We start from the raw sequence: 134,629 nt of genomic DNA, 5'->3' as shown, positions 1-134,629 counted from the left end.
TCTGTGCGAGTCTGTGGGTCTCTGTGTGAGTCTGTGGGTCTCTGTGTGAGTCTGTGGGTCTCTATGTGAGTCTATGGGTCTCTGTGTGAGTCTATGTTTCTCTGTGTGAGTCTATGAGTCTCTGTGTGAGTCTATGTGTCTCTGTGTGAGTCTATGGGTCTCTGTGTGAGTCTATGGGTCTCTGTGTGAGTCTATGGGTCTCTGTGTGAGTCTATGTGTCTCTGTGTGAGTCTGTAGGACTCTGCTGTGAGTCTATGGGTCTCTGCTGTGTGAGTCTATGGGTCTCTGTGCGAGTCTGTGGGTCTCTGTGCGAGTCTGTGGGTCTCTGTGTGAGTCTATGGGTCTCTGTGTGAGTCTATGGGTCTCTGTGTGAGTCTGTGGGTCTCTGTGTGAGTCTATGGGTCTCTGTGTGAGTCTGTGGGTCGCTGTGTAAGTCTATGGGTCTCTGTGTGAGTCTATGGGTCTCTGTGTGAGTTTATGGGTCTCTGTGTGAGTCTATGTGTGAGTCTGTGGATCTCTGTGCGAGTCTGTGGGTCTCTGTGTGAGTCTGTGGGTCTCTGTGTGAGTCTATGGGTCTCTGTGTGAGTCTGTGGGTCTCTGTGAGTCTATGGGTCTCTGTTTGAGTCTATGTGTCTCTGTGTGAGTATATGGGTCTCTGTGTGAGTTTATGGGTCTCTGTGTTAGTCTATGGGTCTATGTGTGAGTCTGTGGATCTCTGTGCGAGTCTATGGGTCTCTGTGTGAGTCAATGGGTCTCTGTGTGAGTCTATGGGTCTCTGTGTGAGTCTATGGGTCTCTGTGTGAGTTTATGGGTCTCTGTGTGAGTCTATGGGTCTATGTGTGAGTCTGTGGATCTCTGTGTGAGTCTATGGGTCGCTTTGTGAGTCTATGGGTCTCTGTGTGAGTCTGTGGGTCTCTGTGTGAGTCGATGGGTCTCTGTGTGAGTCTATGGGTCTCTGTGTGAGTCTATGGGTCTCTGTGTGAGTCTGTGGGTCTCTGTGTGAGTCTATGGGTCTCTGTGTGAGTCTGTGGGTATCTGTGTACGTCTATGGGTCTCTGTGTGAGTCTATGGGTCTCTGTGTGAGTTTATGGGTCTCTGTGTGAGTCTATGGGTCTATGTGTGAGTCTGTGGATTTCTGTGCGAGTCTGTGGGTCTCTGTGTGAGTCTGTGGGTCTCTGTGTGAGTCTGTGGGTCTCTATGTGAGTCTATGGGTCTCTGTGTGAGTCTATGTGTCTCTGTGTGAGTCTATGAGTCTCTGTGTGAGTCTACGTGTCTCTGTGTGAGTCTATGGGTCTCTGTGTGAGTCTATGGGTCTCTGTGTGAGTCTATGGGTCTCTGTGTGAGTCTATGTGTCTCTGTGTGAGTCTGTGGGACTCTGCTGTGAGTCTATGGGTCTCTGCTGTGTGAGTCTATGGGTCTCTGTGCGAGTCTGTGGGTCTCTGTGCGAGTCTGTGGGTCTCTGTGTGAGTCTATGGGTCTCTGTGTGAGTCTATGGGTCTCTGTGTGAGTCTGTGGGTCTCTGTGTGAGTCTATGGGTCTCTGTGTGAGTCTGTGGGTCGCTGTGTAAGTCTATGGGTCTCTGTGTGAGTCTATGGGTCTCTGTGTGAGTTTATGGGTCTCTGTGTGAGTCTATGTGTGAGTCTGTGGATCTCTGTGCGAGTCTGTGGGTCTCTGTGTGAGTCTGTGGGTCTCTGTGTGAGTCTATGGGTCTCTGTGTGAGTCTGTGGGTCTCTGTGAGTCTATGGGTCTCTGTTTGAGTCTATGTGTCTCTGTGTGAGTATATGGGTCTCTGTGTGAGTTTATGGGTCTCTGTGTTAGTCTATGGGTCTATGTGTGAGTCTGTGGATCTCTGTGCGAGTCTATGGGTCTCTGTGTGAGTCTATGGGTCTCTGTGTGAGTCTATGGGTCTCTGTGTGAGTCTATGGTCTCTGTGTGAGTCTATGTGTCTCTGTGTGAGTCTATGAGTCTCTGTGTGAGTCTATGTGTCTCTGTGTGAGTCTATGGGTCTCTGTGTGAGTCTATGGGTCTCTGTGTGAGTATGTGGGTCTCTGTGTGAGTCTATGGGTCTCTGTGTGAGTCTATGGGTCTCTGTGTGAGTCTATGGGTCTCTGTGTGAGTCTGTGGGTCTCTGTGTGAGTCTATGGGTCTCTGTGTGAGTCTGTGGGTCTCTGTGTAAGTCTATGGGTCTCTGTGTGAGTCTATGGGTCTCTGTGTGAGTTTATGGGTCTCTGTGTGAGTCTATGGGTCTATGTGTGAGTCTGTGGATCTCTGTGCGAGTCTGTGGATCTCTGTGTGAGTCTGTGGGTCTCTGTGTGAGTCTATGGGTCTCTGTGTGAGTCTGTGGGTCTCTGTGTGAGTCTATGGGTCTCTGTGTGAGTCTATGTGTCTCTGTGTGAGTCTATGGGTCTCTGTGTGAGTTTATGGGTCTCTGTGTTAGTCTATGGGTCTATGTGTGAGTCTGTGGATCTCTGTGCGAGTCTATGGGTTTCTGTGTGAGTCTGTGGGTCTCTGTGTGAGTCTATGGGTCTCTGTGTGAGTCTACGTGTCTCTGTGTGAGTCTATGGGTCTCTGTGTGAGTCTATGGGTCTCTGTGTGAGTCTGTGGGTCTCTGTGTGAGTCTATGGGTCTCTGTGTGAGTCTATGGGTCTCTGTGTGGGTCTATGAGTCTCTGTGTGAGTCTATGGGTCTCTGTGTGAGTCTATGTGTCTCTGTGTGAGTCTATGGGTCTCTGTGTGAGTCAATGGGTCTCTATGTGAGTCTATGGGTCTCTGTGTGAGTCTATGGGTCTCTGTGTGAGTCTGTGGGTCTCTGTGTGAGTCTGTGGGTCTATGTGTGAGTCTATGTGTCTCTGTGTGAGTCTATGGGTCTCTGTGTGAGTCTATGGGTCTCTGTGTGAGTCTATGGGTCTCTGTGTGAGTCTATGTGTCTCTGTGTGAGTCTATGGGACTCTGCTGTGAGTCTATGGGTCTCTGCTGTGTGAGTCTATGGGTCTCTGTGCGAGTCTGTGGGTCTCTGTGCGAGTCTGTGGGTCTCTGTGTGAGTCTATGGGTCTCTGCGTGAGTCTATGGGTCTCTGCTGTGTGAGTCTATGGGTCTCTGTGCGAGTCTGTGGGTCTCTGTGCGAGTCTATGTGTCTCTGTGTGAGTCTATGGGTCTCTGTGTGAGTCTATGGGTCTCTGTGTGAGTCTATGTGTCTCTGTGTGAATCTGTGGGTCTCTGCGAGAGTCTATGGGTCTCTGCTGTGAGTCTATGGGTCTCTGCTGTGTGAGTCTATGGGTCTCTGTGCGAGTCTGTGGGTCTCTGTGCAAGTCTGTGGGTCTATGTATGAGTCTATGGGTCTCTGCGTGAGTCTATGGGTCTCTGCTGTGTGAGTCTATGGGTCTCTGTGCGAGTCTGTGGGTCTCTGTGTGAGTATATGGGTCTCTGTGTGAGTTTATGGGTCTCTGTGTTAGTCTATGGGTCTATGTGTGAGTCTGTGGATCTCTGTGCGAGTCTATGGGTCTCTGTGTGAGTCAATGGGTCTCTGTGTGAGTCTATGGGTCTCTGTGTGAGTCTATGGGTCTCTGTGTGAGTTTATGGGTCTCTGTGTGAGTCTATGGGTCTATGTGTGAGTCTGTAGATCTCTGTGTGAGTCTATGGGTCGCTTTGTGAGTCTATGGGTCTCTGTGTGAGTCTGTGGGTCTCTGTGTGACTCTATGTGTCTCTGTGTGAGTCTGTGGGACTCTGTGTGAGTCTATGGGTCTCTGTGTGAGTCTATGGGTCTCTGTGTGAGTCTATGTGTCTCTGTGTGAGTCTGTGGGACTCTGCTGTGAGTCTATGGGTCTCTGTGTGAGTCTGTGGGTCTCTGTGTAAGTCTATGGGTCTCTGTGTGAGTCTATGGGTCTCTGTGTGAGTTTATGGGTCTCTGTGTGAGTCTATGGGTCTATGTGTGAGTCTGTGGATTTCTGTGCGAGTCTGTGGGTCTCTGTGTGAGTCTGTGGGTCTCTGTGTGAGTCTGTGGGTCTCTATGTGAGTCTATGGGTCTCTGTGTGAGTCTATGTGTCTCTGTGTGAGTCTATGAGTCTCTGTGTGAGTCTATGTGTCTCTGTGTGAGTCTATGGGTCTCTGTGTGAGTCTATGGGTCTCTGTGTGAGTCTATGGGTCTCTGTGTGAGTCTATGTGTCTCTGTGTGAGTCTGTGGGACTCTGCTGTGAGTCTATGGGTCTCTGCTGTGTGAGTCTATGGGTCTCTGTGCGAGTCTGTGGGTCTCTGTGCGAGTCTGTGGGTCTCTGTGTGAGTCTATGGGTCTCTGTGTGAGTCTATGGGTCTCTGTGTGAATCTGTGGGTCTCTGTGTGAGTCTATAGGTCTCTGTGTGAGTCTGTGGGTCGCTGTGTGAGTCTATGGGTCTCTGTGTGAGTCTATGGGTCTCTGTGTGAGTCTGTGGGTCTCTGTGTGAGTCTATGGGTCTCTGTGTGAGTCTGTGGGTCTCTGTGTAAGTCTATGGGTCTCTGTGTGAGTCTATGGGTCTCTGTGTGAGTTTATGGGTCTCTGTGTGAGTCTATGGGTCTATGTGTGAGTCTGTGGATTTCTGTGCGAGTCTGTGGGTCTCTGTGTGAGTCTGTGGGTCTCTGTGTGAGTCTGTGGGTCTCTATGTGAGTCTATGGGTCTCTGTGTGAGTCTATGTTTCTCTGTGTGAGTCTATGAGTCTCTGTGTGAGTCTATGTGTCTCTGTGTGAGTCTATGGGTCTCTGTGTGAGTCTATGGGTCTCTGTGTGAGTCTATGGGTCTCTGTGTGAGTCTATGTGTCTCTGTGTGAGTCTGTAGGACTCTGCTGTGAGTCTATGGGTCTCTGCTGTGTGAGTCTATGGGTCTCTGTGCGAGTCTGTGGGTCTCTGTGCGAGTCTGTGGGTCTCTGTGTGAGTCTATGGGTCTCTGTGTGAGTCTATGGGTCTCTGTGTGAGTCTGTGGGTCTCTGTGTGAGTCTATGGGTCTCTGTGTGAGTCTGTGGGTCGCTGTGTAAGTCTATGGGTCTCTGTGTGAGTCTATGGGTCTCTGTGTGAGTTTATGGGTCTCTGTGTGAGTCTATGTGTGAGTCTGTGGATCTCTGTGCGAGTCTGTGGGTCTCTGTGTGAGTCTGTGGGTCTCTGTGTGAGTCTATGGGTCTCTGTGTGAGTCTGTGGGTCTCTGTGAGTCTATGGGTCTCTGTTTGAGTCTATGTGTCTCTGTGTGAGTATATGGGTCTCTGTGTGAGTTTATGGGTCTCTGTGTTAGTCTATGGGTCTATGTGTGAGTCTGTGGATCTCTGTGCGAGTCTATGGGTCTCTGTGTGAGTCAATGGGTCTCTGTGTGAGTCTATGGGTCTCTGTGTGAGTCTATGGGTCTCTGTGTGAGTTTATGGGTCTCTGTGTGAGTCTATGGGTCTATGTGTGAGTCTGTGGATCTCTGTGTGAGTCTATGGGTCGCTTTGTGAGTCTATGGGTCTCTGTGTGAGTCTGTGGGTCTCTGTGTGAGTCGATGGGTCTCTGTGTGAGTCTATGGGTCTCTGTGTGAGTCTATGGGTCTCTGTGTGAGTCTGTGGGTCTCTGTGTGAGTCTATGGGTCTCTGTGTGAGTCTGTGGGTATCTGTGTACGTCTATGGGTCTCTGTGTGAGTCTATGGGTCTCTGTGTGAGTTTATGGGTCTCTGTGTGAGTCTATGGGTCTATGTGTGAGTCTGTGGATTTCTGTGCGAGTCTGTGGGTCTCTGTGTGAGTCTGTGGGTCTCTGTGTGAGTCTGTGGGTCTCTATGTGAGTCTATGGGTCTCTGTGTGAGTCTATGTGTCTCTGTGTGAGTCTATGAGTCTCTGTGTGAGTCTACGTGTCTCTGTGTGAGTCTATGGGTCTCTGTGTGAGTCTATGGGTCTCTGTGTGAGTCTATGGGTCTCTGTGTGAGTCTATGTGTCTCTGTGTGAGTCTGTGGGACTCTGCTGTGAGTCTATGGGTCTCTGCTGTGTGAGTCTATGGGTCTCTGTGCGAGTCTGTGGGTCTCTGTGCGAGTCTGTGGGTCTCTGTGTGAGTCTATGGGTCTCTGTGTGAGTCTATGGGTCTCTGTGTGAGTCTGTGGGTCTCTGTGTGAGTCTATGGGTCTCTGTGTGAGTCTGTGGGTCGCTGTGTAAGTCTATGGGTCTCTGTGTGAGTCTATGGGTCTCTGTGTGAGTTTATGGGTCTCTGTGTGAGTCTATGTGTGAGTCTGTGGATCTCTGTGCGAGTCTGTGGGTCTCTGTGTGAGTCTGTGGGTCTCTGTGTGAGTCTATGGGTCTCTGTGTGAGTCTGTGGGTCTCTGTGAGTCTATGGGTCTCTGTTTGAGTCTATGTGTCTCTGTGTGAGTATATGGGTCTCTGTGTGAGTTTATGGGTCTCTGTGTTAGTCTATGGGTCTATGTGTGAGTCTGTGGATCTCTGTGCGAGTCTATGGGTCTCTGTGTGAGTCTATGGGTCTCTGTGTGAGTCTATGGGTCTCTGTGTGAGTCTATGGTCTCTGTGTGAGTCTATGTGTCTCTGTGTGAGTCTATGAGTCTCTGTGTGAGTCTATGTGTCTCTGTGTGAGTCTATGGGTCTCTGTGTGAGTCTATGGGTCTCTGTGTGAGTATGTGGGTCTCTGTGTGAGTCTATGGGTCTCTGTGTGAGTCTATGGGTCTCTGTGTGAGTCTATGGGTCTCTGTGTGAGTCTGTGGGTCTCTGTGTGAGTCTATGGGTCTCTGTGTGAGTCTGTGGGTCTCTGTGTAAGTCTATGGGTCTCTGTGTGAGTCTATGGGTCTCTGTGTGAGTTTATGGGTCTCTGTGTGAGTCTATGGGTCTATGTGTGAGTCTGTGGATCTCTGTGCGAGTCTGTGGATCTCTGTGTGAGTCTGTGGGTCTCTGTGTGAGTCTATGGGTCTCTGTGTGAGTCTGTGGGTCTCTGTGTGAGTCTATGGGTCTCTGTGTGAGTCTATGTGTCTCTGTGTGAGTCTATGGGTCTCTGTGTGAGTTTATGGGTCTCTGTGTTAGTCTATGGGTCTATGTGTGAGTCTGTGGATCTCTGTGCGAGTCTATGGGTTTCTGTGTGAGTCTGTGGGTCTCTGTGTGAGTCTATGGGTCTCTGTGTGAGTCTACGTGTCTCTGTGTGAGTCTATGGGTCTCTGTGTGAGTCTATGGGTCTCTGTGTGAGTCTGTGGGTCTCTGTGTGAGTCTATGGGTCTCTGTGTGAGTCTATGGGTCTCTGTGTGGGTCTATGAGTCTCTGTGTGAGTCTATGGGTCTCTGTGTGAGTCTATGTGTCTCTGTGTGAGTCTATGGGTCTCTGTGTGAGTCAATGGGTCTCTATGTGAGTCTATGGGTCTCTGTGTGAGTCTATGGGTCTCTGTGTGAGTCTGTGGGTCTCTGTGTGAGTCTGTGGGTCTATGTGTGAGTCTATGTGTCTCTGTGTGAGTCTATGGGTCTCTGTGTGAGTCTATGGGTCTCTGTGTGATTCTATGGGTCTCTGTGTGAGTCTATGTGTCTCTGTGTGAGTCTATGGGACTCTGCTGTGAGTCTATGGGTCTCTGCTGTGTGAGTCTATGGGTCTCTGTGCGAGTCTGTGGGTCTCTGTGCGAGTCTGTGGGTCTCTGTGTGAGTCTATGGGTCTCTGCGTGAGTCTATGGGTCTCTGCTGTGTGAGTCTATGGGTCTCTGTGCGAGTCTGTGGGTCTCTGTGCGAGTCTATGTGTCTCTGTGTGAGTCTATGGGTCTCTGTGTGAGTCTATGGGTCTCTGTGTGAGTCTATGTGTCTCTGTGTGAATCTGTGGGTCTCTGCGAGAGTCTATGGGTCTCTGCTGTGAGTCTATGGGTCTCTGCTGTGTGAGTCTATGGGTCTCTGTGCGAGTCTGTGGGTCTCTGTGCAAGTCTGTGGGTCTATGTATGAGTCTATGGGTCTCTGCGTGAGTCTATGGGTCTCTGCTGTGTGAGTCTATGGGTCTCTGTGCGAGTCTGTGGGTCTCTGTGTGAGTATATGGGTCTCTGTGTGAGTTTATGGGTCTCTGTGTTAGTCTATGGGTCTATGTGTGAGTCTGTGGATCTCTGTGCGAGTCTATGGGTCTCTGTGTGAGTCAATGGGTCTCTGTGTGAGTCTATGGGTCTCTGTGTGAGTCTATGGGTCTCTGTGTGAGTTTATGGGTCTCTGTGTGAGTCTATGGGTCTATGTGTGAGTCTGTAGATCTCTGTGTGAGTCTATGGGTCGCTTTGTGAGTCTATGGGTCTCTGTGTGAGTCTGTGGGTCTCTGTGTGACTCTATGTGTCTCTGTGTGAGTCTGTGGGACTCTGTGTGAGTCTATGGGTCTCTGTGTGAGTCTATGGGTCTCTGTGTGAGTCTATGTGTCTCTGTGTGAGTCTGTGGGACTCTGCTGTGAGTCTATGGGTCTCTGTGTGAGTCTGTGGGTCTCTGTGTAAGTCTATGGGTCTCTGTGTGAGTCTATGGGTCTCTGTGTGAGTTTATGGGTCTCTGTGTGAGTCTATGGGTCTATGTGTGAGTCTGTGGATTTCTGTGCGAGTCTGTGGGTCTCTGTGTGAGTCTGTGGGTCTCTGTGTGAGTCTGTGGGTCTCTATGTGAGTCTATGGGTCTCTGTGTGAGTCTATGTGTCTCTGTGTGAGTCTATGAGTCTCTGTGTGAGTCTATGTGTCTCTGTGTGAGTCTATGGGTCTCTGTGTGAGTCTATGGGTCTCTGTGTGAGTCTATGGGTCTCTGTGTGAGTCTATGTGTCTCTGTGTGAGTCTGTGGGACTCTGCTGTGAGTCTATGGGTCTCTGCTGTGTGAGTCTATGGGTCTCTGTGCGAGTCTGTGGGTCTCTGTGCGAGTCTGTGGGTCTCTGTGTGAGTCTATGGGTCTCTGTGTGAGTCTATGGGTCTCTGTGTGAATCTGTGGGTCTCTGTGTGAGTCTATAGGTCTCTGTGTGAGTCTGTGGGTCGCTGTGTGAGTCTATGGGTCTCTGTGTGAGTCTATGGGTCTCTGTGTGAGTCTGTGGGTCTCTGTGTGAGTCTATGGGTCTCTGTGTGAGTCTGTGGGTCTCTGTGTAAGTCTATGGGTCTCTGTGTGAGTCTATGGGTCTCTGTGTGAGTTTATGGGTCTCTGTGTGAGTCTATGGGTCTATGTGTGAGTCTGTGGATTTCTGTGCGAGTCTGTGGGTCTCTGTGTGAGTCTGTGGGTCTCTGTGTGAGTCTGTGGGTCTCTATGTGAGTCTATGGGTCTCTGTGTGAGTCTATGTTTCTCTGTGTGAGTCTATGAGTCTCTGTGTGAGTCTATGTGTCTCTGTGTGAGTCTATGGGTCTCTGTGTGAGTCTATGGGTCTCTGTGTGAGTCTATGGGTCTCTGTGTGAGTCTATGTGTCTCTGTGTGAGTCTGTAGGACTCTGCTGTGAGTCTATGGGTCTCTGCTGTGTGAGTCTATGGGTCTCTGTGCGAGTCTGTGGGTCTCTGTGCGAGTCTGTGGGTCTCTGTGTGAGTCTATGGGTCTCTGTGTGAGTCTATGGGTCTCTGTGTGAGTCTGTGGGTCTCTGTGTGAGTCTATGGGTCTCTGTGTGAGTCTGTGGGTCGCTGTGTAAGTCTATGGGTCTCTGTGTGAGTCTATGGGTCTCTGTGTGAGTTTATGGGTCTCTGTGTGAGTCTATGTGTGAGTCTGTGGATCTCTGTGCGAGTCTGTGGGTCTCTGTGTGAGTCTGTGGGTCTCTGTGTGAGTCTATGGGTCTCTGTGTGAGTCTGTGGGTCTCTGTGAGTCTATGGGTCTCTGTTTGAGTCTATGTGTCTCTGTGTGAGTATATGGGTCTCTGTGTGAGTTTATGGGTCTCTGTGTTAGTCTATGGGTCTATGTGTGAGTCTGTGGATCTCTGTGCGAGTCTATGGGTCTCTGTGTGAGTCAATGGGTCTCTGTGTGAGTCTATGGGTCTCTGTGTGAGTCTATGGGTCTCTGTGTGAGTTTATGGGTCTCTGTGTGAGTCTATGGGTCTATGTGTGAGTCTGTGGATCTCTGTGTGAGTCTATGGGTCGCTTTGTGAGTCTATGGGTCTCTGTGTGAGTCTGTGGGTCTCTGTGTGAGTCGATGGGTCTCTGTGTGAGTCTATGGGTCTCTGTGTGAGTCTATGGGTCTCTGTGTGAGTCTGTGGGTCTCTGTGTGAGTCTATGGGTCTCTGTGTGAGTCTGTGGGTATCTGTGTACGTCTATGGGTCTCTGTGTGAGTCTATGGGTCTCTGTGTGAGTTTATGGGTCTCTGTGTGAGTCTATGGGTCTATGTGTGAGTCTGTGGATTTCTGTGCGAGTCTGTGGGTCTCTGTGTGAGTCTGTGGGTCTCTGTGTGAGTCTGTGGGTCTCTATGTGAGTCTATGGGTCTCTGTGTGAGTCTATGTGTCTCTGTGTGAGTCTATGAGTCTCTGTGTGAGTCTACGTGTCTCTGTGTGAGTCTATGGGTCTCTGTGTGAGTCTATGGGTCTCTGTGTGAGTCTATGGGTCTCTGTGTGAGTCTATGTGTCTCTGTGTGAGTCTGTGGGACTCTGCTGTGAGTCTATGGGTCTCTGCTGTGTGAGTCTATGGGTCTCTGTGCGAGTCTGTGGGTCTCTGTGCGAGTCTGTGGGTCTCTGTGTGAGTCTATGGGTCTCTGTGTGAGTCTATGGGTCTCTGTGTGAGTCTGTGGGTCTCTGTGTGAGTCTATGGGTCTCTGTGTGAGTCTGTGGGTCGCTGTGTAAGTCTATGGGTCTCTGTGTGAGTCTATGGGTCTCTGTGTGAGTTTATGGGTCTCTGTGTGAGTCTATGTGTGAGTCTGTGGATCTCTGTGCGAGTCTGTGGGTCTCTGTGTGAGTCTGTGGGTCTCTGTGTGAGTCTATGGGTCTCTGTGTGAGTCTGTGGGTCTCTGTGAGTCTATGGGTCTCTGTTTGAGTCTATGTGTCTCTGTGTGAGTATATGGGTCTCTGTGTGAGTTTATGGGTCTCTGTGTTAGTCTATGGGTCTATGTGTGAGTCTGTGGATCTCTGTGCGAGTCTATGGGTCTCTGTGTGAGTCTATGGGTCTCTGTGTGAGTCTATGGGTCTCTGTGTGAGTCTATGGTCTCTGTGTGAGTCTATGTGTCTCTGTGTGAGTCTATGAGTCTCTGTGTGAGTCTATGTGTCTCTGTGTGAGTCTATGGGTCTCTGTGTGAGTCTATGGGTCTCTGTGTGAGTATGTGGGTCTCTGTGTGAGTCTATGGGTCTCTGTGTGAGTCTATGGGTCTCTGTGTGAGTCTATGGGTCTCTGTGTGAGTCTGTGGGTCTCTGTGTGAGTCTATGGGTCTCTGTGTGAGTCTGTGGGTCTCTGTGTAAGTCTATGGGTCTCTGTGTGAGTCTATGGGTCTCTGTGTGAGTTTATGGGTCTCTGTGTGAGTCTATGGGTCTATGTGTGAGTCTGTGGATCTCTGTGCGAGTCTGTGGATCTCTGTGTGAGTCTGTGGGTCTCTGTGTGAGTCTATGGGTCTCTGTGTGAGTCTGTGGGTCTCTGTGTGAGTCTATGGGTCTCTGTGTGAGTCTATGTGTCTCTGTGTGAGTCTATGGGTCTCTGTGTGAGTTTATGGGTCTCTGTGTTAGTCTATGGGTCTATGTGTGAGTCTGTGGATCTCTGTGCGAGTCTATGGGTTTCTGTGTGAGTCTGTGGGTCTCTGTGTGAGTCTATGGGTCTCTGTGTGAGTCTACGTGTCTCTGTGTGAGTCTATGGGTCTCTGTGTGAGTCTATGGGTCTCTGTGTGAGTCTGTGGGTCTCTGTGTGAGTCTATGGGTCTCTGTGTGAGTCTATGGGTCTCTGTGTGGGTCTATGAGTCTCTGTGTGAGTCTATGGGTCTCTGTGTGAGTCTATGTGTCTCTGTGTGAGTCTATGGGTCTCTGTGTGAGTCAATGGGTCTCTATGTGAGTCTATGGGTCTCTGTGTGAGTCTATGGGTCTCTGTGTGAGTCTGTGGGTCTCTGTGTGAGTCTGTGGGTCTATGTGTGAGTCTATGTGTCTCTGTGTGAGTCTATGGGTCTCTGTGTGAGTCTATGGGTCTCTGTGTGAGTCTATGGGTCTCTGTGTGAGTCTATGTGTCTCTGTGTGAGTCTATGGGACTCTGCTGTGAGTCTATGGGTCTCTGCTGTGTGAGTCTATGGGTCTCTGTGCGAGTCTGTGGGTCTCTGTGCGAGTCTGTGGGTCTCTGTGTGAGTCTATGGGTCTCTGCGTGAGTCTATGGGTCTCTGCTGTGTGAGTCTATGGGTCTCTGTGCGAGTCTGTGGGTCTCTGTGCGAGTCTATGTGTCTCTGTGTGAGTCTATGGGTCTCTGTGTGAGTCTATGGGTCTCTGTGTGAGTCTATGTGTCTCTGTGTGAATCTGTGGGTCTCTGCGAGAGTCTATGGGTCTCTGCTGTGAGTCTATGGGTCTCTGCTGTGTGAGTCTATGGGTCTCTGTGCGAGTCTGTGGGTCTCTGTGCAAGTCTGTGGGTCTATGTATGAGTCTATGGGTCTCTGCGTGAGTCTATGGGTCTCTGCTGTGTGAGTCTATGGGTCTCTGTGCGAGTCTGTGGGTCTCTGTGTGAGTATATGGGTCTCTGTGTGAGTTTATGGGTCTCTGTGTTAGTCTATGGGTCTATGTGTGAGTCTGTGGATCTCTGTGCGAGTCTATGGGTCTCTGTGTGAGTCAATGGGTCTCTGTGTGAGTCTATGGGTCTCTGTGTGAGTCTATGGGTCTCTGTGTGAGTTTATGGGTCTCTGTGTGAGTCTATGGGTCTATGTGTGAGTCTGTAGATCTCTGTGTGAGTCTATGGGTCGCTTTGTGAGTCTATGGGTCTCTGTGTGAGTCTGTGGGTCTCTGTGTGAGTCGATGGGTCTCTGTGTGAGTCTATGGGTCTCTGTGTGAGTCTATGGGTCTCTGTGTGAGTCTATGGGTCTCTGTGTGAATCTGTGGGTCTCTGTGTGAGTCTATGGGTCTCTGTGTGAGTCTGTGGGTCTCTGTGTAAGTCTATGGGTCTCTGTGTGAGTCTATGGGTCTCTGTGTGAGTTTATGGGTCTCTGTGTGAGTCTATGGGTCTATGTGTGAGTCTGTGGATTTCTGTGCGAGTCTGTGGGTCTCTGTGTGAGTCTGTGGGTCTCTGTGTGAGTCTGTGGGTCTCTATGTGAGTCTATGGGTCTCTGTGTGAGTCTATGTGTCTCTGTGTGAGTCTATGAGTCTCTGTGTGAGTCTATGTGTCTCTGTGTGAGTCTATGGGTCTCTGTGTGAGTCTATGGGTCTCTGTGTGAGTCTATGGGTCTCTGTGTGAGTCTATGTGTCTCTGTGTGAGTCTGTGGGACTCTGCTGTGAGTCTATGGGTCTCTGCTGTGTGAGTCTATGGGTCTCTGTGCGAGTCTGTGGGTCTCTGTGCGAGTCTGTGGGTCTCTGTGTGAGTCTATGGGTCTCTGTGTGAGTCTATGGGTCTCTGTGTGAGTCTGTGGGTCTCTGTGTGAGTCTATGGGTCTCTGTGTGAGTCTGTGGGTCGCTGTGTGAGTCTATGGGTCTCTGTGTGAGTCTATGGGTCTCTGTGTGAGTCTGTGGGTCTCTGTGTGAGTCTATGGGTCTCTGTGTGAGTCTGTGGGTCTCTGTGTAAGTCTATGGGTCTCTGTGTGAGTCTATGGGTCTCTGTGTGAGTCTGTGGGTCTCTGTGTAAGTCTATGGGTCTCTGTGTGAGTCTATGGGTCTATGTGTGAGTCTGTGGATTTCTGTGCGAGTCTGTGGGTCTCTGTGTGAGTCTATGGGTCTCTGTGTGAGTCTATGGGTCTCTGTGTGAGTCTATGGGTCTATGTGTGAGTCTGTGGATTTCTGTGCGAGTCTGTGGGTCTCTGTGTGAGTCTGTGGGTCTCTGTGTGAGTCTGTGGGTCTCTATGTGAGTCTATGGGTCTCTGTGTGAGTCTATGTGTCTCTGTGTGAGTCTATGAGTCTCTGTGTGAGTCTATGTGTCTCTGTGTGAGTCTATGGGTCTCTGTGTGAGTCTATGGGTCTCTGTGTGAGTCTATGGGTCTCTGTGTGAGTCTATGTGTCTCTGTGTGAGTCTGTAGGACTCTGCTGTGAGTCTATGGGTCTCTGCTGTGTGAGTCTATGGGTCTCTGTGCGAGTCTGTGGGTCTCTGTGCGAGTCTGTGGGTCTCTGTGTGAGTCTATGGGTCTCTGTGTGAGTCTATGGGTCTCTGTGTGAGTCTGTGGGTCTCTGTGTGAGTCTATGGGTCTCTGTGTGAGTCTGTGGGTTGCTGTGTAAGTCTATGGGTCTCTGTGTGAGTCTATGGGTCTCTGTGTGAGTTTATGGGTCTCTGTGTGAGTCTATGTGTGAGTCTGTGGATTTCTGTGCGAGTCTGTGGGTCTCTGTGTGAGTCTGTGGGTCTCTGTGTGAGTCTATGGGTCTCTGTGTGAGTCTGTGGGTCTCTGTGAGTCTATGGGTCTCTGTTTGAGTCTATGTGTCTCTGTGTGAGTATATGGGTCTCTGTGTGAGTTTATGGGTCTCTGTGTTAGTCTATGGGTCTATGTGTGAGTCTGTGGATCTCTGTGCGAGTCTATGGGTCTCTGTGTGAGTCAATGGGTCTCTGTGTGAGTCTATGGGTCTCTGTGTGAGTCTATGGGTCTCTGTGTGAGTTTATGGGTCTCTGTGTGAGTCTATGGGTCTATGTGTGAGTCTGTGGATCTCTGTGTGAGTCTATGGGTCGCTTTGTGAGTCTATGGGTCTCTGTGTGAGTCTGTGGGTCTCTGTGTGAGTCGATGGGTCTCTGTGTGAGTCTATGGGTCTCTGTGTGAGTCTATGGGTCTCTGTGTGAGTCTATGGGTCTCTGTGTGAGTCTGTGGGTCTCTGTGTGAGTCTATGGGTCTCTGTGTGAGTCTGTGGGTCTCTGTGTACGTCTATGGGTCTCTGTGTGAGTCTATGGGTCTCTGTGTGAGTTTATGGGTCTCTGTGTGAGTGTATGGGTCTATGTGTGAGTCTGTGGATTTCTGTGCGAGTCTGTGGGTCTCTGTGTGAGTCTGTGGGTCTCTGTGTGAGTCTGTGGGTCTCTATGTGAGTCTATGGGTCTCTGTGTGAGTCTATGTGTCTCTGTGTGAGTCTATGAGTCTCTGTGTGAGTCTACGTGTCTCTGTGTGAGTCTATGGGTCTCTGTGTGAGTCTATGGGTCTCTGTGTGAGTCTATGGGTCTCTGTGTGAGTCTATGTGTCTCTGTGTGAGTCTGTGGGACTCTGCTGTGAGTCTATGGGTCTCTGCTGTGTGAGTCTATGGGTCTCTGTGCGAGTCTGTGGGTCTCTGTGTGAGTTTATGGGTCTCTGTGTGAGTCTATGGGTCTCTGTGTGGGTCTATGAGTCTATGTGTGAGTCTATGGGTCTCTGTGTGAGTCTATGTGTCTCTGTGTGAGTCTATGGGTCTCTGTGTGAGTCAATGGGTCTCTATGTGAGTCTATGGGTCTCTGTGTGAGTCTATGGGTCTCTGTGTGAGTCTGTGGGTCTCTGTGTGAGTCTGTGGGTCTATGTGTGAGTCTATGTGTCTCTGTGTGAGTCTATGGGTCTCTGTGTGAGTCTTTGGGTCTCTGTGTGAGTCTATGGGTCTCTGTGTGAGTCTATGTGTCTCTGTGTGAGTCTATGGGACTCTGCTGTGAGTCTATGGGTCTCTGCTGTGTGAGTCTATGGGTCTCTGTGCGAGTCTGTGGGTCTCTGTGCGAGTCTGTGGGTCTCTGTGTGAGTCTATGGGTCTCTGCGTGAGTCTATGGGTCTCTGCTGTGTGAGTCTATGGGTCTCTGTGCGAGTCTGTGGGTCTCTGTGCGAGTCTATGTGTCTCTGTGTGAGTCTATGGGTCTCTGTGTGAGTCTATGGGTCTCTGTGTGAGTCTATGTGTCTCTGTGTGAATCTGTGGGTCTCTGCGAGAGTCTATGGGTCTCTGCTGTGTGAGTCTATGGGTCTCTGTGCGAGTCTGTGGGTCTCTGTGCAAGTCTGTGGGTCTATGTATGAGTCTATGGGTCTCTGCGTGAGTCTATGGGTCTCTGCTGTGTGAGTCTATGGGTCTCTGTGCGAGTCTGTGGGTCTCTGTGTGAGTATATGGGTCTCTGTGTGAGTTTATGGGTCTCTGTGTGAGTCTATGGGTCTCTGTGTGAGTCTGTGGATCTCTGTGCGAGTCTATGGGTCTCTGTGTGAGTCAATGGGTCTCTGTGTGAGTCTATGGGTCTCTGTGTGAGTCTATGGGTCTCTGTGTGAGTTTATGGGTCTCTGTGTGAGTCTATGGGTCTATGTGTGAGTCTGTAGATCTCTGTGTGAGTCTATGGGTCGCTTTGTGAGTCTATGGGTCTCTGTGTGAGTCTGTGGGTCTCTGTGTGAGTCGATGGGTCTCTGTGTGAGTCTATGGGTCTCTGTGTGAGTCTATGGGTCTCTGTGTGAGTCTATGGGTCTCTGTGTGAGTCTGTGGGTCTCTGTGTGAGTCTATGGGTCTCTGTGTGAGTCTGTGGGTCTCTGTGTAAGTCTATGGGTCTCTGTGTGAGTCTATGGGTCTCTGTGTGAGTTTATGGGTCTCTGTGTGAGTCTATGGGTCTATGTGTGAGTCTGTGGATTTCTGTGCGAGTCTGTGGGTCTCTGTGTGAGTCTGTGGGTCTCTGTGTGAGTCTGTGGGTCTCTATGTGAGTCTATGGGTCTCTGTGTGAGTCTATGTGTCTCTGTGTGAGTCTATGAGTCTCTGTGTGAGTCTATGTGTCTCTGTGTGAGTCTATGGGTCTCTGTGTGAGTCTATGGGTCTCTGTGTGAGTCTATGGGTCTCTGTGTGAGTCTATGTGTCTCTGTGTGAGTCTGTGGGACTCTGCTGTGAGTCTATGGGTCTCTGCTGTGTGAGTCTATGGGTCTCTGTGCGAGTCTGTGGGTCTCTGTGCGAGTCTGTGGGTCTCTGTGTGAGTCTATGGGTCTCTGTGTGAGTCTATGGGTCTCTGTGTGAGTCTGTGGGTCTCTGTGTGAGTCTATGGGTCTCTGTGTGAGTCTGTGGGTCGCTGTGTGAGTCTATGGGTCTCTGTGTGAGTCTATGGGTCTCTGTGTGAGTCTGTGGGTCTCTGTGTGAGTCTATGGGTCTCTGTGTGAGTCTGTGGGTCTCTGTGTAAGTCTATGGGTCTCTGTGTGAGTCTATGGGTCTCTGTGTGAGTTTATGGGTCTCTGTGTGAGTCTATGGGTCTATGTGTGAGTCTGTGGATTTCTGTGCGAGTCTGTGGGTCTCTGTGTGAGTCTGTGGGTCTCTGTGTGAGTCTGTGGGTCTCTATGTGAGTCTATGGGTCTCTGTGTGAGTCTATGTGTCTCTGTGTGAGTCTATGAGTCTCTGTGTGAGTCTATGTGTCTCTGTGTGAGTCTATGGGTCTCTGTGTGAGTCTATGGGTCTCTGTGTGAGTCTATGGGTCTCTGTGTGAGTCTATGTGTCTCTGTGTGAGTCTGTAGGACTCTGCTGTGAGTCTATGGGTCTCTGCTGTGTGAGTCTATGGGTCTCTGTGCGAGTCTGTGGGTCTCTGTGCGAGTCTGTGGGTCTCTGTGTGAGTCTATGGGTCTCTGTGTGAGTCTATGGGTCTCTGTGTGAGTCTGTGGGTCTCTGTGTGAGTCTATGGGTCTCTGTGTGAGTCTGTGGGTCGCTGTGTAAGTCTATGGGTCTCTGTGTGAGTCTATGGGTCTCTGTGTGAGTTTATGGGTCTCTGTGTGAGTCTATGTGTGAGTCTGTGGATCTCTGTGCGAGTCTGTGGGTCTCTGTGTGAGTCTGTGGGTCTCTGTGTGAGTCTATGGGTCTCTGTGTGAGTCTGTGGGTCTCTGTGAGTCTATGGGTCTCTGTTTGAGTCTATGTGTCTCTGTGTGAGTATATGGGTCTCTGTGTGAGTTTATGGGTCTCTGTGTTAGTCTATGGGTCTATGTGTGAGTCTGTGGATCTCTGTGCGAGTCTATGGGTCTCTGTGTGAGTCAATGGGTCTCTGTGTGAGTCTATGGGTCTCTGTGTGAGTCTATGGGTCTCTGTGTGAGTTTATGGGTCTCTGTGTGAGTCTATGGGTCTATGTGTGAGTCTGTGGATCTCTGTGTGAGTCTATGGGTCGCTTTGTGAGTCTATGGGTCTCTGTGTGAGTCTGTGGGTCTCTGTGTGAGTCTATGGGTCTCTGTGTGAGTCTATGGGTCTCTGTGTGAGTCTATGGGTCTCTGTGTGAGTCTGTGGGTCTCTGTGTGAGTCTATGGGTCTCTGTGTGAGTCTGTGGGTCTCTGTGTAAGTCTATGGGTCTCTGTGTGAGTCTATGGGTCTCTGTGTGAGTTTATGGGTCTCTGTGTGAGTCTATGGGTCTATGTGTGAGTCTGTGGATTTCTGTGCGAGTCTGTGGGTCTCTGTGTGAGTCTGTGGGTCTCTGTGTGAGTCTGTGGGTCTCTATGTGAGTCTATGGGTCTCTGTGTGAGTCTATGTGTCTCTGTGTGAGTCTATGAGTCTCTGTGTGAGTCTATGTGTCTCTGTGTGAGTCTATGGGTCTCTGTGTGAGTCTATGGGTCTCTGTGTGAGTCTATGGGTCTCTGTGTGAGTCTATGTGTCTCTGTGTGAGTCTGTGGGACTCTGCTGTGAGTCTATGGGTCTCTGCTGTGTGAGTCTATGGGTCTCTGTGCGAGTCTGTGGGTCTCTATGCGAGTCTGTGGGTCTCTGTGTGAGTCTATGGGTCTCTGTGTGAGTCTATGGGTCTCTGTGTGAGTCTGTGGGTCTCTGTGTGAGTCTATGGGTCTCTGTGTGAGTCTGTGGGTCGCTGTGTGAGTCTATGGGTCTCTGTGTGAGTCTATGGGTCTCTGTGTGAGTCTGTGGGTCTCTGTGTGAGTCTATGGGTCTCTGTGTGAGTCTGTGGGTCTCTGTGTAAGTCTATGGGTCTCTGTGTGAGTCTATGGGTCTCTGTGTGAGTTTATGGGTCTCTGTGTGAGTCTATGGGTCTATGTGTGAGTCTGTGGATTTCTGTACGAGTCTGTGGGTCTCTGTGTGAGTCTGTGGGTCTCTGTGTGAGTCTGTGGGTCTCTATGTGAGTCTATGGGTCTCTGTGTGAGTCTATGTTTCTCTGTGTGAGTCTATGAGTCTCTGTGTGAGTCTATGTGTCTCTGTGTGAGTCTATGGGTCTCTGTGTGAGTCTATGGGTCTCTGTGTGAGTCTATGGGTCTCTGTGTGAGTCTATGTGTCTCTGTGTGAGTCTGTAGGACTCTGCTGTGAGTCTATGGGTCTCTGCTGTGTGAGTCTATGGGTCTCTGTGCGAGTCTGTGGGTCTCTGTGCGAGTCTGTGGGTCTCTGTGTGAGTCTATGGGTCTCTGTGTGAGTTTATGGGTCTCTGTGTGAGTCTATGGGTCTATGTGTGAGTCTGTGGATTTCTGTGCGAGTCTGTGGGTCTCTGTGTGAGTCTGTGGGTCTCTGTGTGAGTCTGTGGGTCTCTATGTGAGTCTATGGGTCTCTGTGTGAGTCTATGTTTCTCTGTGTGAGTCTATGAGTCTCTGTGTGAGTCTATGTGTCTCTGTGTGAGTCTATGGGTCTCTGTGTGAGTCTATGGGTCTCTGTGTGAGTCTATGGGTCTCTGTGTGAGTCTATGTGTCTCTGTGTGAGTCTGTAGGACTCTGCTGTGAGTCTATGGGTCTCTGCTGTGTGAGTCTATGGGTCTCTGTGCGAGTCTGTGGGTCTCTGTGCGAGTCTGTGGGTCTCTGTGTGAGTCTATGGGTCTCTGTGTGAGTCTGTGGGTCTCTGTGTGAGTCTATGGGTCTCTGTGTGAGTCTGTGGGTCGCTGTGTAAGTCTATGGGTCTCTGTGTGAGTCTATGGGTCTCTGTGTGAGTTTATGGGTCTCTGTGTGAGTCTATGTGTGAGTCTGTGGATCTCTGTGCGAGTCTGTGGGTCTCTGTGTGAGTCTGTGGGTCTCTGTGTGAGTCTATGGGTCTCTGTGTGAGTCTGTGGGTCTCTGTGAGTCTATGGGTCTCTGTTTGAGTCTATGTGTCTCTGTGTGAGTATATGGGTCTCTGTGTGAGTTTATGGGTCTCTGTGTTAGTCTATGGGTCTATGTGTGAGTCTGTGGATCTCTGTGCGAGTCTATGGGTCTCTGTGTGAGTCAATGGGTCTCTGTGTGAGTCTATGGGTCTCTGTGTGAGTCTATGGGTCTCTGTGTGAGTTTATGGGTCTCTGTGTGAGTCTATGGGTCTATGTGTGAGTCTGTGGATCTCTGTGTGAGTCTATGGGTCGCTTTGTGAGTCTATGGGTCTCTGTGTGAGTCTGTGGGTCTCTGTGTGAGTCGATGGGTCTCTGTGTGAGTCTATGGGTCTCTGTGTGAGTCTATGGGTCTCTGTGTGAGTCTATGGGTCTCTGTGTGAGTCTGTGGGTCTCTGTGTGAGTCTATGGGTCTCTGTGTGAGTCTGTGGGTATCTGTGCACGTCTATGGGTCTCTGTGTGAGTCTATGGGTCTCTGTGTGAGTTTATGGGTCTCTGTGTGAGTCTATGGGTCTATGTGTGAGTCTGTGGATTTCTGTGCGAGTCTGTGGGTCTCTGTGTGAGTCTGTGGGTCTCTGTGTGAGTCTGTGGGTCTCTATGTGAGTCTATGGGTCTCTGTGTGAGTCTATGTGTCTATGTGTGAGTCTATGAGTCTCTGTGTGAGTCTACGTGTCTCTGTGTGAGTCTATGGGTCTCTGTGTGAGTCTATGGGTCTCTGTGTGAGTCTATGGGTCTCTGTGTGAGTCTATGTGTCTCTGTGTGAGTCTGTGGGACTCTGCTGTGAGTCTATGGGTCTCTGCTGTGTGAGTCTATGGGTCTCTGTGCGAGTCTGTGGGTCTCTGTGCGAGTCTGTGGGTCTCTGTGTGAGTCTATGGGTCTCTGTGTGAGTCTATGGGTCTCTGTGTGAGTCTGTGGGTCTCTGTGTGAGTCTATGGGTCTCTGTGTGAGTCTGTGGGTCGCTGTGTAAGTCTATGGGTCTCTGTGTGAGTCTATGTGTCTCTGTGTGAGTTTATGGGTCTCTGTGTGAGTCTATGTGTGAGTCTGTGGATCTCTGTGCGAGTCTGTGGGTCTCTGTGTGAGTCTGTGGGTCTCTGTGTGAGTCTATGGGTCTCTGTGTGAGTCTGTGGGTCTCTGTGAGTCTATGGGTCTCTGTTTGAGTCTATGTGTCTCTGTGTGAGTATATGGGTCTCTGTGTGAGTTTATGGGTCTCTGTGTTAGTCTATGGGTCTATGTGTGAGTCTGTGGATCTCTGTGCGAGTCTATGGGTCTCTGTGTGAGTCTGTGGGTCTCTGTGTGAGTCTATGGGTCTCTGTGTGAGTCTATGGGTCTCTGTGTGAGTCTATGGTCTCTGTGTGAGTCTATGTGTCTCTGTGTGAGTCTATGAGTCTCTGTGTGAGTCTATGTGTCTCTGTGTGAGTCTATGGGTCTCTGTGTGAGTCTATGGGTCTCTGTGTGAGTATGTGGGTCTCTGTGTGAGTCTATGGGTCTCTGTGTGAGTCTATGGGTCTCTGTGTGAGTCTATGGGTCTCTGTGTGAGTCTGTGGGTCTCTGTGTGAGTCTATGGGTCTCTGTGTGAGTCTGTGGGTCTCTGTGTAAGTCTATGGGTCTCTGTGTGAGTCTATGGGTCTCTGTGTGAGTTTATGGGTCTCTGTGTGAGTCTATGGGTCTATGTGTGAGTCTGTGGATCTCTGTGCGAGTCTGTGGGTCTCTGTGTGAGTCTGTGGGTCTCTGTGTGAGTCTATGGGTCTCTGTGTGAGTCTGTGGGTCTCTGTGTGAGTCTATGGGTCTCTGTGTGAGTCTATGTGTCTCTGTGTGAGTCTATGGGTCTCTGTGTGAGTTTATGGGTCTCTGTGTTAGTCTATGGGTCTATGTGTGAGTCTGTGGATCTCTGTGCGAGTCTATGGGTTTCTGTGTGAGTCTGTGGGTCTCTGTGTGAGTCTATGGGTCTCTGTGTGAGTCTATGTGTCTCTGTGTGAGTCTATGGGTCTCTGTGTGAGTCTATGGGTCTCTGTGTGAGTCTGTGGGTCTCTGTGTGAGTCTATGGGTCTCTGTGTGAGTCTATGGGTCTCTGTGTGGGTCTATGAGTCTCTGTGTGAGTCTATGGGTCTCTGTGTGAGTCTATGTGTCTCTGTGTGAGTCTATGGGTCTCTGTGTGAGTCAATGGGTCTCTATGTGAGTCTATGGGTCTCTGTGTGAGTTTATGGGTCTCTGTGTGAGTCTGTGGGTCTCTGTGTGAGTCTGTGGGTCTATGTGTGAGTCTATGTGTCTCTGTGTGAGTCTATGGGTCTCTGTGTGAGTCTATGGGTCTCTGTGTGAGTCTATGGGTCTCTGTGTGAGTCTATGTGTCTCTGTGTGAGTCTATGGGACTCTGCTGTGAGTCTATGGGTCTCTGCTGTGTGAGTCTATGGGTCTCTGTGCGAGTCTGTGGGTCTCTGTGCGAGTCTGTGGGTCTCTGTGTGAGTCTATGGGTCTCTGCGTGAGTCTATGGGTCTCTGCTGTGTGAGTCTATGGGTCTCTGTGCGAGTCTGTGGGTCTCTGTGCGAGTCTATGTGTCTCTGTGTGAGTCTATGGGTCTCTGTGTGAGTCTATGGGTCTCTGTGTGAGTCTATGTGTCTCTGTGTGAATCTGTGGGTCTCTGCGAGAGTCTATGGGTCTCTGCTGTGAGTCTATGGGTCTCTGCTGTGTGAGTCTATGGGTCTCTGTGCGAGTCTGTGGGTCTCTGTGCAAGTCTGTGGGTCTATGTATGAGTCTATGGGTCTCTGCGTGAGTCTATGGGTCTCTGCTGTGTGAGTCTATGGGTCTCTGTGCGAGTCTGTGGGTCTCTGTGTGAGTATATGGGTCTCTGTGTGAGTTTATGGGTCTCTGTGTTAGTCTATGGGTCTATGTGTGAGTCTGTGGATCTCTGTGCGAGTCTATGGGTCTCTGTGTGAGTCAATGGGTCTCTGTGTGAGTCTATGGGTCTCTGTGTGAGTCTATGGGTCTCTGTGTGAGTTTATGGGTCTCTGTGTGAGTCTATGGGTTGTTGTGTGAGTCTGTAGATCTCTGTGTGAGTCTATGGGTCGCTTTGTGAGTCTATGGGTCTCTGTGTGAGTCTGTGGGTCTCTGTGTGAGTCGATGGGTCTCTGTGTGAGTCTATGGGTCTCTGTGTGAGTCTATGGGTCTCTGTGTGAGTCTATGGGTCTCTGTGTGAGTCTGTGGGTCTCTGTGTGAGTCTATGGGTCTCTGTGTGAGTCTGTGGGTCTCTGTGTAAGTCTATGGGTCTCTGTGTGAGTCTATGGGTCTCTGTGTGAGTTTATGGGTCTCTGTGTGAGTCTATGGGTCTATGTGTGAGTCTGTGGATTTCTGTGCGAGTCTGTGGGTCTCTGTGTGAGTCTGTGGGTCTTTGTGTGAGTCTGTGGGTCTCTATGTGAGTCTATGGGTCTCTGTGTGAGTCTATGTGTCTCTGTGTGAGTCTATGAGTCTCTGTGTGAGTCTATGTGTCTCTGTGTGAGTCTATGGGTCTCTGTGTGAGTCTATGGGTCTCTGTGTGAGTCTATGGGTCTCTGTGTGAGTCTATGTGTCTCTGTGTGAGTCTGTGGGACTCTGCTGTGAGTCTATGGGTCTCTGCTGTGTGAGTCTATGGGTCTCTGTGCGAGTCTGTGGGTCTCTGTGCGAGTCTGTGGGTCTCTGTGTGAGTCTATGGGTCTCTGTGTGAGTCTATGGGTCTCTGTGTGAGTCTGTGGGTCTCTGTGTGAGTCTATGGGTCTCTGTGTGAGTCTGTGGGTCGCTGTGTGAGTCTATGGGTCTCTGTGTGAGTCTATGGGTCTCTGTGTGAGTCTGTGGGTCTCTGTGTGAGTCTATGGGTCTCTGTGTGAGTCTGTGGGTCTCTGTGTAAGTCTATGGGTCTCTGTGTGAGTCTATGGGTCTCTGTGTGAGTTTATGGGTCTCTGTGTGAGTCTATGGGTCTATGTGTGAGTCTGTGGATTTCTGTGCGAGTCTGTGGGTCTCTGTGTGAGTCTGTGGGTCTCTGTGTGAGTCTGTGGGTCTCTATGTGAGTCTATGGGTCTCTGTGTGAGTCTATGTGTCTCTGTGTGAGTCTATGAGTCTCTGTGTGAGTCTATGTGTCTCTGTGTGAGTCTATGGGTCTCTGTGTGAGTCTATGGGTCTCTGTGTGAGTCTATGTGTCTCTGTGTGAGTCTGTAGGACTCTGCTGTGAGTCTATGGGTCTCTGCTGTGTGAGTCTATGGGTCTCTGTGCGAGTCTGTGGGTCTCTGTGCGAGTCTGTGGGTCTCTGTGTGAGTCTATGGGTCTCTGTGTGAGTCTATGGGTCTCTGTGTGAGTCTGTGGGTCTCTGTGTGAGTCTATGGGTCTCTGTGTGAGTCTGTGGGTCGCTGTGTAAGTCTATGGGTCTCTGTGTGAGTCTATGGGTCTCTGTGTGAGTTTATGGGTCTCTGTGTGAGTCTATGTGTGAGTCTGTGGATCTCTGTGCGAGTCTGTGGGTCTCTGTGTGAGTCTGTGGGTCTCTGTGTGAGTCTATGGGTCTCTGTGTGAGTCTGTGGGTCTCTGTGAGTCTATGGGTCTCTGTTTGAGTCTATGTGTCTCTGTGTGTGTATATGGGTCTCTGTGTGAGTTTATGGGTCTCTGTGTTAGTCTATGGGTCTATGTGTGAGTCTGTGGATCTCTGTGCGAGTCTATGGGTCTCTGTGTGAGTCAATGGGTCTCTGTGTGAGTCTATGGGTCTCTGTGTGAGTCTATGGGTCTCTGTGTGAGTTTATGGGTCTCTGTGTGAGTCTATGGGTCTATGTGTGAGTCTGTGGATCTCTGTGTGAGTCTATGGGTCGCTTTGTGAGTCTATGGGTCTCTGTGTGAGTCTGTGGGTCTCTGTGTGAGTCGATGGGTCTCTGTGTGAGTCTATGGGTCTCTGTGTGAGTCTATGGGTCTCTGTGTGAGTCTATGGGTCTCTGTGTGAGTCTGTGGGTCTCTGTGTGAGTCTATGGGTCTCTGTGTGAGTCTGTGGGTCTCTGTGTACGTCTATGGGTCTCTGTGTGAGTCTATGGGTCTCTGTGTGAGTTTATGGGTCTCTGTGTGAGTGTATGGGTCTATGTGTGAGTCTGTGGATTTCTGTGCGAGTCTGTGGGTCTCTGTGTGAGTCTGTGGGTCTCTGTGTGAGTCTGTGGGTCTCTATGTGAGTCTATGGGTCTCTGTGTGAGTCTATGTGTCTCTGTGTGAGTCTATGAGTCTCTGTGTGAGTCTACGTGTCTCTGTGTGAGTCTATGGGTCTCTGTGTGAGTCTATGGGTCTCTGTGTGAGTCTATGGGTCTCTGTGTGAGTCTATGTGTCTCTGTGTGAGTCTGTGGGACTCTGCTGTGAGTCTATGGGTCTCTGCTGTGTGAGTCTATGGGTCTCTGTGCGAGTCTGTGGGTCTCTGTGCGAGTCTGTGGGTCTCTGTGTGAGTCTATGGGTCTCTGTGTGAGTCTATGGGTCTCTGTGTGAGTCTGTGGGTCTCTGTGTGAGTCTATGGGTCTCTGTGTGAGTCTGTGGGTCGCTGTGTAAGTATATGGGTCTCTGTGTGAGTCTATGGGTCTCTGTGTGAGTTTATGGGTCTCTGTGTGAGTCTATGTGTGAGTCTGTGGATCTCTGTGCGAGTCTGTGGGTCTCTGTGTGAGTCTGTGGGTCTCTGTGTGAGTCTATGGGTCTCTGTGTGAGTCTGTGGGTCTCTGTGAGTCTATGGGTCTCTGTTTGAGTCTATGTGTCTCTGTGTGAGTATATGGGTCTCTGTGTGAGTTTATGGGTCTCTGTGTTAGTCTATGGGTCTATGTGTGAGTCTGTGGATCTCTGTGCGAGTCTATGGGTCTCTGTGTGAGTCTGTGGGTCTCTGTGTGAGTCTATGGGTCTCTGTGTGAGTCTATGGGTCTCTGTGTGAGTCTATGGTCTCTGTGTGAGTCTATGTGTCTCTGTGTGAGTCTATGAGTCTCTGTGTGAGTCTATGTGTCTCTGTGTGAGTCTATGGGTCTCTGTGTGAGTCTATGGGTCTCTGTGTGAGTATGTGGGTCTCTGTGTGAGTCTATGGGGCTCTGTGTGAGTCTATGGGTCTCTGTGTGAGTCTATGGGTCTCTGTGTGAGTCTATGGGTCTCTGTGTGAGTCTGTGGGTCTCTGTGTGAGTCTATGGGTCTCTGTGTGAGTCTGTGGGTCTCTGTGTAAGTCTATGGGTCTCTGTGTGAGTCTATGGGTCTCTGTGTGAGTTTATGGGTCTCTGTGTGAGTCTATGGGTCTATGTGTGAGTCTGTGGATCTCTGTGCGAGTCTGTGGGTCTCTGTGTGAGTCTGTGGGTCTCTGTGTGAGTCTATGGGTCTCTGTGTGAGTCTGTGGGTCTCTGTGTGAGTCTATGGGTCTCTGTGTGAGTCTATGTGTCTCTGTGTGAGTCTATGGGTCTCTATGTGAGTTTATGGGTCTCTGTGTTAGTCTATGGGTCTATGTGTGAGTCTGTGGATCTCTGTGCGAGTCTATGGGTTTCTGTGTGAGTCTGTGGGTCTCTGTGTGAGTCTATGGGTCTCTGTGTGAGTCTATGGGTCTCTGTGTGAGTCTATGTGTCTCTGTGTGAGTCTATGGGTCTCTGTGTGAGTCTATGGGTCTCTGTGTGAGTCTGTGGGTCTCTGTGTGAGTCTATGGGTCTCTGTGTGAGTCTATGGGTCTCTGTGTGGGTCTATGAGTCTCTGTGTGAGTCTATGGGTCTCTGTGTGAGTCTATGTGTCTCTGTGTGAGTCTATGGGTCTCTGTGTGAGTCAATGGGTCTCTATGTGAGTCTATGGGTCTCTGTGTGAGTCTATGGGTCTCTGTGTGAGTCTGTGGGTCTCTGTGTGAGTCTGTGGGTCTATGTGTGAGTCTATGTGTCTCTGTGTGAGTCTATGGGTCTCTGTGTGAGTCTATGGGTCTCTGTGTGAGTCTATGTGTCTCTGTGTGAGTCTATGGGACTCTGCTGTGAGTCTATGGGTCTCTGCTGTGTGAGTCTATGGGTCTCTGTGCGAGTCTGTGGGTCTCTGTGCGAGTCTGTGGGTCTCTGTGTGAGTCTATGGGTCTCTGCGTGAGTCTATGGGTCTCTGCTGTGTGAGTCTATGGGTCTCTGTGCGAGTCTGTGGGTCTCTGTACGAGTCTATGTGTCTCTGTGTGAGTCTATGGGTCTCTGTGTGAGTCTATGGGTCTCTGTGTGAGTCTATGTGTCTCTGTGTGAATCTGTGGGTCTCTGCGAGAGTCTATGGGTCTCTGCTGTGAGTCTATGGGTCTCTGCTGTGTGAGTCTATGGGCCTCTGTGCGAGTCTGTGGGTCTCTGTGCAAGTCTGTGGGTCTATGTATGAGTCTATGGGTCTCTGCGTGAGTCTATGGGTCTCTGCTGTGTGAGTCTATGGGTCTCTGTGCGAGTCTGTGGGTCTCTGTGCGAGTCTTTTGGTCTCTGTGTGAGTCTATGGGTCTCTATGTGAGTCTATGGGTCTCTGTGTGAGTCTATGGGTCTCTTTGTGAGTCTATGGGTCGTTGTGTGAGTCTATGGGTCTCTGTGTGAGTCTATGGGTCTCTGTGTGAGTCTATGGGTCTCTGTGTGAGTCTGTGGATCTCTGTGCGAGTCTTTGGGTCTCTGTGTGAGTCTGTGGGTCTCTGTGTGAGTCTGTGGGTCTCTGTGTGAGTCTATGGGTCTCTGTGTGAGTCTATGGGTCTCTGTGTGAGTCTGTGGGTCTCTGTGTAAGTCTATGGGTCTCTGTTTGAGTCTATGGGTCTCTGTGTGAGTTTATGGGTCTCTGTGTGAGTCTATGGGTCTATGTGTGAGTCTGTGGATCTCTGTGCGAGTCTGTGGGTGTCTGTGTGAGTCTGTGGGTCTCTGTGTGAGTCTGTGGTTCTCTTTGTGAGTCTGTGGGTCTCTGTGTGAGTCTATGGGTCTCTGTGTGAGTCTATGTGTCTCTGTGTGAGTCTATGGGTCTCTATGTGAGTCTATGTGTCTCTGTGTGAGTCTATGGGTCTCTGTGTGAGTCTATGTGTCTCTGTGTGAGTCTATGGGTCTCTGTGTGAGTCTATGTGTTTCTGTGTGAGTCTATGGGTCTCTGTGTGAGTCTATGGGTCTCTGTGTGAATCTATGGGTCTCTGTGTGAGTGTATGGGTCTCTGTGTTAGTCTATGGGTCTCTGTGTGAGTCTGTGGATCTCTGTGCGAGTCTGTGGGTCTCTGTGTGAGTCTGTGGATCTCTGTGTGAGTCTATGGGTCTCTGTGTGAGTCTGTGGGTCTCTGTGTGAGTCTATGGGTCTCTGTGTGAGTCTATGTGTCTCTGTGTGAGTCTATGGGTCTCTGTGTGAGTCTATGTGGCTCTGTGTGAGTCTATGGGTCTCTGTGTGAGTCTGTGGGTCTCTGTGTGAGTCTATGGGTCTCTGTGTGAGTCTGTGGGACTCTGTGTGAGTCTATGTGTCTCTGCGTGAATCTATGGGTCTCTGTGTGAATCTATGGGTCTCTGTGTGAGTCTATGGGTCTCTGTGTGAGTGTATGTGTCTCTGTGTGAGTCTATGGGTCTCTGTGTGAGTTTATGGGTCTCTGTGTGAGTCTATGGGTCTATGTGTGAGTCTGTGGATCTCTGTGTGAGTCTATGGGTCGCATTGTGAGTCTATGGGTCTCTGTGTGAGTCTATGTGTCTCTGTATGAGTCTGTGGGACTCTGCTGTGAGTCTATGGGTCTCTGCTGTGTGAGTCTATGGGTCTCTGTGCGAGTCTGTGGGTCTCTGTGCGAGTCTGTGGGTCTCTGTGAGTCTATGGGTCTCTGTTTGAGTCTATGTGTCTCTGTGTGAGTATATGGGTCTCTGTGTGAGTTTATGGGTCTCTGTGTTAGTCTATGGGTCTATGTGTGAGTCTGTGGATCTCTGTGCGAGTCTATGGGTCTCTGTGTGAGTCAATGGGTCTCTGTGTGAGTCTATGGGTCTCTGTGTGAGTCTATGGGTCTCTGTGTGAGTTTATGGGTCTCTGTGTGAGTCTATGGGTCTATGTGTGAGTCTGTGGATCTCTGTGTGCGTCTATGGGTCGCTTTGTGAGTCTATGGGTCTCTGTGTGAGTCTGTGGGTCTCTGTGTGAGTCGATGGGTCTCTGTGTGAGTCTATGGGTCTCTGTGTGAGTCTATGGGTCTCTGTGTGAGTCTATGGGTCTCTGTGTGAGTCTGTGGGTCTCTGTGTGAGTCTATGGGTCTCTGTGTGAGTCTGTGGGTCTCTGTGTACGTCTATGGGTCTCTGTGTGAGTCTATGGGTCTCTGTGTGAGTTTATGGGTCTCTGTGTGAGTCTATGGGTCTATGTGTGAGTCTGTGGATTTCTGTGCGAGTCTGTGGGTCTCTGTGTGAGTCTGTGGGTCTCTGTGTGAGTCTGTGGGTCTCTATGTGAGTCTATGGGTCTCTGTGTGAGTCTATGTGTCTCTGTGTGAGTCTATGAGTCTCTGTGTGAGTCTACGTGTCTCTGTGTGAGTCTATGGGTCTCTGTGTGAGTCTATGGGTCTCTGTGTGAGTCTATGGGTCTCTGTGTGAGTCTATGTGTCTCTGTGTGAGTCTGTGGGACTCTGCAGTGAGTCTATGGGTCTCTGCTGTGTGAGTCTATGGGTCTCTGTGCGAGTCTGTGGGTCTCTGTGCGAGTCTGTGGGTCTCTGTGTGAGTCTATGGGTCTCTGTGTGAGTCTATGGGTCTCTGTGTGAGTCTGTGGGTCTCTGTGTGAGTCTATGGGTCTCTGTGTGAGTCTGTGGGTCGCTGTGTAAGTCTATGGGTCTCTGTGTGAGTCTATGGGTCTCTGTGTGAGTTTATGGGTCTCTGTGTGAGTCTATGTGTGAGTCTGTGGATCTCTGTGCGAGTCTGTGGGTCTCTGTGTGAGTCTGTGGGTCTCTGTGTGAGTCTATGGGTCTCTGTGTGAGTCTGTGGGTCTCTGTGAGTCTATGGGTCTCTGTTTGAGTCTATGTGTCTCTGTGTGAGTATATGGGTCTCTGTGTGAGTTTATGGGTCTCTGTGTTAGTCTATGGGTCTATGTGTGAGTCTGTGGATCTCTGTGCGAGTCTATGGGTCTCTGTGTGAGTCTGTGGGTCTCTGTGTGAGTCTATGGGTCTCTGTGTGAGTCTATGGGTCTCTGTGTGAGTCTATGGTCTCTGTGTGAGTCTATGTGTCTCTGTGTGAGTCTATGAGTCTCTGTGTGAGTCTATGTGTCTCTGTGTGAGTCTATGGGTCTCTGTGTGAGTCTATGGGTCTCTGTGTGAGTATGTGGGTCTCTGTGTGAGTCTATGGGTCTCTGTGTGAGTCTATGGGTCTCTGTGTGAGTCTATGGGTCTCTGTGTGAGTCTATGGGTCTCTGTGTGAGTCTGTGGGTCTCTGTGTGAGTCTATGGGTCTCTGTGTGAGTCTGTGGGTCTCTGTGTAAGTCTATGGGTCTCTGTGTGAGTCTATGGGTCTCTGTGTGAGTTTATGGGTCTCTGTGTGAGTCTATGGGTCTATGTGTGAGTCTGTGGGTCTCTGTGTGAGTCTATGGGTCTCTGTGTGAGTCTGTGGGTCTCTGTGTGAGTCTATGGGTCTCTGTGTGAGTCTGTGGGTCTCTGTGTAAGTCTATGGGTCTCTGTGTGAGTCTATGGGTCTCTGTGTGAGTTTATGGGTCTCTGTGTGAGTCTATGGGTCTATGTGTGAGTCTGTGGGTCTCTGTGTGAGTCTATGGGTCTCTGTGTGAGTCTGTGGGTCTCTGTGTGAGTCTGTGGGTCTCTGTGTGAGTCTATGGGTCTCTGTGTGAGTCTGTGGGTCTCTGTGTGAGTCTATGGGTCTCTGTGTGAGTCTATGTGTCTCTGTGTGAGTCTATGGGTCTCTGTGTGAGTTTATGGGTCTCTGTGTTAGTCTATGGGTCTATGTGTGAGTCTGTGGATCTCTGTGCGAGTCTATGGGTTTCTGTGTGATTCTGTGGGTCTCTGTGTGAGTCTATGGGTCTCTGTGTGAGTCTATGGGTCTCTGTGTGAGTCTATGTGTCTCTGTGTGAGTCTATGGGTCTCTGTGTGAGTCTATGGGTCTCTGTGTGAGTCTGTGGGTCTCTGTGTGAGTCTATGGGTCTCTGTGTGAGTCTATGGGTCTCTGTGTGGGTCTATGAGTCTCTGTGTGAGTCTATGGGTCTCTGTGTGAGTCTATGTGTCTCTGTGTGAGTCTATGGGTCTCTGTGTGAGTCAATGGGTCTCTATGTGAGTCTATGGGTCTCTGTGTGAGTCTTATGGGTCTCTGTGTGAGTCTATGGGTCTCTGTGTGAGTCTATGGGTCTCTGTGTGAGTCTATGTGTCTCTGTGTGAGTCTATGGGACTCTGCTGTGAGTCTATGGGTCTCTGCTGTGTGAGTCTATGGGTCTCTGTGCGAGTCTGTGGGTCTCTGTGCGAGTCTGTGGGTCTCTGTGTGAGTCTATGGGTCTCTGCGTGAGTCTATGGGTCTCTGCTGTGTGAGTCTATGGGTCTCTGTGCGAGTCTGTGGGTCTCTGTGCGAGTCTATGTGTCTCTGTGTGAGTCTATGGGTCTCTGTGTGAGTCTATGGGTCTCTGTGTGAGTCTATGTGTCTCTGTGTGAATCTGTGGGTCTCTGCGAGAGTCTATGGGTCTCTGCTGTGAGTCTATGGGTCTCTGCTGTGTGAGTCTATGGGTCTCTGTGCGAGTCTGTGGGTCTCTGTGCAAGTCTGTGGGTCTATGTATGAGTCTATGGGTCTCTGCGTGAGTCTATGGGTCTCTGCTGTGTGAGTCTATGGGTCTCTGTGCGAGTCTGTGGGTCTCTGTGCGAGTCTTTTGGTCTCTGTGTGAGTCTATGGGTCTCTATGTGAGTCTATGGGTCTCTGTGTGAGTCTATGGGTCTCTTTGTGAGTCTATGGGTCGTTGTGTGAGTCTATGGGTCTCTGTGTGAGTCTATGGGTCTCTGTGTGAGTCTATGGGTCTCTGTGTGAGTCTGTGGATCTCTGTGCGAGTCTTTGGGTCTCTGTGTGAGTCTGTGGGTCTCTGTGTGAGTCTGTGGGTCTCTGTGTGAGTCTATGGGTCTCTGTGTGAGTCTATGGGTCTCTGTGTGAGTCTGTGGGTCTCTGTGTAAGTCTATGGGTCTCTGTTTGAGTCTATGGGTCTCTGTGTGAGTTTATGGGTCTCTGTGTGAGTCTATGGGTCTATGTGTGAGTCTGTGGATCTCTGTGCGAGTCTGTGGGTGTCTGTGTGAGTCTGTGGGTCTCTGTGTGAGTCTGTGGTTCTCTTTGTGAGTCTGTGGGTCTCTGTGTGAGTCTATGGGTCTCTGTGTGAGTCTATGTGTCTCTGTGTGAGTCTATGGGTCTCTATGTGAGTCTATGTGTCTCTGTGTGAGTCTATGGGTCTCTGTGTGAGTCTATGTGTCTCTGTGTGAGTCTATGGGTCTCTGTGTGAGTCTATGTGTTTCTGTGTGAGTCTATGGGTCTCTGTGTGAGTCTATGGGTCTCTGTGTGAATCTATGGGTCTCTGTGTGAGTTTATGGGTCTCTGTGTTAGTCTATGGGTCTCTGTGTGAGTCTGTGGATCTCTGTGCGAGTCTGTGGGTCTCTGTGTGAGTCTGTGGGTCTCTGTGTGAGTCTATGGGTCTCTGTGTGAGTCTGTGGGTCTCTGTGTGAGTCTATGGGTCTCTGTGTGAGTCTATGTGTCTCTGTGTGAGTCTATGGGTCTCTGTGTGAGTCTATGTGGCTCTGTGTGAGTCTATGGGTCTCTGTGTGAGTCTGTGGGTCTCTGTGTGAGTCTATGGGTCTCTGTGTGAGTCTGTGGGACTCTGTGTGAGTCTATGTGTCTCTGCGTGAATCTATGGGTCTCTGTGTGAATCTATGGGTCTCTGTGTGAGTCTATGGGTCTCTGTGTGAGTGTATGTGTCTCTGTGTGAGTCTATGGGTCTCTGTGTGAGTCTATGGGTCTCTGTGTGAGTCTGTGGATCTCTGTGCGAGTCTTTGGGTCTCTGTGTGAGTCTGTGGGTCTCTGTGTGAGTCTGTGGGTCTCTGTGTGAGTCTATGGGTCTCTGTGTGAGTCTATGGGTCTCTGTGTGAGTCTGTGGGTCTCTGTGTAAGTCTATGGGTCTCTGTTTGAGTCTATGGGTCTCTGTGTGAGTTTATGGGTCTCTGTGTGAGTCTATGGGTCTATGTGTGAGTCTGTGGATCTCTGTGCGAGTCTGTGGGTGTCTGTGTGAGTCTGTGGGTCTCTGTGTGAGTCTGTGGTTCTCTTTGTGAGTCTGTGGGTCTCTGTGTGAGTCTATGGGTCTCTGTGTGAGTCTATGTGTCTCTGTGTGAGTCTATGGGTCTCTATGTGAGTCTATGTGTCTCTGTGTGAGTCTATGGGTCTCTGTGTGAGTCTATGTGTCTCTGTGTGAGTCTATGGGTCTGTGTGTGAGTCTATGTGTTTCTGTGTGAGTCTATGGGTCTCTGTGTGAGTCTATGGGTCTCTGTGTGAATCTATGGGTCTCTGTGTGAGTGTATGGGTCTCTGTGTTAGTCTATGGGTCTCTGTGTGAGTCTGTGGATCTCTGTGCGAGTCTGTGGGTCTCTGTGTGAGTCTGTGGATCTCTGTGTGAGTCTATGGGTCTCTGTGTGAGTCTGTGGGTCTCTGTGTGAGTCTATGGGTCTCTGTGTGAGTCTATGTGTCTCTGTGTGAGTCTATGGGTCTCTGTGTGAGTCTATGTGGCTCTGTGTGAGTCTATGGGTCTCTGTGTGAGTCTGTGGGTCTCTGTGTGAGTCTATGGGTCTCTGTGTGAGTCTGTGGGACTCTGTGTGAGTCTATGTGTCTCTGCGTGAATCTATGGGTCTCTGTGTGAATCTATGGGTCTCTGTGTGAGTCTATGGGTCTCTGTGTGAGTGTATGTGTCTCTGTGTGAGTCTATGGGTCTCTGTGTGAGTTTATGGGTCTCTGTGTGAGTCTATGGGTCTATGTGTGAGTCTGTGGATCTCTGTGTGAGTCTATGGGTCGCATTGTGAGTCTATGGGTCTCTGTGTGAGTCTATGTGTCTCTGTATGAGTCTGTGGGACTCTGCTGTGAGTCTATGGGTCTCTGCTGTGTGAGTCTATGGGTCTCTGTGCGAGTCTGTGGGTCTCTGTGCGAGTCTGTGGGTCTCTGTGAGTCTATGGGTCTCTGTTTGAGTCTATGTGTCTCTGTGTGAGTATATGGGTCTCTGTGTGAGTTTATGGGTCTCTGTGTTAGTCTATGGGTCTATGTGTGAGTCTGTGGATCTCTGTGCGAGTCTATGGGTCTCTGTGTGAGTCAATGGGTCTCTGTGTGAGTCTATGGGTCTCTGTGTGAGTCTATGGGTCTCTGTGTGAGTTTATGGGTCTCTGTGTGAGTCTATGGGTCTATGTGTGAGTCTGTGGATCTCTGTGTGAGTCTATGGGTCGCTTTGTGAGTCTATGGGTCTCTGTGTGAGTCTGTGGGTCTCTGTGTGAGTCGATGGGTCTCTGTGTGAGTCTATGGGTCTCTGTGTGAGTCTATGGGTCTCTGTGTGAGTCTATGGGTCTCTGTGTGAGTCTGTGGGTCTCTGTGTGAGTCTATGGGTCTCTGTGTGAGTCTGTGGGTCTCTGTGTACGTCTATGGGTCTCTGTGTGAGTCTATGGGTCTCTGTGTGAGTTTATGGGTCTCTGTGTGAGTCTATCGGTCTATGTGTGAGTCTGTGGATTTCTGTGCGAGTCTGTGGGTCTCTGTGTGAGTCTGTGGGTCTCTGTGTGAGTCTGTGGGTCTCTATGTGAGTCTATGGGTCTCTGTGTGAGTCTATGTGTCTCTGTGTGAGTCTATGAGTCTCTGTGTGAGTCTACGTGTCTCTGTGTGAGTCTATGGGTCTCTGTGTGAGTCTATGGGTCTCTGTGTGAGTCTATGGGTCTCTGTGTGAGTCTATGTGTCTCTGTGTGAGTCTGTGGGACTCTGCTGTGAGTCTATGGGTCTCTGCTGTGTGAGTCTATGGGTCTCTGTGCGAGTCTGTGGGTCTCTGTGCGAGTCTGTGGGTCTCTGTGTGAGTCTATGGGTCTCTGTGTGAGTCTATGGGTCTCTGTGTGAGTCTGTGGGTCTCTGTGTGAGTCTATGGGTCTCTGTGTGAGTCTGTGGGTCGCTGTGTAAGTCTATGGGTCTCTGTGTGAGTCTATGGGTCTCTGTGTGAGTTTATGGGTCTCTGTGTGAGTCTATGTGTGAGTCTGTGGATCTCTGTGCGAGTCTGTGGGTCTCTGTGTGAGTCTGTGGGTCTCTGTGTGAGTCTATGGGTCTCTGTGTGAGTCTGTGGGTCTCTGTGAGTCTATGGGTCTCTGTTTGAGTCTATGTGTCTCTGTGTGAGTATATGGGTCTCTGTGTGAGTTTATGGGTCTCTGTGTTAGTCTATGGGTCTATGTGTGAGTCTGTGGATCTCTGTGCGAGTCTATGGGTCTCTGTGTGAGTCTGTGGGTCTCTGTGTGAGTCTATGGGTCTCTGTGTGAGTCTATGGGTCTCTGTGTGAGTCTATGGTCTCTGTGTGAGTCTATGTGTCTCTGTGTGAGTCTATGAGTCTCTGTGTGAGTCTATGTGTCTCTGTGTGAGTCTATGGGTCTCTGTGTGAGTCTATGGGTCTCTGTGTGAGTATGTGGGTCTCTGTGTGAGTCTATGGGTCTCTGTGTGAGTCTATGGGTCTCTGTGTGAGTCTATGGGTCTCTGTGTGAGTCTATGGGTCTCTGTGTGAGTCTGTGGGTCTCTGTGTGAGTCTATGGGTCTCTGTGTGAGTCTGTGGGTCTCTGTGTAAGTCTATGGGTCTCTGTGTGAGTCTATGGGTCTCTGTGTGAGTTTATGGGTCTCTGTGTGAGTCTATGGGTCTATGTGTGAGTCTGTGGGTCTCTGTGTGAGTCTATGGGTCTCTGTGTGAGTCTGTGGGTCTCTGTGTGAGTCTATGGGTCTCTGTGTGAGTCTGTGGGTCTCTGTGTAAGTCTATGGGTCTCTTTGTGAGTCTATGGGTCTCTGTGTGAGTTTATGGGTCTCTGTGTGAGTCTATGGGTCTATGTGTGAGTCTGTGGGTCTCTGTGTGAGTCTATGGGTCTCTGTGTGAGTCTGTGGGTCTCTGTGTGAGTCTGTGGGTCTCTGTGTGAGTCTATGGGTCTCTGTGTGAGTCTGTGGGTCTCTGTGTGAGTCTATGGGTCTCTGTGTGAGTCTATGTGTCTCTGTGTGAGTCTATGGGTCTCTGTGTGAGTTTATGGGTCTCTGTGTTAGTCTATGGGTCTATGTGTGAGTCTGTGGATCTCTGTGCGAGTCTATGGGTTTCTGTGTGATTCTGTGGGTCTCTGTGTGAGTCTATGGGTCTCTGTGTGAGTCTATGGGTCTCTGTGTGAGTCTATGTGTCTCTGTGTGAGTCTATGGGTCTCTGTGTGAGTCTATGGGTCTCTGTGTGAGTCTGTGGGTCTCTGTGTGAGTCTATGGGTCTCTGTGTGAGTCTATGGGTCTCTGTGTGGGTCTATGAGTCTCTGTGTGAGTCTATGGGTCTCTGTGTGAGTCTATGTGTCTCTGTGTGAGTCTATGGGTCTCTGTGTGAGTCAATGGGTCTCTATGTGAGTCTATGGGTCTCTGTGTGAGTCTATGGGTCTCTGTGTGAGTCTGTGGGTCTCTGTGTGAGTCTGTGGGTCTATGTGTGAGTCTATGTGTCTCTGTGTGAGTCTTATGGGTCTCTGTGTGAGTCTATGGGTCTCTGTGTGAGTCTATGGGTCTCTGTGTGAGTCTATGTGTCTCTGTGTGAGTCTATGGGACTCTGCTGTGAGTCTATGGGTCTCTGCTGTGTGAGTCTATGGGTCTCTGTGCGAGTCTGTGGGTCTCTGTGCGAGTCTGTGGGTCTCTGTGTGAGTCTATGGGTCTCTGCGTGAGTCTATGGGTCTCTGCTGTGTGAGTCTATGGGTCTCTGTGCGAGTCTGTGGGTCTCTGTGCGAGTCTATGTGTCTCTGTGTGAGTCTATGGGTCTCTGTGTGAGTCTATGGGTCTCTGTGTGAGTCTATGTGTCTCTGTGTGAATCTGTGGGTCTCTGCGAGAGTCTATGGGTCTCTGCTGTGAGTCTATGGGTCTCTGCTGTGTGAGTCTATGGGTCTCTGTGCGAGTCTGTGGGTCTCTGTGCAAGTCTGTGGGTCTATGTATGAGTCTATGGGTCTCTGCGTGAGTCTATGGGTCTCTGCTGTGTGAGTCTATGGGTCTCTGTGCGAGTCTGTGGGTCTCTGTGCGAGTCTTTTGGTCTCTGTGTGAGTCTATGGGTCTCTATGTGAGTCTATGGGTCTCTGTGTGAGTCTATGGGTCTCTTTGTGAGTCTATGGGTCGTTGTGTGAGTCTATGGGTCTCTGTGTGAGTCTATGGGTCTCTGTGTGAGTCTATGGGTCTCTGTGTGAGTCTGTGGATCTCTGTGCGAGTCTTTGGGTCTCTGTGTGAGTCTGTGGGTCTCTGTGTGAGTCTGTGGGTCTCTGTGTGAGTCTATGGGTCTCTGTGTGAGTCTATGGGTCTCTGTGTGAGTCTGTGGGTCTCTGTGTAAGTCTATGGGTCTCTGTTTGAGTCTATGGGTCTCTGTGTGAGTTTATGGGTCTCTGTGTGAGTCTATGGGTCTATGTGTGAGTCTGTGGATCTCTGTGCGAGTCTGTGGGTGTCTGTGTGAGTCTGTGGGTCTCTGTGTGAGTCTGTGGTTCTCTTTGTGAGTCTGTGGGTCTCTGTGTGAGTCTATGGGTCTCTGTGTGAGTCTATGTGTCTCTGTGTGAGTCTATGGGTCTCTATGTGAGTCTATGTGTCTCTGTGTGAGTCTATGGGTCTCTGTGTGAGTCTATGTGTCTCTGTGTGAGTCTATGGGTCTCTGTGTGAGTCTATGTGTTTCTGTGTGAGTCTATGGGTCTCTGTGTGAGTCTATGGGTCTCTGTGTGAATCTATGGGTCTCTGTGTGAGTTTATGGGTCTCTGTGTTAGTCTATGGGTCTCTGTGTGAGTCTGTGGATCTCTGTGCGAGTCTGTGGGTCTCTGTGTGAGTCTGTGGGTCTCTGTGTGAGTCTATGGGTCTCTGTGTGAGTCTGTGGGTCTCTGTGTGAGTCTATGGGTCTCTGTGTGAGTCTATGTGTCTCTGTGTGAGTCTATGGGTCTCTGTGTGAGTCTATGTGGCTCTGTGTGAGTCTATGGGTCTCTGTGTGAGTCTGTGGGTCTCTGTGTGAGTCTATGGGTCTCTGTGTGAGTCTGTGGGACTCTGTGTGAGTCTATGTGTCTCTGCGTGAATCTATGGGTCTCTGTGTGAATCTATGGGTCTCTGTGTGAGTCTATGGGTCTCTGTGTGAGTGTATGTGTCTCTGTGTGAGTCTATGGGTCTCTGTGTGAGTTTATGGGTCTCTGTGTGAGTCTATGGGTCTATGTGTGAGTCTGTGGATCTCTGTGTGAGTCTATGGGTCGCATTGTGAGTCTATGGGTCTCTGTGTGAGTCTATGTGTCTCTGTATGAGTCTGTGGGACTCTGCTGTGAGTCTATGGGTCTCTGCTGTGTGAGTCTATGGGTCTCTGTGCGAGTCTGTGGGTCTCTGTGCGAGTCTGTGGGTCTCTGTGTGAGTCTATGGGTCTCTGTGTGAGTCTATGGGTCTCTGTGTGAGTCTGTGGGTCTCTGTGTGAGTCTATGGGTCTCTGTGTGAGTCTGTGGGTCGCTGTGTAAGTCTATGGGTCTCTGTGTGAGTCTATGGGTCTCTGTGTGAGTTTATGGGTCTCTGTGTGAGTCTATGTGTGAGTCTGTGGATCTCTGTGCGAGTCTGTGGGTCTCTGTGTGAGTCTGTGGGTCTCTGTGTGAGTCTATGGGTCTCTGTGTGAGTCTGTGGGTCTCTGTGAGTCTATGGGTCTCTGTTTGAGTCTATGTGTCTCTGTGTGAGTATATGGGTCTCTGTGTGAGTTTATGGGTCTCTGTGTTAGTCTATGGGTCTATGTGTGAGTCTGTGGATCTCTGTGCGAGTCTATGGGTCTCTGTGTGAGTCTGTGGGTCTCTGTGTGAGTCTATGGGTCTCTGTGTGAGTCTATGGGTCTCTGTGTGAGTCTATGGTCTCTGTGTGAGTCTATGTGTCTCTGTGTGAGTCTATGAGTCTCTGTGTGAGTCTATGTGTCTCTGTGTGAGTCTATGGGTCTCTGTGTGAGTCTATGGGTCTCTGTGTGAGTATGTGGGTCTCTGTGTGAGTCTATGGGTCTCTGTGTGAGTCTATGGGTCTCTGTGTGAGTCTATGGGTCTCTGTGTGAGTCTATGGGTCTCTGTGTGAGTCTGTGGGTCTCTGTGTGAGTCTATGGGTCTCTGTGTGAGTCTGTGGGTCTCTGTGTAAGTCTATGGGTCTCTGTGTGAGTCTATGGGTCTCTGTGTGAGTTTATGGGTCTCTGTGTGAGTCTATGGGTCTATGTGTGAGTCTATGTGGCTCTGTGTGAGTCTATGGGTCTCTGTGTGAGTCTGTGGGTCTCTGTGTGAGTCTATGGGTCTCTGTGTGAGTCTGTGGGACTCTGTGTGAGTCTATGTGTCTCTGCGTGAATCTATGGGTCTCTGTGTGAATCTATGGGTCTCTGTGTGAGTCTATGGGTCTCTGTGTGAGTGTATGTGTCTCTGTGTGAGTCTATGGGTCTCTGTGTGAGTCTATGGGTCTCTGTGTGAGTCTGTGGATCTCTGTGCGAGTCTTTGGGTCTCTGTGTGAGTCTGTGGGTCTCTGTGTGAGTCTGTGGGTCTCTGTGTGAGTCTATGGGTCTCTGTGTGAGTCTATGGGTCTCTGTGTGAGTCTGTGGGTCTCTGTGTAAGTCTATGGGTCTCTGTTTGAGTCTATGGGTCTCTGTGTGAGTTTATGGGTCTCTGTGTGAGTCTATGGGTCTATGTGTGAGTCTGTGGATCTCTGTGCGAGTCTGTGGGTGTCTGTGTGAGTCTGTGGGTCTCTGTGTGAGTCTGTGGTTCTCTTTGTGAGTCTGTGGGTCTCTGTGTGAGTCTATGGGTCTCTGTGTGAGTCTATGTGTCTCTGTGTGAGTCTATGGGTCTCTATGTGAGTCTATGTGTCTCTGTGTGAGTCTATGGGTCTCTGTGTGAGTCTATGTGTCTCTGTGTGAGTCTATGGGTCTGTGTGTGAGTCTATGTGTTTCTGTGTGAGTCTATGGGTCTCTGTGTGAGTCTATGGGTCTCTGTGTGAATCTATGGGTCTCTGTGTGAGTGTATGGGTCTCTGTGTTAGTCTATGGGTCTCTGTGTGAGTCTGTGGATCTCTGTGCGAGTCTGTGGGTCTCTGTGTGAGTCTGTGGATCTCTGTGTGAGTCTATGGGTCTCTGTGTGAGTCTGTGGGTCTCTGTGTGAGTCTATGGGTCTCTGTGTGAGTCTATGTGTCTCTGTGTGAGTCTATGGGTCTCTGTGTGAGTCTATGTGGCTCTGTGTGAGTCTATGGGTCTCTGTGTGAGTCTGTGGGTCTCTGTGTGAGTCTATGGGTCTCTGTGTGAGTCTGTGGGACTCTGTGTGAGTCTATGTGTCTCTGCGTGAATCTATGGGTCTCTGTGTGAATCTATGGGTCTCTGTGTGAGTCTATGGGTCTCTGTGTGAGTGTATGTGTCTCTGTGTGAGTCTATGGGTCTCTGTGTGAGTTTATGGGTCTCTGTGTGAGTCTATGGGTCTATGTGTGAGTCTGTGGATCTCTGTGTGAGTCTATGGGTCGCATTGTGAGTCTATGGGTCTCTGTGTGAGTCTATGTGTCTCTGTATGAGTCTGTGGGACTCTGCTGTGAGTCTATGGGTCTCTGCTGTGTGAGTCTATGGGTCTCTGTGCGAGTCTGTGGGTCTCTGTGCGAGTCTGTGGGTCTCTGTGAGTCTATGGGTCTCTGTTTGAGTCTATGTGTCTCTGTGTGAGTATATGGGTCTCTGTGTGAGTTTATGGGTCTCTGTGTTAGTCTATGGGTCTATGTGTGAGTCTGTGGATCTCTGTGCGAGTCTATGGGTCTCTGTGTGAGTCAATGGGTCTCTGTGTGAGTCTATGGGTCTCTGTGTGAGTCTATGGGTCTCTGTGTGAGTTTATGGGTCTCTGTGTGAGTCTATGGGTCTATGTGTGAGTCTGTGGATCTCTGTGTGAGTCTATGGGTCGCTTTGTGAGTCTATGGGTCTCTGTGTGAGTCTGTGGGTCTCTGTGTGAGTCGATGGGTCTCTGTGTGAGTCTATGGGTCTCTGTGTGAGTCTATGGGTCTCTGTGTGAGTCTATGGGTCTCTGTGTGAGTCTGTGGGTCTCTGTGTGAGTCTATGGGTCTCTGTGTGAGTCTGTGGGTCTCTGTGTACGTCTATGGGTCTCTGTGTGAGTCTATGGGTCTCTGTGTGAGTTTATGGGTCTCTGTGTGAGTCTATCGGTCTATGTGTGAGTCTGTGGATTTCTGTGCGAGTCTGTGGGTCTCTGTGTGAGTCTGTGGGTCTCTGTGTGAGTCTGTGGGTCTCTATGTGAGTCTATGGGTCTCTGTGTGAGTCTATGTGTCTCTGTGTGAGTCTATGAGTCTCTGTGTGAGTCTACGTGTCTCTGTGTGAGTCTATGGGTCTCTGTGTGAGTCTATGGGTCTCTGTGTGAGTCTATGGGTCTCTGTGTGAGTCTATGTGTCTCTGTGTGAGTCTGTGGGACTCTGCTGTGAGTCTATGGGTCTCTGCTGTGTGAGTCTATGGGTCTCTGTGCGAGTCTGTGGGTCTCTGTGCGAGTCTGTGGGTCTCTGTGTGAGTCTATGGGTCTCTGTGTGAGTCTATGGGTCTCTGTGTGAGTCTGTGGGTCTCTGTGTGAGTCTATGGGTCTCTGTGTGAGTCTGTGGGTCGCTGTGTAAGTCTATGGGTCTCTGTGTGAGTCTATGGGTCTCTGTGTGAGTTTATGGGTCTCTGTGTGAGTCTATGTGTGAGTCTGTGGATCTCTGTGCGAGTCTGTGGGTCTCTGTGTGAGTCTGTGGGTCTCTGTGTGAGTCTATGGGTCTCTGTGTGAGTCTGTGGGTCTCTGTGAGTCTATGGGTCTCTGTTTGAGTCTATGTGTCTCTGTGTGAGTATATGGGTCTCTGTGTGAGTTTATGGGTCTCTGTGTTAGTCTATGGGTCTATGTGTGAGTCTGTGGATCTCTGTGCGAGTCTATGGGTCTCTGTGTGAGTCTGTGGGTCTCTGTGTGAGTCTATGGGTCTCTGTGTGAGTCTATGGGTCTCTGTGTGAGTCTATGGTCTCTGTGTGAGTCTATGTGTCTCTGTGTGAGTCTATGAGTCTCTGTGTGAGTCTATGTGTCTCTGTGTGAGTCTATGGGTCTCTGTGTGAGTCTATGGGTCTCTGTGTGAGTATGTGGGTCTCTGTGTGAGTCTATGGGTCTCTGTGTGAGTCTATGGGTCTCTGTGTGAGTCTATGGGTCTCTGTGTGAGTCTATGGGTCTCTGTGTGAGTCTGTGGGTCTCTGTGTGAGTCTATGGGTCTCTGTGTGAGTCTGTGGGTCTCTGTGTAAGTCTATGGGTCTCTGTGTGAGTCTATGGGTCTCTGTGTGAGTTTATGGGTCTCTGTGTGAGTCTATGGGTCTATGTGTGAGTCTGTGGGTCTCTGTGTGAGTCTATGGGTCTCTGTGTGAGTCTGTGGGTCTCTGTGTGAGTCTATGGGTCTCTGTGTGAGTCTGTGGGTCTCTGTGTAAGTCTATGGGTCTCTTTGTGAGTCTATGGGTCTCTGTGTGAGTTTATGGGTCTCTGTGTGAGTCTATGGGTCTATGTGTGAGTCTGTGGGTCTCTGTGTGAGTCTATGGGTCTCTGTGTGAGTCTGTGGGTCTCTGTGTGAGTCTGTGGGTCTCTGTGTGAGTCTATGGGTCTCTGTGTGAGTCTGTGGGTCTCTGTGTGAGTCTATGGGCCTCTGTGTGAGTCTATGTGTCTCTGTGTGAGTCTATGGGTCTCTGTGTGAGTTTATGGGTCTCTGTGTTAGTCTATGGGTCTATGTGTGAGTCTGTGGATCTCTGTGCGAGTCTATGGGTTTCTGTGTGATTCTGTGGGTCTCTGTGTGAGTCTATGGGTCTCTGTGTGAGTCTATGGGTCTCTGTGTGAGTCTATGTGTCTCTGTGTGAGTCTATGGGTCTCTGTGTGAGTCTATGGGTCTCTGTGTGAGTCTGTGGGTCTCTGTGTGAGTCTATGGGTCTCTGTGTGAGTCTATGGGTCTCTGTGTGGGTCTATGAGTCTCTGTGTGAGTCTATGGGTCTCTGTGTGAGTCTATGTGTCTCTGTGTGAGTCTATGGGTCTCTGTGTGAGTCAATGGGTCTCTATGTGAGTCTATGGGTCTCTGTGTGAGTCTATGGGTCTCTGTGTGAGTCTGTGGGTCTCTGTGTGAGTCTGTGGGTCTATGTGTGAGTCTATGTGTCTCTGTGTGAGTCTTATGGGTCTCTGTGTGAGTCTATGGGTCTCTGTGTGAGTCTATGGGTCTCTGTGTGAGTCTATGTGTCTCTGTGTGAGTCTATGGGACTCTGCTGTGAGTCTATGGGTCTCTGCTGTGTGAGTCTATGGGTCTCTGTGCGAGTCTGTGGGTCTCTGTGCGAGTCTGTGGGTCTCTGTGTGAGTCTATGGGTCTCTGCGTGAGTCTATGGGTCTCTGCTGTGTGAGTCTATGGGTCTCTGTGCGAGTCTGTGGGTCTCTGTGCGAGTCTATGTGTCTCTGTGTGAGTCTATGGGTCTCTGTGTGAGTCTATGGGTCTCTGTGTGAGTCTATGTGTCTCTGTGTGAATCTGTGGGTCTCTGCGAGAGTCTATGGGTCTCTGCTGTGAGTCTATGGGTCTCTGCTGTGTGAGTCTATGGGTCTCTGTGCGAGTCTGTGGGTCTCTGTGCAAGTCTGTGGGTCTATGTATGAGTCTATGGGTCTCTGCGTGAGTCTATGGGTCTCTGCTGTGTGAGTCTATGGGTCTCTGTGCGAGTCTGTGGGTCTCTGTGCGAGTCTTTTGGTCTCTGTGTGAGTCTATGGGTCTCTATGTGAGTCTATGGGTCTCTGTGTGAGTCTATGGGTCTCTTTGTGAGTCTATGGGTCGTTGTGTGAGTCTATGGGTCTCTGTGTGAGTCTATGGGTCTCTGTGTGAGTCTATGGGTCTCTGTGTGAGTCTGTGGATCTCTGTGCGAGTCTTTGGGTCTCTGTGTGAGTCTGTGGGTCTCTGTGTGAGTCTGTGGGTCTCTGTGTGAGTCTATGGGTCTCTGTGTGAGTCTATGGGTCTCTGTGTGAGTCTGTGGGTCTCTGTGTAAGTCTATGGGTCTCTGTTTGAGTCTATGGGTCTCTGTGTGAGTTTATGGGTCTCTGTGTGAGTCTATGGGTCTATGTGTGAGTCTGTGGATCTCTGTGCGAGTCTGTGGGTGTCTGTGTGAGTCTGTGGGTCTCTGTGTGAGTCTGTGGTTCTCTTTGTGAGTCTGTGGGTCTCTGTGTGAGTCTATGGGTCTCTGTGTGAGTCTATGTGTCTCTGTGTGAGTCTATGGGTCTCTATGTGAGTCTATGTGTCTCTGTGTGAGTCTATGGGTCTCTGTGTGAGTCTATGTGTCTCTGTGTGAGTCTATGGGTCTCTGTGTGAGTCTATGTGTTTCTGTGTGAGTCTATGGGTCTCTGTGTGAGTCTATGGGTCTCTGTGTGAATCTATGGGTCTCTGTGTGAGTTTATGGGTCTCTGTGTTAGTCTATGGGTCTCTGTGTGAGTCTGTGGATCTCTGTGCGAGTCTGTGGGTCTCTGTGTGAGTCTGTGGGTCTCTGTGTGAGTCTATGGGTCTCTGTGTGAGTCTGTGGGTCTCTGTGTGAGTCTATGGGTCTCTGTGTGAGTCTATGTGTCTCTGTGTGAGTCTATGGGTCTCTGTGTGAGTCTATGTGGCTCTGTGTGAGTCTATGGGTCTCTGTGTGAGTCTGTGGGTCTCTGTGTGAGTCTATGGGTCTCTGTGTGAGTCTGTGGGACTCTGTGTGAGTCTATGTGTCTCTGCGTGAATCTATGGGTCTCTGTGTGAATCTATGGGTCTCTGTGTGAGTCTATGGGTCTCTGTGTGAGTGTATGTGTCTCTGTGTGAGTCTATGGGTCTCTGTGTGAGTTTATGGGTCTCTGTGTGAGTCTATGGGTCTATGTGTGAGTCTGTGGATCTCTGTGTGAGTCTATGGGTCGCATTGTGAGTCTATGGGTCTCTGTGTGAGTCTATGTGTCTCTGTATGAGTCTGTGGGACTCTGCTGTGAGTCTATGGGTCTCTGCTGTGTGAGTCTATGGGTCTCTGTGCGAGTCTGTGGGTCTCTGTGCGAGTCTGTGGGTCTCTGTGTGAGTCTATGGGTCTCTGTGTGAGTCTATGGGTCTCTGTGTGAGTCTGTGGGTCTCTGTGTGAGTCTATGGGTCTCTGTGTGAGTCTGTGGGTCGCTGTGTAAGTCTATGGGTCTCTGTGTGAGTCTATGGGTCTCTGTGTGAGTTTATGGGTCTCTGTGTGAGTCTATGTGTGAGTCTGTGGATCTCTGTGCGAGTCTGTGGGTCTCTGTGTGAGTCTGTGGGTCTCTGTGTGAGTCTATGGGTCTCTGTGTGAGTCTGTGGGTCTCTGTGAGTCTATGGGTCTCTGTTTGAGTCTATGTGTCTCTGTGTGAGTATATGGGTCTCTGTGTGAGTTTATGGGTCTCTGTGTTAGTCTATGGGTCTATGTGTGAGTCTGTGGATCTCTGTGCGAGTCTATGGGTCTCTGTGTGAGTCTGTGGGTCTCTGTGTGAGTCTATGGGTCTCTGTGTGAGTCTATGGGTCTCTGTGTGAGTCTATGGTCTCTGTGTGAGTCTATGTGTCTCTGTGTGAGTCTATGAGTCTCTGTGTGAGTCTATGTGTCTCTGTGTGAGTCTATGGGTCTCTGTGTGAGTCTATGGGTCTCTGTGTGAGTATGTGGGTCTCTGTGTGAGTCTATGGGTCTCTGTGTGAGTCTATGGGTCTCTGTGTGAGTCTATGGGTCTCTGTGTGAGTCTATGGGTCTCTGTGTGAGTCTGTGGGTCTCTGTGTGAGTCTATGGGTCTCTGTGTGAGTCTGTGGGTCTCTGTGTAAGTCTATGGGTCTCTGTGTGAGTCTATGGGTCTCTGTGTGAGTTTATGGGTCTCTGTGTGAGTCTATGGGTCTATGTGTGAGTCTGTGGATCTCTGTGCGAGTCTGTGGGTCTCTGTGTGAGTCTGTGGGTCTCTGTGTGAGTCTATGGGTCTCTGTGTGAGTCTGTGGGTCTCTGTGTGAGTCTATGGGTCTCTGTGTGAGTCTATGTGTCTCTGTGTGAGTCTATGGGTCTCTGTGTGAGTTTATGGGTCTCTGTGTTAGTCTATGGGTCTATGTGTGAGTCTGTGGATCTCTGTGCGAGTCTATGGGTTTCTGTGTGAGTCTGTGGGTCTCTGTGTGAGTCTATGGGTCTCTGTGTGAGTCTATGGGTCTCTGTGTGAGTCTATGTGTCTCTGTGTGAGTCTATGGGTCTCTGTGTGAGTCTATGGGTCTCTGTGTGAGTCTGTGGGTCTCTGTGTGAGTCTATGGGTCTCTGTGTGAGTCTATGGGTCTCTGTGTGGGTCTATGAGTCTCTGTGTGAGTCTATGGGTCTCTGTGTGAGTCTATGTGTCTCTGTGTGAGTCTATGGGTCTCTGTGTGAGTCAATGGGTCTCTATGTGAGTCTATGGGTCTCTGTGTGAGTCTATGGGTCTCTGTGTGAGTCTGTGGGTCTCTGTGTGAGTCTGTGGGTCTATGTGTGAGTCTATGTGTCTCTGTGTGAGTCTATGGGTCTCTGTGTGAGTCTATGGGTCTCTGTGTGAGTCTATGGGTCTCTGTGTGAGTCTATGTGTCTCTGTGTGAGTCTATGGGACTCTGCTGTGAGTCTATGGGTCTCTGCTGTGTGAGTCTATGGGTCTCTGTGCGAGTCTGTGGGTCTCTGTGCGAGTCTGTGGGTCTCTGTGTGAGTCTATGGGTCTCTGCGTGAGTCTATGGGTCTCTGCTGTGTGAGTCTATGGGTCTCTGTGCGAGTCTGTGGGTCTCTGTGCGAGTCTATGTGTCTCTGTGTGAGTCTATGGGTCTCTGTGTGAGTCTATGGGTCTCTGTGTGAGTCTATGTGTCTCTGTGTGAATCTGTGGGTCTCTGCGAGAGTCTATGGGTCTCTGCTGTGAGTCTATGGGTCTCTGCTGTGTGAGTCTATGGGTCTCTGTGCGAGTCTGTGGGTCTCTGTGCAAGTCTGTGGGTCTATGTATGAGTCTATGGGTCTCTGCGTGAGTCTATGGGTCTCTGCTGTGTGAGTCTATGGGTCTCTGTGCGAGTCTGTGGGTCTCTGTGCGAGTCTTTTGGTCTCTTTGTGAGTCTATGGGTCTCTATGTGAGTCTATGGGTCTCTGTGTGAGTCTATGGGTCTCTTTGTGAGTCTATGGGTCGTTGTGTGAGTCTATGGGTCTCTGTGTGAGTCTATGGGTCTCTGTGTGAGTCTATGGGTCTCTGTGTGAGTCTGTGGATCTCTGTGCGAGTCTTTGGGTCTCTGTGTGAGTCTGTGGGTCTCTGTGTGAGTCTGTGGGTCTCTGTGTGAGTCTATGGGTCTCTGTGTGAGTCTATGGGTCTCTGTGTGAGTCTGTGGGTCTCTGTGTAAGTCTATGGGTCTCTGTTTGAGTCTATGGGTCTCTGTGTGAGTTTATGGGTCTCTGTGTGAGTCTATGGGTCTATGTGTGAGTCTGTGGATCTCTGTGCGAGTCTGTGGGTGTCTGTGTGAGTCTGTGGGTCTCTGTGTGAGTCTGTGGTTCTCTTTGTGAGTCTGTGGGTCTCTGTGTGAGTCTATGGGTCTCTGTGTGAGTCTATGTGTCTCTGTGTGAGTCTATGGGTCTCTATGTGAGTCTATGTGTCTCTGTGTGAGTCTATGGGTCTCTGTGTGAGTCTATGTGTTTCTGTGTGAGTCTATGGGTCTCTGTGTGAGTCTATGGGTCTCTGTGTGAATCTATGGGTCTCTGTGTGAGTTTATGGGTCTCTGTGTTAGTCTATGGGTCTCTGTGTGAGTCTGTGGATCTCTGTGCGAGTCTGTGGGTCTCTGTGTGAGTCTGTGGGTCTCTGTGTGAGTCTATGGGTCTCTGTGTGAGTCTGTGGGTCTCTGTGTGAGTCTATGGGTCTCTGTGTGAGTCTATGTGTCTCTGTGTGAGTCTATGGGTCTCTGTGTGAGTCTATGTGGCTCTGTGTGAGTCTATGGGTCTCTGTGTGAGTCTGTGGGTCTCTGTGTGAGTCTATGGGTCTCTGTGTGAGTCTGTGGGACTCTGTGTGAGTCTATGTGTCTCTGCGTGAATCTATGGGTCTCTGTGTGAATCTATGGGTCTCTGTGTGAGTCTATGGGTCTCTGTGTGAGTGTATGTGTCTCTGTGTGAGTCTATGGGTCTCTGTGTGAGTTTATGGGTCTCTGTGTGAGTCTATGGGTCTATGTGTGAGTCTGTGGATCTCTGTGTGAGTCTATGGGTCGCATTGTGAGTCTATGGGTCTCTGTGTGAGTCTATGTGTCTCTGTATGAGTCTGTGGGACTCTGCTGTGAGTCTATGGGTCTCTGCTGTGTGAGTCTATGGGTCTCTGTGCGAGTCTGTGGGTCTCTGTGCGAGTCTGTGGGTCTCTGTGTGAGTCTATGGGTCTCTGTGTGAGTCTATGGGTCTCTGTGTGAGTCTGTGGGTCTCTGTGTGAGTCTATGGGTCTCTGTGTGAGTCTGTGGGTCGCTGTGTAAGTCTATGGGTCTCTGTGTGAGTCTATGGGTCTCTGTGTGAGTTTATGGGTCTCTGTGTGAGTCTATGTGTGAGTCTGTGGATCTCTGTGCGAGTCTGTGGGTCTCTGTGTGAGTCTGTGGGTCACTGTGTGAGTCTATGGGTCTCTGTGTGAGTCTGTGGGTCTCTGTGAGTCTATGGGTCTCTGTTTGAGTCTATGTGTCTCTGTGTGAGTATATGGGTCTCTGTGTGAGTTTATGGGTCTCTGTGTTAGTCTATGGGTCTATGTGTGAGTCTGTGGATCTCTGTGCGAGTCTATGGGTCTCTGTGTGAGTCTGTGGGTCTCTGTGTGAGTCTATGGGTCTCTGTGTGAGTCTATGGGTCTCTGTGTGAGTCTATGGTCTCTGTGTGAGTCTATGTGTCTCTGTGTGAGTCTATGAGTCTCTGTGTGAGTCTATGTGTCTCTGTGTGAGTCTATGGGTCTCTGTGTGAGTCTATGGGTCTCTGTGTGAGTATGTGGGTCTCTGTGTGAGTCTATGGGTCTCTGTGTGAGTCTATGGGTCTCTGTGTGAGTCTATGGGTCTCTGTGTGAGTCTATGGGTCTCTGTGTGAGTCTGTGGGTCTCTGTGTGAGTCTATGGGTCTCTGTGTGAGTCTGTGGGTCTCTGTGTAAGTCTATGGGTCTCTGTGTGAGTCTATGGGTCTCTGTGTGAGTTTATGGGTCTCTGTGTGAGTCTATGGGTCTATGTGTGAGTCTGTGGATCTCTGTGCGAGTCTGTGGGTCTCTGTGTGAGTCTGTGGGTCTCTGTGTGAGTCTATGGGTCTCTGTGTGAGTCTATGTGTCTCTGTGTGAGTCTATGGGTCTCTGTGTGAGTCTGTGGGTCTCTGTGTGAGTCTATGGGTCTCTGTGTGAGTCTGTGGGTCTCTGTGTGAGTCTATGGGTCTCTGTGTGAGTCTATGTGTCTCTGTGTGAGTCTATGGGTCTCTGTGTGAGTCTATGTGGCTCTGTGTGAGTCTATGGGTCTCTGTGTGAGTCTGTGGGTCTCTGTGTGAGTCTATGGGTCTCTGTGTGAGTCTGTGGGACTCTGTGTGAGTCTATGTGTCTCTGCGTGAATCTATGGGTCTCTGTGTGAATCTATGGGTCTCTGTGTGAGTCTATGGGTCTCTGTGTGAGTGTATGTGTCTCTGTGTGAGTCTATGGGTCTCTGTGTGAGTTTATGGGTCTCTGTGTGAGTCTATGGGTCTATGTGTGAGTCTGTGGATCTCTGTGTGAGTCTATGGGTCGCATTGTGAGTCTATGGGTCTCTGTGTGAGTCTATGTGTCTCTGTATGAGTCTGTGGGACTCTGCTGTGAGTCTATGGGTCTCTGCTGTGTGAGTCTATGGGTCTCTGTGCGAGTCTGTGGGTCTCTGTGCGAGTCTGTGGGTCTCTGTGTGAGTCTATGGGTCTCTGTGTGAGTCTATGGGTCTCTGTGTGAGTCTGTGGGTCTCTGTGTGAGTCTATGGGTCTCTGTGTGAGTCTGTGGGTCGCTGTGTAAGTCTATGGGTCTCTGTGTGAGTCTATGGGTCTCTGTGTGAGTTTATGGGTCTCTGTGTGAGTCTATGTGTGAGTCTGTGGATCTCTGTGCGAGTCTGTGGGTCTCTGTGTGAGTCTGTGGGTCACTGTGTGAGTCTATGGGTCTCTGTGTGAGTCTGTGGGTCTCTGTGAGTCTATGGGTCTCTGTTTGAGTCTATGTGTCTCTGTGTGAGTATATGGGTCTCTGTGTGAGTTTATGGGTCTCTGTGTTAGTCTATGGGTCTATGTGTGAGTCTGTGGATCTCTGTGCGAGTCTATGGGTCTCTGTGTGAGTCTGTGGGTCTCTGTGTGAGTCTATGGGTCTCTGTGTGAGTCTATGGGTCTCTGTGTGAGTCTATGGTCTCTGTGTGAGTCTATGTGTCTCTGTGTGAGTCTATGAGTCTCTGTGTGAGTCTATGTGTCTCTGTGTGAGTCTATGGGTCTCTGTGTGAGTCTATGGGTCTCTGTGTGAGTATGTGGGTCTCTGTGTGAGTCTATGGGTCTCTGTGTGAGTCTATGGGTCTCTGTGTGAGTCTATGGGTCTCTGTGTGAGTCTATGGGTCTCTGTGTGAGTCTGTGGGTCTCTGTGTGAGTCTATGGGTCTCTGTGTGAGTCTGTGGGTCTCTGTGTAAGTCTATGGGTCTCTGTGTGAGTCTATGGGTCTCTGTGTGAGTTTATGGGTCTCTGTGTGAGTCTATGGGTCTATGTGTGAGTCTGTGGATCTCTGTGCGAGTCTGTGGGTATCTGTGTGAGTCTGTGGGTCTCTGTGTGAGTCTATGGGTCTCTGTGTGAGTCTGTGGGTCTCTGTGTGAGTCTATGGGTCTCTGTGTGAGTCTATGTGTCTCTGTGTGAGTCTATGGGTCTCTGTGTGAGTTTATGGGTCTCTGTGTGAGTCTGTGGGTCTCTGTGTGAGTCTATGGGTCTCTGTGTGAGTCTATGGGCCTCTCTGTGAGTCTATGGGTCTCTGTGTGAGTCTGTGGGTCTCTGTGTGAGTCTATGGGTCTCTGTGTGAGTCTATGGGTCTCTGTGTGAGTCTATGTGTCTCTGTGTGAATCTGTGGGTCTCTGCGAGAGTCTATGGGTCTCTGCTGTGAGTCTATGGGTCTCTGCTGTGTGAGTCTATGGGTCTCTGTGCGAGTCTGTGGGTCTCTGTGCAAGTCTGTGGGTCTATGTATGAGTCTATGGGTCTCTGCGTGAGTCTATGGGTCTCTGCTGTGTGAGTCTATGGGTCTCTGTGCGAGTCTGTGGGTCTCTGTGCGAGTCTTTTGGTCTCTGTGTGAGTCTATGGGTCTCTATGTGAGTCTATGGGTCTCTGTGTGAGTCTATGGGTCTCTTTGTGAGTCTATGGGTCGTTGTGTGAGTCTATGGGTCTCTGTGTGAGTCTATGGGTCTCTGTGTGAGTCTATGGGTCTCTGTTTGAGTCTGTGGATCTCTGTGCGAGTCTTTGGGTCTCTGTGTGAGTCTGTGGGTCTCTGTGTGAGTCTGTGGGTCTCTGTGTGAGTCTATGGGTCTCTGTGTGAGTCTATGGGTCTCTGTGTGAGTCTGTGGGTCTCTGTGTAAGTCTATGGGTCTCTGTTTGAGTCTATGGGTCTCTGTGTGAGTTTATGGGTCTCTGTGTGAGTCTATGGGTCTATGTGTGAGTCTGTGGATCTCTGTGCGAGTCTGTGGGTGTCTGTGTGAGTCTGTGGGTCTCTGTGTGAGTCTGTGGTTCTCTTTGTGAGTCTGTGGGTCTCTGTGTGAGTCTATGGGTCTCTGTGTGAGTCTATGTGTCTCTGTGTGAGTCTATGGGTCTCTATGTGAGTCTATGTGTCTCTGTGTGAGTCTATGGGTCTCTGTGTGAGTCTATGTGTCTCTGTGTGAGTCTATGGGTCTCTGTGTGAGTCTATGTGTTTCTGTGTGAGTCTATGGGTCTCTGTGTGAGTCTATGGGTCTCTGTGTGAATCTATGGGTCTCTGTGTGAGTTTATGGGTCTCTGTGTTAGTCTATGGGTCTCTGTGTGAGTCTGTGGATCTCTGTGCGAGTCTGTGGGTCTCTGTGTGAGTCTGTGGGTCTCTGTGTGAGTCTATGGGTCTCTGTGTGAGTCTGTGGGTCTCTGTGTGAGTCTATGGGTCTCTGTGTGAGTCTATGTGTCTCTGTGTGAGTCTATGGGTCTCTGTGTGAGTCTATGTGGCTCTGTGTGAGTCTATGGGTCTCTGTGTGAGTCTGTGGGTCTCTGTGTGAGTCTATGGGTCTCTGTGTGAGTCTGTGGGACTCTGTGTGAGTCTATGTGTCTCTGCGTGAATCTATGGGTCTCTGTGTGAATCTATGGGTCTCTGTGTGAGTCTATGGGTCTCTGTGTGAGTGTATGTGTCTCTGTGTGAGTCTATGGGTCTCTGTGTGAGTTTATGGGTCTCTGTGTGAGTCTATGGGTCTATGTGTGAGTCTGTGGATCTCTGTGTGAGTCTATGGGTCGCATTGTGAGTCTATGGGTCTCTGTGTGAGTCTATGTGTCTCTGTATGAGTCTGTGGGACTCTGCTGTGAGTCTATGGGTCTCTGCTGTGTGAGTCTATGGGTCTCTGTGCGAGTCTGTGGGTCTCTGTGCGAGTCTGTGGGTCTCTGTGTGAGTCTATGGGTCTCTGTGTGAGTCTATGGGTCTCTGTGTGAGTCTGTGGGTCTCTGTGTGAGTCTATGGGTCTCTGTGTGAGTCTGTGGGTCGCTGTGTAAGTCTATGGGTCTCTGTGTGAGTCTATGGGTCTCTGTGTGAGTTTATGGGTCTCTGTGTGAGTCTATGTGTGAGTCTGTGGATCTCTGTGCGAGTCTGTGGGTCTCTGTGTGAGTCTGTGGGTCTCTGTGTGAGTCTATGGGTCTCTGTGTGAGTCTGTGGGTCTCTGTGAGTCTATGGGTCTCTGTTTGAGTCTATGTGTCTCTGTGTGAGTATATGGGTCTCTGTGTGAGTTTATGGGTCTCTGTGTTAGTCTATGGGTCTATGTGTGAGTCTGTGGATCTCTGTGCGAGTCTATGGGTCTCTGTGTGAGTCTGTGGGTCTCTGTGTGAGTCTATGGGTCTCTGTGTGAGTCTATGGGTCTCTGTGTGAGTCTATGGTCTCTGTGTGAGTCTATGTGTCTCTGTGTGAGTCTATGAGTCTCTGTGTGAGTCTATGTGTCTCTGTGTGAGTCTATGGGTCTCTGTGTGAGTCTATGGGTCTCTGTGTGAGTATGTGGGTCTCTGTGTGAGTCTATGGGTCTCTGTGTGAGTCTATGGGTCTCTGTGTGAGTCTATGGGTCTCTGTGTGAGTCTATGGGTCTCTGTGTGAGTCTGTGGGTCTCTGTGTGAGTCTATGGGTCTCTGTGTGAGTCTGTGGGTCTCTGTGTAAGTCTATGGGTCTCTGTGTGAGTCTATGGGTCTCTGTGTGAGTTTATGGGTCTCTGTGTGAGTCTATGGGTCTATGTGTGAGTCTGTGGATCTCTGTGCGAGTCTGTGGGTCTCTGTGTGAGTCTGTGGGTCTCTGTGTGAGTCTATGGGTCTCTGTGTGAGTCTGTGGGTCTCTGTGTGAGTCTATGGGTCTCTGTGTGAGTCTATGTGTCTCTGTGTGAGTCTATGGGTCTCTGTGTGAGTTTATGGGTCTCTGTGTTAGTCTATGGGTCTATGTGTGAGTCTGTGGATCTCTGTGCGAGTCTATGGGTTTCTGTGTGAGTCTGTGGGTCTCTGTGTGAGTCTATGGGTCTCTGTGTGAGTCTATGGGTCTCTGTGTGAGTCTATGTGTCTCTGTGTGAGTCTATGGGTCTCTGTGTGAGTCTATGGGTCTCTGTGTGAGTCTGTGGGTCTCTGTGTGAGTCTATGGGTCTCTGTGTGAGTCTATGGGTCTCTGTGTGGGTCTATGAGTCTCTGTGTGAGTCTATGGGTCTCTGTGTGAGTCTATGTGTCTCTGTGTGAGTCTATGGGTCTCTGTGTGAGTCAATGGGTCTCTATGTGAGTCTATGGGTCTCTGTGTGAGTCTATGGGTCTCTGTGTGAGTCTGTGGGTCTCTGTGTGAGTCTGTGGGTCTATGTGTGAGTCTATGTGTCTCTGTGTGAGTCTATGGGTCTCTGTGTGAGTCTATGGGTCTCTGTGTGAGTCTATGGGTCTCTGTGTGAGTCTATGTGTCTCTGTGTGAGTCTATGGGACTCTGCTGTGAGTCTATGGGTCTCTGCTGTGTGAGTCTATGGGTCTCTGTGCGAGTCTGTGGGTCTCTGTGCGAGTCTGTGGGTCTCTGTGTGAGTCTATGGGTCTCTGCGTGAGTCTATGGGTCTCTGCTGTGTGAGTCTATGGGTCTCTGTGCGAGTCTGTGGGTCTCTGTGCGAGTCTATGTGTCTCTGTGTGAGTCTATGGGTCTCTGTGTGAGTCTATGGGTCTCTGTGTGAGTCTATGTGTCTCTGTGTGAATCTGTGGGTCTCTGCGAGAGTCTATGGGTCTCTGCTGTGAGTCTATGGGTCTCTGCTGTGTGAGTCTATGGGTCTCTGTGCGAGTCTGTGGGTCTCTGTGCAAGTCTGTGGGTCTATGTATGAGTCTATGGGTCTCTGCGTGAGTCTATGGGTCTCTGCTGTGTGAGTCTATGGGTCTCTGTGCGAGTCTGTGGGTCTCTGTGCGAGTCTTTTGGTCTCTGTGTGAGTCTATGGGTCTCTATGTGAGTCTATGGGTCTCTGTGTGAGTCTATGGGTCTCTTTGTGAGTCTATGGGTCGTTGTGTGAGTCTATGGGTCTCTGTGTGAGTCTATGGGTCTCTGTGTGAGTCTATGGGTCTCTGTGTGAGTCTGTGGATCTCTGTGCGAGTCTTTGGGTCTCTGTGTGAGTCTGTGGGTCTCTGTGTGAGTCTGTGGGTCTCTGTGTGAGTCTATGGGTCTCTGTGTGAGTCTATGGGTCTCTGTGTGAGTCTGTGGGTCTCTGTGTAAGTCTATGGGTCTCTGTTTGAGTCTATGGGTCTCTGTGTGAGTTTATGGGTCTCTGTGAGAGTCTATGGGTCTATGTGTGAGTCTGTGGATCTCTGTGCGAGTCTGTGGGTGTCTGTGTGAGTCTGTGGGTCTCTGTGTGAGTCTGTGGTTCTCTTTGTGAGTCTGTGGGTCTCTGTGTGAGTCTATGGGTCTCTGTGTGAGTCTATGTGTCTCTGTGTGAGTCTATGGGTCTCTATGTGAGTCTATGTGTCTCTGTGTGAGTCTATGGGTCTCTGTGTGAGTCTATGTGTCTCTGTGTGAGTCTATGGGTCTCTGTGTGAGTCTATGTGTTTCTGTGTGAGTCTATGGGTCTCTGTGTGAGTCTATGGGTCTCTGTGTGAATCTATGGGTCTCTGTGTGAGTTTATGGGTCTCTGTGTTAGTCTATGGGTCTCTGTGTGAGTCTGTGGATCTCTGTGCGAGTCTGTGGGTCTCTGTGTGAGTCTATGGGTCTCTGTGTGAGTATGTGGGTCTCTGTGTGAGTCTATGGGTCTCTGTATGAGTCTATGGGTCTCTGTGTGAGTCTATGGGTCTCTGTGTGAGTCTATGGGTCTCTGTGTGAGTCTGTGGGTCTCTGTGTGAGTCTATGGGTCTCTGTGTGAGTCTGTGGGTCTCTGTGTAAGTCTATGGGTCTCTGTGTGAGTCTATGGGTCTCTGTGTGAGTTTATGGGTCTCTGTGTGAGTCTATGGGTCTATGTGTGAGTCTGTGGGTCTCTGTGCGAGTCTGTGGGTCTCTGTGTGAGTCTGTGGGTCTCTGTGTGAGTCTATGGGTCTCTGTGTGAGTCTGTGGGTCTCTGTGTGAGTCTATGGGTCTCTGTGTGAGTCTATGTGTCTCTGTGTGAGTCTATGGGTCTCTGTGTGAGTTTATGGGTCTCTGTGTTAGTCTATGGGTCTATGTGTGAGTCCGTGGATCTCTGTGCGAGTCTATGGGTTTCTGTGTGAGTCTGTGGGTCTCTGTGTGCGTCTATGGGTCTCTGTGTGAGTCTATGGGTCTCTGTGTGAGTCTATGTGTCTCTGTGTGACTCTATGGGTCTCTGTGTGAGTCTATGGGTCTCTGTGTGAGTCTGTGGGTCTCTGTGTGAGTCTATGGGTCTCTGTGTGAGTCTATGGGTCTCTGTGTGGGTCTATGAGTCTCTGTGTGAGTCTATGGGTCTCTGTGTGAGTCTATGTGTCTCTGTGTGAGTCTATGGGTCTCTGTGTGAGTCAATGGGTCTCTGTGTGAGTCTATGGGTCTCTGTGTGAATCTATGGGTCTCTGTGTGAGTCTGTGAGTCTCTGTGTGAGTCTGTGGGTCTCTGTGTGAGTCTATGGGTCTCTGTGTGAGTCTATGGGTCTCTGTGTGAGTCTATGTGTCTCTGTGTGAGTCTATGGGACTCTGCTGTGAGTCTATGGGTCTCTGCTGTGTGAGTCTATGGGTCTCTGTGCGAGTCTGTGGGTCTCTGTGCGAGTCTGTGGGTCTCTGTGTGAGTCTATGGGTCTCTGCGTGAGTCTATGGGTCTCTGTGTGAGTCTATGGGTCTCTGTGTGAGTCTATGTGTCTCTGTGTGAATCTGTGGGTCTCTGCGAGAGTCTATGGGTCTCTGCTGTGAGTCTATGGGTCTCTGCTGTGTGAGTCTATGGGTCTCTGTGCGAGTCTGTGGGTCTCTGTGTGAGTCTTTTGGTCTCTGTGTGAGTCTATGGGTCTCTATGTGAGTCTATGGGTCTCTGTGTGAGTCTATGGCTCTCTTTGTGAGTCTATGGGTCGTTGTGTGAGTCTATGGGTCTCTGTGTGAGTCTATGGGTCTCTGTGTGAGTCTATGGGTCTCTGTGTGAGTCTGTGGATCTCTGTGCGAGTCTTTGGGTCTCTCTGTGAGTCTGTGGGTCTCTGTGTGAGTCTGTGGGTCTCTGTGTGAGTCTATGGGTCTCTGTGTGAATCTATGGGTCTCTGTGTGAGTCTGTGGGTCTCTGTGTAAGTCTATGGGTCTCTGTTTGAGTCTATGGGTCTCTGTGTGAGTTTATGGGTCTCTGTGTGAGTCTATGGGTCTATGTGTGAGTCTGTGGATCTCTGTGCGAGTCTGTGGGTGTCTGTGTGAGTCTGTGGGTCTCTGTGTGAGTCTGTGGTTCTCTTTGTGAGTCTGTGGGTCTCTGTGTGAGTCTATGGGTCTCTGTGTGAGTCTATGTGTCTCTGTGTGAGTCTATGGGTCTCTGTGTGAGTCTATGTGTCTCTGTGTGAGTCTATGGGTCTCTGTGTGAGTCTATGTGTCTCTGTGTGAGTCTATGGGTCCCTGTGTGAGTCTATGTGTCTCTGTGTGAGTCTATGGGTCTCTGTGTGAGTCCATGGGTCTCTGTGTGAATCTATGGGTCTCTTTGTAACTTTATGGGTCTCTGTGTTAGTCTATGGGTCTCTGTGTGAGTCTGTGGATCTCTGTGCGAGTCTGTGGGTCTCTGTGTGAGTCTGTGGGTCTCTGTGTGAGTCTATGGGTCTCTGTGTGAGTCTGTGGGTCTCTGTGTGAGTCTATGGGTCTCTGTGTGAGTCTATGTGTCTCTGTGTGAGTCTATGGGTCTCTGTGTGAGTCTATGTGTCTCTGTGTGAGTCTATGGGTCTCTGTGTGAGTCTGTGGGTCTCTGTGTGAGTCTATGGGTCTCTGTGTGAGTCTGTGGGTCTCTGTGTGAGTCTATGTGTCTCTGCGTGAATCTATGGGTCTCTGTGTGAATCTATGGGTCTCTGTGTGAGTCTATGGGTCTCTGTGTGAGTGTATGTGTCTCTGTGTGAGTCTATGGGTCTCTGTGTGAGTTTATGGGTCTCTGTGTGAGTCTATGGGTCTATGTGTGAGTCTGTGGATCTCTGTGTGAGTCTATGGGTCGCATTGTGGTCTATGGGTCTCTGTGTGAGTCTGTGGGTCTCTGTGTGAGTCTATGGGTCTCTGTGTGAGTCTATGGGCCTCTCTGTGAGTCTATGGGTCTCTGTGTGAGTCTGTGGGTCTCTGTGTGAGTCTATGGGTCTCTGTGTGAGTGTATGTGTCTCTGTGTGAGTCTATGGGTCTCTGTGTGAGTTTATGGGTCTCTGTGTGAGTCTATGGGTCTATGTGTGAGTCTGTGGATCTCTGTGTGAGTCTATGGGTCGCATTGTGAGTCTATGGGTCTCTGTGTGAGTCTGTGGGTCTCTGTGTGAGTCTATGGGTCTCTGTGTGAGTCTATGGGTCTCTGTGTGAGTCTATGGGTCTCTGTGTGAGTCTATGGGTCTCTGTGTGAGTCTGTGGGTCTCTGTGTGAGTCTATGGGTCTCTGTGTGAGTCTGTGGGTCTCTGTGTAAGTCTATGGGTCTCTGTGTGAGTCTATGGGTATCTGTGTGAGTTTATGGGTCTCTGTGTGAGTCTATGGGTCTATGTGTGAGTCTGTGGATCTCTGTGCGAGTCTGTGGGTCTCTGTGTGTGTCTGTGGGTCTCTGTGTGAGTCTATGGGTCTCTGTGTGAGTCTATGGGTCTCTGTGTGAGTCTGTGGGTCTCTTTGTGAGTCTATGGGTCTCTGTGTGAGTCTGTGGGTCTCTGTGTAAGTCTATGGGTCTCTGTGTGAGTCTATGGGTATCTGTGTGAGTTTATGGGTCTCTGTGTGAGTCTATGGGTCTATGTGTGAGTCTGTGGATCTCTGTGCGAGTCTGTGGGTCTCTGTGTGTGTCTGTGGGTCTCTGTGTGAGTCTATGGGTCTCTGTGTGAGTCTGTGGGTCTCTGTGTGAGTCTATGGGTCTCTGTGTGAGTCTATGTGTCTCTGTGTGAGTCTATGAGTCCTGTGTGAGTCTATGTGTCTCTGTGTGAGTCTATGGGTCTCTGTGTGAGTCTATGGGTCTCTGTGTGAGTCTATGGGTCTCTGTGTGAGTCTATGTGTCTCTGTGTGAGTCTGTGGGACTCTGCTGTGAGTCTATGGGTCTCTGCTGTGTGAGTCTATGGGTCTCTGTGCGAGTCTATGGGTCTCTGTGCGAGTCTGTGGGTCTCTGTGTGAGTCTATGGGTCTCTGTGTGAGTCTATGGGTCTCTGTGTGAGTCTGTGGGTCTCTGTGTGAGTCTATGGGTCTCTGTGTGAGTCTGTGGGTCTCTGTGTAAGTCTATGGGTCTCTGTGTGAGTGTATGGGTCTCTGTGTGAGTTTATGGGTCTCTGTGTGAGTCTATGGGTCTATGTGTGAGTCTGTGGATCTCTGTGCGAGTCTGTGGGTCTCTGTGTGAGTCTATGGGTCTCTGTGTGAGTCTATGGGTCTCTGCGTGAGTCTGTGGGTCTCTGTGTGAGTCTATGGGTCTCTGCGTGAGTCTATGTGTCTCTGTGTGAGTCTATGGGTCTCTGTGTGAGTTTATGGGTCTCTGTGTTAGTCTATGGGTCTATGTGTGAGTCTGTGGATCTCTGTGCGAGTCTATGGGTCTCTGTGTGAGTCTGTGGGTCTCTGTGTGAGTCTATGGGTCTCTGTGTGAGTCTATGGGTCTCTGTTTGAGTCTATGGGTCTCTGTGTGAGTCTATGTGTCTCTGTGTGAGTCTATGAGTCTCTGTGTGAGTCTATGTGTCTCTGTGTGAGTCTATGGGTCTCTGTGAGTCTATGGGTCTCTGTGTGAGTCTATGGGTCTCTGTGTGAGTCTATGGGTCTCTGTGTGAGTCTGTGGGTCTCTGTGTGAGTCTGTGGGTCTCTGTGTGAGTCTATGGGTCTCTGTGTGAGTCTATGCGTCTCTGTGTGAGTCTATGTGTCTCTGTGTGAGTCTATGTGTCTCTGTGTGAGTCTATGGGTCTCTGTGTGAGTCTATGGGTCTCTGTGTGAGTCTATGTGTCTCTGTGTGAGTCTGTGGGTCTCTGTGTGAGTCTATGGGTCTCTGTGTGAGTCTAAGGGTCTCTGTGTGAGTCTATGGGTCTCTGAGTGAGTCTATGGGTCTCTATGTGAGTCTATGGGTCTCAGCTTGAGTCTATGGGTCTCTGAGTGAGTCTATTGGTCTCTGTGTGAGTCTATGGGTCTCTGTGTGAGTCTATGGGTCTCTGTGTGAGTCTATGGGTCTCTGAGTGAGTCTATTGGTCTCTGTGTGAGTCTATGGGTCTCTGTGTGAGTCTATGTGTCTCTGTGTGACTCTATGGGTCTCTGTGTGAGTCTATGGGTCTCTGTGTGAGTCTATGGGTCTCTGTGTGAGTCTATGGGTCTCTGTGTGAGTCTATGGGTCTCTGTGTGAGTCTGTGGATCTCTGTGCGAGTCTGTGGGTCTCTGTGTGAGTCTGTGGGTCTCTGTGTGAGTGTATGGGTATCTGCGTGAGTCTGTGGGTCTCTGTGTGAGTCTATGGGTCTCTGTGTGAGTCTATGGGTCTCTGTGTGAGTCTATGGGTCTCTGTGAGTCTATGCGTCTCTGTGTGAGTCTATGGGTCTCTGTGTGAGTCTATGGGTCTCTGTGTGAGTCTATGTGCCTCTGTGTGTGTCTATGGGTCTCTGTGTGAGTTTATGGGTCTCTGTGTTAGTCTATGGGTCTATGTGTGAGTCTGTGGATCTCTGTGCGAGTCTATGGGTCTCTGTGTGAGTCTGTGGGTCTCTGTGTGAGTCTATGGGTCTCTGTGTGAGTCTATGGGTCTCTGTGTGAGTCTATGGGTCTCTGTGTGAGTCTATGTGTCTCTGTGTGAGTCTATGAGTCTCTGTGTGAGTCTACGTGTATCTGTGTGAGTCTATGGGTCTCTGTGTGAGTCTACGGGTCTCTGTGTGAGTCTATGGGTCTCTAAGTGAGTCTATGGGTCTCTGTGTGAGTCTGTGGGTCTCTGTGTGAGTCTGTGGGTCTCTGTGTGAGTCTATGGGTCTCTGTGTGAGTCTATGGGTCTCTGTGTGAGTCTATGTGTCTCTGTGTGAGTCTATGTGTCTCTGTGTGAGTCTATGGGTCTCTGTGTGAGTCTATGGGTCTCTGTGTGAGTCTACGGGTCTCTGTGTGAGTCTATGGGTCTCTAAGTGAGTCTATGGGTCTCTGTGTGAGTCTGTGGGTCTCTGTGTGAGTCTGTGGGTCTCTGTGTGAGTCTATGGGTCTCTGTGTGAGTCTATGGGTCTCTGTGTGAGTCTATGTGTCTCTGTGTGAGTCTATGTGTCTCTGTGTGAGTCTATGGGACTCTGTGTGAGTCTATGGGTCTCTGTGTGAGGCTATGTGTCTCTGTGTGAGTCTGTGGGTCTCTGTGTGAGTCTATGGGTCTCTGTGTGAGTCTAAGGGTCTCTGTGTGAGTCTATGGGTCTCTGAGTGAGTCTATGGGTCTCTATGTGAGTCTATGGGTCTCTGCGTGAGTCTATGGGTCTCTGAGTGGGTCTATTGCCTCTGTGTGAGTCTATGGGTCTCTGTGTGAGTCTATGTGTCTCTGTGTGACTCTATGGGTCTCTGTGTGAGTCTATGGGTCTCTGTGTGAGTCTATGGGTCTCTGTGTGAGTCTGTGGATCTCTGTGCGAGTCTGTGGGTCTCTGTGTGAGTCTGTGGGTCTCTGTGTGAGTCTGTGGGTCTCTGTGTGAGTGTATGGGTCTCTGCGTGAGTCTGTGGGTCTCTGTGTGAGTCTATGGGTCTCTGTGTGAGTCTATGGGTCTCTGTGTGAGTTTATGGGTCTCTGTGTGAGTCTATGGGTCTATGTGTGAGTCTGTGGATCTCTGTGCGAGTCTGTGGGTCTGTGTGAGTCTGTGGGTCTCTGTGTGAGTCTATGGGTCTCTGTGTGAGTCTGTGGGTCTCTGTGTGAGTCTATGGGTCTCTGTGTGAGTCTATGGGTCTCTGTGTGAGTCTATGGGTCTCTGTGTGAGTCTGTGGGACTCTGTGTGAGTCTATGTGTCTCTGCGTGAATCTATGGGTCTCTGTGTGAATCTATGGGTCTCTGTGTGAGTCTATGGGTCTCTGTGTGAGTGTATGTGTCTCTGTGTGAGTCTATGGGTCTCTGTGTGAGTTTATGGGTCTCTGTGTGAGTCTATGGGTCTATGTGTGAGTCTGTGGATCTCTGTGTGAGTCTATGGGTCGCATTGTGAGTCTATGGGTCTCTGTGTGAGTCTATGTGTCTCTGTATGAGTCTGTGGGACTCTGCTGTGAGTCTATGGGTCTCTGCTGTGTGAGTCTATGGGTCTCTGTGCGAGTCTGTGGGTCTCTGTGCGAGTCTGTGGGTCTCTGTGAGTCTATGGGTCTCTGTTTGAGTCTATGTGTCTCTGTGTGAGTATATGGGTCTCTGTGTGAGTTTATGGGTCTCTGTGTTAGTCTATGGGTCTATGTGTGAGTCTGTGGATCTCTGTGCGAGTCTATGGGTCTCTGTGTGAGTCAATGGGTCTCTGTGTGAGTCTATGGGTCTCTGTGTGAGTCTATGGGTCTCTGTGTGAGTTTATGGGTCTCTGTGTGAGTCTATGGGTCTATGTGTGAGTCTGTGGATCTCTGTGTGAGTCTATGGGTCGCTTTGTGAGTCTATGGGTCTCTGTGTGAGTCTGTGGGTCTCTGTGTGAGTCGATGGGTCTCTGTGTGAGTCTATGGGTCTCTGTGTGAGTCTATGGGTCTCTGTGTGAGTCTATGGGTCTCTGTGTGAGTCTGTGGGTCTCTGTGTGAGTCTATGGGTCTCTGTGTGAGTCTGTGGGTCTCTGTGTACGTCTATGGGTCTCTGTGTGAGTCTATGGGTCTCTGTGTGAGTTTATGGGTCTCTGTGTGAGTCTATGGGTCTATGTGTGAGTCTGTGGATTTCTGTGCGAGTCTGTGGGTCTCTGTGTGAGTCTGTGGGTCTCTGTGTGAGTCTGTGGGTCTCTATGTGAGTCTATGGGTCTCTGTGTGAGTCTATGTGTCTCTGTGTGAGTCTATGAGTCTCTGTGTGAGTCTACGTGTCTCTGTGTGAGTCTATGGGTCTCTGTGTGAGTCTATGGGTCTCTGTGTGAGTCTATGGGTCTCTGTGTGAGTCTATGTGTCTCTGTGTGAGTCTGTGGGACTCTGCTGTGAGTCTATGGGTCTCTGCTGTGTGAGTCTATGGGTCTCTGTGCGAGTCTGTGGGTCTCTGTGCGAGTCTGTGGGTCTCTGTGTGAGTCTATGGGTCTCTGTGTGAGTCTATGGGTCTCTGTGTGAGTCTGTGGGTCTCTGTGTGAGTCTATGGGTCTCTGTGTGAGTCTGTGGGTCGCTGTGTAAGTCTATGGGTCTCTGTGTGAGTCTATGGGTCTCTGTGTGAGTTTATGGGTCTCTGTGTGAGTCTATGTGTGAGTCTGTGGATCTCTGTGCGAGTCTGTGGGTCTCTGTGTGAGTCTGTGGGTCTCTGTGTGAGTCTATGGGTCTCTGTGTGAGTCTGTGGGTCTCTGTGAGTCTATGGGTCTCTGTTTGAGTCTATGTGTCTCTGTGTGAGTATATGGGTCTCTGTGTGAGTTTATGGGTCTCTGTGTTAGTCTATGGGTCTATGTGTGAGTCTGTGGATCTCTGTGCGAGTCTATGGGTCTCTGTGTGAGTCTGTGGGTCTCTGTGTGAGTCTATGGGTCTCTGTGTGAGTCTATGGGTCTCTGTGTGAGTCTATGGTCTCTGTGTGAGTCTATGAGTCTCTGTGTGAGTCTATGTGTCTCTGTGTGAGTCTATGGGTCTCTGTGTGAGTCTATGGGTCTCTGTGTGAGTATGTGGGTCTCTGTGTGAGTCTATGGGTCTCTGTGTGAGTCTATGGGTCTCTGTGTGAGTCTATGGGTCTCTGTGTGAGTCTATGGGTCTCTGTGTGAGTCTGTGGGTCTCTGTGTGAGTCTATGGGTCTCTGTGTGAGTCTGTGGGTCTCTGTGTAAGTCTATGCGTCTCTGTGTGAGTCTATGGGTCTCTGTGTGAGTTTATGGGTCTCTGTGTGAGTCTATGGGTCTATGTGTGAGTCTGTGGGTCTCTGTGTGAGTCTATGGGTCTCTGTGTGAGTCTGTGGGTCTCTGTGTGAGTCTATGGGTCTCTGTGTGAGTCTGTGGGTCTCTGTGTAAGTCTATGGGTCTCTGTGTGAGTCTATGGGTCTCTGTGTGAGTTTATGGGTCTCTGTGTGAGTCTATGGGTCTATGTGTGAGTCTGTGGGTCTCTGTGTGAGTCTATGGGTCTCTGTGTGAGTCTGTGGGTCTCTGTGTGAGTCTGTGGGTCTCTGTGTGAGTCTATGGGTCTCTGTGTGAGTCTGTGGGTCTCTGTGTGAGTCTATGGGTCTCTGTGTGAGTCTATGTGTCTCTGTGTGAGTCTATGGGTCTCTGTGTGAGTTTATGGGTCTCTGTGTTAGTCTATGGGTCTATGTGTGAGTCTGTGGATCTCTGTGCGAGTCTATGGGTTTCTGTGTGATTCTGTGGGTCTCTGTGTGAGTCTATGGGTCTCTGTGTGAGTCTATGGGTCTCTGTGTGAGTCTATGTGTCTCTGTGTGAGTCTATGGGTCTCTGTGTGAGTCTATGGGTCTCTGTGTGAGTCTGTGGGTCTCTGTGTGAGTCTATGGGTCTCTGTGTGAGTCTATGGGTCTCTGTGTGGGTCTATGAGTCTCTGTGTGAGTCTATGGGTCTCTGTGTGAGTCTATGTGTCTCTGTGTGAGTCTATGGGTCTCTGTGTGAGTCAATGGGTCTCTATGTGAGTCTATGGGTCTCTGTGTGAGTCTATGGGTCTCTGTGTGAGTCTGTGGGTCTCTGTGTGAGTCTGTGGGTCTATGTGTGAGTCTATGTGTCTCTGTGTGAGTCTATGGGTCTCTGTGTGAGTCTATGGGTCTCTGTGTGAGTCTATGGGTCTCTGTGTGAGTCTATGTGTCTCTGTGTGAGTCTATGGGACTCTGCTGTGAGTCTATGGGTCTCTGCTGTGTGAGTCTATGGGTCTCTGTGCGAGTCTGTGGGTCTCTGTGCGAGTCTGTGGGTCTCTGTGTGAGTCTATGGGTCTCTGCGTGAGTCTATGGGTCTCTGCTGTGTGAGTCTATGGGTCTCTGTGCGAGTCTGTGGGTCTCTGTGCGAGTCTATGTGTCTCTGTGTGAGTCTATGGGTCTCTATGTGAGTCTATGGGTCTCTGTGTGAGTCTATGTGTCTCTGTGTGAATCTGTGGGTCTCTGCGAGAGTCTATGGGTCTCTGCTGTGAGTCTATGGGTCTCTGCTGTGTGAGTCTATGGGTCTCTGTGCGAGTCTGTGGGTCTCTGTGCAAGTCTGTGGGTCTATGTATGAGTCTATGGGTCTCTGCGTGAGTCTATGGGTCTCTGCTGTGTGAGTCTATGGGTCTCTGTGCGAGTCTGTGGGTCTCTGTGCGAGTCTTTTGGTCTCTGTGTGAGTCTATGGGTCTCTATGTGAGTCTATGGGTCTCTGTGTGAGTCTATGGGTCTCTTTGTGAGTCTATGGGTCGTTGTGTGAGTCTATGGGTCTCTGTGTGAGTCTATGGGTCTCTGTGTGAGTCTATGGGTCTCTGTGTGAGTCTGTGGATCTCTGTGCGAGTCTTTGGGTCTCTGTGTGAGTCTGTGGGTCTCTGTGTGAGTCTGTGGGTCTCTGTGTGAGTCTATGGGTCTCTGTGTGAGTCTATGGGTCTCTGTGTGAGTCTGTGGGTCTCTGTGTAAGTCTATGGGTCTCTGTTTGAGTCTATGGGTCTCTGTGTGAGTTTATGGGTCTCTGTGTGAGTCTATGGGTCTATGTGTGAGTCTGTGGATCTCTGTGCGAGTCTGTGGGTGTCTGTGTGAGTCTGTGGGTCTCTGTGTGAGTCTGTGGTTCTCTTTGTGAGTCTGTGGGTCTCTGTGTGAGTCTATGGGTCTCTGTGTGAGTCTATGTGTCTCTGTGTGAGTCTATGGGTCTCTATGTGAGTCTATGTGTCTCTGTGTGAGTCTATGGGTCTCTGTGTGAGTCTATGTGTCTCTGTGTGAGTCTATGGGTCTCTGTGTGAGTCTATGTGTTTCTGTGTGAGTCTATGGGTCTCTGTGTGAGTCTATGGGTCTCTGTGTGAATCTATGGGTCTCTGTGTGAGTTTATGGGTCTCTGTGTTAGTCTATGGGTCTCTGTGTGAGTCTGTGGATCTCTGTGCGAGTCTGTGGGTCTCTGTGTGAGTCTGTGGGTCTCTGTGTGAGTCTATGGGTCTCTGTGTGAGTCTGTGGGTCTCTGTGTGAGTCTATGGGTCTCTGTGTGAGTCTATGTGTCTCTGTGTGAGTCTATGGGTCTCTGTGTGAGTCTATGTGGCTCTGTGTGAGTCTATGGGTCTCTGTGTGAGTCTGTGGGTCTCTGTGTGAGTCTATGGGTCTCTGTGTGAGTCTGTGGGACTCTGTGTGAGTTTATGGGTCTCTGTGTGAGTCTATGGGTCTATGTGTGAGTCTGTGGATCTCTGTGTGAGTCTATGGGTCGCATTGTGAGTCTATGGGTCTCTGTGTGAGTCTATGTGTCTCTGTATGAGTCTGTGGGACTCTGCTGTGAGTCTATGGGTCTCTGCTGTGTGAGTCTATGGGTCTCTGTGCGAGTCTGTGGGTCTCTGAGCGAGTCTGTGGGTCTCTGTGTGAGTCTATGGGTCTCTGTGTGAGTCTATGGGTCTCTGTGTGAGTCTGTGGGTCTCTGTGTGAGTCTATGGGTCTCTGTGTGAGTCTGTGGGTCGCTGTGTAAGTCTATGGGTCTCTGTGTGAGTCTATGGGTCTCTGTGTGAGTTTATGGGTCTCTGTGTGAGTCTATGTGTGAGTCTGTGGATCTCTGTGCGAGTCTGTGGGTCTCTGTGTGAGTCTGTGGGTCTCTGTGTGAGTCTATGGGTCTCTGTGTGAGTCTGTGGGTCTCTGTGAGTCTATGGGTCTCTGTTTGAGTCTATGTGTCTCTGTGTGAGTATATGGGTCTCTGTGTGAGTTTATGGGTCTCTGTGTTAGTCTATGGGTCTATGTGTGAGTCTGTGGATCTCTGTGCGAGTCTATGGGTCTCTGTGTGAGTCTGTGGGTCTCTGTGTGAGTCTATGGGTCTCTGTGTGAGTCTATGGGTCTCTGTGTGAGTCTATGGTCTCTGTGTGAGTCTATGTGTCTCTGTGTGAGTCTATGAGTCTCTGTGTGAGTCTATGTGTCTCTGTGTGAGTCTATGGGTCTCTGTGTGAGTCTATGGGTCTCTGTGTGAGTATGTGGGTCTCTGTGTGAGTCTATGGGTCTCTGTGTGAGTCTATGGGTCTCTGTGTGAGTCTATGGGTCTCTGTGTGAGTCTATGGGTCTCTGTGTGAGTCTGTGGGTCTCTGTGTGAGTCTATGGGTCTCTGTGTGAGTCTGTGGGTCTCTGTGTAAGTCTATGGGTCTCTGTGTGAGTCTATGGGTCTCTGTGTGAGTTTATGGGTCTCTGTGTGAGTCTATGGGTCTATGTGTGAGTCTGTGGATCTCTGTGCGAGTCTGTGGGTCTCTGTGTGAGTCTGTGGGTCTCTGTGTGAGTCTATGGGTCTCTGTGTGAGTCTGTGGGTCTCTGTGTGAGTCTATGGGTCTCTGTGTGAGTCTATGTGTCTCTGTGTGAGTCTATGGGTCTCTGTGTGAGTTTATGGGTCTCTGTGTTAGTCTATGGGTCTATGTGTGAGTCTGTGGATCTCTGTGCGAGTCTATGGGTTTCTGTGTGAGTCTGTGGGTCTCTGTGTGAGTCTATGGGTCTCTGTGTGAGCCTATGGGTCTCTGTGTGAGTCTATGTGTCTCTGTGTGAGTCTATGGGTCTCTGTGTGAGTCTATGGGTCTCTGTGTGAGTCTGTGGGTCTCTGTGTGAGTCTATGGGTCTCTGTGTGAGTCTATGGGTCTCTGTGTGGGTCTATGAGTCTCTGTGTGAGTCTATGGGTCTCTGTGTGAGTCTATGTGTCTCTGTGTGAGTCTATGGGTCTCTGTGTGAGTCAATGGGTCTCTATGTGAGTCTATGGGTCTCTGTGTGAGTCTATGGGTCTCTGTGTGAGTCTGTGGGTCTCTGTGTGAGTCTGTGGGTCTATGTGTGAGTCTATGTGTCTCTGTGTGAGTCTATGGGTCTCTGTGTGAGTCTATGGGTCTCTGTGTGAGTCTATGTGTCTCTGTGTGAGTCTATGGGACTCTGCTGTGAGTCTATGGGTCTCTGCTGTGTGAGTCTATGGGTCTCTGTGCGAGTCTGTGGGTCTCTGTGCGAGTCTGTGGGTCTCTGTGTGAGTCTATGGGTCTCTGCGTGAGTCTATGGGTCTCTGCTGTGTGAGTCTATGGGTCTCTGTGCGAGTCTGTGGGTCTCTGTGCGAGTCTATGTGTCTCTGTGTGAGTCTATGGGTCTCTGTGTGAGTCTATGGGTCTCTGTGTGAGTCTATGTGTCTCTGTGTGAATCTGTGGGTCTCTGCGAGAGTCTATGGGTCTCTGCTGTGAGTCTATGGGTCTCTGCTGTGTGAGTCTATGGGTCTCTGTGCGAGTCTGTGGGTCTCTGTGCAAGTCTGTGGGTCTATGTATGAGTCTATGGGTCTCTGCGTGAGTCTATGGGTCTCTGCTGTGTGAGTCTATGGGTCTCTGTGCGAGTCTGTGGGTCTCTGTGCGAGTCTTTTGGTCTCTGTGTGAGTCTATGGGTCTCTATGTGAGTCTATGGGTCTCTGTGTGAGTCTATGGGTCTCTTTGTGAGTCTATGGGTCGTTGTGTGAGTCTATGGGTCTCTGTGTGAGTCTATGGGTCTCTGTGTGAGTCTATGGGTCTCTGTGTGAGTCTGTGGATCTCTGTGCGAGTCTTTGGGTCTCTGTGTGAGTCTGTGGGTCTCTGTGTGAGTCTGTGGGTCTCTGTGTGAGTCTATGGGTCTCTGTGTGAGTCTATGGGTCTCTGTGTGAGTCTGTGGGTCTCTGTGTAAGTCTATGGGTCTCTGTTTGAGTCTATGGGTCTCTGTGTGAGTTTATGGGTCTCTGTGTGAGTCTATGGGTCTATGTGTGAGTCTGTGGATCTATGTGCGAGTCTGTGGGTGTCTGTGTGAGTCTGTGGGTCTCTGTGTGAGTCTGTGGTTCTCTTTGTGAGTCTGTGGGTCTCTGTGTGAGTCTATGGGTCTCTGTGTGAGTCTATGTGTCTCTGTGTGAGTCTATGGGTCTCTATGTGAGTCTATGTGTCTCTGTGTGAGTCTATGGGTCTCTGTGTGAGTCTATGTGTCTCTGTGTGAGTCTATGGGTCTCTGTGTGAGTCTATGTGTTTCTGTGTGAGTCTATGGGTCTCTGTGTGAGTCTATGGGTCTCTGTGTGAATCTATGGGTCTCTGTGTGAGTTTATGGGTCTCTGTGTTAGTCTATGGGTCTCTGTGTGAGTCTGTGGATCTCTGTGCGAGTCTGTGGGTCTCTGTGTGAGTCTGTGGGTCTCTGTGTGAGTCTATGGGTCTCTGTGTGAGTCTGTGGGTCTCTGTGTGAGTCTATGGGTCTCTGTGTGAGTCTATGTGTCTCTGTGTGAGTCTATGGGTCTCTGTGTGAGTCTATGTGGCTCTGTGTGAGTCTATGGGTCTCTGTGTGAGTCTGTGGGTCTCTGTGTGAGTCTATGGGTCTCTGTGTGAGTCTGTGGGACTCTGTGTGAGTCTATGTGTCTCTGCGTGAATCTATGGGTCTCTGTGTGAATCTATGGGTCTCTGTGTGAGTCTATGGGTCTCTGTGTGAGTGTATGTGTCTCTGTGTGAGTCTATGGGTCTCTGTGTGAGTTTATGGGTCTCTGTGTGAGTCTATGGGTCTATGTGTGAGTCTGTGGATCTCTGTGTGAGTCTATGGGTCGCATTGTGAGTCTATGGGTCTCTGTGTGAGTCTATGTGTCTCTGTATGAGTCTGTGGGACTCTGCTGTGAGTCTATGGGTCTCTGCTGTGTGAGTCTATGGGTCTCTGTGCGAGTCTGTGGGTCTCTGTGCGAGTCTGTGGGTCTCTGTGTGAGTCTATGGGTCTCTGTGTGAGTCTGTGGGTCTCTGTGTGAGTCTATGGGTCTCTGTGTGAGTCTGTGGGTCGCTGTGTAAGTCTATGGGTCTCTGTGTGAGTCTATGGGTCTCTGTGTGAGTTTATGGGTCTCTGTGTGAGCCTATGTGTGAGTCTGTGGATCTCTGTGCGAGTCTGTGGGTCTCTGTGTGAGTCTGTGGGTCTCTGTGTGAGTCTATGGGTCTCTGTGTGAGTCTGTGGGTCTCTGTGAGTCTATGGGTCTCTGTTTGAGTCTATGTGTCTCTGTGTGAGTATATGGGTCTCTGTGTGAGTTTATGGGTCTCTGTGTTAGTCTATGGGTCTATGTGTGAGTCTGTGGATCTCTGTGCGAGTCTGTGGGTGTCTGTGTGAGTCTGTGGGTCTCTGTGTGAGTCTGTGGTTCTCTTTGTGAGTCTGTGGGTCTCTGTGTGAGTCTATGGGTCTCTGTGTGAGTCTATGTGTCTCTGTGTGAGTCTATGGGTCTCTATGTGAGTCTATGTGTCTCTGTGTGAGTCTATGGGTCTCTGTGTGAGTCTATGTGTCTCTGTGTGAGTCTATGGGTCTCTGTGTGAGTCTATGTGTTTCTGTGTGAGTCTATGGGTCTCTGTGTGAGTCTATGGGTCTCTGTGTGAATCTATGGGTCTCTGTGTGAGTTTATGGGTCTCTGTGTTAGTCTATGGGTCTCTGTGTGAGTCTGTGGATCTCTGTGCGAGTCTGTGGGTCTCTGTGTGAGTCTGTGGGTCTCTGTGTGAGTCTATGGGTCTCTGTGTGAGTCTGTGGGTCTCTGTGTGAGTCTATGGGTCTCTGTGTGAGTCTATGTGTCTCTGTGTGAGTCTATGGGTCTCTGTGTGAGTCTATGTGGCTCTGTGTGAGTCTATGGGTCTCTGTGTGAGTCTGTGGGTCTCTGTGTGAGTCTATGGGTCTCTGTGTGAGTCTGTGGGACTCTGTGTGAGTCTATGTGTCTCTGCGTGAATCTATGGGTCTCTGTGTGAATCTATGGGTCTCTGTGTAAGTCTATGGGTCTCTGTGTGAGTGTATGTGTCTCTGTGTGAGTCTATGGGTCTCTGTGTGAGTTTTTGGGTCTCTGTGTGAGTCTATGGGTCTATGTGTGAGTCTGTGGATCTCTGTGTGAGTCTATGGGTCGCATTGTGAGTCTATGGGTCTCTGTATGAGTCTATGTGTCTCTGTATGAGTCTGTGGGACTCTGCTGTGAGTCTATGGGTCTCTGCTGTGTGAGTCTATGGGTCTCTGTGCGAGTCTGTGGGTCTCTGTGCGAGTCTGTGGGTCTCTGTGTGAGTCTATGGGTCTCTGTGTGAGTCTGTGGGTCTCTGTGTGAGTCTATGGGTCTCTGTGTGAGTCTGTGGGTCGCTGTGTAAGTCTATGGGTCTCTGTGTGAGTCTATGGGTCTCTGTGTGAGTTTATGGGTCTCTGTGTGAGCCTATGTGTGAGTCTGTGGATCTCTGTGCGAGTCTGTGGGTCTCTGTGTGAGTCTGTGGGTCTCTGTGTGAGTCTATGGGTCTCTGTGTGAGTCTGTGGGTCTCTGTGAGTCTATGGGTCTCTGTTTGAGTCTATGTGTCTCTGTGTGAGTATATGGGTCTCTGTGTGAGTTTATGGGTCTCTGTGTTAGTCTATGGGTCTATGTGTGAGTCTGTGGATCTCTGTGCGAGTCTATGGGTCTCTGTGTGAGTCTGTGGGTCTCTGTGTGAGTCTATGGGTCTCTGTGTGAGTCTATGGGTCTCTGTGTGAGTCTATGGTCTCTGTGTGAGTCTATGTGTCTCTGTGTGAGTCTATGAGTCTCTGTGTGAGTCTATGTGTCTCTGTGTGAGTCTATGGGTCTCTGTGTGAGTCTATGGGTCTCTGTGTGAGTATGTGGGTCTCTGTGTGAGTCTATGGGTCTCTGTATGAGTCTATGGGTCTCTGTGTGAGTCTATGGGTCTCTGTGTGAGTCTATGGGTCTCTGTGTGAGTCTGTGGGTCTCTGTGTGAGTCTATGGGTCTCTGTGTGAGTCTGTGGGTCTCTGTGTAAGTCTATGGGTCTCTGTGTGAGTCTATGGGTCTCTGTGTGAGTTTATGGGTCTCTGTGTGAGTCTATGGGTCTATGTGTGAGTCTGTGGGTCTCTGTGCGAGTCTGTGGGTCTCTGTGTGAGTCTGTGGGTCTCTGTGTGAGTCTATGGGTCTCTGTGTGAGTCTGTGGGTCTCTGTGTGAGTCTATGGGTCTCTGTGTGAGTCTATGTGTCTCTGTGTGAGTCTATGGGTCTCTGTGTGAGTTTATGGGTCTCTGTGTTAGTCTATGGGTCTATGTGTGAGTCCGTGGATCTCTGTGCGAGTCTATGGGTTTCTGTGTGAGTCTGTGGGTCTCTGTGTGCGTCTATGGGTCTCTGTGTGAGTCTATGGGTCTCTGTGTGAGTCTATGTGTCTCTGTGTGAGTCTATGGGTCTCTGTGTGAGTCTATGGGTCTCTGTGTGAGTCTGTGGGTCTCTGTGTGAGTCTATGGGTCTCTGTGTGAGTCTATGGGTCTCTGTGTGAGTCAATGGGTCTCTGTGTGAGTCTATGGGCCTCTGTGTGAGTCTATGGGTCTCTGTGTGAGTCTGTGGGTCTCTGTGTGAGTCTGTGGGTCTCTGTGTGAGTCTATGGGTCTCTGTGTGAGTCTATGGGTCTCTGTGTGAGTCTATGTGTCTCTGTGTGAGTCTATGGGACTCTGCTGTGAGTCTATGGGTCTCTGCTGTGTGAGTCTATGGGTCTCTGTGCGAGTCTGTGGGTCTCTGTGCGAGTCTGTGGGTCTCTGTGTGAGTCTATGGGTCTCTGCGTGAGTCTATGGGTCTCTGCTGTGTGAGTCTATGGGTATCTGTGCGAGTCTGTGGGTCTCTGTGCGAGTCTATGTGTCTCTGTGTGAGTCTATGGGTCTCTGTGTGAGTCTATGGGTCTCTGTGTGAGTCTATGTGTCTCTGTGTGAATCTGTGGGTCTCTGCGAGAGTCTATGGGTCTCTGCTGTGAGTCTATGGGTCTCTGCTGTGTGAGTCTATGGGTCTCTGTGCGAGTCTGTGGGTCTCTGTGTGAGTCTTTTGGTCTCTGTGTGAGTCTATGGGTCTCTATGTGAGTCTATGGGTCTCTGTGTGAGTCTATGGGTCTCTTTGTGAGTCTATGGGTCGTTGTGTGAGTCTATGGGTCTCTGTGTGAGTCTATGGGTCTCTGTGTGAGTCTATGGGTCTCTGTGTGAGTCTGTGGATCTCTGTGCGAGTCTTTGGGTCTCTCTGTGAGTCTGTGGGTCTCTGTGTGAGTCTGTGGGTCTCTGTGTGAGTCTATGGGTCTCTGTGTGAGTCTATGGGTCTCTGTGTGAGTCTGTGGGTCTCTGTGTAAGTCTATGGGTCTCTGTTTGAGTCTATGGGTCTCTGTGTGAGTTTATGGGTCTCTGTGTGAGTCTATGGGTCTATGTGTGAGTCTGTGGATCTCTGTGCGAGTCTGTGGGTGTCTGTGTGAGTCTGTGGGTCTCTGTGTGAGTCTGTGGTTCTCTTTGTGAGTCTGTGGGTCTCTGTGTGAGTCTATGGGTCTCTGTGTGAGTCTATGTGTCTCTGTGTGAGTCTATGGGTCTCTGTGTGAGTCTATGTGTCTCTGTGTGAGTCTATGGGTCTCTGTGTGAGTCTATGTGTCTCTGTGTGAGTCTATGGGTCTCTGTGTGAGTCTATGTGTCTCTGTGTGAGTCTATGGGTCTCTGTGTGAGTCCATGGGTCTCTGTGTGAATCTATGGGTCTCTTTGTAACTTTATGGGTCTCTGTGTTAGTCTATGGGTCTCTGTGTGAGTCTGTGGATCTCTGTGCGAGTCTGTGGGTCTCTGTGTGAGTCTGTGGGTCTCTGTGTGAGTCTATGGGTCTCTGTGTGAGTCTGTGGGTCTCTGTGTGAGTCTATGGGTCTCTGTGTGAGTCTATGTGTCTCTGTGTGAGTCTATGGGTCTCTGTGTGAGTCTATGTGTCTCTGTGTGAGTCTATGGGTCTCTGTGTGAGTCTGTGGGTCTCTGTGTGAGTCTATGGGTCTCTGTGTGAGTCTGTGGGTCTCTGTGTGAGTCTATGTGTCTCTGCGTGAATCTATGGGTCTCTGTGTGAATCTATGGGTCTCTGTGTGAGTCTATGGGTCTCTGTGTGAGTGTATGTGTCTCTGTGTGAGTCTATGGGTCTCTGTGTGAGTTTATGGGTCTCTGTGTGAGTCTATGGGTCTATGTGTGAGTCTGTGGATCTCTGTGTGAGTCTATGGGTCGCATTGTGAGTCTATGGGTCTCTGTGTGAGTCTGTGGGTCTCTGTGTGAGTCTATGGGTCTCTGTGTGAGTCTATGGGCCTCTCTGTGAGTCTATGGGTCTCTGTGTGAGTCTGTGGGTCTCTGTGTGAGTCTATGGGTCTCTGTGTGAGTGTATGTGTCTCTGTGTGAGTCTATGGGTCTCTGTGTGAGTTTATGGGTCTCTGTGTGAGTCTATGGGTCTATGTGTGAGTCTGTGGATCTCTGTGTGAGTCTATGGGTCGCATTGTGAGTCTATGGGTCTCTGTGTGAGTCTGTGGGTCTCTGTGTGAGTCTATGGGTCTCTGTGTGAGTCTATGGGTCTCTGTGTGAGTCTATGGGTCTCTGTGTGAGTCTGTGGGTCTCTGTGTGAGTCTATGGGTCTCTGTGTGAGTCTGTGGGTCTCTGTGTAAGTCTATGGGTCTCTGTGTGAGTCTATGGGTATCTGTGTGAGTTTATGGGTCTCTGTGTGAGTCTATGGGTCTATGTGTGAGTCTGTGGATCTCTGTGCGAGTCTGTGGGTCTCTGTGTGTGTCTGTGGGTCTCTGTGTGAGTCTATGGGTCTCTGTGTGAGTCTGTGGGTCTCTGTGTGAGTCTATGGGTCTCTGTGTGAGTCTATGTGTCTCTGTGTGAGTCTATGAGTCCTGTGTGAGTCTATGTGTCTCTGTGTGAGTCTATGGGTCTCTGTGTGAGTCTATGGGTCTCTGTGTGAGTCTATGGGTCTCTGTGTGAGTCTATGTGTCTCTGTGTGAGTCTGTGGGACTCTGCTGTGAGTCTATGGGTCTCTGCTGTGTGAGTCTATGGGTCTCTGTGCGAGTCTATGGGTCTCTGTGCGAGTCTGTGGGTCTCTGTGTGAGTCTATGGGTCTCTGTGTGAGTCTGTGGGTCTCTGTGTAAGTCTATGGGTCTCTGTGTGAGTGTATGGGTCTCTGTGTGAGTTTATGGGTCTCTGTGTGAGTCTATGGGTCTATGTGTGAGTCTGTGGATCTCTGTGCGAGTCTGTGGGTCTCTGTGTGAGTCTATGGGTCTCTGTGTGAGTCTATGGGTCTCTGCGTGAGTCTGTGGGTCTCTGTGTGAGTCTATGGGTCTCTGCGTGAGTCTATGTGTCTCTGTGTGAGTCTATGGGTCTCTGTGTGAGTTTATGGGTCTCTGTGTTAGTCTATGGGTCTATGTGTGAGTCTGTGGATCTCTGTGCGAGTCTATGGGTCTCTGTGTGAGTCTGTGGGTCTCTGTGTGAGTCTATGGGTCTCTGTGTGAGTCTATGGGTCTCTGTTTGAGTCTATGGGTCTCTGTGTGAGTCTATGTGTCTCTGTGTGAGTCTATGAGTCTCTGTGTGAGTCTATGTGTCTCTGTGTGAGTCTATGGGTCTCTGTGTGAGTCTATGGGTCTCTGTGTGAGTCTATGGGTCTCTGTGTGAGTCTATGGGTCTCTGTGTGAGTCTGTGGGTCTCTGTGTGAGTCTGTGGGTCTCTGTGTGAGTCTATGGGTCTCTGTGTGAGTCTATGCGTCTCTGTGTGAGTCTATGTGTCTCTGTGTGAGTCTATGTGTCTCTGTGTGAGTCTATGGGTCTCTGTGTGAGTCTATGGGTCTCTGTGTGAGTCTATGTGTCTCTGTGTGAGTCTGTGGGTCTCTGTGTGAGTCTATGGGTCTCTGTGTGAGTCTAAGGGTCTCTGTGTGAGTCTATGGGTCTCTGAGTGAGTCTATGGGTCTCTATGTGAGTCTATGGGTCTCTGCGTGAGTCTATGGGTCTCTGAGTGAGTCTATTGGTCTCTGTGTGAGTCTATGGGTCTCTGTGTGAGTCTATGGGTCTCTGTGTGAGTCTATGGGTCTCTGAGTGAGTCTATTGGTCTCTGTGTGAGTCTATGGGTCTCTGTGTGAGTCTATGTGTCTCTGTGTGACTCTATGGGTCTCTGTGTGAGTCTATGGGTCTCTGTGTGAGTCTATGGGTCTCTGTGTGAGTCTATGGGTCTCTGTGTGAGTCTATGGGTCTCTGTGTGAGTCTGTGGATCTCTGTGCGAGTCTGTGGGTCTCTGTGTGAGTCTGTGGGTCTCTGTGTGAGTGTATGGGTATCTGCGTGAGTCTGTGGGTCTCTGTGTGAGTCTATGGGTCTCTGTGTGAGTCTATGGGTCTCTGTGTGAGTCTATGGGTCTCTGTGAGTCTATGCGTCTCTGTGTGAGTCTATGGGTCTCTGTGTGAGTCTATGGGTCTCTGTGTGAGTCTATGTGCCTCTGTGTGTGTCTATGGGTCTCTGTGTGAGTTTATGGGTCTCTGTGTTAGTCTATGGGTCTATGTGTGAGTCTGTGGATCTCTGTGCGAGTCTATGGGTCTCTGTGTGAGTCTGTGGGTCTCTGTGTGAGTCTATGGGTCTCTGTGTGAGTCTATGGGTCTCTGTGTGAGTCTATGGGTCTCTGTGTGAGTCTATGTGTCTCTGTGTGAGTCTATGAGTCTCTGTGTGAGTCTACGTGTATCTGTGTGAGTCTATGGGTCTCTGTGTGAGTCTACGGGTCTCTGTGTGAGTCTATGGGTCTCTAAGTGAGTCTATGGGTCTCTGTGTGAGTCTGTGGGTCTCTGTGTGAGTCTGTGGGTCTCTGTGTGAGTCTATGGGTCTCTGTGTGAGTCTATGGGTCTCTGTGTGAGTCTATGTGTCTCTGTGTGAGTCTATGTGTCTCTGTGTGAGTCTATGGGTCTCTGTGTGAGTCTATGGGTCTCTGTGTGAGTCTACGGGTCTCTGTGTGAGTCTATGGGTCTCTAAGTGAGTCTATGGGTCTCTGTGTGAGTCTGTGGGTCTCTGTGTGAGTCTGTGGGTCTCTGTGTGAGTCTATGGGTCTCTGTGTGAGTCTATGGGTCTCTGTGTGAGTCTATGTGTCTCTGTGTGAGTCTATGTGTCTCTGTGTGAGTCTATGGGTCTCTGTGTGAGTCTATGGGTCTCTGTGTGAGGCTATGTGTCTCTGTGTGAGTCTGTGGGTCTCTGTGTGAGTCTATGGGTCTCTGTGTGAGTCTAAGGGTCTCTGTGTGAGTCTATGGGTCTCTGAGTGAGTCTATGGGTCTCTATGTGAGTCTATGGGTCTCTGCGTGAGTCTATGGGTCTCTGAGTGGGTCTATTGCCTCTGTGTGAGTCTATGGGTCTCTGTGTGAGTCTATGGGTCTCTGTGTGAGTCTATGGGTCTCTGTGTGAGTCTGTGGATCTCTGTGCGAGTCTGTGGGTCTCTGTGTGAGTCTGTGGGTCTCTGTGTGAGTCTGTGGGTCTCTGTGTGAGTGTATGGGTCTCTGCGTGAGTCTGTGGTTCTCTGTGTGAGTCTATGGGTCTCTGTGTGAGTCTATGGGTCTCTGTGTGAGTTTATGGGTCTCTGTGTGAGTCTATGGGTCTATGTGTGAGTCTGTGGATCTCTGTGCGAGTCTGTGGGTCTGTGTGAGTCTGTGGGTCTCTGTGTGAGTCTATGGGTCTCTGTGTGAGTCTGTGGGTCTCTGTGTGAGTCTATGGGTCTCTGTGTGAGTCTATGGGTCTCTGTGTGAGTCTATGGGTCTCTGTGTGAGTCTATGGGTCTCTGTGTGAGTCTGTGGGTCTCTGTGTGAGTCTGTCGGTCTCTGTGTGAGTCTGTGGCACTCTGTGTGAGTCTATGGGTCTCTGTGTGAGTCTATGGGTCTCTGTGTGAGTCTGTGGGTCTCTGTGTGAGTCTATGGGTCTCTGTGTGAGTCTATGGGCCTCTCTGTGAGTCTATGGGTCTCTTTGTGAGTCTGTGGGTCTCTGTGTGAGTCTATGGGTCTCTGTGTGAGTGTATGTGTCTCTGTGTGAGTCTATGGGTCTCTGTGTGAGTTTATGGGTCTCTGTGTGAGTCTATGGGTCTATGTGTGAGTCTGTGGATCTCTGTGTGAGTCTATGGGTCGCATTGTGAGTCTATGGGTCTCTGTGTGAGTCTGTGGGTCTCTGTGTGAGTCTATGGGTCTCTGTGTGAGTCTATGGGTCTCTGTGTGAGTCTATGGGTCTCTGTGTGAGTCTATGGGTCTCTGTGTGAGTCTGTGGGTCTCTGTGTGAGTCTATGGGTCTCTGTGTGAGTCTGTGGGTCTCTGTGTAAGTCTATGGGTCTCTGTGTGAGTCTATGGGTATCTGTGTGAGTTTATGGGTCTCTGTGTGAGTCTATGGGTCTATATGTGAGTCTGTGGATCTCTGTGCGAGTCTGTGGGTCTCTGTGTGTGTCTCTGTGTGAGTCTATGGGTCTCTGTGTGAGTCTGTGGGTCTCTGTGTGAGTCTATGGGTCTCTGTGTGAGTCTATGTGTCTCTGTGTGAGTCTATGAGTCCTGTGTGAGTCTATGTTTCTCTGTGTGAGTCTATGGGTCTCTGTGTGAGTCTATGGTTCTCTGTGTGAGTCTATGGGTCTCTGTGTGAGTCTATGTGTCTCTGTGTGAGTCTGTGGGACTCTGCTGTGAGTCTATGGGTCTCTGCTGTGTGAGTCTATGGGTCTCTGTGCGAGTCTATGGGTCTCTGTGCGAGTCTGTGGGTCTCTGTGTGAGTCTATGGGTCTCTGTGTGAGTCTATGGGTCTCTGTGTGAGTCTATGTGCCTCTGTGTGAGTCTATGGTTCTCTGTGTGAGTCTGTGGGTCTCTGTGTGAGTCTATGGGTCTCTGTGTGAGTCTGTGGGTCTCTGTGTGAGTCTATGTGACTCTGTGTGAATCTATGGGTCTCTGTGTGAGTCTATGGGTCTCTGTGTGAGTCTATGGGTCTCTGTGTGAGTCTATGGGTCTCTGTGTGAGTCTATGGGTCTCTGTGTGAGTTTATGGGTCTCTGTGTGAGTCTATGGGTCTATGTGTGAGTCTGTGGATCTCTGTGTGAGTCTATGGGTCGCTTTGTGAGTCTATGGGCCTCTGTGTGAGTCTGTGGGTCTCTGTGTGAGTCTATGGATCTCTGTGTGAGTCTATGCGTCTCTGTGTGAGTCTATGGGTCTCTGTGTGAGTCTATGGGTCTCTGTGTGAGTCTATGTGCCTCTGTGTGTGTCTATGGGTCTCTGTGTGAGTTTATGGGTCTCTGTGTTAGTCTATGGGTCTATGTGTGAGTCTGTGGAGCTCTGTGCGAGTCTATGGGTCTCTGTGTGAGTCTGTGGGTCTCTGTGTGAGTCTATGGGTCTCTGTGTGAGTCTATGGGTCTCTGTGTGAGTCTATGGGTCTCTGTGTGAGTCTATGTGTCTCTGTGTGAGTCTATGAGTCTCTGTGTGAGTCTACGTGTATCTGTGTGAGTCTATGGGTCTCTGTGTGAGTCTACGGGTCTCTGTGTGAGTCTATGGGTCTCTAAGTGAGTCTATGGGTCTCTGTGTGAGTCTGTGGGTCTCTGTGTGAGTCTGTGGGTCTCTGTGTGAGTGTATGGGTATCTGCGTGAGTCTGTGGGTCTCTGTGTGAGTCTATGGGTCTCTGTGTGAGTCTATGGGTCTCTGTGTGAGTCTATGGGTCTCTGTGTGAGTCTATGTGTCTCTGTGTGAGTCTATGGGTCTCTGTGTGAGTCTATGTGCCTCTGTGTGAGTCTATGGTTCTCTGTGTGAGTCTGTGGGTCTCTGTGTGAGTCTATGGGTCTCTGTGTGAGTCTGTGGGTCTCTGTGTGAGTCTATGTGACTCTGTGTGAATCTATGGGTCTCTGTGTGAGTCTATGGGTCTCTGTGTGAGTCTATGGGTCTCTGTGTGAGTCTATGGGTCTCTGTGTGAGTCTATGGGTCTCTGTGTGAGTTTATGGGTCTCTGTGTGAGTCTATGGGTCTATGTGTGAGTCTGTGGATCTCTGTGTGAGTCTATGGGTCGCTTTGTGAGTCTATGGGCCTCTGTGTGAGTCTGTGGGTCTCTGTGTGAGTCTATGGATCTCTGTGTGAGTCTATGCGTCTCTGTGTGAGTCTATGGGTCTCTGTGTGAGTCTATGGGTCTCTGTGTGAGTCTATGTGCCTCTGTGTGTGTCTATGGGTCTCTGTGTGAGTTTATGGGTCTCTGTGTTAGTCTATGGGTCTATGTGTGAGTCTGTGGATCTCTGTGCGAGTCTATGGGTCTCTGTGTGAGTCTGTGGGTCTCTGTGTGAGTCTATGGGTCTCTGTGTGAGTCTATGGGTCTCTGTGTGAGTCTATGGGTCTCTGTGTGAGTCTATGTGTCTCTGTGTGAGTCTATGAGTCTCTGTGTGAGTCTACGTGTATCTGTGTGAGTCTATGGGTCTCTGTGTGAGTCTACGGGTCTCTGTGTGAGTCTATGGGTCTCTAAGTGAGTCTATGGGTCTCTGTGTGAGTCTGTGGGTCTCTGTGTGAGTCTGTGGGTCTCTGTGTGAGTCTATGGGTCTCTGTGTGAGTCTATGGGTCTCTGTGTGAGTCTATGTGTCTCTGTGTGAGTCTATGGGTCTCTGGGTGAGTCTATGTGTCTCTGTGTGAGTCTATGAGTCCTGTGTGAGTCTATGTGTCTCTGTGTGAGTCTATGGGTCTCTGTGTGAGTCTATGGGTCTCTGTGTGAGTCTATGGGTCTCTGTGTGAGTCTATGTGTCTCTGTGTGAGTCTGTGGGACTCTGCTGTGAGTCTATGGGTCTCTGCTGTGTGAGTCTATGGGTCTCTGTGCGAGTCTATGGGTCTCTGTGCGAGTCTGTGGGTCTCTGTGTGAGTCTATGGGTCTCTGTGTGAGTCTATGGGTCTCTGTGTGAGTCTATGTGCCTCTGTGTGAGTCTATGGTTCTCTGTGTGAGTCTGTGGGTCTCTGTGTGAGTCTATGGGTCTCTGTGTGAGTCTGTGGGTCTCTGTGTGAGTCTATGTGACTCTGTGTGAATCTATGGGTCTCTGTGTGAGTCTATGGGTCTCTGTGTGAGTCTATGGGTCTCTGTGTGAGTCTATGGGTCTCTGTGTGAGTCTATGGGTCTCTGTGTGAGTTTATGGGTCTCTGTGTGAGTCTATGGGTCTATGTGTGAGTCTGTGGATCTCTGTGTGAGTCTATGGGTCGCTTTGTGAGTCTATGGGCCTCTGTGTGAGTCTGTGGGTCTCTGTGTGAGTCTATGGATCTCTGTGTGAGTCTATGCGTCTCTGTGTGAGTCTATGGGTCTCTGTGTGAGTCTATGGGTCTCTGTGTGAGTCTATGTGCCTCTGTGTGTGTCTATGGGTCTCTGTGTGAGTTTATGGGTCTCTGTGTTAGTCTATGGGTCTATGTGTGAGTCTGTGGATCTCTGTGCGAGTCTATGGGTCTCTGTGTGAGTCTGTGGGTCTCTGTGTGAGTCTATGGGTCTCTGTGTGAGTCTATGGGTCTCTGTGTGAGTCTATGGGTCTCTGTGTGAGTCTATGTGTCTCTGTGTGAGTCTATGAGTCTCTGTGTGAGTCTACGTGTATCTGTGTGAGTCTATGGGTCTCTGTGTGAGTCTACGGGTCTCTGTGTGAGTCTATGGGTCTCTAAGTGAGTCTATGGGTCTCTGTGTGAGTCTGTGGGTCTCTGTGTGAGTCTGTGGGTCTCTGTGTGAGTGTATGGGTATCTGCGTGAGTCTGTGGGTCTCTGTGTGAGTCTATGGGTCTCTGTGTGAGTCTTTGGGTCTCTGTGTGAGTCTATGTGACTCTGTGTGAATCTATGGGTCTCTGTGTGAGTCTATGGGTCTCTGTGTGAGTCTATGGGTCTCTGTGTGAGTCTATGGGTCTCTGTGTGAGTCTATGGGTCTCTGTGTGAGTTTATGGGTCTCTGTGTGAGTCTATGGGTCTATGTGTGAGTCTGTGGATCTCTGTGTGAGTCTATGGGTCGCTTTGTGAGTCTATGGGCCTCTGTGTGAGTCTGTGGGTCTCTGTGTGAGTCTATGGATCTCTGTGTGAGTCTATGCGTCTCTGTGTGAGTCTATGGGTCTCTGTGTGAGTCTATGGGTCTCTGTGTGAGTCTATGTGCCTCTGTGTGTGTCTATGGGTCTCTGTGTGAGTTTATGGGTCTCTGTGTTAGTCTATGGGTCTATGTGTGAGTCTGTGGATCTCTGTGCGAGTCTAAGGGTCTCTGTGTTAGTCTGTGGGTCTCTGTGTGAGTCTATGGGTCTCTGTGTGAGTCTATGGGTATCTGTGTGAGTCTATGGGTCTCTGTGTGAGTCTATGTGTCTCTGTGTGAGTCTATGAGTCTCTGTGTGAGTCTACGTGTATCTGTGTGAGTCTATGGGTCTCTGTGTGAGTCTACGGGTCTCTGTGTGAGTCTATGGGTCTCTAAGTGAGTCTATGGGTCTCTGTGTGAGTCTGTGGGTCTCTGTGTGAGTCTGTGGGTCTCTGTGTGAGTCTATGGGTCTCTGTGTGAGTCTATGGGTCTCTGTGTGAGTCTATGTGTCTCTGTGTGAGTCTATGTGTCTCTGTGTGAGTCTATGGGTCTCTGTGTGAGTCTATGGGTCTCTGTGTGAGGCTATGTGTCTCTGTGTGAGTCTGTGGGTCTCTGTGTGAGTCTATGGGTCTCTGTGTGAGTCTAAGGGTCTCTGTGTGAGTCTATGGGTCTCTGAGTGAGTCTATGGGTCTCTATGTGAGTCTATGGGTCTCTGCGTGAGTCTATGGGTCTCTGAGTGGGTCTATTGCCTCTGTGTGAGTCTATGGGTCTCTGTGTGAGTCTATGTGTCTCTGTGTGACTCTATGGGTCTCTGTGTGAGTCTATGGGTCTCTGTGTGAGTCTATGAGTCTCTGTGTGAGTCTATGGGTCTCTGTGTGAGTCTGTGGATCTCTGTGCGAGTCTGTGGGTCTCTGTGTGAGTCTGTGGGTCTCTGTGTGAGTCTGTGGGTCTCTGTGTGAGTGTATGGGTCTCTGCGTGAGTCTGTGGGTCTCTGTGTGAGTCTATGGGTCTCTGTGTGAGTCTATGGGTCTCTGTGTGAGTTTATGGGTCTCTGTGTGAGTCTATGGGTCTATGTGTGAGTCTGTGGATCTCTGTGCGAGTCTGTGGGTCTGTGTGAGTCTGTGGGTCTCTGTGTGAGTCTATGGGTCTCTGTGTGAGTCTGTGGGTCTCTGTGTGAGTCTATGGGTCTCTGTGTGAGTCTATGGGTCTCTGTGTGAGTCTATGGGTCTCTGTGTGAGTCTATGGGTCTCTGTGTGAGTCTGTGGGTCTCTGTGTGAGTCTGTCGGTCTCTGTGTGAGTCTGTGGCACTCTGTGTGAGTCTATGGGTCTCTGTGTGAGTCTATGGGTCTCTGTGTGAGTCTGTGGGTCTCTGTGTGAGTCGATGGGTCTCTGTGTGAGTCTATGGGCCTCTCTGTGAGTCTATGGGTCTCTGTGTGAGTCTGTGGGTCTCTGTGTGAGTCTATGGGTCTCTGTGTGAGTGTATGTGTCTCTGTGTGAGTCTATGGGTCTCTGTGTGAGTTTATGGGTCTCTGTGTGAGTCTATGGGTCTATGTGTGAGTCTGTGGATCTCTGTGTGAGTCTATGGGTCGCATTGTGAGTCTATGGGTCTCTGTGTGAGTCTGTGGGTCTCTGTGTGAGTCTATGGGTCTCTGTGTGAGTCTATGGGTCTCTGTGTGAGTTTATGGGTCTCTGTGTGAGTCTATGGGTCTCTGTGTGAGTCTGTGGGTCTCTGTGTGAGTCTATGGGTCTCTGTGTGAGTCTGTGGGTCTCTGTGTAAGTCTATGGGTCTCTGTGTGAGTCTATGGGTATCTGTGTGAGTTTATGGGTCTCTGTGTGAGTCTATGGGTCTATGTGTGAGTCTGTGGATCTCTGTGCGAGTCTGTGGGTCTCTGTGTGTGTCGGTGGGTCTCTGTGTGAGTCTATGGGTCTCTGTGTGAGTCTGTGGGTCTCTGTGTGAGTCTATGGGTCTCTGTGTGAGTCTATGTGTCTCTGTGTGAGTCTATGAGTCCTGTGTGAGTCTATGTGTCCCTGTGTGAGTCTATGGGTCTCTGTGTGAGTCTATGGGTCTCTGTGTGAGTCTATGGGTCTCTGTGTGAGTCTATGTGTCTCTGTGTGAGTCTGTGGGACTCTGCTGTGAGTCTATGGGTCTCTGCTGTGTGAGTCTATGGGTCTCTGTGCGAGTCTATGGGTCTCTGTGCGAGTCTGTGGGTCTCTGTGTGAGTCTATGGGTCTCTGTGTGAGTCTATGGGTCTCTGTGTGAGTCTGTGGGTCTCTGTGTGAGTCTATGGGTCTCTGTGTGAGTCTGTGGGTCTCTGTGTAAGTCTATGGGTCTCTGTGTGAGTCTATGGGTCTCTGTGTGAGTTTATGGGTCTCTGTGTGAGTCTATGGGTCTATGTGTGAGTCTGTGGATCTCTGTGCGAGTCTGTGGGTCTCTGTGTGAGTCTATGGGCCTCTGTGTGAGTCTATGGGTCTCTGTGTGAGTCTGTGGGTCTCTGTGTGAGTCTATGGGTCTCTGCGTGAGTCTATGTGTCTCTGTGTGAGTCTATGGGTCTCTGCGTGAGTCTATGTGTCTCTGTGTGAGTCTATGGGTCTCTGTGTGAGTTTATGGGTCTCTGTGTTAGTCTATGGGTCTATGTGTGAGTCTGTGGATCTCTGTGCGAGTCTATGGGTCTCTGTGTGAGTCTGTGGGTCTCTGTGTGAGTCTATGGGTCTCTGTGTGAGTCTATGGGTCTCTGTGTGAGTCTATGGGTCTCTGTGTGAGTCTATGTGTCTCTGTGTGAGTCTATGAGTCTCTGTGTGAGTCTATGTGTCTCTGTGTGAGTCTATGGGTCTCTGTGTGAGTCTATGGGTCTCTGTGTGAGTCTATGGGTCTCTGTGTGAGTCTATGGGTCTCTGTGTGAGTCTGTGGGTCTCTGTGTGAGTCTGTGGGTCTCTGTGTGAGTCTATGGGTCTCTGTGTGAGTCTATGCGTCTCTGTGTGAGTCTATGTGTCTCTGTGTGAGTCTATGTGTCTCTGTGTGAGTCTATGGGTCTCTGTGTGAGTCTATGGGTCTCTGTGTGAGTCTATGTGTCTCTGTGTGAGTCTGTGGGTCTCTGTGTGAGTCTATGGGTCTCTGTGTGAGTCTAAGGGTCTCTGTGTGAGTCTATGGGTCTCTGAGTGAGTCTATGGGTCTCTATGTGAGTCTATGGGTCTCTGCGTGAGTCTATGGGTCTCTGAGTGAGTCTATTGGTCTCTGTGTGAGTCTATGGGTCTCTGTGTGAGTCTATGTGTCTCTGTGTGACTCTATGGGTCTCTGTGTGAGTCTATGGGTCTCTGTGTGAGTCTATGGGTCTCTGTGTGAGTCTATGGGTCTCTGAGTGAGTCTATTGGTCTCTGTGTGAGTCTATGGGTCTCTGTGTGAGTCTATGTGTCTCTGTGTGAGTCTATGGGTCTCTGTGTGAGTCTATGGGTCTCTGTGTGAGTCTATGGGTCTCTGTGTGAGTCTATGGGTCTCTGTGTGAGTCTGTGGATCTCTGTGTGAGTCTGTGGGTCTCTGTGTGAGTCTATGGGTCTCTGTGTGAGTCTATGGGTCTCTGTGTGAGTCTATGTGTCTCTGTGTGAGTCTATGTGTCTCTGTGTGAGTCTATGCGTCTCTGTGTGAGTCTATGGGTCTCTGTGTGAGGCTATGTGTCTCTGTGTGAGTCTGTGGGTCTCTGTGTGAGTCTATGGGTCTCTGTGTGAGTCTAAGGGTCTCTGTGTGAGTCTATGGGTCTCTGAGTGAGTCTATGGGTCTCTATGTGAGTCTATGGGTCTCTGCGTGAGTCTATGGGTCTCTGAGTGGGTCTATTGCCTCTGTGTGAGTCTATGGGTCTCTGTGTGAGTCTATGTGTCTCTGTGTGACTCTATGGGTCTCTGTGTGAGTCTATGGGTCTCTGTGTGAGTCTATGAGTCTCTGTGTGAGTCTATGGGTCTCTGTGTGAGTCTGTGGATCTCTGTGCGAGTCTGTGGGTCTCTGTGTGAGTCTGTGGGTCTCTGTGTGAGTCTGTGGGTCTCTGTGTGAGTGTATGGGTCTCTGCGTGAGTCTGTGGGTCTCTGTGTGAGTCTATGGGTCTCTGTGTGAGTCTATGGGTCTCTGTGTGAGTTTATGGGTCTCTGTGTGAGTCTATGGGTCTATGTGTGAGTCTGTGGATCTCTGTGCGAGTCTGTGGGTCTGTGTGAGTCTGTGGGTCTCTGTGTGAGTCTATGGGTCTCTGTGTGAGTCTGTGGGTCTCTGTGTGAGTCTATGGGTCTCTGTGTGAGTCTATGGGTCTCTGTGTGAGTCTATGGGTCTCTGTGTGAGTCTATGGGTCTCTGTGTGAGTCTGTGGGTCTCTGTGTGAGTCTGTCGGTCTCTGTGTGAGTCTGTGGCACTCTGTGTGAGTCTATGGGTCTCTGTGTGAGTCTATGGGTCTCTGTGTGAGTCTGTGGGTCTCTGTGTGAGTCTATGGGTCTCTGTGTGAGTCTATGGGCCTCTCTGTGAGTCTATGGGTCTCTGTGTGAGTCTGTGGGTCTCTGTGTGAGTCTATGGGTCTCTGTGTGAGTGTATGTGTCTCTGTGTGAGTCTATGGGTCTCTGTGTGAGTTTATGGGTCTCTGTGTGAGTCTATGGGTCTATGTGTGAGTCTGTGGATCTCTGTGTGAGTCTATGGGTCGCATTGTGAGTCTATGGGTCTCTGTGTGAGTCTGTGGGTCTCTGTGTGAGTCTATGGGTCTCTGTGTGAGTCTATGGGTCTCTGTGTGAGTTTATGGGTCTCTGTGTGAGTCTATGGGTCTCTGTGTGAGTCTGTGGGTCTCTGTGTGAGTCTATGGGTCTCTGTGTGAGTCTGTGGGTCTCTGTGTAAGTCTATGGGTCTCTGTGTGAGTCTATGGGTATCTGTGTGAGTTTATGGGTCTCTGTGTGAGTCTATGGGTCTATGTGTGAGTCTGTGGATCTCTGTGCGAGTCTGTGGGTCTCTGTGTGTGTCTGTGGGTCTCTGTGTGAGTCTATGGGTCTCTGTGTGAGTCTGTGGGTCTCTGTGTGAGTCTATGGGTCTCTGTGTGAGTCTATGTGTCTCTGTGTGAGTCTATGAGTCCTGTGTGAGTCTATGTGTCTCTGTGTGAGTCTATGGGTCTCTGTGTGAGTCTATGGGTCTCTGTGTGAGTCTATGGGTCTCTGTGTGAGTCTATGTGTCTCTGTGTGAGTCTGTGGGACTCTGCTGTGAGTCTATGGGTCTCTGCTGTGTGAGTCTATGGGTCTCTGTGCGAGTCTATGGGTCTCTGTGCGAGTCTGTGGGTCTCTGTGTGAGTCTATGGGTCTCTGTGTGAGTCTATGGGTCTCTGTGTGAGTCTGTGGGTCTCTGTGTGAGTCTATGGGTCTCTGTGTGAGTCTGTGGGTCTCTGTGTAAGTCTATGGGTCTCTGTGTGAGTCTATGGGTCTCTGTGTGAGTTTATGGGTCTCTGTGTGAGTCTATGGGTCTATGTGTGAGTCTGTGGATCTCTGTGCGAGTCTGTGGGTCTCTGTGTGAGTCTATGGGTCTCTGTGTGAGTCTATGGGTCTCTGTGTGAGTCTGTGGGTCTCTGTGTGAGTCTATGGGTCACTGCGTGAGTCTATGTGTCTCTGTGTGAGTCTATGGGTCTCTGCGTGAGTCTATGTGTCTCTGTGTGAGTCTATGGGTCTCTGTGTGAGTTTATGGGTCTCTGTGTTAGTCTATGGGTCTATGTGTGAGTCTGTGGATCTCTGTGCGAGTCTATGGGTCTCTGTGTGAGTCTGTGGGTCTCTGTGTGAGTCTATGGGTCTCTGTGTGAGTCTATGGGTCTCTGTGTGAGTCTATGGGTCTCTGTGTGAGTCTATGTGTCTCTGTGTGAGTCTATGAGTCTCTGTGTGAGTCTATGTGTCTCTGTGTGAGTCTATGGGTCTCTGTGTGAGTCTATGGGTCTCTGTGTGAGTCTATGGGTCTCTGTGTGAGTCTATGGGTCTCTGTGTGAGTCTGTGGGTCTCTGTGTGAGTCTGTGGGTCTCTGTGTGAGTCTATGGGTCTCTGTGTGAGTCTATGCGTCTCTGTGTGAGTCTATGTGTCTCTGTGTGAGTCTATGTGTCTCTGTGTGAGTCTATGGGTCTCTGTGTGAGTCTATGGGTCTCTGTGTGAGTCTATGTGTCTCTGTGTGAGTCTGTGGGTCTCTGTGTGAGTCTATGGGTCTCTGTGTGAGTCTAAGGGTCTCTGTGTGAGTCTATGGGTCTCTGAGTGAGTCTATGGGTCTCTATGTGAGTCTATGGGTCTCTGCGTGAGTCTATGGGTCTCTGAGTGAGTCTATTGGTCTCTCTGTGAGTCTATGGGTCTCTGTGTGAGTCTATGTGTCTCTGTGTGACTCTATGGGTCTCTGTGTGAGTCTATGGGTCTCTGTGTGAGTCTATGGGTCTCTGTGTGAGTCTATGGGTCTCTGAGTGAGTCTATTGGTCTCTGTGTGAGTCTATGGGTCTCTGTGTGAGTCTATGTGTCTCTGTGTGACTCTATGGGTCTCTGTGTGAGTCTATGGGTCTCTGTGTGAGTCTATGGGTCTCTGTGTGAGTCTATGGGTCTCTGTGTGAGTCTATGGGTCTCTGTGTGAGTCTGTGGATCTCTGTGCGAGTCTGTGGGTCTCTGTGTGAGTCTGTGGGTCTCTGTGTGAGTGTATGGGTATCTGCGTGAGTCTGTGGGTCTCTGTGTGAGTCTATGGGTCTCTGTGTGAGTCTATGGGTCTCTGTGTGAGTTTATGGGTCTCTGTGTTAGTCTATGGGTCTATGTGTGAGTCTGTGGATCTCTGTGCGAGTCTATGGGTCTCTGTGTGAGTCTGTGGGTCTCTGTGTGAGTCTATGGGTCTCTGTGTGAGTCTATGGGTCTCTGTGTGAGTCTATGTGTCTCTGTGTGAGTCTATGAGTCTCTGTGTGAGTCTACGTGTATCTGTGTGAGTCTATGGGTCTCTGTGTGAGTCTACGGGTCTCTGTGTGAGTCTATGGGTCTCTAAGTGAGTCTATGGGTCTCTGTGTGAGTCTGTGGGTCTCTGTGTGAGTCTGTGGGTCTCTGTGTGAGTTTATGGGTCTCTGTGTGAGTCTATGGGTCTCTGTGTGAGTCTATGTGTCTCTGTGTGAGTCTATGGGTCTCTGTGTGAGTCTATGGGTCTCTGTGTGAGGCTATGTGTCTCTGTGTGAGTCTGTGGGTCTCTGTGTGAGTCTATGGGTCTCTGTGTGAGTCTAAGGGTCTCTGTGTGAGTCTATGGGTCTCTGAGTGAGTCTATGGGTCTCTATGTGAGTCTATGGGTCTCTGCGTGAGTCTATGGGTCTCTGAGTGGGTCTATTGCCTCTGTGTGAGTCTATGGGTCTCTGCGTGAGTCTATGTGTCTCTGTGTGACTCTATGGGTCTCTGTGTGAGTCTATGGGTCTCTGTGTGAGTCTATGGGTCTCTGTGTGAGTCTATGGGTCTCTGTGTGAGTCTGTGTATCTCTGTGCGAGTCTATGGGTCTCTGTGTGAGTCTCTGTGTCTCTGTGTGAGTCTGTGGGACTCTGCTGTGAGTCTATGGGTCTCTGCTGTGTGAGTCTATGTGTCTCTGTGTGAGTCTATGGGTCTCTGTGTGAGTCTATGGGTCTCTGTGTGAGTCTATGGGTCTCTGTGTGAGTCTATGTGTCTCTGTGTGAGTCTGTGGGACTCTGCTGTGAGTCTATGGGTCTCTGCTGTGTGAGTCTATGGGTCTCTGTGCGAGTCTATGGGTCTCTATGCGAGTCTGTGGGTCTCTGTGTGAGTCTATGGGTCTCTGTGTGAGTCTATGGGTCTCTGTGTGAGTCTGTGGGTCTCTGTGTGAGTCTATGGGTCTCTGTGTGAGTCTGTGGGTCTCTGTGTAAGTCTATGGGTCTCTGTGTGAGTCTATGGGTCTCTGTGTGAGTTTATGGGTCTCTGTGTGAGTCTATGGGTCTATGTGTGAGTCTGTGGATCTCTGTGCGAGTCTGTGGGTCTCTGTGTGAGTCTATGGGTCTCTGTGTGAGTCTATGGGTCTCTGTGTGAGACTGTGGGTCTCTGTGTGAGTCTATGGGTCTCTGCGTGAGTCTATGTGTCTCTGTGTGAGTCTATGGGTCTCTGTGTGAGTTTATGGGTCTCTGTGTTAGTCTATGGGTCTATGTGTGAGTCTGTGGATCTCTGTGCGAGTCTATGGGTCTCTGTGTGAGTCTGTGGGTCTCTGTGTGAGTCTATGGGTCTCTGTGTGAGTCTATGGGTCTCTGTGTGAGTCTATGTGTCTCTGTGTGAGTCTATGAGTCTCTCTGTGAGTCTATGGGTCTCTGTGTGAGTCTATGGGTCTCTGTGTGAGTCTATGGGTCTCTGTGTGAGTCTATGGGTCTCTGTGTGAGTCTGTGGGTCTCTGTGTGAGTCTGTGGGTCTCTGTGTGAGTCTATGGGTCTCTGTGTGAGTCTATGCGTCTCTGTGTGAGTCTATGTGTCTCTGTGTGAGTCTATGTGTCTCTGTGTGAGTCTATGGGTCTCTGTGTGAGTCTATGGGTCTCTGTGTGAGTCTATGTGTCTCTGTGTGAGTCTGTGGGTCTCTGTGTGAGTCTATGGGTCTCTGTGTGAGTCTAAGGGTCTCTGTGTGAGTCTATGGGTCTCTGAGTGAGTCTATGGGTCTCTATGTGAGTCTATGGGTCTCTGCGTGAGTCTATGGGTCTCTGAGTGAGTCTATTGGTCTCTGTGTGAGTCTATGGGTCTCTGTGTGAGTCTATGTGTCTCTGTGTGACTCTATGGGTCTCTGTGTGAGTCTATGGGTCTCGGTGTGAGTCTATGGGTCTCTGTGTGAGTCTATGGGTCTCTGAGTGAGTCTATTGGTCTCTGTGTGAGTCTATGGGTCTCTGTGTGAGTCTATGTGTCTCTGTGTGACTCTATGGGTCTCTGTGTGAGTCTATGGGTCTCTGTGTGAGTCTATGGGTCTCTGTGTGAGTCTATGGGTCTCTGTGTGAGTCTATGGGTCTCTGTGTGAGTCTGTGGATCTCTGTGCGAGTCTGTGGGTCTCTGTGTGCGTCTGTGGGTCTCTGTGTGAGTGTATGGGTATCTGCGTGAGTCTGTGGGTCTCTGTGTGAGTCTATGGGTCTCTGTGTGAGTCTATGGGTCTCTGTGTGAGTCTATGGGTCTCTGTGTGAGTCTATGTGTCTCTGTGTGAGTCTATGGGTCTCTGTGTGAGTCTATGTGCCTCTGTGTGAGTCTATGGTTCTCTGTGTGAGTCTGTGGGTCTCTGTGTGAGTCTATGGGGCTCTCTGTGAGTCTGTGGGTCTCTGTGTGAGTCTATGTGACTCTGTGTGAATCTATGGGTCTCTGTGTGAGTCTATGGGTCTCTATGTGAGTCTATGGGTCTCTGCGTGAGTCTATGGGTCTCTGAGTGGGTCTATTGCCTCTGTGTGAGTCTATGGGTCTCTGTGTGAGTCTATGTGTCTCTGTGTGACTCTATGGGTCTCTGTGTGAGTCTATGGGTCTCTGTGTGAGTCTATGGGTCTCTGTGTGAGTCTATGGGTCTCTGTGTGAGTCTGTGGATCTCTGTGCGAGTCTATGGGTCTCTGTGTGAGTCTATGTGTCTCTGTGTGAGTCTGTGGGACTCTGCTGTGAGTCTATGGGTCTCTGCTGTGTGAGTCTATGTGTCTCTGTGTGAGTCTATGGGTCTCTGTGTGAGTCTATGGGTCTCTGTGTGAGTCTATGGGTCTCTGTGTGAGTCTATGTGTCTCTGTGTGAGTCTGTGGGACTCTGCTGTGAGTCTATGGGTCTCTGCTGTGTGAGTCTATGGGTCTCTGTGCGAGTCTATGGGTCTCTGTGCGAGTCTGTGGGTCTCTGTGTGAGTCTATGGGTCTCTGTGTGAGTCTATGGGTCTCTGTGTGAGTCTGTGGGTCTCTGTGTGAGTCTATGGGTCTCTGTGTGAGTCTGTGGGTCTCTGTGTAAGTCTATGGGTCTCTGTGTGAGTCTATGGGTCTCTGTGTGAGTTTATGGGTCTCTGTGTGAGTCTATGGGTCTATGTGTGAGTCTGTGGATCTCTGTGCGAGTCTGTGGGTCTCTGTGTGAGTCTATGGGTCTCTGTGTGAGTCTATGGGTCTCTGTGTGAGTCTGTGGGTCTCTGTGTGAGTCTATGGGTCTCTGCGTGAGTCTATGTGTCTCTGTGTGAGTCTATGGGTCTCTGTGTGAGTTTATGGGTCTCTGTGTTAGTCTATGGGTCTATGTGTGAGTCTGTGGATCTCTGTGCGAGTCTATGGGTCTCTGTGTGAGTCTGTGGGTCTCTGTGTGAGTCTATGGGTCTCTGTGTGAGTCTATGGGTCTCTGTGTGAGTCTATGGGTCTCTGTGTGAGTCTATGTGTCTCTGTGTGAGTCTATGAGTCTCTGTGTGAGTCTATGTGTCTCTGTGTGAGTCTATGGGTCTCTGTGTGAGTCTATGGGTCTCTGTGTGAGTCTATGGGTCTCTGTGTGAGTCTATGGGTCTCTGTGTGAGTCTGTGGGTCTCTGTGTGAGTCTGTGGGTCTCTGTGTGAGTCTATGGGTCTCTGTGTGAGTCTATGTGTCTCTGTGTGAGTCTTTGTGTCTCTGTGTGAGTCTATGGGTCTCTGTGTGAGTCTATGGGTCTCTGTGTGAGTCTATGTGTCTCTGTGTGAGTCTGTGGGTCTCTGTGTGAGTCTATGGGTCTCTGTGTGAGTCTAAGGGTCTCTGTGTGAGTCTATGGGTCTCTGAGTGAGTCTATGGGTCTCTATGTGAGTCTATGGGTCTCTGCGTGAGTCTATGGGTCTCTGAGTGAGTCTATTGGTCTCTGTGTGAGTCTATGGGTCTCTGTGTGAGTCTATGTGTCTCTGTGTGACTCTATGGGTCTCTGTGTGAGTCTATGGGTCTCTGTGTGAGTCTATGGGTCTCTGTGTGAGTCTATGGGTCTCTGAGTGAGTCTATTGGTCTCTGTGTGAGTCTATGGGTCTCTGTGTGAGTCTATGTGTCTCTGTGTGACTCTATGGGTCTCTGTGTGAGTCTATGGGTCTCTGTGTGAGTCTATGGGTCTCTGTGTGAGTCTATGGGTCTCTGTGTGAGTCTGTGGATCTCTGTGCGAGTCTGTGGGTCTCTGTGTGAGTCTGTGGGTCTCTGTGTGAGTGTATGGGTATCTGCGTGAGTCTGTGGGTCTCTGTGTGAGTCTATGGGTCTCTGTGTGAGTCTATGGGTCTCTGTGTGAGTCTATGGGTCTCTGTGTGAGTCTATGTGTCTCTGTGTGAGTCTATGGGTCTCTGTGTGAGTCTATGTGCCTCTGTGTGAGTCTATGGTTCTCTGTGTGAGTCTGTGGGTCTCTGTGTGAGTCTATGGGTCTCTCTGTGAGTCTGTGGGTCTCTGTGTGAGTCTATGTGACTCTGTGTGAATCTATGGGTCTCTGTGTGAGTCTTTGGGTCTCTGTGTGAGTCTATGGGTCTCTGTGTGAGTCTATGGGTCTCTGTGTGAGTCTATGGGTCTCTGTGTGAGTTTATGGGTCTCTGTGTGAGTCTATGGGTCTATGTGTGAGTCTGTGGATCTCTGTGTGAGTCTATGGGTCGCTTTGTGAGTCTATGGGCCTCTGTGTGAGTCTGTGGGTCTCTGTGTGAGTCTATGGATCTCTGTGTGAGTCTATGCATCTCTGTGTGAGTCTATGGGTCTCTGTGTGAGTCTATGGGTCTCTGTGTGAGTCTATGTGCCTCTGTGTGTGTCTATGGGTCTCTGTGTGAGTTTATGGGTCTCTGTGTTAGTCTATGGGTCTATGTGTGAGTCTGTGGATCTCTGTGCGAGTCTATGGGTCTCTGTGTGAGTCTGTGGGTCTCTGTGTGAGTCTATGGGTCTCTGTGTGAGTCTATGGGTCTCTGTGTGAGTCTATGGGTCTCTGTGTGAGTCTATGTGTCTCTGTGTGAGTCTATGAGTCTCTGTGTGAGTCTACGTGTATCTGTGTGAGTCTATGGGTCTCTGTGTGAGTCTACGGGTCTCTGTGTGAGTCTATGGGTCTCTAAGTGAGTCTATGGGTCTCTGTGTGAGTCTGTGGGTCTCTGTGTGAGTCTGTGGGTCTCTGTGTGAGTCTATGGGTCTCTGTGTGAGTCTATGGGTCTCTGTGTGAGTCTATGTGTCTCTGTGTGAGTCTATGTGTCTCTGTGTGAGTCTATGGGTCTCTGTGTGAGTCTATGGGTCTCTGTGTGAGGCTATGTGTCTCTGTGTGAGTCTGTGGGTCTCTGTGTGAGTCTATGGGTCTCTGTGTGAGTCTAAGGGTCTCTGTGTGAGTCTATGGGTCTCTGAGTGAGTCTATGGGTCTCTATGTGAGTCTATGGGTTTCTGCGTGAGTCTATGGGTCTCTGAGTGGGTCTATTGCCTCTGTGTGAGTCTATGGGTCTCTGTGTGAGTCTATGTGTCTCTGTGTGACTCTATGGGTCTCTGTGTGAGTCTATGTGTCTCTGTGTGAGTCTGTGGGACTCTGCTGTGAGTCTATGGGTCTCTGTGTGAGTCTGTGGGACTCTGCTGTGAGTCTATGGGTCTCTGCTGTGTGAGTCTATGTGTCTCTGTGTGAGTCTATGGGTCTCTGTGTGAGTCTATGGGTCTCTGTGTGAGTCTATGGGTCTCTGTGTGAGTCTATGTGTCTCTGTGTGAGTCTGTGGGACTCTGCTGTGAGTCTATGGGTCTCTGCTGTGTGAGTCTATGGGTCTCTGTGCGAGTCTATGGGTCTCTGTGCGAGTCTGTGGGTCTCTGTGTGAGTCTATGGGTCTCTGTGTGAGTCTATGGGTCTCTGTGTGAGTCTGTGGGTCTCTGTGTGAGTCTATGGGTCTCTGTGTGAGTCTGTGGGTCTCTGTGTGAGTCTATGGGTCTCTGTGTGAGTCTATGGGTCTCTGTGTGAGTCTGTGGGTCTCTGTGTGAGTCTATGGGTCTCTGTGTGAGTCTGTGGGTCTCTGTGTAAGTCTATGGGTCTCTGTGTGAGTCTATGGGTCTCTGTGTGAGTTTATGGGTCTCTGTGTGAGTCTATGGGTCTATGTGTGAGTCTGTGGATCTCTGTGCGAGTCTGTGGGTCTCTGTGTGAGTCTATGGGTCTCTGTGTGAGTCTATGGGTCTCTGTGTGAGTCTGTGGGTCTCTGTGTGAGTCTATGGGTCTCTGCGTGAGTCTATGTGTCTCTGTGTGAGTCTATGGGTCTCTGCGTGAGTCTATGTGTCTCTGTGTGAGTCTATGGGTCTCTGTGTGAGTTTATGGGTCTCTGTGTTAGTCTATGGGTCTATGTGTGAGTCTGTGGATCTCTGTGCGAGTCTATGGGTCTCTGTGTGAGTCTGTGGGTCTCTGTGTGAGTCTATGGGTCTCTGTGTGAGTCTATGGGTCTCTGTGTGAGTCTATGGGTCTCTGTGTGAGTCTATGTGTCTCTGTGTGAGTCTATGAGTCTCTGTGTGAGTCTATGTGTCTCTGTGTGAGTCTATGGGTCTCTGTGTGAGTCTATGGGTCTCTGTGTGAGTCTATGGGTCTCTGTGTGAGTCTATGGGTCTCTGTGTGAGTCTGTGGGTCTCTGTGTGAGTCTGTGGGTCTCTGTGTGAGTCTATGGGTCTCTGTGTGAGTCTATGCGTCTCTGTGTGAGTCTATGTGTCTCTGTGTGAGTCTATGTGTCTCTGTGTGAGTCTATGGGTCTCTGTGTGAGTCTATGGGTCTCTGTGTGAGTCTATGTGTCTCTGTGTGAGTCTGTGGGTCTCTGTGTGAGTCTATGGGTCTCTGTGTGAGTCTAAGGGTCTCTGTGTGAGTCTATGGGACTCTGAGTGAGTCTATGGGTCTCTATGTGAGTCTATGGGTCTCTGCGTGAGTCTATGGGTCTCTGAGTGAGTCTATTGGTCTCTGTGTGAGTCTATGGGTCTCTGTGTGAGTCTATGTGTCTCTGTGTGACTCTATGGGTCTCTGTGTGAGTCTATGGGTCTCTGTGTGAGTCTATGGGTCTCTGTGTGAGTCTATGGGTCTCTGAGTGAGTCTATTGGTCTCTGTGTGAGTCTATGGGTCTCTGTGTGAGTCTATGTGTCTCTGTGTGACTCTATGGGTCTCTGTGTGAGTCTATGGGTCTCTGTGTGAGTCTATGGGTCTCTGTGTGAGTCTATGGGTCTCTGTGTGAGTCTATGGGTCTCTGTGTGAGTCTGTGGATCTCTGTGCGAGTCTGTGGGTCTCTGTGTGAGTCTGTGGGTCTCTGTGTGAGTGTATGGGTATCTGCGTGAGTCTGTGGGTCTCTGTGTGAGTCTATGGGTCTCTGTGTGAGTCTATGGGTCTCTGTGTGAGTTTATGGGTCTCTGTGTTAGTCTATGGGTCTATGTGTGAGTCTGTGGATCTCTGTGCGAGTCTATGGGTCTCTGTGTGAGTCTGTGGGTCTCTGTGTGAGTCTATGGGTCTCTGTGTGAGTCTATGGGTCTCTGTGTGAGTCTATGTGTCTCTGTGTGAGTCTATGAGTCTCTGTGTGAGTCTACGTGTATCTGTGTGAGTCTATGGGTCTCTGTGTGAGTCTACGGGTCTCTGTGTGAGTCTATGGGTCTCTAAGTGAGTCTATGGGTCTCTGTGTGAGTCTGTGGGTCTCTGTGTGAGTCTGTGGGTCTCTGTGTGAGTTTATGGGTGTCTGTGTGAGTCTATGGGTCTCTGTGTGAGTCTATGTGTCTCTGTGTGAGTCTATGGGTCTCTGTGTGAGTCTATGGGTCTCTGTGTGAGGCTATGTGTCTCTGTGTGAGTCTGTGGGTCTCTGTGTGAGTCTATGGGTCTCTGTGTGAGTCTAAGGGTCTCTGTGTGAGTCTATGGGTCTCTGAGTGAGTCTATGGGTCTCTATGTGAGTCTATGGGTCTCTGCGTGAGTCTATGGGTCTCTGAGTGGGTCTATTGCCTCTGTGTGAGTCTATGGGTCTCTGCGTGAGTCTATGTGTCTCTGTGTGACTCTATGGGTCTCTGTGTGAGTCTATGGGTCTCTGTGTGAGTCTATGGGTCTCTGTGTGAGTCTATGGGTCTCTGTGTGAGTCTGTGTATCTCTGTGCGAGTCTATGGGTCTCTGTGTGAGTCTATGTGTCTCTGTGTGAGTCTGTGGGACTCTGCTGTGAGTCTATGGGTCTCTGCTGTGTGAGTCTATGTGTCTCTGTGTGAGTCTATGGGTCTCTGTGTGAGTCTATGGGTCTCTGTGTGAGTCTATGGGTCTCTGTGTGAGTCTATGTGTCTCTGTGTGAGTCTGTGGGACTCTGCTGTGAGTCTATGGGTCTCTGCTGTGTGAGTCTATGGGTCTCTGTGCGAGTCTATGGGTCTCTGTGCGAGTCTGTGGGTCTCTGTGTGAGTCTATGGGTCTCTGTGTGAGTCTATGGGTCTCTGTGTGAGTCTGTGGGTCTCTGTGTGAGTCTATGGGTCTCTGTGTGAGTCTGTGGGTCTCTGTGTAAGTCTATGGGTCTCTGTGTGAGTCTATGGGTCTCTGTGTGAGTTTATGGGTCTCTGTGTGAGTCTATGGGTCTATGTGTGAGTCTGTGGATCTCTGTGCGAGTCTGTGGGTCTCTGTGTGAGTCTATGGGTCTCTGTGTGAGTCTATGGGTCTCTGTGTGAGACTGTGGGTCTCTGTGTGAGTCTATGGGTCTCTGCGTGAGTCTATGTGTCTCTGTGTGAGTCTATGGGTCTCTGTGTGAGTTTATGGGTCTCTGTGTTAGTCTATGGGTCTATGTGTGAGTCTGTGGATCTCTGTGCGAGTCTATGGGTCTCTGTGTGAGTCTGTGGGTCTCTGTGTGAGTCTATGGGTCTCTGTGTGAGTCTATGGGTCTCTGTGTGAGTCTATGGGTCTCTGTGTGAGTCTATGTGTCTCTGTGTGAGTCTATGAGTCTCTCTGTGAGTCTATGGGTCTCTGTGTGAGTCTATGGGTCTCTGTGTGAGTCTATGGGTCTCTGTGTGAGTCTATGGGTCTCTGTGTGAGTCTGTGGGTCTCTGTGTGAGTCTGTGGGTCTCTGTGTGAGTCTATGGGTCTCTGTGTGAGTCTATGCGTCTCTGTGTGAGTCTATGTGTCTCTGTGTGAGTCTATGTGTCTCTGTGTGAGTCTATGGGTCTCTGTGTGAGTCTATGGGTCTCTGTGTGAGTCTATGTGTCTCTGTGTGAGTCTGTGGGTCTCTGTGTGAGTCTATGGGTCTCTGTGTGAGTCTAAGGGTCTCTGTGTGAGTCTATGGGTCTCTGAGTGAGTCTATGGGTCTCTATGTGAGTCTATGGGTCTCTGCGTGAGTCTATGGGTCTCTGAGTGAGTCTATTGGTCTCTGTGTGAGTCTATGGGTCTCTGTGTGAGTCTATGTGTCTCTGTGTGACTCTATGGGTCTATGTGTGAGTCTATGGGTCTCGGTGTGAGTCTATGGGTCTCTGTGTGAGTCTATGGGTCTCTGAGTGAGTCTATTGGTCTCTGTGTGAGTCTATGGGTCTCTGTGTGAGTCTATGTGTCTCTGTGTGACTCTATGGGTCTCTGTGTGAGTCTATGGGTCTCTGTGTGAGTCTATGGGTCTCTGTGTGAGTCTATGGGTCTCTGTGTGAGTCTATGGGTCTCTGTGTGAGTCTGTGGATCTCTGTGCGAGTCTGTGGGTCTCTGTGTGCGTCTGTGGGTCTCTGTGTGAGTGTATGGGTATCTGCGTGAGTCTGTGGGTCTCTGTGTGAGTCTATGGGTCTCTGTGTGAGTCTATGGGTCTCTGTGTGAGTCTATGGGTCTCTGTGTGAGTCTATGTGTCTCTGTGTGAGTCTATGGGTCTCTGTGTGAGTCTATGTGCCTCTGTGTGAGTCTATGGTTCTCTGTGTGAGTCTGTGGGTCTCTGTGTGAGTCTATGGGGCTCTCTGTGAGTCTGTGGGTCTCTGTGTGAGTCTATGTGACTCTGTGTGAATCTATGGGTCTCTGTGTGAGTCTATGGGTCTCTATGTGAGTCTATGGGTCTCTGCGTGAGTCTATGGGTCTCTGAGTGGGTCTATTGCCTCTGTGTGAGTCTATGGGTCTCTGTGTGAGTCTATGTGTCTCTGTGTGACTCTATGGGTCTCTGTGTGAGTCTATGGGTCTCTGTGTGAGTCTATGGGTCTCTGTGTGAGTCTATGGGTCTCTGTGTGAGTCTGTGGATCTCTGTGCGAGTCTATGGGTCTCTGTGTGAGTCTATGTGTCTCTGTGTGAGTCTGTGGGACTCTGCTGTGAGTCTATGGGTCTCTGCTGTGTGAGTCTATGTGTCTCTGTGTGAGTCTATGGGTCTCTGTGTGAGTCTATGGGTCTCTGTGTGAGTCTATGGGTCTCTGTGTGAGTCTATGTGTCTCTGTGTGAGTCTGTGGGACTCTGCTGTGAGTCTATGGGTCTCTGCTGTGTGAGTCTATGGGTCTCTGTGCGAGTCTATGGGTCTCTGTGCGAGTCTGTGGGTCTCTGTGTGAGTCTATGGGTCTCTGTGTGAGTCTATGGGTCTCTGTGTGAGTCTGTGGGTCTCTGTGTGAGTCTATGGGTCTCTGTGTGAGTCTGTGGGTCTCTGTGTAAGTCTATGGGTCTCTGTGTGAGTCTATGGGTCTCTGTGTGAGTTTATGGGTCTCTGTGTGAGTCTATGGGTCTATGTGTGAGTCTGTGGATCTCTGTGCGAGTCTGTGGGTCTCTGTGTGAGTCTATGGGTCTCTGTGTGAGTCTATGGGTCTCTGTGTGAGTCTGTGGGTCTCTGTGTGAGTCTATGGGTCTCTGCGTGAGTCTATGTGTCTCTGTGTGAGTCTATGGGTCTCTGTGTGAGTTTATGGGTCTCTGTGTTAGTCTATGGGTCTATGTGTGAGTCTGTGGATCTCTGTGCGAGTCTATGGGTCTCTGTGTGAGTCTGTGGGTCTCTGTGTGAGTCTATGGGTCTCTGTGTGAGTCTATGGGTCTCTGTGTGAGTCTATGGGTCTCTGTGTGAGTCTATGTGTCTCTGTGTGAGTCTATGAGTCTCTGTGTGAGTCTATGTGTCTCTGTGTGAGTCTATGGGTCTCTGTGTGAGTCTATGGGTCTCTGTGTGAGTCTATGGGTCTCTGTGTGAGTCTATGGGTCTCTGTGTGAGTCTGTGGGTCTCTGTGTGAGTCTGTGGGTCTCTGTGTGAGTCTATGGGTCTCTGTGTGAGTCTATGCGTCTCTGTGTGAGTCTATGTGTCTCTGTGTGAGTCTATGTGTCTCTGTGTGAGTCTATGGGTCTCTGTGTGAGTCTATGGGTCTCTGTGTGAGTCTATGTGTCTCTGTGTGAGTCTGTGGGTCTCTGTGTGAGTCTATGGGTCTCTGTGTGAGTCTAAGGGTCTCTGTGTGAGTCTATGGGTCTCTGAGTGAGTCTATGGGTCTCTATGTGAGTCTATGGGTCTCTGCGTGAGTCTATGGGTCTCTGAGTGAGTCTATTGGTCTCTGTGTGAGTCTATGGGTCTCTGTGTGAGTCTATGTGTCTCTGTGTGACTCTATGGGTCTCTGTGTGAGTCTATGGGTCTCTGTGTGAGTCTATGGGTCTCTGTGTGAGTCTATGGGTCTCTGAGTGAGTCTATTGGTCTCTGTGTGAGTCTATGGGTCTCTGTGTGAGTCTATGTGTCTCTGTGTGACTCTATGGGTCTCTGTGTGAGTCTATGGGTCTCTGTGTGAGTCTATGGGTCTCTGTGTGAGTCTATGGGTCTCTGTGTGAGTCTGTGGATCTCTGTGCGAGTCTGTGGGTCTCTGTGTGAGTCTGTGGGTCTCTGTGTGAGTGTATGGGTATCTGCGTGAGTCTGTGGGTCTCTGTGTGAGTCTATGGGTCTCTGTGTGAGTCTATGGGTCTCTGTGTGAGTCTATGGGTCTCTGTGTGAGTCTATGTGTCTCTGTGTGAGTCTATGGGTCTCTGTGTGAGTCTATGTGCCTCTGTGTGAGTCTATGGTTCTCTGTGTGAGTCTGTGGGTCTCTGTGTGAGTCTATGGGTCTCTCTGTGAGTCTGTGGGTCTCTGTGTGAGTCTATGTGACTCTGTGTGAATCTATGGGTCTCTGTGTGAGTCTTTGGGTCTCTGTGTGAGTCTATGGGTCTCTGTGTGAGTCTATGGGTCTCTGTGTGAGTCTATGGGTCTCTGTGTGAGTTTATGGGTCTCTGTGTGAGTCTATGGGTCTATGTGTGAGTCTGTGGATCTCTGTGTGAGTCTATGGGTCGCTTTGTGAGTCTATGGGCCTCTGTGTGAGTCTGTGGGTCTCTGTGTGAGTCTATGGATCTCTGTGTGAGTCTATGCATCTCTGTGTGAGTCTATGGGTCTCTGTGTGAGTCTATGGGTCTCTGTGTGAGTCTATGTGCCTCTGTGTGTGTCTATGGGTCTCTGTGTGAGTTTATGGGTCTCTGTGTTAGTCTATGGGTCTATGTGTGAGTCTGTGGATCTCTGTGCGAGTCTATGGGTCTCTGTGTGAGTCTGTGGGTCTCTGTGTGAGTCTATGGGTCTCTGTGTGAGTCTATGGGTCTCTGTGTGAGTCTATGGGTCTCTGTGTGAGTCTATGTGTCTCTGTGTGAGTCTATGAGTCTCTGTGTGAGTCTACGTGTATCTGTGTGAGTCTATGGGTCTCTGTGTGAGTCTACGGGTCTCTGTGTGAGTCTATGGGTCTCTAAGTGAGTCTATGGGTCTCTGTGTGAGTCTGTGGGTCTCTGTGTGAGTCTGTGGGTCTCTGTGTGAGTCTATGGGTCTCTGTGTGAGTCTATGGGTCTCTGTGTGAGTCTATGTGTCTCTGTGTGAGTCTATGTGTCTCTGTGTGAGTCTATGGGTCTCTGTGTGAGTCTATGGGTCTCTGTGTGAGGCTATGTGTCTCTGTGTGAGTCTGTGGGTCTCTGTGTGAGTCTATGGGTCTCTGTGTGAGTCTAAGGGTCTCTGTGTGAGTCTATGGGTCTCTGAGTGAGTCTATGGGTCTCTATGTGAGTCTATGGGTTTCTGCGTGAGTCTATGGGTCTCTGAGTGGGTCTATTGCCTCTGTGTGAGTCTATGGGTCTCTGTGTGAGTCTATGTGTCTCTGTGTGACTCTATGGGTCTCTGTGTGAGTCTATGTGTCTCTGTGTGAGTCTGTGGGACTCTGCTGTGAGTCTATGGGTCTCTGTGTGAGTCTGTGGGACTCTGCTGTGAGTCTATGGGTCTCTGCTGTGTGAGTCTATGTGTCTCTGTGTGAGTCTATGGGTCTCTGTGTGAGTCTATGGGTCTCTGTGTGAGTCTATGGGTCTCTGTGTGAGTCTATGTGTCTCTGTGTGAGTCTGTGGGACTCTGCTGTGAGTCTATGGGTCTCTGCTGTGTGAGTCTATGGGTCTCTGTGCGAGTCTATGGGTCTCTGTGCGAGTCTGTGGGTCTCTGTGTGAGTCTATGGGTCTCTGTGTGAGTCTATGGGTCTCTGTGTGAGTCTGTGGGTCTCTGTGTGAGTCTATGGGTCTCTGTGTGAGTCTGTGGGTCTCTGTGTAAGTCTATGGGTCTCTGTGTGAGTCTATGGGTCTCTGTGTGAGTTTATGGGTCTCTGTGTGAGTCTATGGGTCTATGTGTGAGTCTGTGGATCTCTGTGCGAGTCTGTGGGTCTCTGTGTGAGTCTATGGGTCTCTGTGTGAGTCTATGGGTCTCTGTGTGAGTCTGTGGGTCTCTGTGTGAGTCTATGGGTCTCTGCGTGAGTCTATGTGTCTCTGTGTGAGTCTATGGGTCTCTGTGTGAGTTTATGGGTCTCTGTGTTAGTCTATGGGTCTATGTGTGAGTCTGTGGATCTCTGTGTGAGTCTATGGGTCTCTGTGCGAGTCTATGGGTCTCTGAGCGAGTCTGTGGGTCTCTGTGTGAGTCTATGGGTCTCTGTGTGAGTCTATGGGTCTCTGTGTGAGTCTGTGGGTCTCTGTGTGAGTCTATGGGTCTCTGTGTGAGTCTGTGGGTCTCTGTGTAAGTCTATGGGTCTCTGTGTGAGTCTATGGGTCTCTGTGTGAGTTTATGGGTCTCTGTGTGAGTCTATGGGTCTATGTGTGAGTCTGTGGATCTCTGTGCGAGTCTGTGGGTCTCTGTGTGAGTCTATGGGTCTCTGTGTGAGTCTATGGGTCTCTGTGTGAGTCTGTGGGTCTCTGTGTGAGTCTATGGGTCTCTGCGTGAGTCTATGTGTCTCTGTGTGAGTCTATGGGTCTCTGTGTGAGTTTATGGGTCTCTGTGTTAGTCTATGGGTCTATGTGTGAGTCTGTGGATCTCTGTGCGAGTCTATGGGTCTCTGTGTGAGTCTGTGGGTCTCTGTGTGAGTCTATGGGTCTCTGTGTGAGTCTATGGGTCTCTGTGTGAGTCTATGGGTCTCTGTGTGAGTCTATGTGTCTCTGTGTGAGTCTATGAGTCTCTGTGTGAGTCTATGTGTCTCTGTGTGAGTCTATGGGTCTCTGTGTGAGTCTATGGGTCTCTGTGTGAGTCTATGGGTCTCTGTGTGAGTCTGTGGGTCTCTGTGTGAGTCTGTGGGTCTCTGTGTGAGTCTATGGGTCTCTGTGTGAGTCTATGCGTCTCTGTGTGAGTCTATGTGTCTCTGTGTGAGTCTATGTGTCTCTGTGTGAGTCTATGGGTCTCTGTGTGAGTCTATGGGTCTCTGTGTGAGTCTATGTGTCTCTGTGTGAGTCTGTGGGTCTCTGTGTGAGTCTATGGGTCTCTGTGTGAGTCTAAGGGTCTCTGTGTGAGTCTATGGGTCTCTGAGTGAGTCTATGGGTCTCTATGTGAGTCTATGGGTCTCTGCGTGAGTCTATGGGTCTCTGAGTGAGTCTATTGGTCTCTGTGTGAGTCTATGGGTCTCTGTGTGAGTCTATGTGTCTCTGTGTGACTCTATGGGTCTCTGTGTGAGTCTATGGGTCTCTGTGTGAGTCTATGGGTCTCTGTGTGAGTCTATGGGTCTCTGTGTGAGTCTATGGGTCTCTGTGTGAGTCTATGGGTCTCTGAGTGAGTCTATTGGTCTCTGTGTGAGTCTATGGGTCTCTGTGTGAGTCTATGTGTCTCTGTGTGACTCTATGGGTCTCTGTGTGAGTCTATGGGTCTCTGTGTGAGTCTATGGGTCTCTGTGTGAGTCTATGGGTCTCTGTGTGAGTCTGTGGATCTCTGTGCGAGTCTGTGGGTCTCTGTGTGAGTCTATGGGTCTCTGTGTGAGTCTATGGGTCTCTGTGTGAGTCTGTGGGTCTCTGTGTAAGTCTATGGGTCTCTGTGTGAGTCTATGGGTCTCTGTGTGAGTTTATGGGTCTCTGTGTAAGTCTATGGGTCTCTGTGTGAGTCTATGTGCCTCTGTGTGAGTCTATGGTTCTCTGTGTGAGTCTGTGGGTCTCTGTGTGAGTCTATGGGTCTCTCTGTGAGTCTGTGGGTCTCTGTGTGAGTCTATGTGACTCTGTGTGAATCTATGGGTCTCTGTGTGAGTCTTTGGGTCTCTGTGTGAGTCTATGGGTCTCTGTGTGAGTCTATGGGTCTCTGTGTGAGTCTATGGGTCTCTGTGTGAGTTTATGGGTCTCTGTGTGAGTCTATGGGTCTATGTGTGAGTCTGTGGATCTCTGTGTGAGTCTATGGGTCGCTTTGTGAGTCTATGGGCCTCTGTGTGAGTCTGTGGGTCTCTGTGTGAGTCTATGGATCTCTGTGTGAGTCTATGCATCTCAGTGTGAGTCTATGGGTCTCTGTGTGAGTCTATGGGTCTCTGTGTGAGTCTATGTGCCTCTGTGTGTGTCTATGGGTCTCTGTGTGAGTTTATGGGTCTCTGTGTTAGTCTATGGGTCTATGTGTGAGTCTGTGGATCTCTGTGCGAGTCTATGGGTCTCTGTGTGAGTCTGTGGGTCTCTGTGTGAGTCTATGGGTCTCTGTGTGAGTCTATGGGTCTCTGTGTGAGTCTATGTGTCTCTGTGTGAGTCTATGAGTCTCTGTGTGAGTCTACGTGTATCTGTGTGAGTCTATGGGTCTCTGTGTGAGTCTACGGGTCTCTGTGTGAGTCTATGGGTCTCTAAGTGAGTCTATGGGTCTCTGTGTGAGTCTGTGGGTCTCTGTGTGAGTCTGTGGGTCTCTGTGTGAGTCTATGGGTCTCTGTGTGAGTCTATGGGTCTCTGTGTGAGTCTATGTGTCTCTGTGTGAGTCTATGTGTCTCTGTGTGAGTCTATGGGTCTCTGTGTGAGTCTATGGGTCTCTGTGTGAGGCTATGTGTCTCTGTGTGAGTCTGTGGGTCTCTGTGTGAGTCTATGGGTCTCTGTGTGAGTCTAAGGGTCTCTGTGTGAGTCTATGGGTCTCTGAGTGAGTCTATGGGTCTCTATGTGAGTCTATGGGTCTCTGCGTGAGTCTATGGGTCTCTGAGTGGGTCTATTGCCTCTGTGTGAGTCTATGGGTCTCTGTGTGAGTCTATGTGTCTCTGTGTGACTCTATGGGTCTCTGTGTGAGTCTATGGGTCTCTGTGTGAGTCTATGGGTCTCTGCGTGAGTCTGTGGATCTCTGTGCGAGTCTGTGGGTCTCTGTGTGAGTCTGTGGTTCTCTGTGTGAGTCTGTGGGTCTCTGTGTGAGTGTATGGGTCTCTGCGTGAGTCTGTGGGTCTCTGTGTGAGTCTATGGGTCTCTGTGTGAGTCTATGGGTCTCTGTGTGAGTTTATGGGTCTCTGTGTGAGTCTATGGGTCTATGTGTGAGTCTGTGGATCTCTGTGCGAGTCTGTGGGTCTGTGTGAGTCTGTGGGTCTCTGTGTGAGTCTATGGGTCTCTGTGTGAGTCTGTGGGTCTCTGTGTGAGTCTATGGGTCTCTGTGTGAGTCTATGGGTCTCTGTGTGAGTCTATGGGTCTCTGTGTGAGTCTGTGGGTCGCTGTGTGAGTCTGTCGGTCTCTGTGTGAGTCTGTGGCACTCTGTGTGAGTCTATGGGTCTCTGTGTGAGTCTATGGGTCTCTGTGTGAGTCTGTGGGTCTCTGTGTGAGTCTATGGGTCTCTGTGTGAGTCTGTGGGTCTCTGTGTGAGTCTATGGGTCTCTGTGTTAGTCTATGGGTCTCTGTGTGAGTCTATGGGTCTATGTGTGAGTCTATGGGTCTCTGTGTGAGTCTATGGGTCTCTGTGTGAGTCTATGGGTCTCTGTGTGAGTCTATGGGTCTCTGTGTGAGTCTGTGGGTCTCTGTGTGAGTCTGTCGGTCTCTGTGTGAGTCTGTGTGTCTCTGTGTGAGTCTATGGTTCTCTGTGTGAGTCTATGGGTCTCTGTGTGAGTCTGTGGGTCTCTGTGTGAGTCTATGGGTCTCTGTGTGAGTCTATGGGTCTCTGTGTGAGTCTATGGGTCTCTGTGTGAGTCTGTGGATCTCTGTGCGAGTCTGTGGGTCTCTGTGTGAGTCTATGGGTCTCTGTGTGAGTCTATGGGTCTCTGTGTGAGTTTATGGGTCTCTGTGTGAGTCTATGGGTCTATGTGTGAGTCTGTGGATCTCTGTGCGAGTCTATGGGTCTCTGTGTGAGTCTGTGGGTCTCTGTGTGAGTCTATGGGTCTCTGTGTGAGTCTGTGGGTCTCTATGTGAGTCTATGGGTCTCTGTGTGAGTCTATGTGTCTCTGTGTGAGTCTATGGGTCTCTGTGTGAGTCTATGTGTCTCTGTGTGAGTCTTTGGGTCTCTGTTTGAGTCGATGTGTCTCTGTGTGAGTCTATGGGTCTCTGTGTGAGTCTATGTGTCTCTGTGTGAGTCTATGGGTCTCTGTGTGAGTCTATGGGTCTCTGTGTGAGTCTATGGGTCTCTGTGTGAGTTTATGGGTCTCTGTGTTAGTCTATGGGTCTCTGTGTGAGTCTGTGGATCTCTGTGCGAGTCTGTGGGTCTCTGTGTGAGTCTGTGGGTCTCTGTGTGATTCTATGGGTCTCTGTGTGAGTCTGTGGGTCTCTGAGTGAGTCTATGGGTCTCTATGTGAGTCTATGGGTCTCTGCGTGAGTCTATGGGTCTCTGAGTGAGTCTATTGGTCTCTGTGTGAGTCTATGGGTCTCTGTGTGAGTCTATGTGTCTCTGTGTGACTCTATGGGTCTCTGTGTGAGTCTATGGGTCTCTGTGTGAGTCTATGGGTCTCTGTGTGAGTCTATGGGTCTCTGAGTGAGTCTATTGGTCTCTGTGTGAGTCTATGGGTCTCTGTGTGAGTCTATGTGTCTCTGTGTGACTCTATGGGTCTCTGTGTGAGTCTATGGGTCTCTGTGTGAGTCTATGGGTCTCTGTGTGAGTCTATGGGTCTCTGTGTGAGTCTGTGGATCTCTGTGCGAGTCTGTGGGTCTCTGTGTGAGTCTATGGGTCTCTGTGTGAGTCTATGAGTCTCTGTGTGAGTCTATGTGTCTCTGTGTGAGTCTATGGGTCTCTGTGTGAGTCTATGTGCCTCTGTGTGAGTCTATGGTTCTCTGTGTGAGTCTGTGGGTCTCTGTGTGAGTCTATGGGTCTCTCTGTGAGTCTGTGGGTCTCTGTGTGAGTCTATGTGACGCTGTGTGAATCTATGGGTCTCTGTGTGAGTCTTTGGGTCTCTGTGTGAGTCTATGGGTCTCTGTGTGAGTCTATGGGTCTCTGTGTGAGTCTATGGGTCTCTGTGTGAGTTTATGGGTCTCTGTGTGAGTCTATGGGTCTATGTGTGAGTCTGTGGATCTCTGTGTGAGTCTATGGGTCGCTTTGTGAGTCTATGGGCCTCTGTGTGAGTCTGTGGGTCTCTGTGTGAGTCTATGGATCTCTGTGTGAGTCTATGCATCTCAGTGTGAGTCTATGGGTCTCTGTGTGAGTCTATGGGTCTCTGTGTGAGTCTATGTGCCTCTGTGTGTGTCTATGGGTCTCTGTGTGAGTTTATGGGTCTCTGTGTTAGTCTATGGGTCTATGTGTGAGTCTGTGGATCTCTGTGCGAGTCTATGGGTCTCTGTGTGAGTCTGTGGGTCTCTGTGTGAGTCTATGGGTCTCTGTGTGAGTCTATGGGTCTCTGTGTGAGTCTATGTGTCTCTGTGTGAGTCTATGAGTCTCTGTGTGAGTCTACGTGTATCTGTGTGAGTCTATGGGTCTCTGTGTGAGTCTACGGGTCTCTGTGTGAGTCTATGGGTCTCTAAGTGAGTCTATGGGTCTCTGTGTGAGTCTGTGGGTCTCTGTGTGAGTCTGTGGGTCTCTGTGTGAGTCTATGGGTCTCTGTGTGAGTCTATGGGTCTCTGTGTGAGTCTATGTGTCTCTGTGTGAGTCTATGTGTCTCTGTGTGAGTCTATGGGTCTCTGTGTGAGTCTATGGGTCTCTGTGTGAGGCTTTGTGTCTCTGTGTGAGTCTGTGGGTCTCTGTGTGAGTCTATGGGTCTCTGTGTGAGTCTAAGGGTCTCTGTGTGAGTCTATGGGTCTCTGAGTGAGTCTATGGGTCTCTATGTGAGTCTATGGGTCTCTGCGTGAGTCTATGGGTCTCTGAGTGGGTCTATTGCCTCTGTGTGAGTCTATGGGTCTCTGTGTGAGTCTATGTGTCTCTGTGTGACTCTATGGGTCTCTGTGTGAGTCTATGGGTCTCTGTGTGAGTCTATGGGTCTCTGCGTGAGTCTGTGGATCTCTGTGCGAGTCTGTGGGTCTCTGTGTGAGTCTGTGGTTCTCTGTGTGAGTCTGTGGGTCTCTGTGTGAGTGTATGGGTCTCTGCGTGAGTCTGTGGGTCTCTGTGTGAGTCTATGGGTCTCTGTGTGAGTCTATGGGTCTCTGTGTGAGTTTATGGGTCTCTGTGTGAGTCTATGGGTCTATGTGTGAGTCTGTGGATCTCTGTGCGAGTCTGTGGGTCTGTGTGAGTCTGTGGGTCTCTGTGTGAGTCTATGGGTCTCTGTGTGAGTCTGTGGGTCTCTGTGTGAGTCTATGGGTCTCTGTGTGAGTCTATGGGTCTCTGTGTGAGTCTATGGGTCTCTGTGTGAGTCTGTGGGTCGCTGTGTGAGTCTGTCGGTCTCTGTGTGAGTCTGTGGCACTCTGTGTGAGTCTATGGGTCTCTGTGTGAGTCTATGGGTCTCTGTGTGAGTCTGTGGGTCTCTGTGTGAGTCTATGGGTCTCTGTGTGAGTCTGTGGGTCTCTGTGTGAGTCTATGGGTCTCTGTGTTAGTCTATGGGTCTCTGTGTGAGTCTATGGGTCTATGTGTGAGTCTATGGGTCTCTGTGTGAGTCTATGGGTCTCTGTGTGAGTCTATGGGTCTCTGTGTGAGTCTATGGGTCTCTGTGTGAGTCTGTGGGTCTCTGTGTGAGTCTGTCGGTCTCTGTGTGAGTCTGTGTGTCTCTGTGTGAGTCTATGGTTCTCTGTGTGAGTCTATGGGTCTCTGTGTGAGTCTGTGGGTCTCTGTGTGAGTCTATGGGTCTCTGTGTGAGTCTATGGGTCTCTGTGTGAGTCTATGGGTCTCTGTGTGAGTCTGTGGATCTCTGTGCGAGTCTGTGGGTCTCTGTGTGAGTCTATGGGTCTCTGTGTGAGTCTATGGGTCTCTGTGTGAGTTTATGGGTCTCTGTGTGAGTCTATGGGTCTATGTGTGAGTCTGTGGATCTCTGTGCGAGTCTATGGGTCTCTGTGTGAGTCTGTGGGTCTCTGTGTGAGTCTATGGGTCTCTGTGTGAGTCTGTGGGTCTCTATGTGAGTCTATGGGTCTCTGTGTGAGTCTATGTGTCTCTGTGTGAGTCTATGGGTCTCTGTGTGAGTCTATGTGTCTCTGTGTGAGTCTATGGGTCTCTGTTTGAGTCGATGTGTCTCTGTGTGAGTCTATGGGTCTCTGTGTGAGTCTATGTGTCTCTGTGTGAGTCTATGGGTCTCTGTGTGAGTCTATGGGTCTCTGTGTGAGTCTATGGGTCTCTGTGTGAGTTTATGGGTCTCTGTGTTAGTCTATGGGTCTCTGTGTGAGTCTATGGGTCTCTGTGTGAGTTTATGGGTCTCTGTGTTAGTCTATGGGTCTCTGTGTGAGTCTGTGGATCTCTGTGCGAGTCTGTGGGTCTCTGTGTGAGTCTGTGGGTCTCTGTGTGATTCTATGGGTCTCTGTGTGAGTCTGTGGGTCTCTGAGTGAGTCTATGGGTCTCTATGTGAGTCTATGGGTCTCTGCGTGAGTCTATGGGTCTCTGAGTGAGTCTATTGGTCTCTGTGTGAGTCTATGGGTCTCTGTGTGAGTCTATGTGTCTCTGTGTGACTCTATGGGTCTCTGTGTGAGTCTATGGGTCTCTGTGTGAGTCTATGGGTCTCTGTGTGAGTCTATGGGTCTCTGAGTGAGTCTATTGGTCTCTGTGTGAGTCTATGGGTCTCTGTGTGAGTCTATGTGTCTCTGTGTGACTCTATGGGTCTCTGTGTGAGTCTATGGGTCTCTGTGTGAGTCTATGGGTCTCTGTGTGAGTCTATGGGTCTCTGTGTGAGTCTGTGGATCTCTGTGCGAGTCTGTGGGTCTCTGTGTGAGTCTATGGGTCTCTGTGTGAGTCTATGAGTCTCTGTGTGAGTCTATGTGTCTCTGTGTGAGTCTATGGGTCTCTGTGTGAGTCTATGTGCCTCTGTGTGAGTCTATGGTTCTCTGTGTGAGTCTGTGGGTCTCTGTGTGAGTCTATGGGTCTCTCTGTGAGTCTGTGGGTCTCTGTGTGAGTCTATGTGACGCTGTGTGAATCTATGGGTCTCTGTGTGAGTCTTTGGGTCTCTGTGTGAGTCTATGGGTCTCTGTGTGAGTCTATGGGTCTCTGTGTGAGTCTATGGGTCTCTGTGTGAGTTTATGGGTCTCTGTGTGAGTCTATGGGTCTATGTGTGAGTCTGTGGATCTCTGTGTGAGTCTATGGGTCGCTTTGTGAGTCTATGGGCCTCTGTGTGAGTCTGTGGGTCTCTGTGTGAGTCTATGGATCTCTGTGTGAGTCTATGCATCTCAGTGTGAGTCTATGGGTCTCTGTGTGAGTCTATGGGTCTCTGTGTGAGTCTATGTGCCTCTGTGTGTGTCTATGGGTCTCTGTGTGAGTTTATGGGTCTCTGTGTTAGTCTATGGGTCTATGTGTGAGTCTGTGGATCTCTGTGCGAGTCTATGGGTCTCTGTGTGAGTCTGTGGGTCTCTGTGTGAGTCTATGGGTCTCTGTGTGAGTCTATGGGTCTCTGTGTGAGTCTATGTGTCTCTGTGTGAGTCTATGAGTCTCTGTGTGAGTCTACGTGTATCTGTGTGAGTCTATGGGTCTCTGTGTGAGTCTACGGGTCTCTGTGTGAGTCTATGGGTCTCTAAGTGAGTCTATGGGTCTCTGTGTGAGTCTGTGGGTCTCTGTGTGAGTCTGTGGGTCTCTGTGTGAGTCTATGGGTCTCTGTGTGAGTCTATGGGTCTCTGTGTGAGTCTATGTGTCTCTGTGTGAGTCTATGTGTCTCTGTGTGAGTCTATGGGTCTCTGTGTGAGTCTATGGGTCTCTGTGTGAGGCTTTGTGTCTCTGTGTGAGTCTGTGGGTCTCTGTGTGAGTCTATGGGTCTCTGTGTGAGTCTAAGGGTCTCTGTGTGAGTCTATGGGTCTCTGAGTGAGTCTATGGGTCTCTATGTGAGTCTATGGGTCTCTGCGTGAGTCTATGGGTCTCTGAGTGGGTCTATTGCCTCTGTGTGAGTCTATGGGTCTCTGTGTGAGTCTATGTGTCTCTGTGTGACTCTATGGGTCTCTGTGTGAGTCTATGGGTCTCTGTGTGAGTCTATGGGTCTCTGCGTGAGTCTGTGGATCTCTGTGCGAGTCTGTGGGTCTCTGTGTGAGTCTGTGGTTCTCTGTGTGAGTCTGTGGGTCTCTGTGTGAGTGTATGGGTCTCTGCGTGAGTCTGTGGGTCTCTGTGTGAGTCTATGGGTCTCTGTGTGAGTCTATGGGTCTCTGTGTGAGTTTATGGGTCTCTGTGTGAGTCTATGGGTCTATGTGTGAGTCTGTGGATCTCTGTGCGAGTCTGTGGGTCTGTGTGAGTCTGTGGGTCTCTGTGTGAGTCTATGGGTCTCTGTGTGAGTCTGTGGGTCTCTGTGTGAGTCTATGGGTCTCTGTGTGAGTCTATGGGTCTCTGTGTGAGTCTATGGGTCTCTGTGTGAGTCTGTGGGTCGCTGTGTGAGTCTGTCGGTCTCTGTGTGAGTCTGTGGCACTCTGTGTGAGTCTATGGGTCTCTGTGTGAGTCTATGGGTCTCTGTGTGAGTCTGTGGGTCTCTGTGTGAGTCTATGGGTCTCTGTGTGAGTCTGTGGGTCTCTGTGTGAGTCTATGGGTCTCTGTGTTAGTCTATGGGTCTCTGTGTGAGTCTATGGGTCTATGTGTGAGTCTATGGGTCTCTGTGTGAGTCTATGGGTCTCTGTGTGAGTCTATGGGTCTCTGTGTGAGTCTATGGGTCTCTGTGTGAGTCTGTGGGTCTCTGTGTGAGTCTGTCGGTCTCTGTGTGAGTCTGTGTGTCTCTGTGTGAGTCTATGGTTCTCTGTGTGAGTCTATGGGTCTCTGTGTGAGTCTGTGGGTCTCTGTGTGAGTCTATGGGTCTCTGTGTGAGTCTATGGGTCTCTGTGTGAGTCTATGGGTCTCTGTGTGAGTCTGTGGATCTCTGTGCGAGTCTGTGGGTCTCTGTGTGAGTCTATGGGTCTCTGTGTGAGTCTATGGGTCTCTGTGTGAGTTTATGGGTCTCTGTGTGAGTCTATGGGTCTATGTGTGAGTCTGTGGATCTCTGTGCGAGTCTATGGGTCTCTGTGTGAGTCTGTGGGTCTCTGTGTGAGTCTATGGGTCTCTGTGTGAGTCTGTGGGTCTCTATGTGAGTCTATGGGTCTCTGTGTGAGTCTATGTGTCTCTGTGTGAGTCTATGGGTCTCTGTGTGAGTCTATGTGTCTCTGTGTGAGTCTATGGGTCTCTGTTTGAGTCGATGTGTCTCTGTGTGAGTCTATGGGTCTCTGTGTGAGTCTATGTGTCTCTGTGTGAGTCTATGGGTCTCTGTGTGAGTCTATGGGTCTCTGTGTGAGTCTATGGGTCTCTGTGTGAGTTTATGGGTCTCTGTGTTAGTCTATGGGTCTCTGTGTGAGTCTGTGGATCTCTGTGCGAGTCTGTGGGTCTCTGTGTGAGTCTGTGGGTCTCTGTGTGATTCTATGGGTCTCTGTGTGAGTCTGTGGGTCTCTGTGTGAGTCTATGGGTCTCTGTGTGAGTCTATGTGTCTCTGTGTGAGTCTATGGGTCTCTGTGTGAGTCTATGTGTCTCTGTGTGAGTCTATGGGTCTCTGTGTGAGTCTATGGGTCTCTGTGTGAGTCTATGGGTCTCCGTGTGAGTCTATGGGTCTCTGTGTGAGTCTGTGGATCTCTGTGCGAGTCTGTGGGTCTCTGTGTGAGTCTGTGGGTCTCTGCGTGAGTCTGTGGGTCTCTGTGTGAGTCTATGGGTCTCTGTGTGAGTCTGTGGGTCTCTGTGTAAGTCTATGGGTCTCTGTGTGAGTTTAGGGGTCTCTGTGTGAGTCTGTGGGTCTCTGTGTGAGTCTATGGGTCTCTGTGTGAGTCTATGTGTCTCTGTGTGAGTCTATGGGTCTCTGTGTGAGTCTATGTGTCTCTGTGTGAGTCTATGGGTCTCTGTGTGAGTCTATGTGTCTCTGTGTGAGTCTATGGGTCTCTGTTTGAGTCTATGTGTCTCTGTGTGAGTCTATGGGTCTCTGTGTGAGTCTATGTGTCTCTGTGTGAGTCTATGGGTCTCTGTGTGAGTCTATGGGTCTCTGTGTGAGTTTATGGGTCTCTGTGTTAGTCTATGGGTCTCTGTGTGAGTCTGTGGATCTCTGTGCGAGTCTGTGGGTCTCTGTGTGAGTCTGTGGGTCTCTGTGTGATTCTATGGGTCTCTGTGTGAGTCTGTGGGTCTCTGTGTGAGTCTATGGGTCTCTGTGTGAGTCTATGTGTCTCTGTGTGAGTCTATGGGTCTCTGTGTGAGTCTATGTGTCTCTGTGTGAGTCTATGGGTCTCTGTGTGAGTCTATGGGTCTCTGTGTGAGTCTATGGGTCTCCGTGTGAGTCTATGGGTCTCTGTGTGAGTCTGTGGATCTCTGTGTGAGTCTGTGGGTCTCTGTGTGAGTCTGTGGGTCTCTGCGTGAGTCTGTGGGTCTCTGTGTGAGTCTATGGGGCTCTGTGTGAGTCTGTGGGTCTCTGTGTAAGTCTATGGGTCTCTGTGTGAGTTTAGGGGTCTCTGTGTGAGTCTGTGGGTCTCTGTGTGAGTCTATGGGTCTCTGTGTGAGTCTATGTGTCTCTGTGTGAGTCTATGGGTCTCTGTGTGAGTCTATGTGTCTCTGTGTGAGTCTATGGGTCTCTGTGTGAGTCTATGGGTCTCTGTGTGAGTCTATGGGTCTCTGTGTGAGTCTGTGGGTCTCTGTGTGAGTCTGTGGGTCTCTGTGTGAGTCTATGGGTCTCTGTGTGAGTCTATGGGTCTCTGTGTGAGTCTATGGGTCTCTGTGTGAGTCTGTGGGTCTCTGTGTGAGTCTATGGGTCTCTGTGTGAGTCTATGGGTCTCTGTGTGAGTCTATGGGTCTCTGTGTGAGTCTGTGGATCTCTGTGCGAGTCTGTGGGTCTCTGTGTGAGTCTATGGGTCTCTGTGTGAGTCTATGGGTCTCTGTGTGAGTTTATGGGTCTCTGTGTGAGTCTATGGGTCTATGTGTGAGTCTGTGGATCTCTGTGCGAGTCTGTGGGTCTCTGTGTGAGTCTGTGGGTCTCTGTGTGAGTCTATGGGTCTCTGTGTGAGTCTGTGGGTCTCTATGTGAGTCTATGGGTCTCTGTGTGAGTCTATGTGTCTCTGTGTGAGTCTATGGGTCTCTGTGTGAGTCTATGTGTCTCTGTGTGAGTTTAGGGGTCTCTGTGTGAGTCTGTGGGTCTCTGTGTGAGTCTATGGGTCTCTGTGTGAGTCTATGTGTCTCTGTGTGAGTCTATGGGTCTCTGTGTGAGTCTATGTGTCTCTGTGTGAGTCTATGGGTCTCTGTGTGAGTCTATGGGTCTCTGTGTGAGTCTGTGGGTCTCTGTGTGAGTCTGTGGGTCTCTGTGTGAGTCTATGTGTCTCTGTGTGAGTCTATGGGTCTCTGTGTGAGTCTATGGGTCTCTGTGTGAGTCTATGGGTCTCTGTGTGAGTTTATGGGTCTCTGTGTGAGTCTATGGGTCTCTAAGTGAGTCTATGGGTCTCTGTGTGAGTCTGTGGGTCTCTGTGTGAGTCTATGGGTCTCTGTGTGAGTCTATGGGTCTCTGTGTGAGTCTATGTGTCTCTGTGTGAGTCTATGTGTCTCTGTGTGAGTCTATGGGTCTCTGTGTGAGTCTATGGGTCTCTGTGTGAGGCTATGTGTCTCTGTGTGAGTCTGTGGGTCTCTGTGTGAGTCTATGGGTCTCTGTGTGAGTCTAAGGGTCTCTGTGTGAGTCTATGGGTCTCTGAGTGAGTCTATGGGTCTCTATGTGAGTCTATGGGTCTCTGCGTGAGTCTATGGGTCTCTGAGTGGGTCTATTGCCTCTGTGTGAGTCTATGGGTCTCTGTGTGAGTCTATGTGTCTCTGTGTGACTCTATGGGTCTCTGTGTGAGTCTATGGGTCTCTGTGTGAGTCTATGGGTCTCTGTGTGAGTCTATGGGTCTCTGTGTGAGTCTGTGGATCTCTGTGCGAGTCTGTGGGTCTCTGTGTGAGTCTGTGGGTCTCTGTGTGAGTCTGTGGGTCTCTGTGTGAGTGTATGGGTCTCTGCGTGAGTCTGTGGGTCTCTGTGTGAGTCTATGGGTCTCTGTGTGAGTCTATGGGTCTCTGTGTGAGTTTATGGGTCTCTGTGTGAGTCTATGGGTCTATGTGTGAGTCTGTGGATCTCTGTGCGAGTCTGTGGGTCTGTGTGAGTCTGTGGGTCTCTGTGTGAGTCTATGGGTCTCTGTGTGAGTCTGTGGGTCTCTGTGTGAGTCTATGGGTCTCTGTGTGAGTCTATGGGTCTCTGTGTGAGTCTATGGGTCTCTGTGTGAGTCTATGGGTCTCTGTGTGAGTCTGTGGGTCTCTGTGTGAGTCTGTCGGTCTCTGTGTGAGTCTGTGGCACTCTGTGTGAGTCTATGGGTCTCTGTGTGAGTCTATGGGTCTCTGTGTGAGGCTGTGGGTCTCTGTGTGAGTCTATGGGTCTCTGTGTGAGTCTGTGGGTCTCTGTGTGAGTCTATGGGTCTCTGTGTTAGTCTATGGGTCTCTGTGTGAGTCTATGGGTCTATGTGTGAGTCTATGGGTCTCTGTGTGAGTCTATGGGTCTCTGTGTGAGTCTATGGGTCTCTGTGTGAGTCTATGGGTCTCTGTGTGAGTCTGTGGGTCTCTGTGTGAGTCTGTCGGTCTCTGTGTGAGTCTGTGTGTCTCTGTGTGAGTCTATGGTTCTCTGTGTGAGTCTATGGGTCTCTGTGTGAGTCTGTGGGTCTCTGTGTGAGTCTATGGGTCTCTGTGTGAGTCTATGGGTCTCTGTGTGAGTCTATGTGTCTCTCTGTGAGTCTATGGGTCTCTGTTTGAGTCTATGTGTCTCTGTGTGAGTCTATGGGTCTCTGTGTGAGTCTATGTGTCTCTGTGTGAGTCTATGGGTCTCTGTGTGAGTCTATGGGTCTCTGTGTGAGTTTATGGGTCTCTGTGTTAGTCTATGGGTCTCTGTGTGAGTCTGTGGATCTCTGTGCGAGTCTGTGGGTCTCTGTGTGAGTCTGTGGGTCTCTGTGTGATTCTATGGGTCTCTTTGTGAGTCTGTGGGTCTCTGTGTGAGTCTATGGGTCTCTGTGTGAGTCTATGTGTCTCTGTGTGAGTCTATGGGTCTCTGTGTGAGTCTATGTGTCTCTGTGTGAGTCTATGGGTCTCTGTGTGAGTCTATGGGTCTCTGTGTGAGTCTATGGGTCTCCGTGTGAGTCTATGGGTCTCTGTGTGAGTCTGTGGATCTCTGTGTGAGTCTGTGGGTCTCTGTGTGAGTCGGTGGGTCTCTGCGTGAGTCTGTGGGTCTCTGTGTGAGTCCATGGGGCTCTGTGTGAGTCTGTGGGTCTCTGTGTAAGTCTATGGGTCTCTGTGTGAGTTTAGGGGTCTCTGTGTGAGTCTGTGGGTCTCTGTGTGAGTCTATGGGTCTCTGTGTGAGTCTATGTGTCTCTGTGTGAGTCTATGGGTCTCTGTGTGAGTCTATGTGTCTCTGTGTGAGTCTATGGGTCTCTGTGTGAGTCTATGGGTCTCTGTGTGAGTCTATGGGTCTCTGTGTGAGTCTGTGGGTCTCTGTGTGAGTCTGTGGGTCTCTGTGTGAGTCTGTGGGTCTCTGCGTGAGTCTGTGGGTCTCTGTGTGAGTCTATGGGGCTCTGTGTGAGTCTGTGGGTCTCTGTGTAAGTCTATGGGTCTCTGTGTGAGTTTAGGGGTCTCTGTGTGAGTCTGTGGGTCTCTGTGTGAGTCTATGGGTCTCTGTGTGAGTCTATGTGTCTCTGTGTGAGTCTATGGGTCTCTGTGTGAGTCTATGTGTCTCTGTGTGAGTCTATGGGTCTCTGTGTGAGTCTATGTGTCTCTGTGTGAGTCTATGGGTCTCTGTTTGAGTCTATGTGTCTCTGTGTGAGTCTATGGGTCTCTGTGTGAGTCTATGTGTCTCTGTGTGAGTCTATGGGTCTCTGTGTGAGTCTATGGGTCTCTGTGTGAGTTTATGGGTCTCTGTGTTAGTCTATGGGTCTCTGTGTGAGTCTGTGGATCTCTGTGCGAGTCTGTGGGTCTCTGTGTGAGTCTGTGGGTCTCTGTGTGATTCTATGGGTCTCTGTGTGAGTCTGTGGGTCTCTGTGTGAGTCTATGGGTCTCTGTGTGAGTCTATGTGTCTCTGTGTGAGTCTATGGGTCTCTGTGTGAGTCTATGTGTCTCTGTGTGAGTCTATGGGTCTCTGTGTGAGTCTATGGGTCTCTGTGTGAGTCTATGGGTCTCCGTGTGAGTCTATGGGTCTCTGTGTGAGTCTGTGGATCTCTGTGTGAGTCTGTGGGTCTCTGTGTGAGTCTGTGGGTCTCTGCGTGAGTCTGTGGGTCTCTGTGTGAGTCTATGGGGCTCTGTGTGAGTCTGTGGGTCTCTGTGTAAGTCTATGGGTCTCTGTGTGAGTTTAGGGGTCTCTGTGTGAGTCTGTGGGTCTCTGTGTGAGTCTATGGGTCTCTGTGTGAGTCTATGTGTCTCTGTGTGAGTCTATGGGTCTCTGTGTGAGTCTATGTGTCTCTGTGTGAGTCTATGGGTCTCTGTGTGAGTCTATGGGTCTCTGTGTGAGTCTATGGGTCTCTGTGTGAGTCTGTGGGTCTCTGTGTGAGTCTGTGGGTCTCTGTGTGAGTCTATGGGTCTCTGTGTGAGTCTATGGGTCTCTGTGTGAGTCTATGGGTCTCTGTGTGAGTCTGTGGGTCTCTGTGTGAGTCTATGGGTCTCTGTGTGAGTCTATGGGTCTCTGTGTGAGTCTATGGGTCTCTGTGTGAGTCTGTGGATCTCTGTGCGAGTCTGTGGGTCTCTGTGTGAGTCTATGGGTCTCTGTGTGAGTCTATGGGTCTCTGTGTGAGTTTATGGGTCTCTGTGTGAGTCTATGGGTCTATGTGTGAGTCTGTGGATCTCTGTGCGAGTCTGTGGGTCTCTGTGTGAGTCTGTGGGTCTCTGTGTGAGTCTATGGGTCTCTGTGTGAGTCTGTGGGTCTCTATGTGAGTCTATGGGTCTCTGTGTGAGTCTATGTGTCTCTGTGTGAGTCTATGGGTCTCTGTGTGAGTCTATGTGTCTCTGTGTGAGTTTAGGGGTCTCTGTGTGAGTCTGTGGGTCTCTGTGTGAGTCTATGGGTCTCTGTGTGAGTCTATGTGTCTCTGTGTGAGTCTATGGGTCTCTGTGTGAGTCTATGTGTCTCTGTGTGAGTCTATGGGTCTCTGTGTGAGTCTATGGGTCTCTGTGTGAGTCTGTGGGTCTCTGTGTGAGTCTGTGGGTCTCTGTGTGAGTCTATGTGTCTCTGTGTGAGTCTATGGGTCTCTGTGTGAGTCTATGGGTCTCTGTGTGAGTCTATGGGTCTCTGTGTGAGTTTATGGGTCTCTGTGTGAGTCTATGGGTCTCTAAGTGAGTCTATGGGTCTCTGTGTGAGTCTGTGGGTCTCTGTGTGAGTCTATGGGTCTCTGTGTGAGTCTATGGGTCTCTGTGTGAGTCTATGTGTCTCTGTGTGAGTCTATGTGTCTCTGTGTGAGTCTATGGGTCTCTGTGTGAGTCTATGGGTCTCTGTGTGAGGCTATGTGTCTCTGTGTGAGTCTGTGGGTCTCTGTGTGAGTCTATGGGTCTCTGTGTGAGTCTAAGGGTCTCTGTGTGAGTCTATGGGTCTCTGAGTGAGTCTATGGGTCTCTATGTGAGTCTATGGGTCTCTGCGTGAGTCTATGGGTCTCTGAGTGGGTCTATTGCCTCTGTGTGAGTCTATGGGTCTCTGTGTGAGTCTATGTGTCTCTGTGTGACTCTATGGGTCTCTGTGTGAGTCTATGGGTCTCTGTGTGAGTCTATGGGTCTCTGTGTGAGTCTATGGGTCTCTGTGTGAGTCTGTGGATCTCTGTGCGAGTCTGTGGGTCTCTGTGTGAGTCTGTGGGTCTCTGTGTGAGTCTGTGGGTCTCTGTGTGAGTGTATGGGTCTCTGCGTGAGTCTGTGGGTCTCTGTGTGAGTCTATGGGTCTCTGTGTGAGTCTATGGGTCTCTGTGTGAGTTTATGGGTCTCTGTGTGAGTCTATGGGTCTATGTGTGAGTCTGTGGATCTCTGTGCGAGTCTGTGGGTCTGTGTGAGTCTGTGGGTCTCTGTGTGAGTCTATGGGTCTCTGTGTGAGTCTGTGGGTCTCTGTGTGAGTCTATGGGTCTCTGTGTGAGTCTATGGGTCTCTGTGTGAGTCTATGGGTCTCTGTGTGAGTCTATGGGTCTCTGTGTGAGTCTGTGGGTCTCTGTGTGAGTCTGTCGGTCTCTGTGTGAGTCTGTGGCACTCTGTGTGAGTCTATGGGTCTCTGTGTGAGTCTATGGGTCTCTGTGTGAGGCTGTGGGTCTCTGTGTGAGTCTATGGGTCTCTGTGTGAGTCTGTGGGTCTCTGTGTGAGTCTATGGGTCTCTGTGTTAGTCTATGGGTCTCTGTGTGAGTCTATGGGTCTATGTGTGAGTCTATGGGTCTCTGTGTGAGTCTATGGGTCTCTGTGTGAGTCTATGGGTCTCTGTGTGAGTCTATGGGTCTCTGTGTGAGTCTGTGGGTCTCTGTGTGAGTCTGTCGGTCTCTGTGTGAGTCTGTGTGTCTCTGTGTGAGTCTATGGTTCTCTGTGTGAGTCTATGGGTCTCTGTGTGAGTCTGTGGGTCTCTGTGTGAGTCTATGGGTCTCTGTGTGAGTCTATGGGTCTCTGTGTGAGTCTATGTGTCTCTCTGTGAGTCTATGGGTCTCTGTTTGAGTCTATGTGTCTCTGTGTGAGTCTATGGGTCTCTGTGTGAGTCTATGTGTCTCTGTGTGAGTCTATGGGTCTCTGTGTGAGTCTATGGGTCTCTGTGTGAGTTTATGGGTCTCTGTGTTAGTCTATGGGTCTCTGTGTGAGTCTGTGGATCTCTGTGCGAGTCTGTGGGTCTCTGTGTGAGTCTGTGGGTCTCTGTGTGATTCTATGGGTCTCTTTGTGAGTCTGTGGGTCTCTGTGTGAGTCTATGGGTCTCTGTGTGAGTCTATGTGTCTCTGTGTGAGTCTATGGGTCTCTGTGTGAGTCTATGTGTCTCTGTGTGAGTCTATGGGTCTCTGTGTGAGTCTATGGGTCTCTGTGTGAGTCTATGGGTCTCCGTGTGAGTCTATGGGTCTCTGTGTGAGTCTGTGGATCTCTGTGTGAGTCTGTGGGTCTCTGTGTGAGTCGGTGGGTCTCTGCGTGAGTCTGTGGGTCTCTGTGTGAGTCCATGGGGCTCTGTGTGAGTCTGTGGGTCTCTGTGTAAGTCTATGGGTCTCTGTGTGAGTTTAGGGGTCTCTGTGTGAGTCTGTGGGTCTCTGTGTGAGTCTATGGGTCTCTGTGTGAGTCTATGTGTCTCTGTGTGAGTCTATGGGTCTCTGTGTGAGTCTATGTGTCTCTGTGTGAGTCTATGGGTCTCTGTGTGAGTCTATGGGTCTCTGTGTGAGTCTATGGGTCTCTGTGTGAGTCTGTGGGTCTCTGTGTGAGTCTGTGGGTCTCTGTGTGAGTCTGTGGGTCTCTGCGTGAGTCTGTGGGTCTCTGTGTGAGTCTATGGGGCTCTGTGTGAGTCTGTGGGTCTCTGTGTAAGTCTATGGGTCTCTGTGTGAGTTTAGGGGTCTCTGTGTGAGTCTGTGGGTCTCTGTGTGAGTCTATGGGTCTCTGTGTGAGTCTATGTGTCTCTGTGTGAGTCTATGGGTCTCTGTGTGAGTCTATGTGTCTCTGTGTGAGGCTATGGGTCTCTGTGTGAGTCTATGGGTCTCTGTGTGAGTCTATGGGTCTCTGTGTGAGTCTGTGGGTCTCTGTGTGAGTCTGTGGGTCTCTGTGTGAGTCTATGGGTCTCTGTGTGAGTCTATGGGTCTCTGTGTGAGTCTATGGGTCTATGTGTGAGTCTATGGGTCTCTGTGTGAGTCTATGCGTCTCTGTGTGAGTCTATGTGTCTCTGTGTGAGTCTGTGGGTCTCTGTGTGAGTCTGTCGGTCTCTGTGTGAGTCTGTGGGTCTCTGTGTGAGTCTATGGTTCTCTGTGTGAGTCTATGGGTCTCTGTGTGAGTCTGTGGGTCTCTGTGTGAGTCTATGGGTCTCTGTGTGAGTCTATGGGTCTCTGTGTGAGTCTATGGGTCTCTGTGTGAGTCTGTGGATCTCTGTGCGAGTCTGTGGGTCTCTGTGTGAGTCTGTGGGTCTCTGTGTGCGTCTATGGGTCTCTGTGTGAGTCTGTGGGTCTCTGTGTGAGTCTGTCGGTCTCTGTGTGAGTCTATGGGTCTCTGTGTGAGTCTATGGGTCTCTGTGTGAGTCTATGGGTCTCTGTGTGAGTCTGTGGGTCTCTGTGTGAGTCTGTCGGTCTCTGTGTGAGTCTGTGTGTCTCTGTGTGAGTCTATGGTTCTCTGTGTGAGTCTATGGGTCTCTGTGTGAGTCTGTGGGTCTCTGTGTGAGTCTATGGGGCTCTGTGTGAGTCTGTGGGTCTCTGTGTAAGTCTATGGGTCTCTGTGTGAGTTTAGGGGTCTCTGTGTGAGTCTGTGGGTCTCTGTGTGAGTCTATGGGTCTCTGTGTGAGTCTATGTGTCTCTGTGTGAGTCTATGGGTCTCTGTGTGAGTCTATGTGTCTCTGTGTGAGTCTATGGGTCTCTGTGTGAGTCTATGGGTCTCTGTGTGAGTCTATGGGTCTCTGTGTGAGTCTGTGGGTCTCTGTGTGAGTCTGTGGGTCTCTGTGTGAGTCTATGGGTCTCTGTGTGAGTCTATGGGTCTCTGTGTGAGTCTATGGGTCTCTGTGTGAGTCTGTGGGTCTCTGTGTGAGTCTATGGGTCTCTGTGTGAGTCTATGGGTCTCTGTGTGAGTCTATGGGTCTCTGTGTGAGTCTGTGGATCTCTGTGCGAGTCTGTGGGTCTCTGTGTGAGTCTATGGGTCTCTGTGTGAGTCTATGGGTCTCTGTGTGAGTTTATGGGTCTCTGTGTGAGTCTATGGGTCTATGTGTGAGTCTGTGGATCTCTGTGCGAGTCTGTGGGTCTCTGTGTGAGTCTGTGGGTCTCTGTGTGAGTCTATGGGTCTCTGTGTGAGTCTGTGGGTCTCTATGTGAGTCTATGGGTCTCTGTGTGAGTCTATGTGTCTCTGTGTGAGTCTATGGGTCTCTGTGTGAGTCTATGTGTCTCTGTGTGAGTTTAGGGGTCTCTGTGTGAGTCTGTGGGTCTCTGTGTGAGTCTATGGGTCTCTGTGTGAGTCTATGTGTCTCTGTGTGAGTCTATGGGTCTCTGTGTGAGTCTATGTGTCTCTGTGTGAGTCTATGGGTCTCTGTGTGAGTCTATGGGTCTCTGTGTGAGTCTGTGGGTCTCTGTGTGAGTCTGTGGGTCTCTGTGTGAGTCTATGTGTCTCTGTGTGAGTCTATGGGTCTCTGTGTGAGTCTATGGGTCTCTGTGTGAGTCTATGGGTCTCTAAGTGAGTCTATGGGTCTCTGTGTGAGTCTGTGGGTCTCTGTGTGAGTCTATGTGTCTCTGTGTGAGTCTATGGGTCTCTGTGTGAGTTTATGGGTCTCTGTGTGAGTCTATGGGTCTCTAAGTGAGTCTATGGGTCTCTGTGTGAGTCTGTGGGTCTCTGTGTGAGTCTATGGGTCTCTGTGTGAGTCTATGGGTCTCTGTGTGAGTCTATGTGTCTCTGTGTGAGTCTATGTGTCTCTGTGTGAGTCTATGGGTCTCTGTGTGAGTCTATGGGTCTCTGTGTGAGGCTATGTGTCTCTGTGTGAGTCTGTGGGTCTCTGTGTAAGTCTATGGGTCTCTGTGTGAGTCTAAGGGTCTCTGTGTGAGTCTATGGGTCTCTGAGTGAGTCTATGGGTCTCTATGTGAGTCTATGGGTCTCTGCGTGAGTCTATGGGTCTCTGAGTGGGTCTATTGCCTCTGTGTGAGTCTATGGGTCTCTGTGTGAGTCTATGTGTCTCTGTGTGACTCTATGGGTCTCTGTGTGAGTCTATGGGTCTCTGTGTGAGTCTATGGGTCTCTGTGTGAGTCTATGGGTCTCTGTGTGAGTCTGTGGATCTCTGTGCGAGTCTGTGGGTCTCTGTGTGAGTCTGTGGGTCTCTGTGTGAGTCTGTGGGTCTCTGTGTGAGTGTATGGGTCTCTGCGTGAGTCTGTGGGTCTCTGTGTGAGTCTATGGGTCTCTGTGTGAGTCTATGGGTCTCTGTGTGAGTTTATGGGTCTCTGTGTGAGTCTATGGGTCTATGTGTGAGTCTGTGGATCTCTGTGCGAGTCTGTGGGTCTGTGTGAGTCTGTGGGTCTCTGTGTGAGTCTATGGGTCTCTGTGTGAGTCTGTGGGTCTCTGTGTGAGTCTATGGGTCTCTGTGTGAGTCTATGGGTCTCTGTGTGAGTCTATGGGTCTCTGTGTGAGTCTATGGGTCTCTGTGTGAGTCTGTGGGTCTCTGTGTGAGTCTGTCGGTCTCTGTGTGAGTCTGTGGCACTCTGTGTGAGTCTATGGGTCTCTGTGTGAGTCTATGGGTCTCTGTGTGAGTCTGTGGGTCTCTGTGTGAGTCTATGGGTCTCTGTGTGAGTCTGTGGGTCTCTGTGTGAGTCTATGGGTCTCTGTGTTAGTCTATGGGTCTCTGTGTGAGTCTATGGGTCTATGTGTGAGTCTATGGGTCTCTGTGTGAGTCTATGGGTCTCTGTGTGAGTCTATGGGTCTCTGTGTGAGTCTATGGGTCTCTGTGTGAGTCTGTGGGTCTCTGTGTGAGTCTGTCGGTCTCTGTGTGAGTCTGTGTGTCTCTGTGTGAGTCTATGGTTCTCTGTGTGAGTCTATGGGTCTCTGTGTGAGTCTGTGGGTCTCTGTGTGAGTCTATGGGTCTCTGTGTGAGTCTATGGGTCTCTGTGTGAGTCTATGTGTCTCTCTGTGAGTCTATGGGTCTCTGTTTGAGTCTATGTGTCTCTGTGTGAGTCTATGGGTCTCTGTGTGAGTCTATGTGTCTCTGTGTGAGTCTATGGGTCTCTGTGTGAGTCTATGGGTCTCTGTGTGAGTTTATGGGTCTCTGTGTTAGTCTATGGGTCTCTGTGTGAGTCTGTGGATCTCTGTGCGAGTCTGTGGGTCTCTGTGTGAGTCTGTGGGTCTCTGTGTGATTCTATGGGTCTCTGTGTGAGTCTGTGGGTCTCTGTGTGAGTCTATGGGTCTCTGTGTGAGTCTATGTGTCTCTGTGTGAGTCTATGGGTCTCTGTGTGAGTCTATGTGTCTCTGTGTGAGTCTATGGGTCTCTGTGTGAGTCTATGGGTCTCTGTGTGAGTCTATGGGTCTCCGTGTGAGTCTATGGGTCTCTGTGTGAGTCTGTGGATCTCTGTGTGAGTCTGTGGGTCTCTGTGTGAGTCGGTGGGTCTCTGCGTGAGTCTGTGGGTCTCTGTGTGAGTCTATGGGGCTCTGTGTGAGTCTGTGGGTCTCTGTGTAAGTCTATGGGTCTCTGTGTGAGTTTAGGGGTCTCTGTGTGAGTCTGTGGGTCTCTGTGTGAGTCTATGGGTCTCTGTGTGAGTCTATGTGTCTCTGTGTGAGTCTATGGGTCTCTGTGTGAGTCTATGTGTCTCTGTGTGAGTCTATGGGTCTCTGTGTGAGTCTATGGGTCTCTGTGTGAGTCTATGGGTCTCTGTGTGAGTCTGTGGGTCTCTGTGTGAGTCTGTGGGTCTCTGTGTGAGTCTGTGGGTCTCTGCGTGAGTCTGTGGGTCTCTGTGTGAGTCTATGGGGCTCTGTGTGAGTCTGTGGGTCTCTGTGTAAGTCTATGGGTCTCTGTGTGAGTTTAGGGGTCTCTGTGTGAGTCTGTGGGTCTCTGTGTGAGTCTATGGGTCTCTGTGTGAGTCTATGTGTCTCTGTGTGAGTCTATGGGTCTCTGTGTGAGTCTATGTGTCTCTGTGTGAGTCTATGGGTCTCTGTGTGAGTCTATGGGTCTCTGTGTGAGTCTATGGGTCTCTGTGTGAGTCTGTGGGTCTCTGTGTGAGTCTGTGGGTCTCTGTGTGAGTCTATGGGTCTCTGTGTGAGTCTATGGGTCTCTGTGTGAGTCTATGGGTCTATGTGTGAGTCTATGGGTCTCTGTGTGAGTCTATGCGTCTCTGTGTGAGTCTATGTGTCTCTGTGTGAGTCTGTGGGTCTCTGTGTGAGTCTGTCGGTCTCTGTGTGAGTCTGTGGGTCTCTGTGTGAGTCTATGGTTCTCTGTGTGAGTCTATGGGTCTCTGTGTGAGTCTGTGGGTCTCTGTGTGAGTCTATGGGTCTCTGTGTGAGTCTATGGGTCTCTGTGTGAGTCTATGGGTCTCTGTGTGAGTCTGTGGATCTCTGTGCGAGTCTGTGGGTCTCTGTGTGAGTCTGTGGGTCTCTGTGTGCGTCTATGGGTCTCTGTGTGAGTCTGTGGGTCTCTGTGTGAGTCTGTCGGTCTCTGTGTGAGTCTATGGGTCTCTGTGTGAGTCTATGGGTCTCTGTGTGAGTCTATGGGTCTCTGTGTGAGTCTGTGGGTCTCTGTGTGAGTCTGTCGGTCTCTGTGTGAGTCTGTGTGTCTCTGTGTGAGTCTATGGTTCTCTGTGTGAGTCTATGGGTCTCTGTGTGAGTCTGTGGGTCTCTGTGTGAGTCTATGGGTCTCTGTGTGAGTCTATGGGTCTCTGTGTGAGTCTGTGGATCTCTGTGCGAGTCTGTGGGTCTCTGTGTGAGTCTATGGGTCTCTGTGTGAGTCTATGGGTCTCTGTGTGAGTTTATGGGTCTCTGTGTGAGTCTATGGGTCTATGTGTGAGTCTGTGGATCTCTGTGCGAGTCTGTGGGTCTCTGTGTGAGTCTGTGGGTCTCTGTGTGAGTCTATGGGTCTCTGTGTGAGTCTGTGGGTCTCTATGTGAGTCTATGGGTCTCTGTGTGAGTCTATGTGTCTCTGTGTGAGTCTATGGGTCTCTGTGTGAGTCTATGTGTCTCTGTGTGAGTCTATGGGTCTCTGTTTGAGTCGATGTGTCTCTGTGTGAGTCTATGGGTCTCTGTGTGAGTCTATGTGTCTCTGTGTGAGTCTATGGGTCTCTGTGTGAGTCTATGGGTCTCTGTGTGAGTCTATGGGTCTCTGTGTGAGTCTGTGGATCTCTGTGCAAGTCTGTGGGTCTCTGTGTGAGTCTATGGGTCTCTGTGTGAGTCTATGGGTCTCTGTGTGAGTTTATGGGTCTCTGTGTGAGTCTATGGGTCTATGTGTGAGTCTGTGGATCTCTGTGCGAGTCTGTGGGTCTCTGTGTGAGTCTGTGGGTCTCTGTGTGAGTCTATGGGTCTCTGTGTGAGTCTGTGGGTCTCTATGTGAGTCTATGGGTCTCTGTGTGAGTCTATGTGTCTCTGTGTGAGTCTATGGGTCTCTGTGTGAGTCTATGTGTCTCTGTGTGAGTCTATGGGTCTCTGTTTGAGTCGATGTGTCTCTGTGTGAGTCTATGGGTCTCTGTGTGAGTCTATGTGTCTCTGTGTGAGTCTATGGGTCTCTGTGTGAGTCTATGGGTCTCTGTGTGAGTCTATGGGTCTCTGTGTGAGTTTATGGGTCTCTGTGTTAGTCTATGGGTCTCTGTGTGAGTCTATGGATCTCTGTGCGAGTCTGTGGGTCTCTGTGTGAGTCTGTGGGTCTCTGTGTGAGTCTGTGGGTCTCTGCGTGAGTCTGTGGGTCTCTGTGTGAGTCTATGGGTCTCTGTGTGAGTCTGTGGGTCTCTGTGTAAGTCTATGGGTCTCTGTGTGAGTTTAGGGGTCTCTGTGTGAGTCTATGGGTCTCTGTGTGAGTCTATGTGTCTCTGTGTGAGTCTATGGGTCTCTGTGTGAGTCTATGTGTCTCTGTGTGAGTCTATGGGTCTCTGTGTGAGTCTATGTGTCTCTCTGTGAGTCTATGGGTCTCTGTTTGAGTCTATGTGTCTCTGTGTGAGTCTATGGGTCTCTGTGTGAGTCTATGTGTCTCTGTGTGAGTCTATGGGTCTCTGTGTGAGTCTATGGGTCTCTGTGTGAGTTTATGGGTCTCTGTGTTAGTCTATGGGTCTCTGTGTGAGTCTGTGGATCTCTGTGCGAGTCTGTGGGTCTCTGTGTGAGTCTGTGGGTCTCTGTGTGATTCTATGGGTCTCTGTGTGAGTCTGTGGGTCTCTGTGTGAGTCTATGGGTCTCTGTGTGAGTCTATGTGTCTCTGTGTGAGTCTATGGGTCTCTGTGTGAGTCTATGTGTCTCTGTGTGAGTCTATGGGTTTCTGTGTGAGTCTATGGGTCTCTGTGTGAGTCTATGGGTCTCCGTGTGAGTCTATGGGTCTCTGTGTGAGTCTGTGGATCTCTGTGTGAGTCTGTGGGTCTCTGTGTGAGTCGGTGGGTCTCTGCGTGAGTCTGTGGGTCTCTGTGTGAGTCTATGGGGCTCTGTGTGAGTCTGTGGGTCTCTGTGTAAGTCTATGGGTCTCTGTGTGAGTTTAGGGGTCTCTGTGTGAGTCTGTGGGTCTCTGTGTGAGTCTATGGGTCTCTGTGTGAGTCTATGTGTCTCTGTGTGAGTCTATGGGTCTCTGTGTGAGTCTATGTGTCTCTGTGTGAGTCTATGGGTCTCTGTGTGAGTCTATGGGTCTCTGTGTGAGTCTGTGGGTCTCTGTGTGAGTCTGTGGGTCTCTGTGTGAGTCTGTGGGTCTCTGCGTGAGTCTGTGGGTCTCTGTGTGAGTCTATGGGGCTCTGTGTGAGTCTGTGGGTCTCTGTGTAAGTCTATGGGTCTCTGTGTGAGTTTAGGGGTCTCTGTGTGAGTCTGTGGGTCTCTGTGTGAGTCTATGGGTCTCTGTGTGAGTCTATGTGTCTCTGTGTGAGTCTATGGGTCTCTGTGTGAGTCTATGGGTCTCTGTGTGAGTCTATGGGTCTCTGTGTGAGTCTATGGGTCTCTGTGTGAGTCTGTGGGTCTCTGTGTGAGTCTGTGGGTCTCTGTGTGAGTCTATGGGTCTCTGTGTGAGTCTATGGGTCTCTGTGTGAGTCTATGGGTCTATGTGTGAGTCTATGGGTCTCTGTGTGAGTCTATGCGTCTCTGTGTGAGTCTATGTGTCTCTGTGTGAGTCTGTGGGTCTCTGTGTGAGTCTGTCGGTCTCTGTGTGAGTCTGTGGGTCTCTGTGTGAGTCTATGGTTCTCTGTGTGAGTCTATGGGTCTCTGTGTGAGTCTGTGGGTCTCTGTGTGAGTCTATGGGTCTCTGTGTGAGTCTATGGGTCTCTGTGTGAGTCTATGGGTCTCTGTGTGAGTCTGTGGATCTCTGTGCGAGTCTGTGGGTCTCTGTGTGAGTCTGTGGGTCTCTGTGTGCGTCTATGGGTCTCTGTGTGAGTCTGTGGGTCTCTGTGTGAGTCTGTCGGTCTCTGTGTGAGTCTATGGGTCTCTGTGTGAGTCTATGGGTCTCTGTGTGAGTCTATGGGTCTCTGTGTGAGTCTGTGGGTCTCTGTGTGAGTCTGTCGGTCTCTGTGTGAGTCTGTGTGTCTCTGTGTGAGTCTATGGTTCTCTGTGTGAGTCTATGGGTCTCTGTGTGAGTCTGTGGGTCTCTGTGTGAGTCTATGGGTCTCTGTGTGAGTCTATGGGTCTCTGTGTGAGTCTATGGGTCTCTGTGTGAGTCTGTGGATCTCTGTGCGAGTCTGTGGGTCTCTGTGTGAGTCTATGGGTCTCTGTGTGAGTCTATGGGTCTCTGTGTGAGTTTATGGGTCTCTGTGTGAGTCTATGGGTCTATGTGTGAGTCTGTGGATCTCTGTGCGAGTCTGTGGGTCTCTGTGTGAGTCTGTGGGTCTCTGTGTGAGTCTATGGGTCTCTGTGTGAGTCTGTGGGTCTCTATGTGAGTCTATGGGTCTCTGTGTGAGTCTATGTGTCTCTGTGTGAGTCTATGGGTCTCTGTGTGAGTCTATGTGTCTCTGTGTGAGTCTATGGGTCTCTGTTTGAGTCGATGTGTCTCTGTGTGAGTCTATGGGTCTCTGTGTGAGTCTATGTGTCTCTGTGTGAGTCTATGGGTCTCTGTGTGAGTCTATGGGTCTCTGTGTGAGTCTATGGGTCTCTGTGTGAGTTTATGGGTCTCTGTGTTAGTCTATGGGTCTCTGTGTGAGTCTGTGGATCTCTGTGCGAGTCTGTGGGTCTCTGTGTGAGTCTGTGGGTCTCTGTGTGATTCTATGGGTCTCTGTGTGAGTCTGTGGGTCTCTGTGTGAGTCTATGGGTCTCTGTGTGAGTCTATGTGTCTCTGTGTGAGTCTATGGGTCTCTGTGTGAGTCTATGTGTCTCTGTGTGAGTCTATGGGTCTCTGTGTGAGTCTATGGGTCTCTGTGTGAGTCTATGGGTCTCCGTGTGAGTCTATGGGTCTCTGTGTGAGTCTGTGGATCTCTGTGCGAGTCTGTGGGTCTCTGTGTGAGTCTGTGGGTCTCTGCGTGAGTCTGTGGGTCTCTGTGTGAGTCTATGGGTCTCTGTGTGAGTCTGTGGGTCTCTGTGTAAGTCTATGGGTCTCTGTGTGAGTTTAGGGGTCTCTGTGTGAGTCTGTGGGTCTCTGTGTGAGTCTATGGGTCTCTGTGTGAGTCTATGTGTCTCTGTGTGAGTCTATGGGTCTCTGTGTGAGTCTATGTGTCTCTGTGTGAGTCTATGGGTCTCTGTGTGAGTCTATGTGTCTCTGTGTGAGTCTATGGGTCTCTGTTTGAGTCTATGTGTCTCTGTGTGAGTCTATGGGTCTCTGTGTGAGTCTATGTGTCTCTGTGTGAGTCTATGGGTCTCTGTGTGAGTCTATGGGTCTCTGTGTGAGTTTATGGGTCTCTGTGTTAGTCTATGGGTCTCTGTGTGAGTCTGTGGATCTCTGTGCGAGTCTGTGGGTCTCTGTGTGAGTCTGTGGGTCTCTGTGTGATTCTATGGGTCTCTGTGTGAGTCTGTGGGTTTCTGTGTGAGTCTATGGGTCTCTGTGTGAGTCTATGTGTCTCTGTGTGAGTCTATGGGTCTCTGTGTGAGTCTATGGGTCTCTGTGTGAGTCTATGGGTCTCTGTGTGAGTCTATGGGTCTCCGTGTGAGTCTATGGGTCTCTGTGTGAGTCTGTGGATCTCTGTGTGAGTCTGTGGGTCTCTGTGTGAGTCTGTGGGTCTCTGCGTGAGTCTGTGGGTCTCTGTGTGAGTCTATGGGGCTCTGTGTGAGTCTGTGGGTCTCTGTGTAAGTCTATGGGTCTCTGTGTGAGTTTAGGGGTCTCTGTGTGAGTCTGTGGGTCTCTGTGTGAGTCTATGGGTCTCTGTGTGAGTCTATGTGTCTCTGTGTGAGTCTATGGGTCTCTGTGTGAGTCTATGTGTCTCTGTGTGAGTCTATGGGTCTCTGTGTGAGTCTATGGGTCTCTGTGTGAGTCTGTGGGTCTCTGTGTGAGTCTGTGGGTCTCTGTGTGAGTCTATGGGTCTCTGTGTGAGTCTATGGGTCTCTGTGTGAGTCTATGGGTCTATGTGTGAGTCCATGGGTCTCTGTGTGAGTCTATGTGTCTCTGTGTGAGTCTATGTGTCTCTGTGTGAGTCTGTGGGTCTCTGTGTGAGTCTATGGGTCTCTGTGTGAGTCTATGGGTCTCTGTGTGAGTCTATGTGTCTCTGTGTGAGTCTATGTGTTTCTGTGTGAGTCTATGGGTCTCTGTGTGAGTCTATGGGTCTCTGTGTGAGGCTATGTGTCTCTGTGTGAGTCTGTGGGTCTCTGTGTGAGTCTATGGGTCTCTGTGTGAGTCTAAGGGTCTCTGTGTGAGTCTATGGGTCTCTGTGTGAGTCTATGGGTCTCTGTGTGAGTTTATGGGTCTCTGTGTGAGTCTATGGGTCTATGTGTGAGTCTGTGGATCTCTGTGCGAGTCTGTGGGTCTGTGTGAGTCTGTGGGTCTCTGTGTGAGTCTATGGGTCTCTGTGTGAGTCTGTGGGTCTCTGTGTGAGTCTATGGGTCTCTGTGTGAGTCTATGGGTCTCTGTGTGAGTCTATGGGTCTCTGTGTGAGTCTATGGGTCTCTGTGTGAGTCTGTGGGTCTCTGTGTGAGTCTGTCGGTCTCTGTGTGAGTCTGTGGCACTCTGTGTGAGTCTATGGGTCTCTGTGTGAGTCTATGGGTCTCTGTGTGAGTCTGTGGATCTCTGTGTGAGTCTATGGGTCTCTGTGTGAGTCTGTGGGTCTCTGTGTGAGTCTATGGGTCTCTGTGTTAGTCTATGGGTCTCTGTGTGAGTCTATGGGTCTATGTGTGAGTCTATGGGTCTCTGTGTGAGTCTATGGGTCTCTGTGTGAGTCTATGGGTCTCTGTGTGAGTCTATGGGTCTCTGTGTGAGTCTGTGGGTCTCTGTGTGAGTCTGTCGGTCTCTGTGTGAGTCTGTGTGTCTCTGTGTGAGTCTATGGTTCTCTGTGTGAGTCTATGGGTCTCTGTGTGAGTCTGTGGGTCTCTGTGTGAGTCTATGGGTCTCTGTGTGAGTCTATGGGTCTCTGTGTGAGTCTGTGGATCTCTGTGCAAGTCTGTGGGTCTCTGTGTGAGTCTATGGGTCTCTGTGTGAGTCTATGGGTCTCTGTGTGAGTTTATGGGTCTCTGTGTGAGTCTATGGGTCTATGTGTGAGTCTGTGGATCTCTGTGCGAGTCTGTGGGTCTCTGTGTGAGTCTGTGGGTCTCTGTGTGAGTCTATGGGTCTCTGTGTGAGTCTGTGGGTCTCTATGTGAGTCTATGGGTCTCTGTGTGAGTCTATGTGTCTCTGTGTGAGTCTATGGGTCTCTGTGTGAGTCTATGTGTCTCTGTGTGAGTCTATGGGTCTCTGTTTGAGTCGATGTGTCTCTGTGTGAGTCTATGGGTCTCTGTGTGAGTCTATGTGTCTCTGTGTGAGTCTATGGGTCTCTGTGTGAGTCTATGGGTCTCTGTGTGAGTCTATGGGTCTCTGTGTGAGTTTATGGGTCTCTGTGTTAGTCTATGGGTCTCTGTGTGAGTCTATGGATCTCTGTGCGAGTCTGTGGGTCTCTGTGTGAGTCTGTGGGTCTCTGTGTGATTCTATGGGTCTCTGTGTGAGTCTGTGGGTCTCTGTGTGAGTCTATGGGTCTCTGTGTGAGTCTATGTGTCTCTGTGTGAGTCTATGGGTCTCTGTGTGAGTCTATGTGTCTCTGTGTGAGTCTATGGGTCTCTGTGTGAGTCTATGGGTCTCTGTGTGAGTCTATGGGTCTCCGTGTGAGTCTATGGGTCTCTGTGTGAGTCTGTGGATCTCTGTGCGAGTCTGTGGGTCTCTGTGTGAGTCTGTGGGTCTCTGCGTGAGTCTGTGGGTCTCTGTGTGAGTCTATGGGTCTCTGTGTGAGTCTGTGGGTCTCTGTGTAAGTCTATGGGTCTCTGTGTGAGTTTAGGGGTCTCTGTGTGAGTCTATGGGTCTCTGTGTGAGTCTATGTGTCTCTGTGTGAGTCTATGGGTCTCTGTGTGAGTCTATGTGTCTCTGTGTGAGTCTATGGGTCTCTGTGTGAGTCTATGTGTCTCTCTGTGAGTCTATGGGTCTCTGTTTGAGTCTATGTGTCTCTGTGTGAGTCTATGGGTCTCTGTGTGAGTCTATGTGTCTCTGTGTGAGTCTATGGGTCTCTGTGTGAGTCTATGGGTCTCTGTGTGAGTTTATGGGTCTCTGTGTTAGTCTATGGGTCTCTGTGTGAGTCTGTGGATCTCTGTGCGAGTCTGTGGGTCTCTGTGTGAGTCTATGGGTCTCTGTGTGAGTCTATGGGTCTCTGTGTGAGTCTGTGGGTCTCTGTGTGAGTCTATGGGTCTCTGTGTGAGTCTGTGGGTCTCTGTGTGAGTCTATGGGTCTCTGTGTGAGTCTATGGGTCTCTGTGTGAGTCTATGTGTCTCTGTGTGAGTCTATGTGTTTCTGTGTGAGTCTATGGGTCTCTGTGTGAGTCTATGGGTCTCTGTGTGAGGCTATGTGTCTCTGTGTGAGTCTGTGGGTCTCTGTGTGAGTCTATGGGTCTCTGTGTGAGTCTAAGGGTCTCTGTGTGAGTCTATGGGTCTCTGTGTGAGTCTATGGGTCTCTGTGTGAGTTTATGGGTCTCTGTGTGAGTCTATGGGTCTATGTGTGAGTCTGTGGATCTCTGTGCGAGTCTGTGGGTCTGTGTGAGTCTGTGGGTCTCTGTGTGAGTCTATGGGTCTCTGTGTGAGTCTGTGGGTCTCTGTGTGAGTCTATGGGTCTCTGTGTGAGTCTATGGGTCTCTGTGTGAGTCTATGGGTCTCTGTGTGAGTCTATGGGTCTCTGTGTGAGTCTGTGGGTCTCTGTGTGAGTCTGTCGGTCTCTGTGTGAGTCTGTGGCACTCTGTGTGAGTCTATGGGTCTCTGTGTGAGTCTATGGGTCTCTGTGTGAGTCTGTGGATCTCTGTGTGAGTCTATGGGTCTCTGTGTGAGTCTGTGGGTCTCTGTGTGAGTCTATGGGTCTCTGTGTTAGTCTATGGGTCTCTGTGTGAGTCTATGGGTCTATGTGTGAGTCTATGGGTCTCTGTGTGAGTCTATGGGTCTCTGTGTGAGTCTATGGGTCTCTGTGTGAGTCTATGGGTCTCTGTGTGAGTCTGTGGGTCTCTGTGTGAGTCTGTCGGTCTCTGTGTGAGTCTGTGTGTCTCTGTGTGAGTCTATGGTTCTCTGTGTGAGTCTATGGGTCTCTGTGTGAGTCTGTGGGTCTCTGTGTGAGTCTATGGGTCTCTGTGTGAGTCTATGGGTCTCTGTGTGAGTCTGTGGATCTCTGTGCAAGTCTGTGGGTCTCTGTGTGAGTCTATGGGTCTCTGTGTGAGTCTATGGGTCTCTGTGTGAGTTTATGGGTCTCTGTGTGAGTCTATGGGTCTATGTGTGAGTCTGTGGATCTCTGTGCGAGTCTGTGGGTCTCTGTGTGAGTCTGTGGGTCTCTGTGTGAGTCTATGGGTCTCTGTGTGAGTCTGTGGGTCTCTATGTGAGTCTATGGGTCTCTGTGTGAGTCTATGTGTCTCTGTGTGAGTCTATGGGTCTCTGTGTGAGTCTATGTGTCTCTGTGTGAGTCTATGGGTCTCTGTTTGAGTCGATGTGTCTCTGTGTGAGTCTATGGGTCTCTGTGTGAGTCTATGTGTCTCTGTGTGAGTCTATGGGTCTCTGTGTGAGTCTATGGGTCTCTGTGTGAGTTTATGGGTCTCTGTGTTAGTCTATGGGTCTCTGTGTGAGTCTATGGATCTCTGTGCGAGTCTGTGGGTCTCTGTGTGAGTCTGTGGGTCTCTGTGTGATTCTATGGGTCTCTGTGTGAGTCTGTGGGTCTCTGTGTGAGTCTATGGGTCTCTGTGTGAGTCTATGTGTCTCTGTGTGAGTCTATGGGTCTCTGTGTGAGTCTATGTGTCTCTGTGTGAGTCTATGGGTCTCTGTGTGAGTCTATGGGTCTCTGTGTGAGTCTATGGGTCTCCGTGTGAGTCTATGGGTCTCTGTGTGAGTCTGTGGATCTCTGTGCGAGTCTGTGGGTCTCTGTGTGAGTCTGTGGGTCTCTG

The sequence above is a fragment of the Petromyzon marinus genome, unplaced genomic scaffold (assembly GCF_048934315.1).
Source record: "Petromyzon marinus isolate PM22_M1 ecotype Great Lakes invasive population unplaced genomic scaffold, UKy_Petmar_22M1.pri1.0 PM_G_Scaffold_17, whole genome shotgun sequence".
Taxonomy (NCBI): Eukaryota; Metazoa; Chordata; class Hyperoartia; order Petromyzontiformes; family Petromyzontidae; genus Petromyzon; species Petromyzon marinus.
Note: the sequence above shows the minus strand (reverse complement) of the source record.